This window comes from Dreissena polymorpha, chromosome 4 (genome assembly GCF_020536995.1).
Source record: "Dreissena polymorpha isolate Duluth1 chromosome 4, UMN_Dpol_1.0, whole genome shotgun sequence".
NCBI classification, from domain to species: domain Eukaryota; kingdom Metazoa; phylum Mollusca; class Bivalvia; order Myida; family Dreissenidae; genus Dreissena; species Dreissena polymorpha.
Genome location: NC_068358.1, coordinates 92,581,481 through 92,704,478, shown reverse-complemented (window position 1 = coordinate 92,704,478; position 122,998 = coordinate 92,581,481). Strand labels below are relative to the sequence as shown.

The 122,998-nt window shown below is 36.2% G+C and overlaps 1 protein-coding gene and 4 long non-coding RNA genes across 8 annotated transcripts in view; 4 read left to right on the top strand and 1 right to left on the bottom strand.

Moving 5' to 3' along the window:
- Positions 1-31,875: 31,875 nt before the first annotated feature.
- LOC127880215 (uncharacterized) lies at positions 31,876-32,889 on the top strand. Its single transcript, XR_008049467.1, has 2 exons — positions 31,876-31,958; positions 32,394-32,889. It is a non-coding gene; the product is annotated as an uncharacterized LOC127880215 (long non-coding RNA).
- Positions 32,890-38,508: 5,619 nt separating this feature from the next.
- LOC127880212 (uncharacterized) lies at positions 38,509-70,199 on the top strand. Of its 3 annotated transcripts, none has more exons than XR_008049464.1 (3): positions 38,509-40,693; positions 69,104-69,204; positions 69,645-70,199. It is a non-coding gene; the product is annotated as an uncharacterized LOC127880212 (long non-coding RNA). The 3 variants fall into 3 exon arrangements; XR_008049462.1 differs by having other exon boundaries at positions 38,509-40,741; XR_008049463.1 differs by having other exon boundaries at positions 38,509-40,802.
- Positions 70,200-90,302: 20,103 nt separating this feature from the next.
- LOC127880208 (uncharacterized) lies at positions 90,303-96,318 on the top strand. The gene is made up of 4 exons (XR_008049458.1): positions 90,303-90,695; positions 91,257-91,368; positions 94,036-94,116; positions 95,668-96,318. It is a non-coding gene; the product is annotated as an uncharacterized LOC127880208 (long non-coding RNA).
- A 1,186-nt stretch (positions 96,319-97,504) lies between these two features.
- LOC127880211 (uncharacterized) lies at positions 97,505-100,822 on the bottom strand. The gene is made up of 2 exons (XR_008049461.1): positions 100,252-100,822; positions 97,505-98,533 (listed from the first exon to the last, which is right to left on the bottom strand). It is a non-coding gene; the product is annotated as an uncharacterized LOC127880211 (long non-coding RNA).
- Positions 100,823-110,949: 10,127 nt separating this feature from the next.
- The window catches only part of LOC127880201 (uncharacterized), a 62,899-nt gene continuing 50,850 nt past the window's right edge, over positions 110,950-122,998 (top strand). Inside the window, exons 1-6 of one of the 2 annotated variants that reach the window (XM_052427478.1) lie at positions 110,952-111,556; positions 112,256-112,329; positions 112,623-112,763; positions 113,898-114,012; positions 117,392-117,464; positions 117,914-119,066. In XM_052427478.1, the coding sequence (XP_052283438.1) occupies positions 111,347-111,556; positions 112,256-112,329; positions 112,623-112,763; positions 113,898-114,012; positions 117,392-117,464; positions 117,914-118,029 (729 nt within the window). In that variant the 5' untranslated portion in view covers positions 110,952-111,346 and the 3' untranslated portion in view covers positions 118,030-119,066. Of the gene's footprint in view, positions 111,557-112,255; positions 112,330-112,622; positions 112,764-113,897; positions 114,013-117,391; positions 117,465-117,913; positions 119,067-122,998 lie in introns of those variants that run through there. The other variant, XM_052427479.1, reaches the window with a different exon arrangement.

The window sequence follows — 122,998 nt, the reverse complement described above, 5'->3', positions numbered from 1 at the left end:
TTTTTGAACATAAATTGCGTATGTGTGTAAATATTGTATACATATACTGTAAATTGTTGTTATTGTTGCATTTATTATGTTTTGTTGTCGTTTTTATTGATATTAAACAAAAACTTTTTGTTAAAAAACAAAGGGTTAAACCCCATTTATTTGTATAAACTGTTGTATATATATATGTATGTATATGTGTATATATCGTTGATATTTTGCTCATATTATTTGTTGTAAAAACATGCGTTTTTTTATACATCATATCGATACTAAATAAATATTTGTATCTATTATATGATTTTTGAATGTGAATAAATGTATAAAAATATAATTTTCGTGTTGAGTATTAGTTTCGTAGTTGTTAGTACAAACTAGTTCTATCACCGATATACAGAAAACCGTACTTAAAAAGAGAAGTTGCATTAGTAGAAAAAAAACCCAAACAACTGTACTCAATACAGTTATTTCGAAATGCCGAATATAAGTTAAACCAATCAAAATAAGGCAAATAATTAATTAACCAATCGTAACATAGTCACGTGATTATTATCGTAAATATAATAGTATATACACACGTATATTAATTTATGAAGTAAATATATATACACACACAGATAATATTATCTCTTTAAAATGTCTGACGAAGAAACTAAAAAACGCATTGACAAAGAAACTAAAAAACGCAAAGATAGAGAAAACAAAACTTTACAATTAAAAAGGCTCACAGACGATATTAGCCGAAAAATTCTCAAAAAAAATCTCAAAGTAATAATAGAGAATTTAGATGGAGACGAAGTGTTGAGACGTTTATACATCAAAGGACTCCTTAATAGAATTGGGCAGTCTGGGAGAGTTTAACAAGCTAAGGAGGTTGAATCGTTATACGGTTCCGTTCGCGATAAGGGCCCTTTTGGGGGACATGTACGACGACCGGTATGACGAAACGTCTCCGGATCTTAAGAAGATGCAGGCTCAACTTCTAGAGGGGATCGTCGCTTATAAAATCAACGACGTAAGGAGGTCACTCAAGGAGCACAGGTTCCTAATTTACTGTGCTTTCTTAGCCACTAAGAAAAACATTTTCGACACTTTTTCGGTCCACGAACTGAATCTTATAGTCCAAGATATTGTCAATTTTTTCATGGACCTTAGCAAACTTTGCGCAAATCCCTCCCAGTCTGTAGCAATGTTTACTGATTTCGTGGAAAATGTACCAGAATTTTACACCAAACGACAAAAATGTTACGAGCTTAATAACTTGTTCAGTCAAATGTATAACGAGACGGACAAAGACTACGCTGACCCAAAAAACATGATCATATGTATGGCAATTCGACAGAGTTTCCCAAAACAACACCCACTTTACATATCAAAGAATACATGGGACACTAAGGTCATACATTACCTCGACAAAGTACTGACACCCAAAAAGATAGACGTAGACCCAAAACAATTTAAATCAAAAATTACTGAAGTAGAAAGAGCCTTAAGGAAAAAGTTTCCCGTTGACGCTAAGATCAGCTTCAAAGACTCTATGTTAATGTCAGTCCTTAAGTCGAAAGTAGATAGTAAACTTAAGTTTGTACCAATGTCCCCAACCGCACATCTCGAAAACACCGACCGACACCCTTCTCCCACCCACATAATTCCGGACGAAGAGAACAGACAGAGGTCTCTGTTTCCTCCCGAAGAAGCCAATAATGCGGCTTCTATAATCAGTGAGGAAAATGACCTAGAACCAGAGAATGTGCACGAGATACCGACGACCTCACATCAACATGACGACGAATACATAAGTGAGAACGACGGTGACGACGACGATAGAGATAACGAGAATTCCGACCACGACGACAACAATGAAAGTGGTAGCGAGTATTGTGACGACGAGAACTGTAGCGGCGCTAGCGACGATGAGGACGACATCGGACAAAACGTAAACGCCGATGTTGTCGCCGACACCACCTTTACGGAATTACCAGATTCCGTAAAAATGACTAATAAGGCAATACTCAGTACTTTGACTGACGAGGAAGTTGACGCCTTATCGGACCGAGCACTAAGCGACTCTAGTTCCTATAGTGCTGTACAGCCAGTTATTGACGATGTACAGCCAGTTATTGACGACAATGACGACGATGTTTTTAAAGTCGTCGTAGACGTAAGTAAATTACGTCCTATGGTATTCGACGAAGACGACGACGACAACGTCAAACCTTTCGCTACAAATGCGCCCCCAACTCCGACATATAATGAAAAATTATTCCCCCTGAATGACGAGGCATTAGAATCCGACGACGTTACAGACATGGACATTTATGACACTAATGACCTCGGTTTAACTCATGTCGAACCTCCTCCAACACCTACGCCTCAGGTACATATGTCACCGGTCAAGGTTCTATCGGAGTTAAAGAGAAAAATGCCCAAAATAGCGTACAAAGCCGTTAAGTCGCAAAAAGTTGTTAAAAGACCTTTATCCCCCACATCTTCTCCCGTACAAAATCCGACGGTTTCGAGACAGTATTCTGACGTGTCTATCGTTGAAGACGAACCTCCCATGAAAAAAGCCAAGACGACGACGCCTCTCGACTTTGACATAAAAGAAGTTGTAAATAATGCCATGCAGAAGGTTGCTGGAGCAATCTTCGGACAGATAAGCGACAAGTTAGAGTCGTTAATGACTGCAATCGAAACTATAAAGACGAGCGCAGATCGCGCAGAAAAACTGGCGAACGAGAACAGACAGCTTTTCCAAGAAAATGTTATTAACGAATCGACCAAAACCGACGACATAACAAAAGACGTGGCTGACATAAAACAGACTAACGAGACGGTGAAAAACGACATAATACGTTTCAAAGACGATATTATGAAGTCAATCTCTCGAATCGCGGCCCCCCAAGCTTCTCTCCCCGTTGACCAAAAGTCTATGTTAATGAGTAAAAATTATAATAGATTCGCCTCAAAATGCATGGGACTCGTATTGGCTAAGTTACCTTGTGCCGATAAAGGTGCCGACAAAGACGAGAAACAGACAAAACTAGAGTTACCAAAACCGGTAATTACGGCCGATTCGACTCCCGCAGCATTGTTTTTATCGCTGATCTATGACTTAGACTTGATTGACGCGGAAAACCAGGTTAATAATATCACAACAAAGGACGTAAAAACGTTCCTTCTGTGGTCTCCCCAATTCGCGCCAGGAAGCGACGTAGTCAAAATCGAAAACATGCATGCCCCTAGCACTTCTAAACAGACGACTAAACAGACGAACGACGAAGAATTAAACGACGAAGACATTTCTGCCTTAGGTCATGCCGCTACGCAATACATGCCAGACGCGATTTGTCGCATCTACAATAAAATAGTAAAGGCCGTTATTAAGAAAAAGAAAATCACGATCTTGGAAATGACTATTCTTAGAGCACTAGACCAGACTGCCGCACTTTGTTCAGGGTCCAAGAAAAAAGCGCTCCATATGATGCAGTATAAGGGTAGAAAAAGTGTGGCGGATTTGTACAGGGAAAAATTGGGATTAAACGCTTGTTGCGTTATTTGTAACATCAAAAGAGTTAGTTTTGGGTACTATGACGAAGCCAAAAATGCCGTAATTGCAAAATTCTGCACAGACTGTTGTAAAAACAGAGAGATTAGACTAACCAAGATACCACCTTTGTTACCTAAAGGTTTTGATATAACTAAGGGACTCCTTTGCATTTCCCACCAAGGCGTGACCATGTCTGTGGCTAAGACTACTAGCGTTGTGAATGCCGCTACAAAGGGCATAACGAACATTAGCAACGCTAAAATTACAATAAGGGACTTAAAAACACAAACAATAAACAAGTTAATCGAGACGGCAACTCCAGCAACGCCTATGCATAGGCATTGAGTAGTCGTCTTCTTTTCGTTTGTAAATATTTTTGAACATAAATTGCGTATGTGTGTAAATATTGTATACATATACTGTAAATTGTTGTTATTGTTGCATTTATTATGTTTTGTTGTCGTTTTTATTGATATTAAACAAAAACTTTTTGTTAAAAAACAAAGGGTTAAACCCCATTTATTTGTATAAACTGTTGTATATATATATGTATGTATATGTGTATATATCGTTGATATTTTGCTCATATTATTTGTTGTAAAAACATGCGTTTTTTTATACATCATATCGATACTAAATAAATATTTGTATCTATTATATGATTTTTGAATGTGAATAAATGTATAAAAATATAATTTTCGTGTTGAGTATTAGTTTCGTAGTTGTTAGTACAAACTAGTTCTATCACCGATATACAGAAAACCGTACTTAAAAAGAGAAGTTGCATTAGTAGAAAAAAAACCCAAACAACTGTACTCAATACAGTTATTTCGAAATGCCGAATATAAGTTAAACCAATCAAAATAAGGCAAATAATTAATTAACCAATCGTAACATAGTCACGTGATTATTATCGTAAATATAATAGTATATACACACGTATATTAATTTATGAAGTAAATATATATACACACACAGATAATATTATCTCTTTAAAATGTCTGACGAAGAAACTAAAAAACGCATTGACAAAGAAACTAAAAAACGCAAAGATAGAGAAAACAAAACTTTACAATTAAAAAGGCTCACAGACGATATTAGCCGAAAAATTCTCAAAAAAAATCTCAAAGTAATAATAGAGAATTTAGATGGAGACGAAGTGTTGAGACGTTTATACATCAAAGGACTCCTTAATAGAATTGGGCAGTCTGGGAGAGTTTAACAAGCTAAGGAGGTTGAATCGTTATACGGTTCCGTTCGCGATAAGGGCCCTTTTGGGGGACATGTACGACGACCGGTATGACGAAACGTCTCCGGATCTTAAGAAGATGCAGGCTCAACTTCTAGAGGGGATCGTCGCTTATAAAATCAACGACGTAAGGAGGTCACTCAAGGAGCACAGGTTCCTAATTTACTGTGCTTTCTTAGCCACTAAGAAAAACATTTTCGACACTTTTTCGGTCCACGAACTGAATCTTATAGTCCAAGATATTGTCAATTTTTTCATGGACCTTAGCAAACTTTGCGCAAATCCCTCCCAGTCTGTAGCAATGTTTACTGATTTCGTGGAAAATGTACCAGAATTTTACACCAAACGACAAAAATGTTACGAGCTTAATAACTTGTTCAGTCAAATGTATAACGAGACGGACAAAGACTACGCTGACCCAAAAAACATGATCATATGTATGGCAATTCGACAGAGTTTCCCAAAACAACACCCACTTTACATATCAAAGAATACATGGGACACTAAGGTCATACATTACCTCGACAAAGTACTGACACCCAAAAAGATAGACGTAGACCCAAAACAATTTAAATCAAAAATTACTGAAGTAGAAAGAGCCTTAAGGAAAAAGTTTCCCGTTGACGCTAAGATCAGCTTCAAAGACTCTATGTTAATGTCAGTCCTTAAGTCGAAAGTAGATAGTAAACTTAAGTTTGTACCAATGTCCCCAACCGCACATCTCGAAAACACCGACCGACACCCTTCTCCCACCCACATAATTCCGGACGAAGAGAACAGACAGAGGTCTCTGTTTCCTCCCGAAGAAGCCAATAATGCGGCTTCTATAATCAGTGAGGAAAATGACCTAGAACCAGAGAATGTGCACGAGATACCGACGACCTCACATCAACATGACGACGAATACATAAGTGAGAACGACGGTGACGACGACGATAGAGATAACGAGAATTCCGACCACGACGACAACAATGAAAGTGGTAGCGAGTATTGTGACGACGAGAACTGTAGCGGCGCTAGCGACGATGAGGACGACATCGGACAAAACGTAAACGCCGATGTTGTCGCCGACACCACCTTTACGGAATTACCAGATTCCGTAAAAATGACTAATAAGGCAATACTCAGTACTTTGACTGACGAGGAAGTTGACGCCTTATCGGACCGAGCACTAAGCGACTCTAGTTCCTATAGTGCTGTACAGCCAGTTATTGACGATGTACAGCCAGTTATTGACGACAATGACGACGATGTTTTTAAAGTCGTCGTAGACGTAAGTAAATTACGTCCTATGGTATTCGACGAAGACGACGACGACAACGTCAAACCTTTCGCTACAAATGCGCCCCCAACTCCGACATATAATGAAAAATTATTCCCCCTGAATGACGAGGCATTAGAATCCGACGACGTTACAGACATGGACATTTATGACACTAATGACCTCGGTTTAACTCATGTCGAACCTCCTCCAACACCTACGCCTCAGGTACATATGTCACCGGTCAAGGTTCTATCGGAGTTAAAGAGAAAAATGCCCAAAATAGCGTACAAAGCCGTTAAGTCGCAAAAAGTTGTTAAAAGACCTTTATCCCCCACATCTTCTCCCGTACAAAATCCGACGGTTTCGAGACAGTATTCTGACGTGTCTATCGTTGAAGACGAACCTCCCATGAAAAAAGCCAAGACGACGACGCCTCTCGACTTTGACATAAAAGAAGTTGTAAATAATGCCATGCAGAAGGTTGCTGGAGCAATCTTCGGACAGATAAGCGACAAGTTAGAGTCGTTAATGACTGCAATCGAAACTATAAAGACGAGCGCAGATCGCGCAGAAAAACTGGCGAACGAGAACAGACAGCTTTTCCAAGAAAATGTTATTAACGAATCGACCAAAACCGACGACATAACAAAAGACGTGGCTGACATAAAACAGACTAACGAGACGGTGAAAAACGACATAATACGTTTCAAAGACGATATTATGAAGTCAATCTCTCGAATCGCGGCCCCCCAAGCTTCTCTCCCCGTTGACCAAAAGTCTATGTTAATGAGTAAAAATTATAATAGATTCGCCTCAAAATGCATGGGACTCGTATTGGCTAAGTTACCTTGTGCCGATAAAGGTGCCGACAAAGACGAGAAACAGACAAAACTAGAGTTACCAAAACCGGTAATTACGGCCGATTCGACTCCCGCAGCATTGTTTTTATCGCTGATCTATGACTTAGACTTGATTGACGCGGAAAACCAGGTTAATAATATCACAACAAAGGACGTAAAAACGTTCCTTCTGTGGTCTCCCCAATTCGCGCCAGGAAGCGACGTAGTCAAAATCGAAAACATGCATGCCCCTAGCACTTCTAAACAGACGACTAAACAGACGAACGACGAAGAATTAAACGACGAAGACATTTCTGCCTTAGGTCATGCCGCTACGCAATACATGCCAGACGCGATTTGTCGCATCTACAATAAAATAGTAAAGGCCGTTATTAAGAAAAAGAAAATCACGATCTTGGAAATGACTATTCTTAGAGCACTAGACCAGACTGCCGCACTTTGTTCAGGGTCCAAGAAAAAAGCGCTCCATATGATGCAGTATAAGGGTAGAAAAAGTGTGGCGGATTTGTACAGGGAAAAATTGGGATTAAACGCTTGTTGCGTTATTTGTAACATCAAAAGAGTTAGTTTTGGGTACTATGACGAAGCCAAAAATGCCGTAATTGCAAAATTCTGCACAGACTGTTGTAAAAACAGAGAGATTAGACTAACCAAGATACCACCTTTGTTACCTAAAGGTTTTGATATAACTAAGGGACTCCTTTGCATTTCCCACCAAGGCGTGACCATGTCTGTGGCTAAGACTACTAGCGTTGTGAATGCCGCTACAAAGGGCATAACGAACATTAGCAACGCTAAAATTACAATAAGGGACTTAAAAACACAAACAATAAACAAGTTAATCGAGACGGCAACTCCAGCAACGCCTATGCATAGGCATTGAGTAGTCGTCTTCTTTTCGTTTGTAAATATTTTTGAACATAAATTGCGTATGTGTGTAAATATTGTATACATATACTGTAAATTGTTGTTATTGTTGCATTTATTATGTTTTGTTGTCGTTTTTATTGATATTAAACAAAAACTTTTTGTTAAAAAACAAAGGGTTAAACCCCATTTATTTGTATAAACTGTTGTATATATATATGTATGTATATGTGTATATATCGTTGATATTTTGCTCATATTATTTGTTGTAAAAACATGCGTTTTTTTATACATCATATCGATACTAAATAAATATTTGTATCTATTATATGATTTTTGAATGTGAATAAATGTATAAAAATATAATTTTCGTGTTGAGTATTAGTTTCGTAGTTGTTAGTACAAACTAGTTCTATCACCGATATACAGAAAACCGTACTTAAAAAGAGAAGTTGCATTAGTAGAAAAAAAACCCAAACAACTGTACTCAATACAGTTATTTCGAAATGCCGAATATAAGTTAAACCAATCAAAATAAGGCAAATAATTAATTAACCAATCGTAACATAGTCACGTGATTATTATCGTAAATATAATAGTATATACACACGTATATTAATTTATGAAGTAAATATATATACACACACAGATAATATTATCTCTTTAAAATGTCTGACCAAGAAACTAAAAAACGCATTGACAAAGAAACTAAAAAACGCAAAGATAGAGAAAACAAAACTTTACAATTAAAAAGGCTCACAGACGATATTAGCCGAAAAATTCTCAAAAAAAATCTCAAAGTAATAATAGAGAATTTAGATGGAGACGAAGTGTTGAGACGTTTATACATCAAAGGACTCCTTAATAGAATTGGGCAGTCTGGGAGAGTTTAACAAGCTAAGGAGGTTGAATCGTTATACGGTTCCGTTCGCGATAAGGGCCCTTTTGGGGGACATGTACGACGACCGGTATGACGAAACGTCTCCGGATCTTAAGAAGATGCAGGCTCAACTTCTAGAGGGGATCGTCGCTTATAAAATCAACGACGTAAGGAGGTCACTCAAGGAGCACAGGTTCCTAATTTACTGTGCTTTCTTAGCCACTAAGAAAAACATTTTCGACACTTTTTCGGTCCACGAACTGAATCTTATAGTCCAAGATATTGTCAATTTTTTCATGGACCTTAGCAAACTTTGCGCAAATCCCTCCCAGTCTGTAGCAATGTTTACTGATTTCGTGGAAAATGTACCAGAATTTTACACCAAACGACAAAAATGTTACGAGCTTAATAACTTGTTCAGTCAAATGTATAACGAGACGGACAAAGACTACGCTGACCCAAAAAACATGATCATATGTATGGCAATTCGACAGAGTTTCCCAAAACAACACCCACTTTACATATCAAAGAATACATGGGACACTAAGGTCATACATTACCTCGACAAAGTACTGACACCCAAAAAGATAGACGTAGACCCAAAACAATTTAAATCAAAAATTACTGAAGTAGAAAGAGCCTTAAGGAAAAAGTTTCCCGTTGACGCTAAGATCAGCTTCAAAGACTCTATGTTAATGTCAGTCCTTAAGTCGAAAGTAGATAGTAAACTTAAGTTTGTACCAATGTCCCCAACCGCACATCTCGAAAACACCGACCGACACCCTTCTCCCACCCACATAATTCCGGACGAAGAGAACAGACAGAGGTCTCTGTTTCCTCCCGAAGAAGCCAATAATGCGGCTTCTATAATCAGTGAGGAAAATGACCTAGAACCAGAGAATGTGCACGAGATACCGACGACCTCACATCAACATGACGACGAATACATAAGTGAGAACGACGGTGACGACGACGATAGAGATAACGAGAATTCCGACCACGACGACAACAATGAAAGTGGTAGCGAGTATTGTGACGACGAGAACTGTAGCGGCGCTAGCGACGATGAGGACGACATCGGACAAAACGTAAACGCCGATGTTGTCGCCGACGGAATTACCAGATTCCGTAAAAATGACTAATAAGGCAATACTCAGTACTTTGACTGACGAGGAAGTTGACGCCTTATCGGACCGAGCACTAAGCGACTCTAGTTCCTATAGTGCTGTACAGCCAGTTATTGACGATGTACAGCCAGTTATTGACGACAATGACGACGATGTTTTTAAAGTCGTCGTAGACGTAAGTAAATTACGTCCTATGGTATTCGACGAAGACGACGACGACAACGTCAAACCTTTCGCTACAAATGCGCCCCCAACTCCGACATATAATGAAAAATTATTCCCCCTGAATGACGAGGCATTAGAATCCGACGACGTTACAGACATGGACATTTATGACACTAATGACCTCGGTTTAACTCATGTCGAACCTCCTCCAACACCTACGCCTCAGGTACATATGTCACCGGTCAAGGTTCTATCGGAGTTAAAGAGAAAAATGCCCAAAATAGCGTACAAAGCCGTTAAGTCGCAAAAAGTTGTTAAAAGACCTTTATCCCCCACATCTTCTCCCGTACAAAATCCGACGGTTTCGAGACAGTATTCTGACGTGTCTATCGTTGAAGACGAACCTCCCATGAAAAAAGCCAAGACGACGACGCCTCTCGACTTTGACATAAAAGAAGTTGTAAATAATGCCATGCAGAAGGTTGCTGGAGCAATCTTCGGACAGATAAGCGACAAGTTAGAGTCGTTAATGACTGCAATCGAAACTATAAAGACGAGCGCAGATCGCGCAGAAAAACTGGCGAACGAGAACAGACAGCTTTTCCAAGAAAATGTTATTAACGAATCGACCAAAACCGACGACATAACAAAAGACGTGGCTGACATAAAACAGACTAACGAGACGGTGAAAAACGACATAATACGTTTCAAAGACGATATTATGAAGTCAATCTCTCGAATCGCGGCCCCCCAAGCTTCTCTCCCCGTTGACCAAAAGTCTATGTTAATGAGTAAAAATTATAATAGATTCGCCTCAAAATGCATGGGACTCGTATTGGCTAAGTTACCTTGTGCCGATAAAGGTGCCGACAAAGACGAGAAACAGACAAAACTAGAGTTACCAAAACCGGTAATTACGGCCGATTCGACTCCCGCAGCATTGTTTTTATCGCTGATCTATGACTTAGACTTGATTGACGCGGAAAACCAGGTTAATAATATCACAACAAAGGACGTAAAAACGTTCCTTCTGTGGTCTCCCCAATTCGCGCCAGGAAGCGACGTAGTCAAAATCGAAAACATGCATGCCCCTAGCACTTCTAAACAGACGACTAAACAGACGAACGACGAAGAATTAAACGACGAAGACATTTCTGCCTTAGGTCATGCCGCTACGCAATACATGCCAGACGCGATTTGTCGCATCTACAATAAAATAGTAAAGGCCGTTATTAAGAAAAAGAAAATCACGATCTTGGAAATGACTATTCTTAGAGCACTAGACCAGACTGCCGCACTTTGTTCAGGGTCCAAGAAAAAAGCGCTCCATATGATGCAGTATAAGGGTAGAAAAAGTGTGGCGGATTTGTACAGGGAAAAATTGGGATTAAACGCTTGTTGCGTTATTTGTAACATCAAAAGAGTTAGTTTTGGGTACTATGACGAAGCCAAAAATGCCGTAATTGCAAAATTCTGCACAGACTGTTGTAAAAACAGAGAGATTAGACTAACCAAGATACCACCTTTGTTACCTAAAGGTTTTGATATAACTAAGGGACTCCTTTGCATTTCCCACCAAGGCGTGACCATGTCTGTGGCTAAGACTACTAGCGTTGTGAATGCCGCTACAAAGGGCATAACGAACATTAGCAACGCTAAAATTACAATAAGGGACTTAAAAACACAAACAATAAACAAGTTAATCGAGACGGCAACTCCAGCAACGCCTATGCATAGGCATTGAGTAGTCGTCTTCTTTTCGTTTGTAAATATTTTTGAACATAAATTGCGTATGTGTGTAAATATTGTATACATATACTGTAAATTGTTGTTATTGTTGCATTTATTATGTTTTGTTGTCGTTTTTATTGATATTAAACAAAAACTTTTTGTTAAAAAACAAAGGGTTAAACCCCATTTATTTGTATAAACTGTTGTATATATATATGTATGTATATGTGTATATATCGTTGATATTTTGCTCATATTATTTGTTGTAAAAACATGCGTTTTTTTATACATCATATCGATACTAAATAAATATTTGTATCTATTATATGATTTTTGAATGTGAATAAATGTATAAAAATATAATTTTCGTGTTGAGTATTAGTTTCGTAGTTGTTAGTACAAACTAGTTCTATCACCGATATACAGAAAACCGTACTTAAAAAGAGAAGTTGCATTAGTAGAAAAAAAACCCAAACAACTGTACTCAATACAGTTATTTCGAAATGCCGAATATAAGTTAAACCAATCAAAATAAGGCAAATAATTAATTAACCAATCGTAACATAGTCACGTGATTATTATCGTAAATATAATAGTATATACACACGTATATTAATTTATGAAGTAAATATATATACACACACAGATAATATTATCTCTTTAAAATGTCTGACGAAGAAACTAAAAAACGCATTGACAAAGAAACTAAAAAACGCAAAGATAGAGAAAACAAAACTTTACAATTAAAAAGGCTCACAGACGATATTAGCCGAAAAATTCTCAAAAAAAATCTCAAAGTAATAATAGAGAATTTAGATGGAGACGAAGTGTTGAGACGTTTATACATCAAAGGACTCCTTAATAGAATTGGGCAGTCTGGGAGAGTTTAACAAGCTAAGGAGGTTGAATCGTTATACGGTTCCGTTCGCGATAAGGGCCCTTTTGGGGGACATGTACGACGACCGGTATGACGAAACGTCTCCGGATCTTAAGAAGATGCAGGCTCAACTTCTAGAGGGGATCGTCGCTTATAAAATCAACGACGTAAGGAGGTCACTCAAGGAGCACAGGTTCCTAATTTACTGTGCTTTCTTAGCCACTAAGAAAAACATTTTCGACACTTTTTCGGTCAACGAACTGAATCTTATAGTCCAAGATATTGTCAATTTTTTCATGGACCTTAGCAAACTTTGCGCAAATCCCTCCCAGTCTGTAGCAATGTTTACTGATTTCGTGGAAAATGTACCAGAATTTTACACCAAACGACAAAAATGTTACGAGCTTAATAACTTGTTCAGTCAAATGTATAACGAGACGGACAAAGACTACGCTGACCCAAAAAACATGATCATATGTATGGCAATTCGACAGAGTTTCCCAAAACAACACCCACTTTACATATCAAAGAATACATGGGACACTAAGGTCATACATTACCTCGACAAAGTACTGACACCCAAAAAGATAGACGTAGACCCAAAACAATTTAAATCAAAAATTACTGAAGTAGAAAGAGCCTTAAGGAAAAAGTTTCCCGTTGACGCTAAGATCAGCTTCAAAGACTCTATGTTAATGTCAGTCCTTAAGTCGAAAGTAGATAGTAAACTTAAGTTTGTACCAATGTCCCCAACCGCACATCTCGAAAACACCGACCGACACCCTTCTCCCACCCACATAATTCCGGACGAAGAGAACAGACAGAGGTCTCTGTTTCCTCCCGAAGAAGCCAATAATGCGGCTTCTATAATCAGTGAGGAAAATGACCTAGAACCAGAGAATGTGCACGAGATACCGACGACCACACATCAACATGACGACGAATACATAAGTGAGAACGACGGTGACGACGACGATAGAGATAACGAGAATTCCGACCACGACGACAACAATGAAAGTGGTAGCGAGTATTGTGACGACGAGAACTGTAGCGGCGCTAGCGACGATGAGGACGACATCGGACAAAACGTAAACGCCGATGTTGTCGCCGACACCACCTTTACGGAATTACCAGATTCCGTAAAAATGACTAATAAGGCAATACTCAGTACTTTGACTGACGAGGAAGTTGACGCCTTATCGGACCGAGCACTAAGCGACTCTAGTTCCTATAGTGCTGTACAGCCAGTTATTGACGATGTACAGCCAGTTATTGACGACAATGACGACGATGTTTTTAAAGTCGTCGTAGACGTAAGTAAATTACGTCCTATGGTATTCGACGAAGACGACGACGACAACGTCAAACCTTTCGCTACAAATGCGCCCCCAACTCCGACATATAATGAAAAATTATTCCCCCTGAATGACGAGGCATTAGAATCCGACGACGTTACAGACATGGACATTTATGACACTAATGACCTCGGTTTAACTCATGTCGAACCTCCTCCAACACCTACGCCTCAGGTACATATGTCACCGGTCAAGGTTCTATCGGAGTTAAAGAGAAAAATGCCCAAAATAGCGTACAAAGCCGTTAAGTCGCAAAAAGTTGTTAAAAGACCTTTATCCCCCACATCTTCTCCCGTACAAAATCCGACGGTTTCGAGACAGTATTCTGACGTGTCTATCGTTGAAGACGAACCTCCCATGAAAAAAGCCAAGACGACGACGCCTCTCGACTTTGACATAAAAGAAGTTGTAAATAATGCCATGCAGAAGGTTGCTGGAGCAATCTTCGGACAGATAAGCGACAAGTTAGAGTCGTTAATGACTGCAATCGAAACTATAAAGACGAGCGCAGATCGCGCAGAAAAACTGGCGAACGAGAACAGACAGCTTTTCCAAGAAAATGTTATTAACGAATCGACCAAAACCGACGACATAACAAAAGACGTGGCTGACATAAAACAGACTAACGAGACGGTGAAAAACGACATAATACGTTTCAAAGACGATATTATGAAGTCAATCTCTCGAATCGCGGCCCCCCAAGCTTCTCTCCCCGTTGACCAAAAGTCTATGTTAATGAGTAAAAATTATAATAGATTCGCCTCAAAATGCATGGGACTCGTATTGGCTAAGTTACCTTGTGCCGATAAAGGTGCCGACAAAGACGAGAAACAGACAAAACTAGAGTTACCAAAACCGGTAATTACGGCCGATTCGACTCCCGCAGCATTGTTTTTATCGCTGATCTATGACTTAGACTTGATTGACGCGGAAAACCAGGTTAATAATATCACAACAAAGGACGTAAAAACGTTCCTTCTGTGGTCTCCCCAATTCGCGCCAGGAAGCGACGTAGTCAAAATCGAAAACATGCATGCCCCTAGCACTTCTAAACAGACGACTAAACAGACGAACGACGAAGAATTAAACGACGAAGACATTTCTGCCTTAGGTCATGCCGCTACGCAATACATGCCAGACGCGATTTGTCGCATCTACAATAAAATAGTAAAGGCCGTTATTAAGAAAAAGAAAATCACGATCTTGGAAATGACTATTCTTAGAGCACTAGACCAGACTGCCGCACTTTGTTCAGGGTCCAAGAAAAAAGCGCTCCATATGATGCAGTATAAGGGTAGAAAAAGTGTGGCGGATTTGTACAGGGAAAAATTGGGATTAAACGCTTGTTGCGTTATTTGTAACATCAAAAGAGTTAGTTTTGGGTACTATGACGAAGCCAAAAATGCCGTAATTGCAAAATTCTGCACAGACTGTTGTAAAAACAGAGAGATTAGACTAACCAAGATACCACCTTTGTTACCTAAAGGTTTTGATATAACTAAGGGACTCCTTTGCATTTCCCACCAAGGCGTGACCATGTCTGTGGCTAAGACTACTAGCGTTGTGAATGCCGCTACAAAGGGCATAACGAACATTAGCAACGCTAAAATTACAATAAGGGACTTAAAAACACAAACAATAAACAAGTTAATCGAGACGGCAACTCCAGCAACGCCTATGCATAGGCATTGAGTAGTCGTCTTCTTTTCGTTTGTAAATATTTTTGAACATAAATTGCGTATGTGTGTAAATATTGTATACATATACTGTAAATTGTTGTTATTGTTGCATTTATTATGTTTTGTTGTCGTTTTTATTGATATTAAACAAAAACTTTTTGTTAAAAAACAAAGGGTTAAACCCCATTTATTTGTATAAACTGTTGTATATATATATGTATGTATATGTGTATATATCGTTGATATTTTGCTCATATTATTTGTTGTAAAAACATGCGTTTTTTTATACATCATATCGATACTAAATAAATATTTGTATCTATTATATGATTTTTGAATGTGAATAAATGTATAAAAATATAATTTTCGTGTTGAGTATTAGTTTCGTAGTTGTTAGTACAAACTAGTTCTATCACCGATATACAGAAAACCGTACTTAAAAAGAGAAGTTGCATTAGTAGAAAAAAAACCCAAACAACTGTACTCAATACAGTTATTTCGAAATGCCGAATATAAGTTAAACCAATCAAAATAAGGCAAATAATTAATTAACCAATCGTAACATAGTCACGTGATTATTATCGTAAATATAATAGTATATACACACGTATATTAATTTATGAAGTAAATATATATACACACACAGATAATATTATCTCTTTAAAATGTCTGACGAAGAAACTAAAAAACGCATTGACAAAGAAACTAAAAAACGCAAAGATAGAGAAAACAAAACTTTACAATTAAAAAGGCTCACAGACGATATTAGCCGAAAAATTCTCAAAAAAAATCTCAAAGTAATAATAGAGAATTTAGATGGAGACGAAGTGTTGAGACGTTTATACATCAAAGGATTTTTCGACTTAGAATTCTATAAACAAGTACTCGCAATAAGCAGCGCGACATATAAACATCAATGTATTTTAGGAAAAATAATAAACTCTGGAAAAAAAGCGTATCGAGACTTTAAAGATACTGTAAGTGATATGGGCAATTTAACAGTGTTGAATAAACTCGAAGATACGGAAAATAACTTAATACCACCACCACCACCTCCTACTCGTTATACTACTACTACTACTACCACCACTAAAAAAAACGCTGACAAACAAGACTCGGAATCAACGTGTTTTCTAGGCGCTGAACATACGGGACAAGAATCAGAGCCACCGGGTTATCATCGAGGCGAACACGTAACGGTAGTGCACTATAACATAGTTCACCACCATCATCATTACAACTCCGACAAACCTAGTACTGAAGACCAAATGGACGATTAAACAATTTTGACAAAAAAAACGAATTATTGTATGTTTATGTAAAACTGTATATTGCGTTTTTAACAGTATGTTTGATTGTACGTCTTTTGAAGGGTTTGTTCGTGTTACTTGTATTTAATTTCTATTGATGCGTGTATATATGCTAGTAATAAATAAACTGTTGTATGAATTTAAACCGTTAGTTCTCTTCTATTAAGTGTAAAACTACAAACCCCCCCGTTTTTTTCGAAAAAATTGAAAACTATATAAAATTTCGAATATACAGACCCCCCCGTTTTTTTAAGAAAAGTTTTCATAGAAAATTAAATAAAACTAACTACTAGTAAGGTTAAAAAACGCAGATATTCTATTTTAGTTTTTTGTAAAAGTAATTTATCGCTTTAGTTAGTCGTTAAAATTGCGTACAAAACTCAATAGATAGATTAATTATCATATTTTTCTGAAAAATTATAATCTATAAATATTTACCAATTAAAATGGTTAAATAGCGTATGATGATATGCTATAAATAGCTGACCAATTAAAATAAAGAAATAGGTTAATAGACTAGAATTAACGTATATTATTTGCTATATATACGGCGTACACACTTGTATACGGTACACTTTTTTAATCCAGCAATTATTTGTTGAAAACTGGTTTTTTAACTACCACCGATTAAACGATAAAAAATGGATCTTAAAACCTCCGATGACAACAAAAAGACTCTCTACAAAATAGGAGAGGAACAACAATTTCAAATTACTAAAAGACAAATCGAATTCAACAAAGATCCAGAATGCGATGTCTCGGACATAGAGGCGTTCAGCGACGCTCTGGAAACGTTTCTGGAACGCGCTAAATCTGAAAATCCGGGAACTCTCTGGCACCGATTTGAGTTTTACACCAACCAACGTAAAGACGAACAAACTGACAAAACTGTAATTAATCACTCGACACTTCAGACCGTAACTCTGAAAGGTTATGCCTCCGACACCAACCCAGTATCACAAGTTATAGTTGCGATGAAAGAAAAAGGAATCCAGTTCAGTATACCGGCAGTAGTGAACCTGCTCGGCACAGTTCATGGCAAAGAGCTGCCAGACGCGTGGTTTCACGACACTCGTCTCGAAGACCAGCATTCGGCGTCCGAATAAACCTTAAAACCAGTTAATATCCACGAACGTTTAATTACTTAACAAAACCAGTCCAGACAGTGCGTTATTACGACGAAAGAGAACTGTTGAGTTTATAGTATATCTAAAACTGTTTAGTTTTTTGTTTGATGTATAAAAAACTGTATAGTTTTGTAATATGAAAACTACAACTTCGAATGATATTGTCGTACTTTAACGTTTGCGCGTATGTCGTTTAGTTAACGATGTTGCGCTAATTGTGTATATGTGTATATATACGTGTGCAATGTTTATGTATGTATGTATGAATGAAATGCTATTTACAAAATAAAAAGTGAAAACGTACATTAGATATTGTTGAAAAATACTGATAATATATCTCTTAACGAGATCGAAAAACGTTTTTAAAAAAACGTTCCAGTTTTGACTATAAATGTCAATATTGTACCCCCCCTTGCATTATCTTTTATATCGAAAATAAAAGATGTATCTCACGAGTTGTGAGAAAAACTACTAAGAACGGTTAAAAACTAACGATTCGATTATGTCGAAACATAACTACGACTCTTTATAAAGGTTTTTAAGGAAATTAAAACAGTACTACGACTCCTTATAAAGTTGTTAGCAAAGACTGCTAAACAGTTAAAAACTAACAATTCGATCAAGTCAAGAAAAAATGACGTCATTTCACAGTAAACAGTGACAAATATCGTTTTCACGGTTATTTTTTACTGTTTAAAACAATGAAATACCAGTTTTATTTCACTGATATTTCTCTATAAACCACCGGAGAGCATAAAATAAATACATGTATTTCTTATTAAAAGCTTAAGTAGCCTTCCATTTTAGTACCCCCGCCCCTCCCAAAATAATAAAAATAAAATCCCTACCTACCGACCCTGTTTTTTTCCAAGGAGACCACAAACGGACCAATTTTTTTATTTTGGACTTAGTGTATAATCGTCCCAAGCAGGCCGAAGGCCCCGGTTATAGACGTTTAGCAAAGCGCCGTCATATGTTATTGTCTTATTCGTAATTATCAACTACAAAAACTTAGACAGTTACATATGTCAGAGCTACGCAAGACGTCTTTACTCGACCCACTGCCTTTCGCCCGAGGGCCAGTATGAGGCTCGGTCCGTTCCTATGCATACGCTCTTACGTATGCTTTGATTTACAATACATGTTATTTATTGTGTTGTTCGTTATAACGTATTCTTATTAACCCATTTATGCCTAGCGTCTAGAAAAAGGGCATTGGCAAACAGCGTAGACCCAGATGAGAAGCCGCATGATGCGTTGTCTCACCTGGGTCTGCGCTGTTAGCTTAAAGGAATTTCTGTAAGAAATATTCTAACAAGGGCTGTTTGTAAAACATGCATGCCCCCATATGGACTCTCCGTTGTAGTGACAGCCATTGTGTGACTATGTTTTCTGTCACTGTGACCTTGACCTTTGACCTCAAAATCAATAGGAGTCATCTGCGAGTCATGATCAATGTACCTATGAAGTTTCATGATCCTAGGCATAAGCGTTCTTGAGTTATCATCCGGAAACCATTTTACTATTTCGGGTCACCTTGATCTTTGACCTAGTGACCTGAAAATCAATAGGGGTCATCTGCCAGCAATTATCAATCTACCTACGAAGTTTCATGATCCTAGGCATTAGCGTTCTTGAGTTATCATCCCGAAACCATTTTACTATTTCGGGTGACTGTGACCTTGACCTTTGACCTAGTGACCTGAAAATCAATAGGGGTCATCTGCGAGTCATGATCAATCTGCCTATCAAGTTTCATGATCATAGACCTAAGCGCTCCTGAGTTATCATCCGGAAACCATTTTACTATTTCGGGTCACTAAGACCTTGACCTTTGACCTAGTGACCTGAAAATCAATAGGAGTCATCTGCGAGTCATGATCAATCTACCTATGAAGTTTCATGATCCTAGGCCTAAGCGTTCTTGAGTGTATCTAGAAACCATTTTACTATTTCGGGTCACCGTGACCTTGACCTTGACCTAGTGACCTCAAAATCAATAGGAGTCATCTGCGAGTCATGATCAATGTACCTATGATGTTTCATGATCCTAGGCCCAAGCGTTCTTGAGTTATCATCCGGAAACCACCTGGTGGACGGGCCGACAGACCGACATGTGCAAAGCAATATACCCATTCTTCTTCGAAGGGGGGCATAAATATAGAAATAAATATACTAGACTTCCCTAATTATGGAAATAATTGATCCAGTTTAGAAGGATGGGAGAGTCCACTAGGCATAAATAGGTTAAGTTTTCCGAACATTAATTTTTATTTAACTAATTAGCAATTAATGACGGATCTTGAGTGACTTAATTTTTTTAATGAAGCAAAACCAGTTTTAGCTGGGCACTCTGGATTGTTGGGCTTGTTTTGACAGTAGAATATAAACGAAATAAGCATCGACGAATTACAAATATATTTCTGAATGCGTATAACCACCGGTAGTAGTTCATAATTGTAAACTTCCTTAGGAAAAAGTATCTTTGTCTGACATGTATTCGATTTCGTAAACCTTGTTTTGTCATGATACTGGTTAGAATGCATGCAAGATTATTTCAAATTAAGACGGTTTATTTTAATTTATTGACAGGGGAAAAGATAATGGAAGTGCATATTGTTGTTAGAAGCACTGTTATTCTTTAGCCATGATCTAAGCGTTTCGTTTATTAACATTTTGTTACATGACACTTTTTTTCAAGCTCCGACCAATCTTAAATTAATTTATGTATTTCTAATTTCTTATCTGCAGTTTAAATTTTATTCAGTATTTTCATATGTCAAATTTTGTGAACGTATACTGTCTTTATCGTTATTACTTTTGCGTTGTTCAGTGATATTCTGCTTAGTTTTATATATGACTGTTTTGAAGCTGTTTAGTCCTGTTGACCTCGCGCAATCGGATTCTTTTCAGGGGTCGTATTCCAGAAGCATCTTAAGTTATATTTTATTCTTATCCTTAAATTGGGAAAAACATTTAAGTGTTTCATTTCCTGTTGCAATAACTTTGCATCAAGAATTACATTAAAATAACATCATTATGTCAATGTAATTTGAAGAATACCAAAACACATGCATGTCTTTATTCAGTAAAGAAATACAAAACATCGTAATTTTGAACTTAAGTCAACATATTTAAGAAATGACTTATATTGTAAACTAGACAATAGATAATTAGCTGTACTTACGCTCTGTCGCTGGCTTGGATCACTTGAACTGAGGATCACCCAGGACATCTTGGATTTCCAAGGAGAACGTATTACAACAGAATCGTCTAGGAATAGCAGAACCGGAACTGAAGACTATTTCCCAGAAGTCACCGCATTTTGGGGTCCAGACGGTCGAGTCAAACCGGTCTCCACCACACTCCTCCCCGTTCTAACAAGCCCCCCTCCCTAGCCCAATTTAGCTTTCCAATCCCCGTCTAAGGTTTAACCCTATAATTTTTTTAATACGTAACCAAATCTAAGGCATTTAAGTCATCAGGAGAATATTAAAATTATTTATTGCCACCGACTGAGCTGCCCGTCCCCAGGTTACACCATATATTACACCACACAGCTCATATCCCTTCCCCAACATGACCCACCAGAAATCTGGTCAAAACCACACCAATCCATTCACAACTTTAGTTCCCCCCTTGCCGGTGTACGAGCCCACTGGGTCCGCATGACCGATTACTTAATGTGTGGCTCCAGTGAAAGTGACAACCCAATGCGGACAGGGCCGCATTCCTAGGCCACTCCCACTCTCAGACCACACCATCTTCCCACCACCTCCATATCCCCCTCAAACTGGACCCTCCCAGATTCTGGGACTACGGCCATCTCTCTCACCTCCGACTCATCCACCAACCTGACCCTTCCAGACTCTGGGACTACGGCCATCTCTCTCACCTCCACTTAATCCTCCAACCTGACCCTCCCAGATTCTGGGACTACGGCCATCTATCTCACCTCCACCTCATCCTCAAACGTGACCCTTCCAGACTCTGGGACTACGGCCATCTCTCTCACCTCCACATAATCCTCCAACCTGACCCTCCCAGACTCTGGGACTACGGCCATCTCTCTCACCTTCACCTCATTCTCAAACTGGACCCTCCCAGACTCTGGGACTACAGCCATCTCTCACCTTCACCTCATCCTCCAACCGGAATATCCACCTCCATCTCTGAGAGACTGAGTCTTGTGTCCTCTCCGGTTGGAGCCAACTCCCATGTCACCCTCACCTCCTTGCCATCCACACTGCCCAACATTCAACCGGAGTCCTCAACCTCAGAGGAGAGCAGAACCATCAGCACCGTCCGCCTGACGAGACTCGGGTATTACCTCGACTGGAGCTTCCGCCTCCACCTCTGAACCAGAGATGACGATGGCCTCTCCAGCAAGGTTATGTTCGACCTTGCAATGTACTCCTAACATAACTCACAACCCTTATCCAATCTTATGTTTTCTTTGGGATAGCATCGATAACAAAACAGTCACTAAGATAACCACATTTATACCTATCAAGCATTCGCACACACTTATCAATTTAACATTCGAATCCCGGTTCATATCATTATTTTATCCCATATCAACGTTTAGTGCCGACAATTAGGTCAATCCACATTCCACACATTTACAAACCACAACTTTATACAAATATAGGAGTTAATACTTTTTTAGGTATGGTTCACAGTTGCTCTGAAAGCTAAATGTGTAATCACGCCTTCACCAATTACCACTCAGCAATCATGGTCGACGATTAAGGACATCATAACATTTGACAGTATATCTAAAACCATACTTTGCCTTTCAATTTGTGAGTACCTTACGTCAATAATTTTTAAGGGATGGTTCACAGTTGTTCTGAAAGCTAAATGTGTAATCACGTCTTCACCAATTACCACTCAGCAATCATGGTCGACTATTAAGGACATCATAATAATAGACAGTTTTTCTAAAACCATACTTTGCCTTTTCAACTTCTGAGTACTTTTTGAAAAGGAAAGGTTGCATAGGATACTTACTCTTGTATGTAATATTGTATTATCCGACACGCAATATACTGCAAAGTAACTGAAAGATTATTGTAATTCAAGACAGATTCTTTTGTTTCAAAAAGTTGTTGCCAATCCATCAACATACAATCTCTTCATACTCACTGCAAACTCTCAACAATATAGGAACCATTCAATCGAACATGCAAATAATTCTGCCCTGTCATTCCAATAATTTCTACTACTCCTAGTCCAAATAATTAGACGTAAGCTACCCCGCTTACGTCTAAACGGCTACCGTCGTTTTCCTATAGCAAATTGAGTTCAGCTAAAACTTCAGTTTTTCTCGTTAAATCTTTGCTAATGCATAAAATTATCATTAATTAGACATATATGTGAGCGATTACCTCTTAAATGTGTAAAAATTGTGCTTTTAAACCACTTATGTACATTTTTTTAAATAAACATACACAACACACTTCGTGTGTCTTCGTGTGTTTGTCGTTTATAGAATTACATTGAATTATCTTGAACGAAATTATTTTTTGAATAGGTTACACATAACCAATTGTTGTTGTACAACAAACCACATCACTTTTTAACTTTCTGTACTCTTTAATTAAATGGAACCAATATGTGTGTGTAAAAACTACCAGTTGTATCACGGAGTGTATATTGTTAGGAGATGAATCGAGTATTTGACCCTTACTGTAGTAAACTCAATCTTATGCAAAAACTATTCATCCGATTTTATTGGTTTATACGTTATCTTGTTGCTTATTAATTCCTCTTTCAAAAATATACGTTTTAGTATATTCCCGTTGTTATTAATGGATTTATAGCGAGATAAACACAAGAAATACACATTTTATGTTTTACCACCGCGCGTTTTACCATATTGTGGCTATCGATTTTGTACAATTCGCGTACAGCGAAGCGCCGAGGTTATACATTTTGATGTACCCACTCACGTCTTTTGTTGAATTATTGTTTCATTTCTCGGCAGATTTTGACAAATTATATATCATTAGAAAGCTTACGTTACGTAGTAAACAGATATATAAATATATATTAAGTTTTTCTTCTGATTTCGACAGCCCGGCGAGTTATAACTTTAACTTTTTCAAATATCATACCGTTTTGGAGTTTTAGAATCTAGATTTACGGTTGACATGTTCGTACTTAATACCAATTTGTAGCGTTTATATTTGGAGTTCAGTTTTAACAAGAAATATCTTTAAAAAATATATACGGCGTTGATTTTGGTCGATGTTTATGAACGATCAAAAGTTATCGCAATGAGATAAAAAGTAGCGGATGCCTTTTTTCTGCGCAGTTCTTAGCTACATCACAAGCAAATCAATTACGGGGTGTTGCGCCAGATTTTGTGGCTTATTTTGCTTTATGTGATATTATTACTCTGATATCTATATTTACAGAATAGAAAAACACAAGAAACATGAAAATAAACGAGTGCATATAGGTCAGCCGGCAATACTCAAATCTGATTTAATTGCATAATTATAGTATAGTGAATTATTGTGCTCATGCTTAATAAACTGGTCTTAATGGATAAATATTTCTAATTAATTTTATCAAAATTGGTCCTTATCATGCAAATGTTGAAAACATATTAAAAATCGATGATTGACATACCACAATAATATCGCCGAATATCTTTATTTAGTATCTTTCTGATCAAAACAGACTTCAAGTGCACAAAGTTTACGAGACGGCGTTTATATAAAGATTTCTGCAACTGACCGCAAACTGACCTTGATACCTTGCGGATTGGAATGCAATGCATTAAAGTTAGGTAACAATTCTGCTGCTGAAACGACGGCTTGTTTACGCCAACTGTACACGACCAAGGCAACAGCTGTGCCTAAAATATTTATATATCGACAAAGCGACTAAACGAACTATTTACTCCATCAGACAAAAATAGCATAGATTCCAATTTTTTCCTTCAATGAAAAGATCGCAACCCCTTCTGCGAACTCCGGTGATGAACTGTATATACACTCTGACTTTCACACACTGGCCGCGAATTGACCCTAAAACTCGCGGGTTGAAATGCAATGCAAGTAAGTACTAAATATGAAAATACAGCCTTTAGTATAAACGCTTTTGCGCTGGTAATTCTCTGAAAATAAAAGGTGAACGCACAAACTGTATTTATGTCGAAAATTGATTGTAAAACTGTTCTATCTATTGAGCCTTTTCATTGGAGATAAAATTGTTTCATGCAGTAAAACAGTGTTACAAAGACGCGGATATGTTTCCAATGTTCTGGTGTTATACTCAAATCAGCCAATGGAATAAATGAAGTGTATTCATTCGTACCTAGCCGCGGAAAATTTTATTTGAATATTATTGGACACTTACAAAGGTCAAGTCAGGGTGAAAAGCTGGCTTAATACAGCTTACGCCGAAAAAATACATCTTGCTTAGGAGAATAGAATTCTGTATACGATAGAAAAAAAATTGTTTAAAAACGAAAGTTATTAAGGAATGAAGGCGGAAGAAAGTAGCGCGCGTTCCTAACGCACTGAACTGATGCTACGGTCTTGGCGATTATGCTTTTGTTTAGAAACCGGCCATTGAATTTCCTTTGCCATGATTATTATATTTTTTATGATATATTGTAGTATTTTGTTCACGAAACATATCAATAAAGCTTATTATAAATAAATCTTAATAAATTAACTATTTCAGCTCTTGTTTATAACACAGAAAGGGTGTTAAATTTATGATGAAACAGCGTATATAGCGGACCCTCTCGATTTTATTCGGCTTTGCATGCATACTTGAAATAAAATGGGTGTTAAAAACATTCATCGTTTGCTGTTAATTATCAACGAGGGAATTATGTATAATTATATGAAATGTTATTTACCTTAAATTATCAATTTATTAAAGATTCTTGAAAATCACGGTCGGTGTTACGCGGGTCATTTCGTATTTTGACATTAGGGCATCATGTTCAACTAATCAAAATCAGATTTTTTTTTCACTGGGACGATGACGGCTTAGATTTAGACAGGCAGACAGATAGTTTATTCAGACTTATACAACAGTGCATCGTCTTTAACTCAAATATATAAATTATTTTTAGACGAATTGTTAGGTGATTACACATATAGCAGTGATGATTCTGAGAATGTTGCCATGTTTCTTATCCGTGTAATCTAGAGTCCGTGGTTTGAGCATTTTTATCGCGGTGTTCAATAAAAGATATCTCAATAATCTTGTTTATTGATAGATCTGTGGTTTTATTGCCCCTGTGTTCAGCACAAACCAATTGTCTCGTTATGATCAGATACTGTGCCGACCAATACTAAATAACACTATGGTGCCATACGCCACAGCAGGGACCTATACTTGTGATCATGGAGTCTAAGTGCAAGACTTAAAAAAGTATGTTGTTTCGCTTGCGGTTGTTAAAGCCAAAACGGGGCTCCCAGCTGGCACAGCTGCTGATATTCAGATCTGAATACTTAAACTTATTTAGACCTTATTCTTAACCGTTGCGCGTTTTACGATATCGGATTTTAGGCGGGAATAAAACTCAGTGAAACTATTCAATTTCTTACACAACATTAAGCATATTAACAGTTATTTAAATTAACAATATCAGCGACATCTTTTTAAAGACTAAACACCTTTTCAAGTATCGAATTTAACATGTCAATAAAATATATTAATACCAAAAAAGGTTTCATTTAATATTGTTCACATTAAACCTTTAAATAAAAGTGTCGCTTTAACTATTTTCCGTGTCTTATTAAGCCGCGAATCGTTTGCTAAAAACAGTTAACAAAAAGGGCTACACGTTCTAATTCTTAATGAAATACAAAAATAAGTATAACATAATTAATAACGTCCATAAACACACACAGCAAGATCAAAGTTTTAATGGAAAACTAATATGACATTCCACGTAAATTATTATTTTCGTCTAAATCGAATACTATATAAAGAGAAACAATGTATTTATAACCGACCAATGAGGTAACAATATGCAACTTTCAATTTACACAGTGCTATATGGCAACAATATGGAATTTGAATAGTGGTAGTGTTTTAAGGTCTGGACTATCATTACTTGTAAGTTTGTATAAACATTTTTCTAATGCAATTAGTAAAATAATGTTTATATTTTATGTTTAATAATTTATTGCATGATTATTCTGTGCTGTTATATGAATTTGATGCCGTTAAAGCTTCCGACATGAATTCATGTCGGAACGATGCTATTGCAAAATAACGTTAAACGATATGAGGTCGATGTAAATCGACCTCATATTTATAGGAGTATACTACTCCCAAACCGGAAACTATCTTGCTCCTCTAAGCTTTACTAGGTTAGAGTGAACCATCAAACTGAGCTCTGCCTTCACCTGTTAATCAGATGAAAATGGCATTCTCCACACAATCACCTCCGCCTTGCCATTTCCTTTAGGCAAAGACGAGAACTCCTCCACGCCTGGTTTTCGGAACTTAACCCGATACAGACACTAACACCTTCCCTACGAACAACCAGAATTGGCCCCAAATTGAGACTTCTGATTCTACCTACACAGCCTACCAAATTTACATTACTCGACAAACTCATTGCATCTCACGGCCGAACCACCATTGGGTGTGTTATTCAACCGGTCACTGCAATCGACCGCTCTTCACACCGTCTCGACGAAATCTGAAAGTTTCAAACACACTTAAAAATATAGTAATTAGCCTGAGTTCCGGAAAAAGGCGTAATACTAGTTTAAAATTAGGGTAAATAGGGACTATATGACCTAAAGTTACTTAACAAATGTTTAAAATAACAGACAAACAGGAATGTTGTTAAATAAAATTCAAGATGGCTGACAATTTACTTTGTTAATAATGGCCAATTAGAAATTCAAAATACGTATAGAGTTTTTGCTCGCAGCGCCATTTATTGTAAATTAGACAATAGATAATTAGCTGTACTTACGCTTTGTCGCTGGCTTGAATCACTTGAAGTGAGGATCACCCAGGATATCTTGGATTTCCAAGGAGAACGTAATACAACACAATCGTCTAGGAATAGCAGAACCGGAACTGAAGACCATTTCCCAGAAGTCACCGCATTTGGGGTCCGAACGGCCAAGTCGAACCGGTCTCCACCACACTTAAGATGTTTCTGGAATACGACCCCTGCAGAGCTAGAACACTCGGCCAAATCTATTATATCGGCACAGATCAACGGAGTTTCCCCTGCGAAATGTTGTTCTGCAGTTCACGAATAATTCGTGAACAGAAAATGAGCCACGTCAATGAAATGTTCTTGAAATTTTAGTTCATGAACTGTTCATGAACACTATTGGCATGAAGTGTTCATTAAATATTCTTCAAACCTAATGGCATGAAGTGTTCATGAACTATTCTTGAACCATAATGACATGAAATGTTCATGAACTATTCTTGAACCCTTATGGCATGAAGTGTTCATGAACTATTCATGAACACCAATGGTATGAAGTGTTCTTGAACAGTTCATGAACAACACAGTTCTTGAAAAGTTCTTTAGGGTTTTGCTGTTCATGAACAGTTCATGAACACTTTCCTTCTATTTTTCAATGGCTCATTTTCTGTTCACGAACTGTCAGTGAATAGTTCATGAACTATAATTCTTCACGAGTTCATGAACTGAGGTCTTACAAAGATTATTATAAGTGTAAGCAAACATGAGAGACTACAAACAATGTCATCAGCCACAGACTGCCAGGCTTAGCACAAAGGCTAGTTTTCAAATTGTTTGTCAATGTCTTCAACACACTGCCATTTTCCTGAAGACACACTGCCATTTTCCTTTCTGGCGCATATTTGAGAATATTGAACACCATGCACTGCCTCCGGGTCCTTTGTGGTATGAGGTAAACTGTTCACATGTGCTCTAGGGAATAAAAATCATAAAAAGGTCTATAGTAAAGAGTTATTTACATTCAAACTATTATAAAAGTGAACCTATAATCAATATACATTGGGATCTGACAACAGGAAATGGACTGAAATGTCTGGTTTTGTTAGGCTCCTGCATGGTGATTGGTCTGATATTGTTCTGTAGGACATCTATCTGGGGTAAATTAAACAAGACAAAAGTAATATTTAAAATTCATATGTACATCATAACATATTATATTGGCCCCAAAACTAAGATACTTCCCATAAGTGATTATTTTACATAATAACGAACAAATACTAATTTAACGTACAGTTACTTAGTGCAAGCCCAGTACCTTGAAGACAGAATACACTGCAGTCTGTTTGAAGCTTTTTCCAGCATTTGGTTGTGGATGCCCACTCAAGTTGAATTTTGCCATATGGGGGACATTCCTCACCCTGAAATCGGTCTGTTCATTACAATAAGTTACATAAAAAACTTAATTTATAAGCAACTGCATTGCATATGTTATGATTAACATAGCAGATTAGTATTTATATTTAGTATTTGATTTCTTTCTTTTTTAAAGAAAACTAACCAGATTTGTTCTGGAAGCGAATTATTTCAGTTAAATATCTATTTTATTTGGCATGGCAGTTATTTTATTAGATAATGAAGACTTTGTACCACTTTAAAGCTTGTTTCATTATTGAACATAATGATATATCTTTTGGAGACTGTTGCACTGTGTACCACAAATAAATACATAATTTCCAGTAAACTGTTACATCACAGACTTATGGTACGAAGTCCACAGGGTACGAACTCCGTAAAAATAATTCCATTTTATTTATAGCTAAGTAAATGATATAGACACCTTTTAAATTATTCTAATCACATCAGTTTAAGAATTACTTAACTACCAACTTATCGCGCGGATTGTTTATCTAAATTTAAATTCCAAAGAGCACAAGCAAAACTTCCAAACATAATGATAAATATGTATTACTACGAAAATATATGACTCATCATTGCAATATTTTATTTCAAATCATCAATTTTTATTCATAATATCATGGTATATATCAAGAACAATTGTTAGTTTTGTAAAACATTTAATGAAAGTTTAAATATATTTTAAACAGAAACACAACACAATAACAAATTAATTTATTTTATTTTATTTCAAATCATCAATTTTTACTCATAATATTATGGTATACAGCAAAAACAATTTTAGTTTTGTACAAAAAATAATGAAAATTTGAATGTATTTTTTTGTAATAAATATTAATTAAAATGAATAAAAAAATATTAATGTGTTAAAATGGTTACAATAATATCATTTCAGAAGTTATATCTGTGCCAAGACATTTTTTGTATCAAATAATATTTTTTGTATGAAATAATATTTTAAATGAAGAATATTATTTCGTTATCACCCAACAATGTTACAGATCGATCATGAATGTGATAATTTAATCAAAGTGTGTATTTGATCACTGGACATCAAACATTTCAATCAGTCTCAATGATCATTTCATAAATATTGAAGAATGATTAACAATCAATTTTTATTTGAATAGATTAACTTATAAACTAAAACAGAAACTTGATATAATAATGTCGCTTTATTACTATTTCTTTCATAGCCTTATAGACTTACAACAAAATTTAATTAAAAATAACACTACTCACTGATAACGCAATAACAACACCAACATGTATTGGTATAACTAAATTGCTCCTTCATTAACGGTTCTTCAATCACATACCTCATTTTCTCCTACCTAAATATAGAGATAATTAAAAAAATGTTGGGAGGAGAACAGTCTAGGGTTTGGGAGGAGAAAAGACCAGGGGAGAAACGTCCAGGGGGAGAAAAGACCGGAAACCAAATTTGCGAGTTACAACATGTTTCATCCTATACTTAACATAATATTCTTAAAGTGTTTACCTGTTTGTTTGTCACTTTTTCCCCAGTAGAACAGCGTATAGTAAACTCTGCAGACCACAATATTTGTTGACAAGAACGAATCACTGAACACGTTTAAAATAACGCCGTAACGACACTTCCGGTGAAGACCGGCATTTCCTGTCATCTATTTTCGCGACTTGTCAAAATGTCGATCCGTGAACTACGCGGGCGTTTCCAGTAAGTTAAAGTGGAATAAACAGTAATTTAGACCACGACTACACTTCGTGAGTTTATATAAACGCAGAGAAACAATGTCTAGAGAAGAACGTATCCAGTGATCATAGTTTGAAGGCTAATTCAGTAATTGAACTTTGTTGGAGAAGTTACGGTTTTGAAAGACTGTGTTTAAGAGAAAGATTGATATTATTGTAATTGTTGATCATATTTATGTAACTGGAGGTAATGATAAAAGTCAACTATTGGACGGAAGTGCTGATAATTACAAAGAAAACTATTAGTTAAAATACTGTCGCGGTCGCCGGATTGTCGAATTCGGACGCTGATTGACAAGTCAGATGGAAATGTAGGTTTTTCACCGATTTATGCGATTTTTAATGTATATCCCATTATTCAATTAATAAATTAAATGTAGCATAAATGGTCAGTTTCGTATCCATTAGGAATAATACATGTATTTGGTATTAAATTTGGATGAAGAATGGTGTTTTCCCTTATTTATTAATCCAGTTTGAAAGTGTTCATCATATAAAATACTAGTAATGACATGCATTGTCACGAATGCCTGAATTAATAAAAGCAATGAATGACACTTACACACTATGGATTATATCACACTTACTATTAAACACGTCCGTTGGTACTCTTATACAAGTGCTTGTTTATTTGAACTCGGTTTCGACTACAATTGTTTTGTTAAATATTAAACATGAAGAAGATGTCAATTATAGTAAACTGTAGATGTCATTTCTTTCCAGAAAAAAAGGCAAGGCGAGGAATGAATTATCGGGGGTAGTAACTGTGTAAAACCGTCGTAAAGGCATGTCAGTAGCTCAGGATACTTCATGGCATAAACTGGGTTTCGGCAGTCTAAAATGTAAGTTAATTGTAACAAACACTTCATTTGAAGCAATAGATTGTCACTGAAGCAAAACTTTACATTTAATTTTATTCAAACAATTAAGGAATGTATGTCTGTCTGACCGTCTGTCTGTCAGTTTATTTTTAACTTTTAAACTTGTTAAGATATCAACTCCAAACTTCATGCATAAATAGTGCACACACATTACTACATATATATAATATATATATATAATATAATATATATATATATATATATATATATATATATATATATATATATATATATATATATATATATATATATATATAATAGCTGCATTTTATATGGATTTAATTCCCCTGTTCAGTTGTCCTTGTTTTACTGTCCAAGTTAGTTGTCGGGGGTGATATTTAGTTCTCCTTCAGCAATGGTTCTAGTTTTATTATAAAGTCAAATAATTTATTTCAGCACACACATTCTTGATGTCCAAGCAAAAGTATGGAGGGCAGATAGTGGAGTAGGTCATGTCTCATCGTATCTGTGAAACATATCTGTGAAACGGGCCAGTGGCGGCAAAGAAACCAGACCGGCCAGGTTGCACGTGAACATGAATGTGTCCACAAGTTTACTGGAGTGTCAGTGGTGAGAAGGAACTCAAGGAGCTTATTGAAGAGGGCAAGCCTGTTGAGATTTTAGAGGGTGATGGATATAATAATATAGAAATTCGCGTGAAAAGGAACATAAACCTTACTCTACAGAAACGTTTTGATAAAAATCATGTCAAAAACATTTTGATAATGAAGAACTCAGACTGTCAGCCCAGGCGGAGTTCTGCAAAAATCGACCATGAAAATCATGTTTATATTGTGTATATAATAATAAGTTTAATGTTATTAATCACTATTCATTAATGAAGCTATTTTCCTTATAACTGGTATGATTGAATGATTAAATATGCCATATGTCTTAATTTTGAATTGCTTTATTTCCCCTGTTACATGTTAAAGTCATACTAATTTTTATCAATTTTTGAACATTTGAACTCCTCAATATGCCCACATGTAAAAAGTTGCAAATTTAGTATGGTGTTTCTGGCAAATGTGGGTACCTTCGATTGTGAGGCAGGAACTTTTTATTTTTACTGGTGACCCTTTTTAGTAATTCAGGCTAATGTATAGTTTTAATTATTTTTTCCGAATTTTTCGATAAACCAAGTCAAGAATAGTTCATGAACCCTTTTTGAATTCTTAGGATTCATGAAAAGTTCTTCATTAGTTCTTAAAAAAAGGCAAAACTATTCAAATTAAAGTAATTAAGAACTGATACGTTTTGAATTGTGTTGGTTGATTAACTAAAATAGATAATTTTTAGCAAGATTGATGTCTGGCTGAACTTGTGCAAATATTGTTGGTTGCCTGAAGTAAAAAAAAAGAAGCTTACAATTAGATGAAATTTACATGGTTATCATGTACTAGAGTTGCGACACCTTAAGGGTTTCGCGGGATGGAATGAGTGGGGAGATCAAATCAAATTGAAAGCCGATTATTTCGACAAAAATTTGGGTACGAAAAAATATGTGGGCAGTGGGTACGAAAAAAAAATAATTTTGGTACGAAAACAAATTTGAGTACGAAAAAAAAAGGGTACGAACAAAATAAAGGTACGAAAAACTATTTGGGTACGAATAAAATGGGTACGAATTAAAAATTAGGTACGAACAAATTTGTGTACGAAAAAAATTTGAGTACGACATATGGGTACGAAAAAATTTGGGTACGAACAAATTTGTGTACGAAGAAATAATGGGTACGAACATAATATGGGCAGGAAAAAAAACTAATTTGGTTACGAAAACAAATTAGAGTACAAAAAAATGCATGAAAAACACACAATACTTAAAATCTTAGATTCGTTTTTAAAATAAATTGACACTTCCAGCTTGTCGCCATTAAAATCCAAAGATTCAAATAATTTTCCACGAGGTACGTCAACAATTGCGTAATCAAATGAATGAAAAAAAAAAGTAAAGAAAGCCGGACTTTACATAAATTCCAGGTTGATAAACACAACAAGGTAAAGGTACCTTGTAGTCGGTGAGATATAATAATAATACAGTTAGTAAGGCTCGTACCCTGGGTACGGTAAATATACTAAAACGTACCCGGGAATTTTAACACTAAATCGGTTGTTGTCGGGTATTTTGTAAAAATTAATTATGTTTACATTTATGTCAATTTTCTGTTCAATGGCATTTATATTATCAAAACTCATTGTTAAAATCAATGATGTGATTTAATTTTAAATCTTAAATTGTTTAAAGTCGCGTCATTGTATGACGTCGTCAAGTATAATATTTTCCGCGACATCGCACGCTCACTTTTTACCGTCATAGATTTTTTTTAAAGAAACATTTTTTGGTTTGCAAGGTCCGTTAAATGGGGAACACCATATTCGGTATTTATATTATGTTTTAACAATTAATTCATGCTGTGTAATAAATATTGAATAAGATATTTCGATATTGATTGAAAATGTTTCATATGTTATTTATGAAACCTCTTATTCTAATGAGTGTATGCTATTATATTATTCTTTGAAAAGCATATCTGTTGTACTATAATCTTATTATTCAAATTAAATCGTTAATTTAACAATGCTTGTCGTCAGTGTTAGTCGTAAATGCTTGTGATCATTGTCGTCAATGTTAGTCGTCAATCCTTATCGTCATTATACATGAAGGAAATAAAAGCAGAAACAGAGACGTATTCTTGATTACTTGCTTATTCCTACGGCGTCCTATCAACACTCAAACTAAAAAGCATGTTGATGCAGATTTTTTAAAAGAGAAGGTTGTTTAAGGTTAACAATATTGTTTTACGTTATCGGTAGCATGTTTAACGACATCGGATTTTTGGCGGATATACAACTCGGATACAATCTAATATTTGCGGGCATGTTTAAGTTTATTTACCGTACCCAGGGAACATGTAAGTAAAGTTAAGAGTACCCGGGGTACATGTACCGGTAAGTAGTACCCGAGCCGAGAATGACCAATCGAGCCTTCGTAAGTGATTGATGGTGTATGGGATAACATGCACTGAGGGTGTATATTTTTCATGAACATGTCAATTGAAGGTGTTAGAGATGCATTGATCCATAACATTAAAAAGGGTAATTAACCAAGGGCTTATTAAAATTAAAACGATGATATTACATTGTACCAGCTGTTTATTGTTGAGTACTGTAAGCTTGCAATATTTTAAATAATGTAAACAACTTACCTTGTATTAAGTTGGCACATTGTTGTCAGATGTAGAAACTTTTTATACTTATTTCTGTTAAGTTGCACTGGCTGAACCAAAAGAATTATGTAGTCGTTTCTGAATAATCACGAAACAACCTACTAATGCATATGTGCTTGCCAGTTACTGAGTTTGTGCATTTCCATTCATTATATTATCGGCCTTGGCAAACAGCGTAGACCCAGATGAGACGCCGTGCGATGTCTGCTATTTCGTTACGCTGAAGATTTCCATATCCACGGGTGTTTTTGTGTCAAATGTTATGGTTTTTCAATAGATCGTATACTTATCTACTAAACAGCGAATTAGCGTTCACTTTACATCATCTATGTTATTTTATTAATACTTTCTCGCGTTCTTTTCGAACTTGTATTGACAGCCATTGGTCGACGCCGTCTGCTATTTCCAACGATGAAGATTTCCATATCCACTGGCGTTTTTTTATGTCAAATTTTAGTGTTTTCCAATTGATCGTATACTTATCTACAAAACGGATAAGTAGCGTTCACTTTACATCGTTTGTGATGATGTTATTTTGTAAATACTTTTAAGCGTTCTTTCTGTCGAAGTCGGCCATTTTGACGTGTGTGAAAAAATACCGACATTCCCGCAATTACCAAAATCCCCATGAATCCCCGAGATCCCACGAAATCCCCATTAATATTGATTATTTATCGAAAAACTGCGTATTTTAATATAGATTGTTGCGAAATACACTGAAATAACTAATGAAACATTGTTTTTATCAAAGTTTGATTTCGGAGATTTCGGTAGGGGTATCGGTATATTTACATACCGCATTTTGTAATTCCGGTTATGTAAAACTTGCGAAACTTTTTCGTGATTTAATCAAAAACTAGATTTTTCCCAGGTATAACGCCTACGCCAACAGGTAGATCGCATTCTGGTCCATATACATGTCAAATTTCAGCAAACGTGTTCGGCCAGTTTTCAAGACTCTCAAATCGCAGTGATTTGCTCCAACTTAACGAAACTTAGCCCCCTTTATCATTCGTTCGATTGAACGTCATCAATGATGACGTCCAATACATCACTCATTCCATATAAAGAATGTAAAGATCAAGTATTTTAAGTAAATTAATAATAATCTTAAATTTTACTAACATTAATCAGTATGAAAATAAAGAACTTACAAGATTAGTATGCTAGACATTTCAATATTACTTTCAAAAATATGTATGAAACATCAAGCACAAAGGAATTCATGAATTATTCATGATGGATCCTTAAAGTCTGTCGCAGAAAAGTCATTAGAAATACTTGTGCATGAAATGTTCATCACTAAGTATTTATGGTTAGATGAAGAACTGTTCATGAACTTTGAAATGTTCAACAATAATTCATAAACAGTTCATGAACGTGTCTTAAGAACAGTTCATGTCCAAGAGTTCATGAACCAAGCTCAGGAACTTTTTCAGAACCGTTCATGAACAGTTCTTGATTGGCTTGAAGTGTTCATGAAATCATGAACAACATTTCGCCGGGGTACGACCCGCTCACGTCGTTATTTATAGTAAAAAATATAAGTAAAATTAAAACTGTAAAAGGTTCATTCACGATATTTCCATTTCGGACATTGAATCGTTATAATGACCTCTATTAACATTAAGAATGCTATAAAAAAAACGTGCACACAATGATACATGTACGTACTTGATATTTATGGAGAATATCCATATATGTTAAGTATAAGATATTACATTCCATTCTTATGAATAATATGTAATTAAATACAGTAACATGTTTTAATATTCCGCCTGTCTGTCTGGCCGTTCATTTCCCCCAATCAATTGCAATGTCAATCAATGTACGAAAATATAGAAATATCGTGTAGGCGGAGCTTACACGGCATTGATATAGTTTTATACTTTGATTGACACAATGTTATTGCGGGTCACACACTACAATTATGTTGTTGCTTTTAGGTGAGTGTCACTGTACATGGTATTGTAACCCCGACCAATGCGAAGCAGGAATTACCTATCGTCGTTGTACTTGGGGTGCGGTATATTGCTGTAGTCGTTCGAAATATCCGTGTGGTATACAATATTCTTTGGGGAAATGAATGGCCTTGACAAAGATATGGGTAAGACTTTGTATATACGCTTGTGTTTTGAACTTACGTTGTGACTAACTAATCATCTGTTTTTTCTACTAATTGATATAAATTAAGATTACCCATTTTCGAGCTCCCCTTGTCGTTAACCCATTTATGCCTAGTGGACTCTCCCATCCTTCTAAATTGGATCAATTTATTTCCAAAATTAGGGATGTCTAGTATACTTATTTCTATATATAGAATATTTCTCACAGAAATTCCTTTAAACAAACACCGCAGACCCTAATGAGACGCCGCAATATGCGGCATCTCATCTGGGTCTACGCTGTTTGCCAAGGCCTTTTTTCTAGATGCTAGGCATAAATGGGTTAAAAATATGCGACTCTTTGTACAAACGTATTTTATAAGCCATCTCGTTTCTAATTCTCTTCGGTTAAATTACTCAGTTTGTTATTCAATTAACTTCGAAAATTGAAATCTCTTTTCACTATAACGCTTCTTTGTGTGTATATTCGCAACAATATGAGTCGTGTTCTGAGAAAACTGTGCATAATGCATGTGCGTACAGTGTCATCCCAGATTAGCCTATTCAGTCCGCACAGGCTAATCAGGGTGGAACACATTCCGCCTGAACTTGATTTTCGGTAAGGAGGAACTTCCTTGAAACTAAAAATACCATTAAAGCGGAAAGTGTCGTCTCAGATTCACCTGTGCGGACTGCACAGGCTAATCTGGGACGACACTTTACGCACATGCATTAAGCCCAGTTTTCTCAGAACACGACACATATATTAAACATAATGGGTGATTCATTGTAAGTAAACGAGTATGTTGTTATCACGTTTCTTTATTTTCTGTCAGATAGCCGGGTGGAATACTACTGTTTCAATGTTTGCCAAAGACATATTTGCTGATCTTGCCAATAAATTGAAACTGAAACTATTGTTTTAGTCAAATAAATAGACTTGAAACTTATATGCGTTACTCTCTGTATTATATTTTAGTTGAATAATTGGAATAATTTCAAATACAAAATGACACAAGAGCATATCTGATTCCCAAAACATACTATCCTGTAGATTTGTCATTGAAATTATAGTCCAATCACTATTAAGCCATAAGAAGAGACTTCATTTTAACGAAACATGTCGAAAAAGCGGTAAGTGTCGTCCCTGATTAGCCTGAGCGGACTGCACAGGCTAATCTGGGACGACACTAAACGCACAAGCATTATGCCCCGTATTCTCAGAACGCGTCTCAATTAATGTTCCTTGGATAACGCAGCTGAAAGTATAGTTCGCCTATAGCTTATTAAAAGTTAAAACTTTGAATTTAATTTAAAATTAAGGATATTTATGAGGAAAATGAAGGCATTTGCACGGTGGCATAGAGGTGACATTCGCTTCTCTTTTTTTAAATTGCTCTCCTCTTTTATCTATCTCGTGGCCACGGGTTAGCTATGTCGTGGCCAAGAGATAGAAAAAAGAGGAGTGCAAAACTAAATAAAAGCGGTGTGCAATTAAAAAAGAGCGGTGCAGTAAATAAAGGCAGAGTGCATTAAACAAAAGAGGAGAGAATTTTCGCTATCTCGAGATCCCGAGTTAGTCAGCCAATCAAATTTTGCGAAACATGTGTAAATATTCTGTGCGCATATATATAGCTGGTCAAAGCAGGCAAGGTTCTGATATAACATAACATACTACTATTAGTACAACTAATGGACTCTCCCATCCTTCTAAATTGGATCAATTTATTTCCAAAATTAGGGATGTCTAGTATATTTATTTCTATGTTTAGAATATTTCTTACAGAAGATCCTTTAAGCAAACAGCGCAGACCCTGATGAGACGCCGCATCATGCGGCGTCTCATCTGGGTCTACGCTGTTGACAAGGGCTTTTTTCTATACGCGAAGCATAAGTGGGTAAATCACACTTATTGTATCAAATAGTCCCATCATTCGCATTCGGTTACTTCCAAAATGCTCTTATTTATGGCTTTGTCCCAAGTCCCTCAACTCTGTAATGACAAATCATATGTGACTTCAGGTGACTCTTCTGACTGAACCATTTGTAGCACACCCTGCATTCAAACGGCTGCTCCCCCGTGTGAACCCGGATGTGGGTCTCCAACTTGTAGCGATTCGGGACATCCTTACCGCAAAATGAGCACACTGAAATAAAAAATGTATTATACAATCAATTTATTACATTGGAAAACAGACAGAACCGAATGAAATATATACATTCAATAAGGTTAAATTTAATACAATGGCACACTATGAAATTCTCAGAAAATCCAAGAAATAACAAGAGATTGCCAAGCAATATGGTCCCCTACCGGACACTCCACCATTGTCAGTAAACAATATTATGTTTACATTTGTTGCCATAGCAACCACAATTTTTGACGTAGGAACAAAATGAATTGACGTGCATAATTTCCATATTGCCATCTGTCCATGTTTCAAGTTTTATGAAAAAATATGAAGAACTTTTGAAGTTATCGCAGGATCCGGAAAAGTGTGACAGACGGACTGACACACGTAGCGCAAACCATAAGTCCTCCGGTAGGGGACAATTACACACGCGTCATTTTGACAGACACTTGAAGATGCACCTTTCGTATATATAATTGCCGAAATGGGTCTAATACAACATGTGTCTTGTTGCTAACAAATTATACTTTACTATTTGGTAATAATACACGTGTATAACTGTCAGAATATCCACATTCGTCTGCTACAATTTTGGCATTTGAAGCAGTGAATGAATCAATAAATTAAGATGCGTGCTTTGCGTTACCAACGCGTGTACGCGCCTATATGGGCCTCTGCGTGCATTTTACCCCAGTCAAGAACACATCTGTCTCACAACGTTTTCCTTGCTCTGACGATTTTATGACGATTGTATTGTGTATGTTTTGTGGTTGGCTAATCATTTTTTCGGAAAAAAACTTAATCCAGTCTGAAAACAACAGTATTTTTAACTCACAACATTAAACATAGGCGCCTCGTTCTGGAAAAACTGGGCTTAATGCATGTGCGTAAAGTGTCGTTCCGTATTAGCCTTGCAGTCCGCAAATGCTTATCATGGACAACAGTTTTTGCCTAAACTGGACTTTCGTCAACAGACTTCCTTTACACTTAAAATCCCACACAAGCAGAAAGTGTCTACCATGATTAGTCTGTGCGCACATGCATTAGGCCGTGTTTTCGCAAAACGCGGCTCACATTTGTAGTCACTGTCTTCTGCCACGCATTCACATAAGATTGTCTAGATTAGACGTTATATGGGTGACGCAGTGTCGTTTCAGGTGATCCTTTCTCTGGAAGCTCCTGTTGCACACCTCGCAGACGTACTGACGTTCGTGTGTATGCGTGAGCAGGTGACGCTTAAGTACAGCCTTAGGTCGAACACTCTTGTAGCAGATATGGTACACTGAAACGATGAAAGCGAGGTTAACCCATGTATGCCTAGTGGACTCTCCCATCCTTGTAATTGGATCAATTTATTTCCAAAAATAGGGATGTCTAGTATATGTGTTTCTGTATTTAGAATATTTCTTACCGAAATTCCTTTAAACAAACAGCGCAGAACCTGATGAGACGCCGCATCATGCGGCGTCTTATCTGGGTCTACGCTGTTTGCCAAGGCATTTTTTTCTAGACGCTATGCATAAATGGGTAAAAGGTGAGCCAGTTTGACTATAGTCATCACACATGTGCAAAAATGTTGCGCAATCTGGGATAACACTTTACCTATATGCATTAAGCGTTGTTAAGCATGTGGTCTGTGCCAATCTGGGATTGCACTTTACGTATATGCATTAAGCGTTGTTAAGCATGTGGTCTGCGCCAATCTGGGATTACACTTTACGTATATGCATTAAGCGTTGTTAAGCATGTGGTCTGTGTCAATCTGGGATTACACTTTCCGTATATGCATTAAGCGTTGTTAAGCATGTTGTCTGTGCCAATCTGGGATTACACTTTACCTATATGCATTAAACGTGGTTAAGCATGTGGTCTGTGCCAATCTGGGATTACACTTTACGTATATGCATTAAGCGTTGTTAAGCATGTGGTCTGTGCCAATCTGGATTACACTTTACGTATATGCATTAAGCGTTGTTAAGCATGTGGTCTGTGCCAATCTGGATTACACTTTACGTATATGCATTAAGCGTATTAATGCATATACGTAAAGTGTAATCCCAGATTGGCACAGACAACATGCTTAACAAGCACGACACGCTGTTTTGGGTTTTTTCTTGTAACGGAAGTTTCTTCTAAACAACAATCCAGGTAATGCGGAAAGCATTTTTCTGATTTGCCTGTGTGCACTGCACGGGCTTATCTCGAACGACGTTTTACGCACATGCATCAAGCTCAGTCTTCTCGGAGCAAGGCTGATCAGTGCGGTGTGAATACTTCCAATGATCTTGTTCCTATATATTGTTCCTAGAAAATCCGATTTAAGTTAAGTAGTATGTCCTTTGTATTATGTACTTTGTAAATGTTGGCACACTTTGGACATCAATTTAGGCGGCACCAAATTGTTTTTGAAAAATTGATGAACCATTCAAAATTCTCAAACTACTTTAAATATTTTGCTGAACGATGCAAAAATATTTAAATTAAACGAGAATGTTGAAAGGCATAAGTGTTAGATCACATAAAAATAGCCTTCTTCTTCATCTTCTACAAGTCCCTTATATTGTAAACGATTGGGTATGGAGCACTCATCTATTTATGTGCATCGCTCAAGGCCATTCGAATGGTCGTTACCATCCCGTACAAAGGCCATAGAGAATTGCTAGGATTAACTTCACTTACAGACCGGTTGTAATATAAATGCACGCACCTATTGTATATTTTCATGGTCGAATTTCATATTATTAATACGCATTCAATGATAGTTACATTCAATACGACCTTATATTTACATAACCACACAATCTGCAAGTATCACACCTTGAATTTCCGCCTGCCAAGGGGATACAACTCAAACACAATACCAATGTGTTATCTAGTTACCATTCCTCTATCACCACATACTACTTTCTCCCCCCCCCCCCCCCCCTCCCCCAACGATGATATCCTATCCCTCCCAGGTTGGTCCCTAGTTTCATTTTGTGTAGGGATAAAAATATTGTAAATGTTATTCCCTGTGTGCGTTTGCCATTCCGTAACACAATCTGCAAAAACTAAAAAAGTACTGGCACGTCAGCCAGGATGATAAAACTCGGTATTTGGATCGAGCGCTATGTGTGGAAATTGCTCGTTATTTCATTTGTGTGCGTTCAACAATATATGTAGTTGCTTATTACTACAGAAATAATTAAAAACTAACATCTGGATCCTGCACTACCCCAAAATGATTTAAGGCAAGGTTGATTACACGTGCTGTGTGCGTAAAGGACCAACCGGAATATGCACGTTATGTGAGGGTGCTGTTTTTTCAAGACCAAACGTTTTGTTGGTATTGTTACAGAAATAAAATCAAAACTACGATCTGGATTCTGCCATAACTTTCATTTACTTATGAATTATTAATGAAACTTTGTTAAATCTATTAAAAAATTCTTTTTTTTTCAAAGAGTTATTGCCTATTGTTTACAATAACGTTCATACGTTCTTCTGCTCAACTCATTGATTGGTATATTGTGGTTATCTCCGCCGTCCGTCTGTCTGACTGTCTGTCTGTCTGTCTGTAAGTCTGTCTGTCTGTCTGTATGTCTGTCCGCCCTGGCCACTATCTCCCCCTACACTATTCGCACTACAACCTTGAAACTTACACACATGGTAGCTATGAGCATATGTGCGACCCTGCACTATATGGAATGTTGATCTGACCCCTGGGTCAAATGTTATGGGGGTTGGGGTGGGGCCGGGTCAGAGATTTTCACTTATTTTTTTAGGTTATTTTACATTAACTTCTTCATTTCTACACCTATTCACTTCAAATTGATACTGAACCTCTCTCATGACAATACGGTCAATCTCAACCATGCATGGCCCCATTACCAACACTGGGGCGCCCCGCCTACATGACCACACCCATCCAAAATTGCCTTTTACTATAATTTCTTCATTTCTACACTGATTCACTTCAAATTGATACTGAACTTCTTTTATGACAATACGGCCAATCTCAACTATGCATGGCCCCATTACCAACCCTGGGCTGCCCCACCCACCCAAAATTGCCTTTTACTATTACTTATGCATTTTTACACCAATTCACTTCTAATTGATACTGAAATTCTCTTCTCTTATGACAATACGGTCAATTTCAACTATGCATGGCCCCATTACCAACCCTGGGGCGCCCCTTGATCAAACATGCGGCGTGGGGATACGCGTCGGCCTTTGCTGCGCCATATCTAGTTTTGTATTTGATTTCAATTACACATTTAAACAATAAAAATCACCATGCTCCTTTCATAAGACAAAATGTCAGGGCCTTGAGATTGCAGGTTTCCATCTTTTTTTATAAATTAAAATTTCAAATCGCACTGTACCCTTTTGACAACATTGATTCCGTGACGGGAGATATACCGTCATCAATAAGCATATATGTTTTTATATTATTATTATAGCTTTTTATTTCATGATATTCTGATATTCACTTTCTGTAATTTTTGATTTTATTATTTGATGCTGTTGCTGTTTGTTTGTTTTTTCTCACTTACACTTAAAATTAAACACTTTCTCACTTAAAATTAAACACAGTTTTGCAGCTGGTTGTATAATTTTGTTGACTCTTTATTTAATTTTCCTTCTATAAGGGCACTGTGATATGCATTGATGAGTCACTCGGCAATATGTGCGTTTTGTTATCATAGCATATATGTATGTACCGTGTGTACATTTAAGTTCTTTAATCTACGTGTTTACTTGTTAATTCTAAAAAACATAGTCATGTATGATTTTTTATTATTGCCAGTAGCAAATACAAGTCAAATACAAAGAATCTATGCCTACACATGTGGTATCTGAAAGCTGGTTAAACTAACGTCTTGAATGTAAGTGAAATATGTATTAAATTAATAATTTCAGTTACAATCACATACACTTATTTTTAACGAAATCCTTCAAGAAGTTACAGTCTAACAAAGAGGGATTGTACAAAGAAGGATTGTATAAGCTTTTCGTACTATAATTAGATAATGTTAAAATATAATAATAGAAAAATGCAACTCTTTATTATCTGCGAATACGGGTAGCAGCAAACAGTTCTACCTTTACAATCATTTCCACACTATGCTCATTAAGCTGCGAATTAAATTGCGAAAATCCACCTTGCGATTCAAGAGGACAAAGTGCATTTAATTTTCAACGTAGGTACGTATGACGGGCGGACTACTATAACAATGTAATGTCCAATGGGAACCGAGCAATGCCGAAATATATGATAAGATAACGATCGCACTTGTATTGCAGAATTTTATCATTTTAATTTCTCAGTATTGATACATTTATATTAATACAACTTTTATTATCTTCACTTTGGTGTGTGGATGGGTTAGCCAGTTTATAAACCCATGGAAGGGACCTTTTCACAGATTTTGGCATGTATTGAAGTTTGTCATTAAATGCTTTATATTGATAAATGTTAACATTGGATCTAAAAAGCTCCAGTATAAAACAAGAATAAAATTAACGCAAGAAAAAAGTAACCCTCAAATCGGCTTGAACCACTGACCCCTGGAGTAAAAGTCTAACGCGTAAACCTATTTGCCATCCATGCTCATACAATGAGTGATGTATTTTATACTTTATATAAGCAATCCTCGTATTGCCACAAAAGATAACACACAACGACAGAACTCTCCAAATTATTCAATCGTTTTGCATTGCAACGCTTCATAATTTTCAGGTTTGTAAATCGTCAAAAGATGCCTATAATGGATATTTTAGAGCATGGTAAATGTTTCCTCCCAAATATCATAACTACAACGAGACTTTGCTTATCTGACTTTTTGTTTTAATTTTGTTACTGTACCAGAGCGCGAACACGTCTCTTAAATACAAAAAGGTCAGCAATTTATTTTAAGCTTATTTTGCAAGCTGACTTGTTTGCCATTCATCGATGTCCCTATCAACAGGTGTTATTTTAATTTAGCAATTTACATTTGGGTATTCATTCATATTTACCATGGCTCTTTATATACACGATCACCATGACCTCTATGACCGACGTAGTTTCCTAATCGAAACTTGAAAAATTGACACTTTTCATTTTCCGCCACCGCAATCACCGTTTAAGCACCTTTTTCATGTAAGTAGCATATTAATTGTATCTCTAACTCTTTCCGTGTGAAAACTCTATGCATTTAAAGGCATGCTTTATATCCCCAGCAGGTTTGAAAGTAAGTTTTTCAAGCATTTTTAAATTACAGAAAGTGCTAATATAGCATAGAATCTAGAATAAATTGCAAATACGGTAATTAAATAAAGTTAATCTTGAACAAATTAGAATGTGTGACATAAACATGTAAGAGTCATTTATTTAGTCGGTATTCTTAGGTTTAATTTATGTATAAGATTTGTATTTGATACATTATTTGTAAATGCAAAATGTGTGTTGTATGTTTCTTTAAATTGCAAGATAAATTTGCGATTATATTGACTCATAGGACACAATTGACCAGTCGCCAACTCCGCCCACATTTTGTCGATCAGCCAATCAGATATCGGTTTTTCACACACCCCTCAGCAACGCTTATCTGGCCGCCATTTTGTCCGACAAACAAAGCGTGTTGTACATATGGAATGGACGTAATTTTTAAGAGTTTACACAGATTTTATATCAAATGCATGATCATTACTGTTCGATCATTATTCAAAATTGTAGGTGCTATACATACTTTATAATAGGTTATTATTTTATCTTTATTTCTTGAACATATGAACGAGTAATGAGAAAACAAACACAATAAATAGTTTTACCACACCAGGTGTGTGTTCTATAAAACGTGTTATACCGTTTGATGCACAATATTATTAAGAAGTTTGGGCAACATAATTGTCACACGTGCTTATTAATCTCAGCATAATTGTCGATGATTAATAAATAACAGTATGTTGCGTGGATCTCAGAATGAATGAACATTAAGGCATTGTTAGGTACTGTACACAAGAAAAGAAAACAATTTAATTACTTAAATGATTTCCAATTATATATTTATTTTCTGTGGATCATAAACAAGGGAAATCATTATAAATTGTTAACTTAAATATTGTTTTAACTAAAGTAAAAACAACAAAAAGGTGATTTCAACGCGGCTTAGCCAGCTTAAAGCGACTTCAAGTGTAAAATGTACGGCTTATATTACAACAACAACATTTCTTATACAACATATATTGATACGGGGAGAAATGTGAAAATTGCAATTAACATATAAGGACCATCTTGTTATAAATAAGCAAATGCATAATATGCTAAATGTATTCAATTCGAATGTTCGTGAACAGCACCGTAATACCAACATTTCATTTTTTGATAGTGAAATGTAACAGGTTCGCATTAAACATAAATGTAATTAAATGCATATTAGACTATCTGTTAATGAAACCACGAAATCAGGCATGTATTAAATTATGGTTACAATCAAAATTTAATTTATATCTAAATAAAAAAAATCGGTGTCTTTTTAAAAATAACACAATAAAACAAAGATCTAAACATTTTTAATAAACAAAAAACCCATCATGATATGGATATGTCATTCACCCGATACGACTCGAGTTAGTCTGTTCAACAGGCCTTAGGTTAACGGAGTTAGCCTGTACGGACAGGCAATGGTATTACCATCATACCATTTGGTATGGGGTTAGCCTGTAGATAACCTGGATAAAAGATCTATAAATAAAATGTTTATTTATAGATAACGAAGGAAAAGGTATTAGGTCACGGTATCTCGATCTCTCGATTATTTATTGAAAATAATGAAGAAAAACGCCTTTTAAGGTCTTAAACCAATACAAATGGAGATATTGGTTATAAATTTATATTTTAATCAATGAACTTGGTCTTGAACTTAATAAATATGTGAAATATGGAATGCAAATATTTATTTTATTCAAGGAATTTAGAACATTTTAAGATTAAATATATTGCACACTGACAGTGAATAGATTAATCATTTTGAAAACACTAGGGATTTGTTTATAGTTTAATTATATTTAAGTATGAAATACCAAAAATAATAATCAAATTATTGTAAACAAAACAGGGTTTTATTCAATCAATTATTTATGTATTAATGTATTAATTTATGTATTAATGTATTTTTTTTATGTATTTATTTATTTATTCATTCATGCGTTCATTCATGCGTTTATTCATTCGTTCATGTATTTCTTTCTTTCTTTCTTTATTCATTCATCTATTTATTTATTTATCTATCTATTTATCTATTCATTCCGTTTGTGCGTACGTGGGCTTGTTCATTGGTTTATTGGTTCGTTCGTTCGTTCGTTCGTAATGTCTTTCAGTCAGTCAGTCAGTCAGTCAGTCAGTCAGTCAGTCAGTCAGTCAGTCAGTCAGTCAGTCAGTCAGTCAGTCAGTCAGTCAGTCAGTCAGTCAGTAAGTCAGTCAGTCAGTCAGTCAGTCAGTCAGTTAGTCACTCAGTCAGTCAGTCAGCGAGCGAGCGGGCCGGCCTGTCGGTCGGTCGTTCGTGCGCTCGTTTGTTATTTTGTTCGTTCGTTCATGCGTCCGTCAATTTGTTCGTTTGTGCGTTCGAGCTTTTCTGCGTTCGTCATCATCATCATCTTCATCATCATCATCATCATCAACAACAACACCATCATCATTATCATCATCATCATTATCATCATTTTTTTTTTCATTTCTTTATATATTTTGTATTATTTGTACTGTATTATATTAAATGCATATTATGTTAATGCTGCCACGTTTAAACAAAATGCATGTTGAATGAAGTTACAAAAATCGATTGGTGATATCGTCACATAGCAGGAGGAAGGGTGCCTTGGGTACTTTATGACATCTCATACCGACATGGTAATTGATGTCGGTGTGTCATACTACATTGTCCTGTTTATTGGACCCTTAATGCGATAAATCCGCTTTTAGTAATGGTGATAACTGTAATTTCTATTGCTTAAGAATACGAGACTGCGAAAACAAATGCCACAGGTTATTTATTTGACTCTTTCTTTGTTTCAATTTATATTAAAAGTATATTGATTATCTGAAGTGTGACTGTCTTTAGTTTGAAGATTTAATACGAAATTACATAAAAACTATAGTTGTTAATTTACTAAAGCAATTGACTCTTTAACATGTGTTTTTTTTTTTATGAAACTACGATAATGGTAATAAGAAGTATCCCTTTTTTAAAGATGCTCGGTACATATCCCGATCGTGAAAATTAAGGTTGAAATAAAACGTTATATTTAAATTACTGATTTTTTAAGTTTTAAGTCGCATATCAAACACATCAAATGTTTTATGTAGTGTATTGTATATTTACGTATGACAGTTTGAAGTCTTGCTGATATAATTTATAAATCATTAAAAAGGGCATATCATATTTCCCGTGCACTTTAATACACTTAATTATAGTATCTGCCGGGAAAGAAAACCATATAGGAAGTCTCAAGTAAATGAGTGCAAAAGTGTAATCAAACTAAACACTTGTGTGCGTACATATAACTTGAACTACATTAATCACTGTTATATGCATCCTAATATCAGTCATATGGCATATTATGTATGTAGCATACGTCTGTTCTCAAAAATTGAACTATATGGCATTTAAGTATTTCATTTAGACGCAGTTGTCTTTCCACACATTCTAATCACACATGTATGACTACTTGCGTTTCTTAATTGGACAATCTAACCTGTACTTTACGACAGAAAATTTAAGTCAGTCTAATATATAACGGAGCCGGTCGATGTCTGATCTATATAAATGAACTTGACGCTCAAATGGATAAGATTTAGGGATCACAACCAATTTAAGTCAGACTAATAGCCGGCCGATGTCTTATCTATATCAGATAACTTTACGCTCAAATAGATAAGAAAGGGATCACCACAGCAGGTTGCTAATACACAGTGTAGACTTCCGCTGTTTTATTGTTGAAACATGTTTGTTTAGAAAGCATGGCCAAAATAATATGGAATCCAATTTTGAAATAAAAAATCGTCTGAAAATAGCGCCGTTGACTTGTGACTAGATGACATCAAAGAAGTGATTTTCTAGACACCTGGAGACGACTGAGGACGACACATACAATTAAGTAAATAATAAAACAACTAATAAGCATCCTATGGAGGCAGATGATATCTTACTTAAAAGTCAACAGATAAGTTGAGGCTAAAAATCGTATTTTATAAAGGAATATAATTGCATCTCTGCCCAATTAGATGTCTTGCAAGCGAATGTTTATTTCAAATGTAGTATGTGCTGTGATAGAAACCAACTTTGCGCATAAATTATAAAGTTATTTAATAACGCGCCTTGAACGTTTTCTCGTCTGTGAGAGTTTAAACTTGTATTATACTGTGAAAAGCACCCATGGTACTTCACCGATGTTATTTCTATTTAATTTTAGTAATTTACACTATTTCAATTTAGAACGTTTTTTTTTAATTTTATTTGATTTTGTATGTTTGTCACAACAATATATTTAACAAGAAATTTAATACATTTAATTAACTTAAAAAAGCTAAAAGGTTGAACACAAAATAAGTAAATAAATTATTAAATACATCAAAAATGAATAATGAATAAATGGCTGGCTGGCTGGCTGGCTGGCTGGCTGGCTGGATGGATGGGAGGGAGGGAGGGAGGAAGTAAGGAATGAAGGGAGGGAGGGAGGGTGTGAGTGGGAGGGAGGGACGGAGGGAGGAACGGAGGAAGGGACGGAGGGAGGGAGAGAGAGTGAGGGAGGGAGGGAGGGAGGGAGGGAGGAAGAAAGGAAGGAAGGAAGGGAGGGAAGGAGGGAGGGAAGGAAGGATGGAAGGAAGGAAGGATGGAAGGAAGGAAGGTTGGATCGATGGATGGATGGATGGATGGATGGATGGATGGATGGATGGATGGATGGATGGATGGATGGATGGATGGATGGATGGATGGATGGATGGATGGATGGAAGAACAAACGAACGAACTCATGAACAAACGAACGAACCAATGAACAAACGCACGAACGCACAAAGAAACGGAAAAAAACGGACGGACGAAGGGTTGAAAGATTAAAGCGGGTATATACGATTTTTTATATGTGTTTAATTGTAATATATTGATAAAATATGTTACAATAACACAAAATAGGCCAGAAAAATTATACATTAAAGCCGAATTTCATAAAATGCAGCAAAGACAAATTAGCGCCCCGAGCCGATAGTGACGTACATATTTTCCTACAATAACCGAAGCATTCGTCTTTGTATTAGGATCGGAGATAGTGTTCGTGTGTCGTATGAATAGATATCGTTGAAGAATTTCAAATAAACCGTTAAACTAAGTTTAGATGCACATCGTACATGTATGGTATACATGCTGGCGAATTCGGCTGTACAGCCGTTTTCAATTTCAGAATTAAATATCTGGCTTATTTCGCATTTTTCGACACATGTTCTTCTTAACTTTTATTTTAATTTATATTGAAATATATATATAATAAGTTTTTTACACAGTTTATATAAATTCATAAATATTTGACTAAATCGTATATACCCGCTTTAATGAATGAATGAACGAATAAATAATTAAATAAAAACAAAATACAAAACAAAAATGTTTAAAACACAAATACATAAATGAATGAATAAATGCATGAACGAACGAACGAATGAATGATCGAACGAACGAACGAAGGCACAAACGAAAAAAAGAATTAACCAAAGAACAAACCAAAAAAGAACGAAATAACAAAAGAACAAACAAACGAACAAACAAACGAACGATCGATCCGATGAACGAACCAAAGAACGAACGAACCAACCAACAAACAAACAATGAACAAACGCACGAACGCACAAACGAACAAACAAACGGATGGACGAACTGACGAACGGATGGAAGGATAAATGACTGAATGAATTAATAATTAGATAAATATATGGGTAAATAATTAAAAAAAAAAAAAAAAATAAAATTACGTTCATACTTTTTGTTTGTTATTATTTTTGCTATTGCATACTTAAATATAATTTAACTACATGTATCAACAAATGCATAGTGTTTTTCAATATTATGAATCTATTGTACATTTCACAGGTATTACAAATAAACCACGCGGTAACAAGATAGATTCACTTTAGCATTTATTATATTCAATCTTTAAATGTTCTAAATTCCTTGAATAAAATAAATATTTGCATTCCATATTTCACATATTTATTAAGTTCAAGACCTAAAAAGGCGTTTATCTTCATTATTTTCAATAAATAATCGAGAGATCGAGATACCGTGAACTTATCCCTTTTCCTTCGTTATCTATAAATAAACTATTTATTTATAGATCTTTTATCCAGGTTATCTACAGGCTAACCCTATACCAAATGGTATGATGGTAATACCATTGCCTGTCCGTACAGGCTAACTCCGTTAACCTAAGGCCTGTTGAACAGACTAACTCGAGTCGTATCGGGTGTGTCATTTGAATTTAATAAAAATATTTTCAAAATTATATATGAATAGCCACCGGGTTCACTGTCAGACGGTTGCATACAAGTTCAAAATCAATATGAAATAAATGCTCATTTTTACAACGGATTTTTCATCACCTCCCTATATAATATGTATAAGAAACGTTTCTTGTCGGAGTTTTCTAATCACTAGACCACGTGACTTTGTGGGCGGAGCGATCGATAATTTGGCGACTGGTCAATTATTTAAGGTGAAATTATGAAACAAAAATGTTTCTTCAAATTTCATGTTTTCTGAAACGGCTGTTAAAGGGATTTTTTCACGGTTTGGAAAATTGACAAAATTGAAAAAAGTTGTTTCCGATTCGCAAATTTTCGTTTTAGTTATGATATTTGTGAGGTAACAGTATTACTGAACATTTACCATAGTCCAATATAGCCATTATATGTATCTTTTGACGATTTGAAAACCTAAAAATTATAAAGCGTTGCAACGAGAAACGATTGAACAATTTGGAGAGTTCTGTTGATGTTTAAATTTACGAAACTACGAAGATTGCTTATATAAGGTATAAAATACTAATAATGTGTACACCCGGCGGAATAGCCGAGAGGGCTTATGCGTTTTTACTTCAGACTAACTCCAGGACTCCGGGGATCACTGGTTCGAACCATGGTACCGGCTACTTTTATTTCCTTTTTAAATTTTATTCTTGATTTTTTACTGGAGCTTTTAAGATCCAATGTTTACATTTATCAATATAAAGCATTTAATGACAAACTTCAAAATATGCCAAAATCTGTGAAAAGGCCACTTTAAAGTGTTTTTATTGTCACCGAATATTGCAAACACGAGTGGGTGAGGACGGTGTTTTGATTTTAACAACATCTTATCATGCGAGAAAGCATAACTGATTGATATTATTCCTTTCACTAATAGATTATTTAAGTATTAACATTCCCCAAAATCGTTTTATGTTGTAAACGTACTATGCTTACTACCATGATATACTGTAACAGTTCATTCACTTTTACACTAATTACAGCATACATGGATAGGCGCATTGATAATTGTGTTTTATTTTTGCTTTTCATTAAATAGTTTTATTTATAAAAGTTAAAGACAACTGAAAGCATTTCCAAGCTATGTAGACGGACATTTTAAACCTTGATTTATGGCTGCTTCATAAGATGCATGACGATGATCTTGACTTGTTCGGCGTAGCTGTCTGACCCAAGTTTTAACCTAATTCCATTGCAAATAGAATATTGAATAAATTTACCACCAGTGGAGACTATTGAATTATACTCAACATTTAATTGGCTGATTTGAGATGAATCCCTAAAAAACATCGGGTAAAGCAGCATGTACACTGTTCATAGAAGGGAATTTCTCCCTATTCTGTGCATATATTCATAAGTCTCAGAGACTCAACCTTTAATCAATTTACAAATACGAGTACATTTCTAAATGTGTCGTTATCCACGTTGTGCTTATAATAACAATAACACGTATTTTATATTTCGTTAATGTCTTTGATACCCTACTGTGATAAGCAAAATAAGTTTATTTTCCCGTACTACATGTAAAGATTCAAATATGCACATATGCTATCAAAACAAAGTAAATTGGACTGAAATACTCTGCGAAATGTGCGCATTACCGTTCAACGCAGTACATATCATTTTGCAGCAGTTCAGAGTATGTTCCCGGTCACTCTGTTCATCCTGTAAATAGTCGAAAGGAAGGTAGAATTGGCTATAAATACCTTATTGGCGTCGCTCTGGAGAGTGGCGACTAGTATGTACTGCATTTTTTTTTCGCTTATGGGAGGAGAAGTTATTTTACGGATCAATGTATATATTTTTGTTTTAAGAATATCTTGCATAGTGGTGATTTTTTTATGTAAATTAGTGTAAATAAGTACAGCATTTGTGCCTTTTACATTTATTACAACATTTATTGCCAATAATGCAAAGCTAATTGTTTTAATTAATAACTGATCCACAACTGATCACAGGGGAAAGATCACAGGGACTGGGCAAATACGCGAAACTTTCTGGTTTTGTATAAAACATAATCAAAATATATTTGTTTTGTGGTGTTCCTAATTTGCTTATTTAGTGGAGAATCAATGTAGTACGATATTTGACGACCTATCGCGCAAGCATGTTTATTGGAAGGCGTAGTGGTACGAAAACGTACGATGTATTAGTTTATTAATAGACATATAATAACGATCGCTATAAACAACTTCACCAAATAGCAGTATATAAATGATGTCAGCCGGAATAGCTCAAGTGGGAGAGCGTTAGACTGAAGTTGTTTACGCAAAAATCATCTAAATGCCCCCGGTTCAATCCCGCGTTCCGGCACAAACGGAACAGTTAGGCGGCTGACATTTTTTTTCAGTCAGTTAATAAATATAATAAATCTTTATTTTATGTATACATTTTAAAATCCATTTTACTACAATTGGACATTTTTTATTCAAATTAATGGATGCCGCGTGGTGACAACGTTAATTAAAATTTCCTACATCACTTAAATATCTTATAAAAATACTAGGGTTTTATATTAACAAATAAATGCAAAAAACACATCTATTATCCATGTATTTTTATAGTTGTCTATCATAGGCCCTAAGTATTATCTCTACCACATCGAGGGCTGAACGGAAAACTGCAGTATCTCCTCCTTTATTTAATATGAGTTACAACAGTCTTCCGTTCAGCCCTCGACATATAGAGTGCGAAGCGGGACACGTATTATTGATTGTAACAATGAGTTGTGATAAATAAAGCAGACGCTTATCAAGGAGGAGCTGTTTCCCAGCAACCCGTTTCCCTAGAGTCAAGCACTCCTCGGAGTTTTTTTTAAGAACCACATATAGAGCGCGAAGCGCAACACATATTACAATCCATGTGGTATGAGGCCTTTAACATTATCCAACCTCTACGTCCATAGTTATCTTCCTTAGAATTTGAGAAATTTTGAAATCGTTGTTCGAAGTCCAAAATTTCATCCGATTATTCCCAAACTTGCAAAGGTTTTTTTTATCAATGAGGACCCAACCCAAACTCTATATGAGCAATATCGGACCATAAGTCCAGAATTATCTCTCTTTGAATTTAAAAATAAAGGTGAAAAACTGCTTAGATAGGTGATTATGTCAACATTTTTCATCAGATTCTTTCCAAACTTACAGTGTCTTCATATCAATGAGCATTTTACCTCATTTAAAATGAGAAACATCGGGACAATAAGTCCATAATTTGTTTCTATTAAATTTGACAAAATAAACTATTTCCACTTGTTTAAAAGATTTCACAACTTTCGTCTGAATCCTTCTAAACTTGTTAAGTGTTTTTATATCAGTATTACTGAACCCTATTGAAAATGATGAATATCGGAGCAATAAATCTATTATGATCTTTTACTGAATTTCAAAGTATTGTGAAATGCAGCTTCTTTATGCAATTTACAGTTTTCATTCTTTTCTTTTTTCAAACGTTTACAGTGTTTTCATATCAATGAGTACTCAACCCCTATCGTAAATGAGCAACGTAGGAATAAGTTTTGAATCATCTCCCCTTGAAGTTGAGAAAAATATGAAATTACGCTTACAAGATGAAGCAGATTTTTTAAAACCTTCACAGTTCTGTTCCATTAATGAAAACTGCACACGGATGCCAGTAAAAAAGGGAAACCAATGTAAATAAAATGAACTATGAAATATTTGGGGGTTACATAAAAAATCATAGATAATGGTTATTTGGGGGTTATAACACAACATCATAAATAATGGTTATTTGGGGAGTATAACACAAATTATAGATAATGGTTATACCAGTATCTTTTTCTATTTTGTTAAAAATAATCGGCCAATATATTAATATTTACAGAAGAAAAAAATCGTTCCATGTCCATGTAACTTCATTGAGTGCCTTTTACACTGAAATTCCCGACGCCCTTTGATGCTTTGCATCAATACTTATGTTGCATTTAATTACAACATTATTTACACCTAAAGGGGTTGCACTGTGGGTAAACGCGATTTGCCCACGTGCGCACTTATTGCATCTTCCGATAGTCTGTGGAAGTATGTTGTCTGTGTGCTTTCCCCTGTCTTCGTAGTCGTTGGCTGTTTACAGCTTAAGAGAATGAAAAAGAGGGTCTCGCGGAACCCTGGGTTTTGTTGTATAGATGCGTTATTTGGTTTTAAAAGAAGGATTAGAGCATATCCATAGTGGTCTAAATAGGCCGAGTGACATGTATTAGGGGGAGCGTACCCTTCCGTCGTTGAGATTCTTAATTCTCATTTGAATTTATTTCAGCTAATATGTATATATCTGGTTTCGATTTTGTGAGGGCTATACTGTAGCCTGATGATCACAATGTGATATCGTAATTCTCACAAAAAATCTATTCAAGACATTTGATAGTGGTATTCAGTGAATGAATCATACATTGCTATTTATCATGTTTAATTGTAATTTGAATCTACTCTAGCTTATATGTAGATGTCTGGTTTCGATTATGTGAGGGCTATACTGTAGACTGATGATCACAGTGTGATATCGTAATTCTCACAAAAATCTATTCCAGACATTTGATAGTGTTGTTCTGGGTTATAATTAGACAAGATACAGGTTATATATTTACTATGAGTGTTTGTCCATAATTTCCTACATGTATATTTATCCTGATTACCTATTTACCGGGGTTGTAGTTGGTCGAGATGTGTGTAGATAGTTTGAGTTTTATTTAGTAAGTCATTGGAGAACGAGTGGCACGGGCACGCGGTTTATTATCACGCTTTGCAGGGAGCACGTTTTATGCATATACATATTATTGATATTCCGATAAGCTTAAGGGAGGTAATTTATTCAAGTCAACGCGAGATTTTATGAATGCCTTTTTTATATCGCTTATGTCATTGATTTAATGCGGATATACAGCTAGCTTTAAATTGAATTCCACCAGAAAAAATATGGAGGATATATTGAGATTTTGATCGTTCGTAGGATGCGAGTTTTCTTATATATTTTTTTATTGTAGGGGAGGTAATTATAGAACGTTGAAGGCTTCAAATTAGTCTATGTTTGTATATATAAATGGTGTTTTTTTTTTCAAGATAATGGTGAATTAGTAAATTAATGATTATTAGAATGTAGTCTTAGAGATACTTGTTCGGATATATGAGGGGCCATAAAATACATCAGAAATGTTAAAATATATGGTTCGTATTCGTTGATACTAATCCCCTCTCCGCGGCATCTTCGCATCAATGCGAAGTACTGTAGGATTATTGTTTTATTTAATAAGGCATTCGCTGTGGATTCTCGTTTCCGGAATATTTATGTGTACGATTTAACCGCGATGCGTCTAGTATATTTATATTTTATCAAGGTATCCCGTATCTCTTAGAGATTTTAAAATATGTTGCCTTACAATATAACCGATCCCGCTTGGCGGCATTAACAGTAGGTCGCGATCATTGGCAGTTATATTTTGTGTACGCTGCTATTACCCCTGCACTTAATTCTTGTCGCTGAACGGAATGTTCCGGGTATATAAAGAATAGGTGTTCGAAAGTGTTTGGGACGTTGCACTGGGGACAGAGAACAGTTTTGTTGTAATCGTCGTGCAATCTAGTCACTCGTAGCCGCATGCGAGTATAGGCTCTATCTTCCCGTTTAATTGAACTATATATGTTAATCTTATGGCTAGGGTTGGTTATTAGCGGTAAATTATGATTGCCGCAGTATATTGACCAGTGGTGGTCCTGTTCATTATATTCTTTCTGGTAAATGATTGCAATTAGTTTGCGCGCGCTAGCATTTAAATCGGAGGGTATACCTTCATGAGAACCTATCTTGGCAAGTTGGTCAGCGTGTTCGTTACCCGGAATGCCTACGTTACTCGGTATCCATACAAATTTGAGAGTGATATTGTTGTTTGCTAGTTTTGTGATTCCCTTTAATGTTGCACATATTAGTTCGGGTCGCGTTTTCGATGAGCCTGCATTTAATGCTGGTAATGCGCTGAGAGAATCGGATAATATCGCGTAGTTTGAGCATTCGTGAGTTGCAAGTTCGTTAAGCCACGTTATGGCGCTATTAATAATAGCTAGTTCGCAAGCAAATATAGACAGATCTTTTTTGTATTTAACATTGCATTGGTGTATAATGGCATTTTTGACTACAAAGGCCGCGCCTGCTACTTCAAGTTCTTCATTTTTGCTACCGTCAGTGAAATCTGGGTGTAATAGATTGCGTGCGCGCGCGGTATTTTAGTTGGTTAATTTGCCTATGTTGACCCAGTTCTCGCATTCCACATTCGATGTGTAGTAGCACGGTGCTTGTAGATTTACGAGTACCAGTTCTTATTTTAAGTGCCGTATTTTGGGGAACTTGTTATCTATTTAGTAATGTATCGCTGGCTGAATTGTACGCAATGCCTCCGTAATTTATTTTTGCCCAGATAGTGGCTTTATAGATACGCATAAGGGCTTTTTTATCCGTACCCTAGTTGTTTCCTCGGATGCATTTTAGAAAGTTGAGGTCCTTTTGGCAGCGTACAATTAGTTTAAGAATGTGGTCTTTCCATGTTAAATATTTGTCAAATGTCATACACAAAAAAAGTAATATTGTCAAGGAACGGAAGATGAGTACCACATAGGGTTAGTTGTGGGGGTTCTGTGATTTTCTTAGTTAGAGTTGCTTTACGTTCATCGGCCGCTGCTTTATTTGCTCTGGCAGAGAATAAGATTGCTTGAGTTTTTGTGGGATTTATTTGGAAGCAATTTGATGTGCTCCAGTTTTCTTTGGCAGTTAGGGCTTTTTTGGTTTTTAGTTATTGCCAGATTCGGCGATTTTGATGTTATCCATATTGCACTATCGTCTACAAAAAGTGATAATTTGATTTGATCAGTTTCATTTTGAGCATGGTGTGCATTAATTGTTCTGTCTAAGGTGTTCATAGTCACGGAAAATAATATTGGAGATAAGACACTACCTTGAGGACAGCCGTTTAAAGTCTCGACTGATTCTGATGTCACTTCATGCAGTCTCACTTTTATTTTGCGCGTCGTAAAAAAAGCTGCAAGCCAATTGAGCATTTTACCCTCTATTCCTAACGTATGAAGTGTTTTAATGGCGTTTTCGTTCCATAGTTTATCAAATGCTGCCGTGAGGTCTAAAAATACGGCTGCCACAGTTTGACCGAGATTTTGGGCTCTTTTGATATCAGCTTCAAGGCGTACTAAATAGTCTTCGCACGAGTGATTGGATCTACAGCCCGATCGGACTTCAGAGATTTTGTTATGTTTTTCTAGATATGCGCAGAGTCTCGGTTTATCATTTTCTGCATTAGTTTGGTGAAAGTAAAGGTTTAAGAGATAGGCCGATATGAAGCCGGAGAGTCTTTAGGCTTATTAATTTTAAGGATCGGAATTATTTTGGCCTCGTGCCATTCATCAGGAAGGGTACCTTCAGACCACGATTTATTATATAGGGCAAGTAATTCTTGTTTTGCTGAGAGTGGAAGTTGTTTATGTTTTTTATAATGAATGTTATCGTCGCCCGGCGCGCCATTTTTGCGTGTAAGGAGAGCAGATTCGAGCTCGAACAGGCTAAAAGGAGCATTGTTTTTGCGGTTTTTACCTTCGGTAAGAGATTGTAAAGAGACAGGAAATTCATTTTTTGTTTTTATTTTCCTCTCGATAAACGTTTGAGAGTAGCCGTCGTCACTGCTTACTTTTTGATAAGGTTGTACTAGAGCCGAAGCTTTATCAGCGTTAGATACAAGAACTTCGTTGTTTACCCGGAAGATAGGTGTGATAGTAGGAGGTCTACCTTGCATACGTTTTACTTGATACCATAGTTCTTTGCTAGTTGTTTTATGTGAGAGATTATTACAAAATTCGTTCCAATTATCTTATTTTGCTTTTTTGAGTACTTGTTTAGCTCTTGTGCGGGCTTCTTTAATTTTTTCATACTTAGGACCGGTCTTGATTCGGATACATGTTTCCTACAATTTTCACGATATTTGATGACGTCTGTGCATTCCTGATTCCACTATGGTACAGACCGTTTGATGTTTTTAGGTTTTTTGCATATAGGGATTGAGTTATCAAGTACATTTTTAAGTTTTGATATAGTGAGAGTTGGTGTCAGTATGATCTGAAATAGGAAGGAACTCGTAATCACACTGAGTTTTAAAGTTGTTCCATTTTTCGAGTGAGGCTTTGCGTATTTTCCATTTGTGTTGTCTAGACGAAAGGGTATTTTTTATTTTAGCCTTAATGTTTATTATGATTGAAAGATGGTCACTTTCAAACGAGCCGTCAATGACATTGAAATCTCTTATAGCTTGAAGATGGGCTGAGGTAAGGGCTAGATCGATCGCGCTGTCATGTTGATCTTCGCTATCAGACAGTCTTGTTATTTTACCGTCATTAAGGAAGTTAATGCTGCTGTTATTAAATAATTTCAAGAGATTTTCGGAGTTAGCGTCGCACCGTGGATCGCCCTCGGGGTTCCAGCAGGGATGTTTAAGATTGAAACAATACTATTATTCTTTCTATGGTCACGTAATGTTGTTACTACTGTACTTAATGATGTAACTGCTGCACGTTATGACGAATGTATCGAACGTAAAGACGTTTGCACAGCGCATTATTATAAAACTACTACACATAATGAGTCATGACGAATGTACCGAACGGAAAGAAGTTTGCACAGCACGTAATGTTGTTACTACTGCACATAATGATGTAACTGCTGCACGTAATGACGAATGTACCGAACGTAAAGACGTTCGCACAGCGCATAATGATAAAACTACTACACATAATGTTGAATGTAAAGAACGTCAAGAAGTTTGGACAGAACATAATGTTGTTACTACTTCGCGTAATATTTTAACTACTGCATACAATGACGAATGTACCGAACGTATAGAAAATTGCACAAAGCATAATGTATATTCCACTGAAAATAATGATTAATGTACTGCAAACAACGACAACAGTCATATGGAGTCAGTAATGACGTTCCATAGAAATACGTGTCGCTGTATAATACCAGTCATCTCGGTCCAACCACACAAACGCAGCCCCTTTTCTACTATATTAAACTAAATAACCTTTCAAAACTAGTCTGACCCTTGCAACACCATTAAAACACCTGACAATATCCAATAGCACAACAGAGAGAGCCCGTGTGAATTTACACCAAGACACAGGGCAGTAGAGTAATATCTGTACTAATCTATGTTTATGTACTAACTAGTCCTCCGCGAGGGACGTTAAACGGGGGTGCAGTGTATCGTTGCTGTACACCGGGCACTTAAAAGAACCAGGGGCGCCTCTGGAATCGGGGCGCCCTCTGTATCCCGCTCGAACCCCCACTAACACCTCTTGGGGCGGAGAGCACAAAAACCACACACAAACTATAAGGAATAAACATTAATGCCAATAAGGATAATGCTAATCTAGAGATAATAGGAATACTGCAAAAACCATTTCGATAAAAGGCAAACAACTACATAATCCATTAAAAAAAAGCATCTAGTCACATTAAGGTCTCATTGGCCATCGTGCTCTGATGTATAATATTACCTAATTTTCTCCCCTGAAGGGTCACAGGGGCAGGTCGATACATCTGTAGTCGCGAAGACGCTGAACGACCTGTAAATAAATCTCAAACACACACACGGAGTCAATTGAGAGGTCTTCAGAGCGGAAGTTTGCACGCTTTATTTTAGGGGTTTCAGAGAGTGAGGCGGCATTGTTGGTGAACGACGTTTTCATGCTCGTGAGAGCTTTCTTTATTTTCGCGGGCATAGTAATCATAGTAAGGAACAGGATATGCGGTTTAAGCTGAATAAGTATACTACGTCTACGGTAATCGTTTCTCTTGCATATTATTTTTCTAATAAAAGCTCAATCCTTTTTTTCCTTAAGCTGTTTATGTGGATTGGAATAAACAAGTTGGGTAATTACTTTTTTGTTTGCTATTTGCCCACGCGCGCAGTGTTTTGATTTAAGTTAATTGTAGATATACTTTGTTTCTTACTTGCGATAAATTAATGGCGGTTTAATGGATGATTCCCGAAGAGTCTAATAGCAGAAGGGGTTCCTACTTCTAATTGGTCTTAATTGAGAACTTAATAGGGCCCTTTGGTCGCTTAATTAGTAGTCCGGTATATGGAAGTAGTAAGAGGGTCCCTGTTTCGCGGAGAGTGCAAGTTGCAAGTGCTAATTGCTAGGAGATCTTATTTGGCTTTAGTTGTATACTGTACGGGGTCTTTTATATTACACTTGAAGCACTAAACTGTTATCTTATTATCTTATCAAATAGCAAAAACTGTAATTTCTGATACCGAGAAGTATAACTTATATGCTAGTAACTAAAACTATTCTAATGGTTTAAGGGTTAGCTGAATGGTTCAGGGATGGTAAATATTGTTAGGATGAACACTAAACTAGACTTACTTCTTTCCACGGCCCTTCTTTTTTATCAAAAATCCACCCCACAATAACACACTTTAGAAAGATTATACTAAAAATGCTGTTGATTTGACTAAGGTTACGTTATTTAATTACCTTTCACTAAGCGCTTTAATTACAATTCACCGATTTTCTTATTTCCGTTAATTTCTTATGGACAATGAACACTGTAAAGAGGTATTGAAATTCTATTCGATCTAAATTACTTATTTCCTTTACCTATTCCTTTTAAGCAGTATTGCTGACAGAGCACTTTCCCCGAAGTAGCACTCCAAAGGATAGACCCTGACTTAAGATTGAGTTTGCTTAGAGGCTTAGTCGAATAAAACGGTTGTAAAGATGTAAATTAATTAATTAATTAAAATAATAACTCCTTTAATTTAGTACTCCGATTACGCAAGAAACACGTCACGAGATTAACGTTTGTTAGCGCAACCTCCTTTATGCGATACATTCATAAATGAGCCCATGCTACTTCCGAGTTGGCGCTAAAATAAAGACCGGATGTTATTAAATTTCATGGAGTGAGATGGTGTTATATGTTTTTTTTTTCAACATATATCGCATTATTTTTAAATCGGACAATGTAGTGCGATTCAGCGAAGATTTATTCATCCACACATGTACAGAGACATAAAATAACAACCCCCATTTGAAAACGTGATGACCTTTATAAGTTGTGGCATGTAAAAGATTGTAACATAAAATCGATGTTTTTGTCTGTGTGACGAGCAGATTTCCACCCAATGAAATCGCTTACAACATCAAACCATTGCTTTGAACATGTATACATTGTAACATGCACACAAAACATTGGCTTCTTGTCGATCTAATAGATAATTTGGTGTGTTTTTTTCTTCAAAAGAGATTGAGCCAATGCCAAGAAGGTGGCTATTATGGCAGGAGGTGGCGCCAATCAACATTTTCAACCATTTTAATTTTCGGTGCAGGCCATACACTTAATGTTTCGTTGAGGTTGAGTGTTCGATCTTGATTTGCTTTCAAAAACTCCACGATGTCGTAACTTTTAAAGGTCCTAAAGTTTCCAAATCGATTGTGGTTGTATGTGTATGTACATTAGTCGCTGAATTAATCTTCACTGAATCACACCAAATTGTCCGATTTTTTTTAAATATTGCAAAATGTGTTGGAAAAACATTTAAAATCTACTCAACCTGAAGACTCATCCGTGAAATTTATAAACATCCGGTCCTTAGCGCCACCTCGGAAACAGCATTGGCTAATTTACTAATGCATCGCAAAATAATGTGGAGCCCGCAATCAACGGCCGTGAGGTAGTCATTTGGAATCAGAGTCTACTTATGTTCGATTGGTCATTGTAGGCTCGGGTACTTCTTAGATAATAGTTCTAAGTCAGGCCCCAGAGAGAGAGAGTAGAAACTACTCTCCCACTATCTTGTATCAATTACATGTTAATTTGATGCAGTGGTCAGCTTACCAGCAGGCAGTCAATGAAAGTAATAAATCACATGTTACGGGGTGATTAGCTCAGGTCATATGTTTCCTTGATACCTTGAATGCAGATAAAAAGACACTGTGTTCATTTTATTGTGAATAAAATTGATATTAGTACTATATGATGTTTCAAACGACTGATTAAGATTAAGTTATAATTATGATTCAAAGTTATAAAGTTATTATAAGTGTGGAAGTGTGAACTTTGTTAGATAAACATTGATATTGTCGAGTTTTTATCAACTTCTTTGAAGTTCTATTCAAAGTTGAAAGATACTATGACAAGTGTGAACGTTGTTAGATAAACAGTGATATTGTCGAGTTTTAAGAAACTGCTTTGAAGTTCTATTCAAAGTTGAAAGTTACTATGACAAGTGTGGACTTTGTTAGTTACACAATGATGTTGCTAAGTTTTAAGCAACTGATTTGAAGTTCTATTCAAAGTTTTGAAGTTATTCTAAGTGTGGGCATGGGGCACATTGATAGCGGAGGCTTCCTAAATCCATAAAACCCATTTCCAATTATATTACAGCTTTTCAAGTGGAAAGTATGTGTAATAAGAGACTGAAAGAATAACACTGATTAGCAAAAGTAAATAACACTATTCCAAAACAAATGATATGTGTATACCTTGATTGTTGTTGATTGTTTCATAGAAAATATCTGAGGGGGTAAGCGGTCGCACAGACTTAGCTTACTTAAGTGGGCTCGGTTGTTGGATAAATGCGTGTATAATTTTCAAAATGGCGCAATTCACAGCAGACAAACGGTCGTAAAAAATTAAGAGTGCTTTATTGTTTGATTTTTCGGTGTATATCTTTCAAAATCGGACCAGTTTATAGCAGACAGACAGTTGTACATATGCTAGGTTCACACCAACGGCGCTTTGATGGCGCTTTAAAGCGGCGTGCAAAGCGGCAGCAAAACGTATCAATGCTTGAATAAAGCGTCAGTGTCGTAATAGATCGTGTGATGAAGCGGGACATTCGGCAAGAACGCCAATTTTTTTTTAAACTGTTTAAAAATTGTGGGCGCTCTATCACGAATTGATTAAAGCGCCGAGAGCGTATCAAAGCTTAAAAAACCGTAACAAAACTCAGCAAAGCCTGACTCGAATCGAAGGAAAGCTTAACAGAGCTTGGTTCAAAGCGGGGACCCCAGTCTTCACGGTATGTCACCACTTGACACGCTTCGTTAAGATGGCTCAAGATTTGATACGATCTGGCATGAAGATCTTACACGAGGTCAGACGCTTTCATCAAGATACGACACGCTTTGTTACGTTTTCATGAAGGACTCTCCCTCTTTCCCACGAATTGAGACGCTTTCATCAAGGATTGACACGTTTTGAAAGGCTTTGGTACACTTGGCAAGCTTCCTCACGCTTTCGCACGATCTTTCACGATCTCCTACGATATGACGCTCTTTCTTCATCTCTATGTAGTGGGGTAGGGGTTCAAATAACTAGAAACGTCGCCCAAGGTTCGATATTTATGTGACTGTCCGAATGTATATCGGAATTCTCGTATATATGTATTTATACATATAACAGAACAAAGAAACGAGTAGAGTGAGATGGAGAAGAATGAGAAATGGCAGGGGTACTGATGCTGGTCACTGGGCCTGGAATTACAGCAGTACGAGTGTTAATAATCCTTCTCTGTGGAATCCTATATATTTGTACATTAGAATCAGAACTTGAGCTACTGTCACTATCACTACCAGAATTTTGACTAGGCTTTGAATACGTTCTGACCTTGCGGACAGTTTGTATTTCCTGTTCAGGTTCTGGATTGGAGACAATTTGTAGTAACATGTTCATGTGCAGAGTTCGAATAGGTCCCTTGCGGTTCTCTCTCTGTACTCTGTACACAGGCTGGCCTTCATATGAGAAAAGAGGACGTATCCTGAACCTGAAAAACTACTATTAAAAGCTCTATAAAGGTGAGAAATTCAATTATTATGCATATAATCTGGTCTAATTGTTACGGATTTCAGTAACTCTTGCATAAAAAATGCCCATAACACAGCTAAGGTGCAACGTTGTCAAGAATTATGGAAGATATACCCGCTTTATAATTGAAGTAAATGTTTTCAACTTTGCAACTAACGTGATGTGTAGCCTCAAAGCGGTTACGTATGCTACAAATAGCCGAAATTCAATTTTAATTCTATTTTAAACAACTTTTTACCAGCAGAAAGTAACTTACTATATCACTACAAACGTTTTAGCCATTTAGAAGAGACCTACTTTGTGAGTGATACCAGAAAACGTTGAAAATCAACGATATATTTTTGGTGACCTGAGTCACTTTCACTTTCAATTTACGAGTAAACAGCGATGTAAATAAACTGATTGTTTGTAAACACAATTATCTTGGAGGACACTGCATTTTGAGCTCAAAACAATTTGTATTGCTCATTTTTGTATGCTTATGTCCAATAGCATATACATTGTTTTTTGATAACCTTTATTAATAAAATATGAAAAAAATATTTAAAAATCGGTAAATTATTACGGATCCTCACCTTTATACAGCCTTTAACACAAAGATGGGACCCAAGAGAGGTAGAGGTGCAGCAAAGAAGAGCCGAAAAGAGACAGTCATAGGCCAAGTGGCTGAAATGCCGAGGTCTCCAACACCACCGCCGGCAGAAGATGAAGAAATACTGGTTCCAGAGCCAGAGCAGCCACAGCCTCACCCTGCAGGGGATCATCTCCCAGTCATCACACCTGTTCCAGCAGCAGCCGCCAGCAAAAAGCGTACGTACAAACCATACTACTATGCAACACTAACAGAAGCGCAAAAAGAAGAGGTCATTGGCTAAAAGACACTCATTCCATCAACTCAAAGAGACTGACAGATTATAAAGACCCGCAGAACAAAGAGAAGCTATGGGAGGAAAAAGCTGCTGACATGGGTGTTGCGGTTGCAGCCCTAAAAACCTTTTACAAGTCCAACCGTACCCAGATGAGCCGCCTAAAGTGGACTGTGGGGAAGTCGGGTTAGGGTACTGAGACAGTCGAGGACATGTCTGCCACGGATAAATGGGTCTGGGAGAGGTTCTCCTTCCTCAAAGACCACATCGAAAGCGTGGAACGCAGAAAGGTGGTGAGCATCCGTGGTAGAGGTAGAGAACCAACGGAAGTCATCATTCAGTCAGACTCTGGGTCAGCGTTCCAGCCTACAGAGCCACCCTCTCATAGACTCTCAACAGAGAGTGTTGACTTGAAGAGAAGTCTGATGGAGTTTATGTCTGACAAGAAAGGTGGTCCCTCCAGCTTTGCCAGACATATAGATGAGAGTCTGACCCAGCTTCCTGGGGACATCAAACGAGCCACACAGATCAAGCTTATGGAAGTGCTACACGAAGGACAGAGGCTGAAGAGTGTTATGGGATGTTTCAGCAGATGCCCACCTTCCCACAGCAGCAGCAACAGGTCGCCCCAATCCAGCCAATCCAGCCACAACGTCAGTCGTACCTATCAAGCTCCACCAGTTGGCAATGCCCCTAAAGAATGGTGTCAAAGAGTCACCAGTGGCAGCCTTCATCATCACTGTGGTCGACACAGCATATGCTAGGTCAACAGCACATCAGTGTCTGGGGCTTCCAAGACTATCATTACATGAGCAGCCAGTACCCTGCCCTGTACCCACAACCATCATCACAAACTTCAAATAGCTATACCAACATCCTAGACCTGGACACGGGGGCAACTAGAGCCATGACACCCCTAGCAAGGTCATCACCTTCACTAACAGCTAACCGCTCCCAAGGTAGGTTGGTTTAAAACTTCATCTTTATATGCCTGTACAATTGCCGTGCACACTTCTGGAATCAGCTCTGATATTGTGGAGATACCACATCTGAATTCATATGCCAGTGACCTGTAGTTGCCCCCAGTGGCCAGATGTCTCAAGGTGATTGCCAGCTTGAGGCCAGCTGACAGAGGATGCCTGTAATTAGTCTGCTGCTTCTGGATGACTGGTGCCACTCTTTCCAGGATATCATCAAACACCTCAGGGTTTAATCTTATGAAGTTTCTGAAGACACCAGGGTCTTCTTATATGAGTTTTGTGTCCAAGAGGCTAGCGTAATGACCATATTGCTGTCTTCTTTCTTCAGTTAGCCATGGCCTGGTCCAGCAGCGTCTGATACATGGTTTTCTACCTCTTGCTGGTATATCAACCTCTCCTTGTCTTTGCTGTTCTTCCTCCCTCTCATCTGCCTCAAGGAATAGAATATAGTTATACAACAGAGAGACAAACGTCAGGTCTTGTTCGGATAGATCATGCTCTGATACATCTGGAACCTCTGGATCCTGTTGTTCTGCCATCGTGTTCTGGAGTCAAAGATGCAATGATTTTGTGTATCTGCTGCATCTTTATATAGGCTCTGAATCAAAAGCGAGATAAAAATCGGTAATCTCGACATTTTCCAATACGTAACAGAGCGTAAAAATGCACAACAAAGCTTGATTGTCGTATCAGAGCCTGATTTAAAGCGTCATCATCGCATCAAAGCGAAATGAAGCGTAATAAAGCTTATCAAAGCGTGATTTCAAGCGTAACAAAGCCTGATCAAAGCGGGATCAAAGCGGAATCAAAGCGTGAGGAATCGTAACAAGTCGGGAAATAGTTTGTCCTCAAAGCGTCAACCAATTCGTATGAGAGCGTATCAGAGCTTACCAGAGCGTAATAGATCGAGATATTTTTGAAAAAGTGAACAAAAATGACGGCGCTTTACTCGCCGATTCAAAGCGCGGCATTCGCCGTTGGTGTGAACTAGGCAATACTAAGTGTGATTTATCGTTCGATAATTGAGTGTATAACTTTCAAAGTTGGACCAGTTCTTAGCAGACAGACGATTGTGCATACTTAGCGCGCTTTATTGTTGGATTATCGAGTATTTAATTTTCAAAATCAGACCAGTGCTTAGCAGACAGACGGGCGTACATACTTAACTTGCGCTTTGTAGTTTGATTATTTAGTGTACCATTTTCAAAAGGGGACGAGTGCTGAGCAGACAGGCGGCAGTACAGACTTAGTGTGATTTATTATTAAGATATGTTTTCACTGTTTTTGCATTCAAAGTTATTTAGAATAATGATACTCTGATTTTGAAGTAATACTCGTTTCACATATCATAGTGTCAAGGTCGTTTTAGTGATCCTGAGACCTCCAACCCACGAACCAAAAGTCTCAAACAGCGAGTCAGTGGCAGCAATATTGTCCAATGTTGTCCATGGGTAACAGAAGTTTAAGGAGGTAAGAACATCTTTACTTAACTAAACTTTTTATAAGTATGTAGTGAAATCAACGCAAAATGAAATCGCACGTGAATAATTATTAAAAACAGACAGATAGTGTGTTGAATAAAATATTAGACACTACAGATGATAACATTTAAATACAAAAGCATATTTTAATGCAACTTTATAAACATATACTAGACTTTGAAATAAAACAGTTGTTTGAAAAAATAATCCACCCTTTTGTAGGTTTATTGTGCTCTTTGTGTATTCTTCACATGTGCAGATCAGTGCGTTCAGAAGTCGGTACTGCTCCTTGGGTACTTGACTAGACTGTCAATAATATACGTAATAACAAACGAAAATTGATTTTTTGCTTAAACATCTCTTAGTGTAAAGTCAATGAGATTAAACATTCTAATTTCAGAATAATTTTACATTTTGTTTGTTTTTCAGACTGCGAGTAGGCTTAAGCACAATGAAAGGGGGTAAACACAGAAAATTCTGCTCGCCTGAAGTCTGCTGTCCACAATGCTCTGGTGATGGTCAGCATTGAAGGACCAGACAATGAGGCAGTGGACTTAGTTATTTTATAATATAAAATATGACTTTAGTATAATAAATTGAGGAAAAGTAAATAAACAATAAAATAAATTTTAATGCTTTCATAGCTCTAAATTAGTGTGTATTTTATATAGGAACATGTAGAAAAAAGTGGTTAAATAGCTCCTAAGTATAGTGTTTTGTGATTAAGAAAATGTAGAGAAAAAAAGAAAGCTTAATGGGCAACCTTTTGAATCAACCCCCATTCCGCCATGTCTTGCCGCTGTGCTTGACCAAAATCCTGGGGAAATGCTTGCATACATGACTTCTGTATATACAATTATTTAGAATGATGATATTTCTGACTTTCAAGAAATACTGTATTTCACATATCATCCATGTAGGCCTACATGACTTTTGTATATCAATCTGTATTTATGATTTAAATGAAATTTCATACCTACCATAGTTAATTTTTGTTAATCATTCACATTTGTAAGTGTTGTTTGTAAAAATCTCCTCTACGCTTCTACTCTTTATTTACAGCCAATGCAAAACTGAAATGCATTTTATGTTAAGTATACTCTCAAATACAAGCATTTAAATATCATTAGTATCGCAAAAAAATTGTTTTTAGTACATTTTCCCTATCTCTTTAATTCCTGAACATACATCTGCTATATGTGTACCTGTAGACACGATAGATTTTTGTCCCCTACCGGTTTCACCGGAGGGGACTTATGGTTTTCGCTCTGTGTGTCCGTCTGTCCGTAGGTCCGTCAGTCTGTCACACTTTTCTGGATCCTGCGATAACTTTAAAAGTTCTAAATATTTTTTCATGAAACTTGAAACATGGATAGATGGCAATATGGACATTATGCACGTCATTTCATTTTGTTCGTTTGTAAAAAATTCTGGTTGCTATGGCAACAAAACCAAAAAATAAAAATAAAAACGATTCTGACAATGGTGGAATTTCTGACAATGGTGGAGCCGGTAGGGGACCTAGTCCATATAAACGGACTCTCAGAGCCTTTGATAATTTTTTCTATGGCGGCTATGGCAGTCCATATGTACCCCTTCATAAACATGGGTGCAGTTCAGCGCAGCGAATCCGTGCGCTTCACTAAACAGACGTCGTTCGAGACAAATTGAGGAAAATAATGAATAAACTTCATAAACATGTTAAATTTACCTGAATGGCAACCTACGGATGTTATCCTTTGCATGCACCCTTTAAAAACACGACGATGTTTCAACACACTTTTCTCGCTGACATGTTTATGTTTAAATTTGAAACAGTGTATTCTGTATCGAATACCACATCGTTATCGACTTTATAGGCTGGAGCAGATAACCCGACGTGCAAAATATTGGTGTGCTGCGACCTAACCAAAAGTGGGTCAATTATCCAATATGGCGGATACAGCGTACAAAATAAAACCTAAGTCAATAAAATCAATCATTTCTTGCTTTAATGGTACCATTTAGATAAGTTTGTGGTTTAGATAGGTAAACTTTAATAAGTTCTTGCAGTTTCAGTGTTCCTTAACCCTTGCATTGTTGATAACATTTTGCACCCATGGACAAGAGTGAGCGCATTGCAACTCTCAGCCTAAGCTGATAGTTGAATTATTGCAACTAGTAGGGGACCATATTGCTTGACAATAGTCTTGTTGTCAATAAATTTTCAAGAGTAAAGTTGAAGAATATTTCAATTTATTTTTGATTGATCAATTTAATTGAATTTGACAACAGTTGTTGCCTAAGCTGTAAAGAATATTTTAATATACATATCTTTACTTTTTCTTCTTGATTTTCATAATATACACTGGGACATAGAAATAGTTATAAGTTAAAAATAACCATATTGAGTAAGTTCAATCAGGCATTACTATACTTAAAGCTAAGAAATATTAAATATCACGCCCATTTAATTGATATATATATTGTATAAACCTTTCTTGGAAATATATAAGTACATAATTTTGCTATTTCAAGAGCTTGCTTCAATGTTGTAATATGTTCTTTTTATGCAGTCAGCATGCTGATTTTTAGACGAAAATAAATGCCAGACAGATGAATTTATATGTTTATTTCTATATTGATACCACTGTATAGCAATTGATGTTCCCTGCAAAGGGCTGAAAAAAAAGGGTTTAGGCATCAAGCAACTGTCAGAGATAATCAGGTACCTGCTGTGGCTAATGGTTATTTCATTGGTCTGCGGTCATTAAATTACATGCAACAAAATGTGTGAACAGCGACAAGCACAGGAATTTGGGGCCTTACTCTAAACTGATACACCCGTACCCGGCCAACGAAAGTCTCTATGAAAACACCTGCCTAACCACGCTTTTAGAGTAGGAGTTTCGATAATTAAGATGCCATTTTACTTAATATTGACATAACTATGAAAACAATTATTCTTTTTTAATAAGCCGACAACGACCAATAAAGCATTTCGGTATGCTTAAAAAGTACCCGGGTACTTTAAAGTAGTACCCGAGCCGACAAAAACCAATCGATCGATATTAATTGATCTGGAAAAGTAAAACTACTTTCAGCGATGACCTCTCCTTTAACAGTTAATAGCGCATTACGCGTTGCATCAGCCAACTATCTGTACCAGGGTGCACAATCAACGGAGTTCTCAGGGGTTAACACACTGGCTGGACAGATTGAAAACAAAAGTAAAGACCTTTATTTTTGCATATCTCAAGTTATCGAAATATATTTGCAAGAATCTTTAGTGTATTACCGACAGTTTTTTCTTGCAGTTTATGTCGATATTTTAAGATTTAAGAATACATTATTGAATACGTCTGAAATCGGTGCCAATTTTTCAACATCTATACGTTTCATATAGTGCATTCAGAAGCATTGTACCTCTGACATATAAGAGGGAGAGGCTGATATCAGGTACAGTTGGATGTCGAGAGTTCAATGCTCAATCGTCTGTCTGTTCCAGACCTCGTTGATAGTTCTTAACTGATGGTAAGTACATCGGGTATAAAATCGGATAGGTCTTGAAAAGATTTTTGACTCTCAACAGATAGCGGCGATTTCTCCTGCAGTGTCATCCGCCAGGTCATTGTATTATGTAAGAGTTATCGTAGTGTATGTTGTTGCCTTTCGCTTCATAGTTATGAAGACATAGTCGTGATACGCTGTATCTGACAATACAGTGTTAATTGGTACACTTGCCATCACATCAATTTTCGAGATCATCCAGACGCTTATTAAGTGTAAATGACAGACGCTTAATGTTAGTGTTTTAATGAATTTCTCTTTTGTGACTGTAGCGCCGTTAAATGTCGCATCGACGTTATATGTCGCAGGCTACGAGATTTGTCGCAACGTTGACGATAAATGTCGCAAGGAACGATAAATGTCGCAAATCCTACTGACGATATATGTCGCAACTTTAACGATAAATGTTGCAAAAATTTCAACTGCCGATATATGTCGCAACATTAACGATAAATGTCGCACACCTTTGTAAGTCATGTTAAAAACGAAAACTTGAAGTAAAATGACTAACACTTTAAGGTAAGATTTAGATTACCCGACGGGGTTCTATGAGCCGACTTCCACTAGGATGGTCAGTTTTTAGTAAGTATTGTCCGAAATGGTCAATTGTGGTCAGTATTTTCCATAATTGTCAGTTGCGGTCAGTATTGTCCGAAATGGTCAGTTGTGGTCAATATTGACCCAATCAATTCTTATAATTCTTGGCTCGAGTAGCCAGTTGTTGATTTCCCTGTGCTTAATGGACTGCTGTTATCAAGATTGGCCAAATGTTGTAAGATATAATAAAACTGTAACATTATTACAGCAACACAAATTACGATAAAATTGTATTGAATATTGTATGTCATCACCGCCAGCGCTCAGGTTATCACCGCCAGCGTTAAGGTCATCACCGCCAGCGCTCAGGTCATCACCGCCAGCGCTCAGATCATCACCGCCATCGCTCAGGTCATCACCGCTGACGTTCAGGTCATCATCGCTCGTAGGTGGATCAGTTTCCCACGTTACTTGTGCTGATGTGTCTACAATTCTTTCTATTACATGTCTATTATAACCAAGGGCAACGTTATGCTCACCGGCGCCCTCTGGGTAATGTCCAAGTATTATTAGAGGGTAACGGCTTGACAGACATGAACTCCCATCCGGACTTATCAATATAGTGGCACTATTCCTGGTCGACACTATTAAAATCTGCATATTATACAGCTGCGACATCGCTTGCAATGTTATTTGGTCACCGTATTCATATTCTGTAGACATCCGCGACAAATAATTTCATGGTTGCTCAAGTATTGAGTTCCACCAGTTTGCTCCACAAATCCTATTACCAAGTACCAAGTTGCCTCAAACAAGTTTCTTCGTCGTGTCTAAGCGTTTCTTCCGACCTATGTATTCCGTACTGGCGTAGGTGATATGAAACAGCTCCAAACTGACAGTTTCCGTTCCCAATAGGATCCATTACAACGGGCAATCTGAATTCCGATCTCAAGTTTTCAAGCAGAGACGATTTTGTTGTAGATATGCAATACTGTTTTCGATGTAACCGTTTCTTGTTGGATGCACCAGTTGATGTACACGTATATTGTGCGAGGTTGCTTACGTGGTACCATTTTTCTTCCGAACGGGTAGATTGTCCTGCTCGAGCAGATTCGGGGACACGATATTTAATTTTGTGCATGTTTGTTTTCATAGATCGCTTCTGTATCACCCCATCTACTGCCCATATTCTCCTATTTAATAAACCTTTTTTCTTATAGCGTAACAGCACTGAGTCTCCAATATTATAAATCGGGTGTTTTGTTTGCCTTCTCTTGAGCTCTGTCGTTTCGCCTATTACACTGTAGTGTTGCGACTTTTGCGCCATCTCTTAGTTTGTTTATTAGCAGTTTGCGATATAGCTTTGAATTGTCATTATAAGGATCCCTTCCATTGTAAACTTCATGCGGTGACTTCCATGCTAGACATTCTTTTGGGTCATTGTTAAGTATACGTTGATACTCTGGTAGCTGTTTTGCCCAGTTTATACCAAAGCTATTCGCATGCGTCAAATCGTATGCAATCTTTTGCTTCAATGTTTTTATGCATCCTTTCAACTTTACCCTGACTTTGAGAGTGATAAGGGCGACTTTTGATATTCTTTATATTGAGAACTTTCAACAACCGTTTTACTTCCCCATCGAATTCACGTCCTCTATCATGCTGAATTATTTTTGGTTTACCAAATTCTGCAAATATGCGACTCAAATGTTTAGTGATTACATCGGCTGATTTGCTAGGTATAGCTCGTAACCGCACAAACCGACTAAATATATCCATTACGCTTAGAATGAATTTACACTTTTCTTTATTGTATATAATTGCATGTCTCTGCATATCGACGAGATCGATTTGAAGTATATCGTGCACAGAACTGCTGCACACATGCTTTAGAGAGGCAATGTTCGAAAACTTTGCATTTCCCTTCTGATAATCCGGCAGTTAAGAAATAACTTGCTTTATCTTTGCCTCTGAAACTCCAGTATATCTTCGTTATAACAGATGATATAACCTTCTCACACCAATGCCTTTACTTTTATGTTAATTATGAGTTATAACTTTGCTGCATTTTGATTCACACAAAAGTTCTTTTCCCTTATAGTACAGTCGATTATTTTCAATCGAATAAAACTCTTTGTTTCTGTGAAATCTTCGTAGTGTAGATCGTTCTAAGGGTGTCCTTTCTGCAACCGGTACATGATAGGTCCCTTCCGATACCGCTTCGAACATGATCCTATACTCTGTATCGGACATTAACCCGCACGTTCTCCAGCCCTTTGCTAGCGCCATCATAATCTGCAACAGCAAACATATCAACCTGAAATAAAGCATTAATATTATGTTAGTTAACAGCAATAAACTAAAACTCTGTTAACGGTTCTATTATCTTATTGCTTTAACTAATAATTATGTTTTATCAACGTTAAACTGTTGTAATATTTTTAGAATACTTTTTTTTCGAAAAATCGCACAATACGGGAATTTGAATCTTTATTATAAGACCTTGATCAACAAGCAATAGAGCTCACTGTTTACCAAGCTTGACATAAAGTACACTGCTGACATTATTCCAATTAAAACGTTATGGTTACGACGTCATTTCCCCTGACCTGCACCGGCCGATTATATGAGACCTCAATTGTGCGTTCCCTGATTCCATAGCAAGGGAAACGTATTTTCCCCATGCGATCGCACATGTAATAAGCATTTGGGTAATACGATGGATGGACAAAGTGTCAAGTAAATTCGTCAAGTACTTTGATAATTATTGAAACACTCTAGATGCTTTGGGGCTAAACCTCGTACCCCCTTATCTCAACATTTTACAGTATTGTTTAAATTAATGTATCGCGAGACAAGCGCACTGAGTTAAAGGGCGAATACTCTTATGATTTTGTCGGAGCAGAAGTCAAAATCTGCCTCCGGGGTGAATACTATTGATTGTTTCCATTGGCTTATTTAATACGGAGCGCGTGATAACGAATTGCGACGGCACGAGGGCCAATCTCCAGGCAGAGTTGTCGTTCCTTGCTCTCACATACAACTCTGCGAAAGGCTCAGTCCTCCATTTTGTCTATAAAATAGATAAAACCGAACAAATGCATCCAACGTATATTTGATTGAATATTTAAGATCGCGTGCATTAAATTAAGAATTATGACTTTAATGTACGATAAATCGTGCAAAACTTGCGAGTTTTAATGCAACTCTTTGGAACTAATTTATTGCCCATTTACGCAGATGGAATCATTCCACGCACTTCACAAATGTAAACAATTGAACATATTTTTTTTTTGAGTGACGTTAGGAATTGCTTCGACGTGTGTATGTATGTTGGTTTCTTAACATAAAAAATAAAAGATATCATGGTATGAGACGGTTTTCTTTAATGCAGTGAATGCAATGTAACCGTCGTGCAAGAGATTGTTTAGTATTCTGTAACCTCAATGATGAACGCATGTAATGATCATGACATAAATGAGACGCTTTTATAACAATAGTCCGTTCTGAGCCCAACACAGAGGTGAATGTAATGTAACCGTCGTGCAAGAGATTGCACGTGGGCTTCATTAAATTAGCCAATGAAAAAACTCGAAGTATTCAGTCCGGTGGCAGCATTATACTTCTGCTCCGACAAATTCATTTAGAGTAGTCGCCCTTTAACGCTCGCGATACGTTAATTGGCGACGTCGACGGCTTTTGATTTGACGTCATAGATTTTGCAAAATTTCCGCTAGAAAATTGAATAATTACAATATATGCATTCATTTATTAAAATATATTTCGCCATAGAAAAGTTATATTTCACCGTGGAGAAGGGAGGCGATGCAAAGACGTTCCTTTTCTGAATTTAAGATTTCTAATTTTCGCATATAAATTTTATTAAAGTATGTTGAATCCAAATAGGAAATAGATAATAAAATCGGTCCTGGTCTCGATGCTTTAAGGAAAATACTAGTTGCGACAATAATACGTTTTTCTTATACATATACTTTTCATGTTAAATTTTATAATAATAGTTAAACCATTTAGTAAATAAACAGTATTTATGTACCAATTTGAATATTTCGTTAAAAGACTATTGGCAAAGTCTTTATGATACAAGAAAATGAACAACCAATAATATTGCACCCGTGTTCTACGTTTTGAAGGAATTTAATGTTCGCCTCCGACAACAACAAGTAATTGTAAGCGTCATGTTTTTTCATAATCGCCATTCAAAATTAAAATATCTTTTTTAACATTAAAAAAAGTCAAAATGCACCAACAAATTTCATGCAAATCACATTTACTTTATGTATATGACTTTGCAAAGCTTTTTATGAAATCAAGGTATATAAAGGTATGTTATAGTTACCATGGTTTAATCACACGAGCAATCGTGGTATATTCATGCCCACCTAAAATCAAACATAAACAATAATTACCTAAAAATCAGCATCGCTGTCTTCATGGTTCTTTCTCTAGTAAGCGTGCCAAAATGAAATCCCAGATAATTCAACTGTTGGATAAGAATACTTCATCCAATTAAATTTTATAATCGCGAATCGTGTTTGCATCTTGTAGAAACATGTCTAAACTAAATGTCAACCAGATGGACGATCTCATTTTGCTGCCATTTATTTAAGTTAATTGATTTGTCTGTTAAAATGATTGTTAGCAATAAGACTTTCGTACTGTGGCTGTCATCTGAACAACTGTAAATTTGTGATATCATTTTTGTGACATCAAAGCAGGTGCGGATCCAGGGTTTTCGAATACGGGGAGGGGCGTAGGTCAAGTTTTACATAGGGCGGGTACTTAAACGAAAAATTGTTAACCCTAAAACGTTTGATAGTAGTTTGTGCTATCTAATTCCATCGCCGAAGGCATTTTTTTTTTTGGTTAAGCAACCTTTGGCATTCGATTTTAAGGCCCAAATAGGCACATTTTGATTTAAAAAAATCTTGGCTGATTTAAGGGGGGGGGGGCGCACGCCGCTTCCGCCCTTCTTGAACCGCCCTTGCAAAGATCCGAAAACGTTCAGCGGAGCACAAAAACGAAATATTTGTTTGACAACTATGAAGATTTGAATATAATCTGATGAAATTAACATATTCAATAAATGCCATAAATATATTCCGATTTCTATGAAGAATTGTCGTTTGTATCTTATTTTTGTCAATGACAACAGTAATGTATGTGTCGTTAAAGAGACTTTTGTCAGCTACTGAACTTATCTTATCGCCGTACAAAAATATTGAATTGACACAGACCTTAGTGCAAGCCTTTCTTCATATTTAGGTTGGAAAATCGTACAGCTTGTTCAGTTTACTGGTAATTACGACCGACACGGAGTCCTTGTCATTTGAGACTGATTACTGACGTTGTGTGTAAAGCCGTTCACACAGTAAAGTTAGCTGTAATCGGCGATGATTTGATTATGGGTTTAGTATCTAATGCATTACGCAGTTGCACCCGCACGACCAACCGTTTCAGAAGAGAACCGCTATTTCCTGACAGTTTTCATAGAAAGGCATTGTCCTTTGCCGGCCCCACAATGAGCCAAAGAGCTGAGCAGGTACCGGTGCGATTGACGATTCTACCCAAGAATATTCGTCTTTTATCGCTTATTCAAAGATGGCAAAGTTGTCAGTCTCCAGCAGATAAACCGAGGGATTCACATTTTGTTTTACCCAGACGGTTCCTGTAAGACTGACCTTATATAACCAAACTTGTCGAAACGGCCTCAAACCCAAAGAAAACTTACGGGTACCTCGTTTTTCCGATTTCCGATAAATTCAAAACAAGGATTTTTTTTTCATTTTGAATAAAACTTAACGTTTTTGGTCGAAAATGAATAAATATGACCGCTTCGGTCGATCTTCACCGCAGCTGACATTTATGGACAATACTGACCACAACTGACCATTTCGGACAATACTTACTAAAAACTGAGCATTCTGGTGGAAATCGACTTAAAGAACCCCGTCGGGTAATCTAGATCTAACCTTTAAGTTTTAGTCATTTTTACTTCACCATTTCATTTTTAACATGACTTACAAAGGTGTGCGACATTTGTCGTTAATGTTGCGACATATATCGGCAGTTGAAATTTTTGCGACATTTATCGTTAAAGTTGCGATATATATCGTCAGTAGGATTTGCGACATATATCGGTCCTTGCGACATTTATCGTCAACGTTGCGACAAATCTCGTAGCCTGCGACATATAACGGCGATGCGACATTTAACGGCGCTACAGTGACTCATCCAAGAATTATATATTCATTTCTTCCACACTAGTTCACCAAAGGTTTTGATTAAATCATGTTTATTTAGGGTTAACAAGAATATTATAATATTTATATTATTTTATTTTATTTTATTTAGGGTTGTATTTGTACTCTTACATGCCGATTTTCTGTTTTGTATTTTTTCTTTTCATAGATCACTGCAACACACTTCATCTTCACATTCGCTGAAACCGAATATCTCTACACAAACAACTAAATATCAAACGAACATAAGTGTTCTATACCGATGTTTGGGTCAGAGTCGTGTTGACACCATGTAAGTTCTAAGGTAACAGGTAACACATTAGTACCAAAGCGCGGGTCAACAGCGCAGTTTTTATGAAAACCTAATCCGTGAGTAAAAAGTCTTGGTCGTGTAATGATTTTTAAAACCTTTTCATCAATTATCTTATTGTGTATTTTATAATGTGTATGTGGTATTAATAAACACATCTGTTGTTAAGGGAAATGAAATTCCATTTGCAGTGTAATAGGTATTCGCTATCCGATAAAATTTTCATTAAATGATTCTATTTTATATTAACTAGTTTGCATAATACACTGTCATCATTCGCTATACTTTTTCTGAAAGTGTAAAAAGGGGGCCTGATGTAATTTTGTCTCAGTTGTCTCTATAACCCCCATAAGATGCTAAACAATGCACACACATCTCGACTTTCACGTTGAGACATATTTTCATAAATTCTCAACATTCGCTTGTCCGTTTGTTTCGACGTGTCAAAACGTGTAAATATTATTTGTTTATTAAGTTATTGCCACTTGTCAGTTGTTGTTTTTTTGTCACATCTTACTGTTTCAGTGTAATTTGCATTTCATTTATGATGCAACTTACAAGTTGATCTGTAGACGTTTTATGTTGAACAACTATCATTGATGTCTTGTTTTTTACGGGTTTCTTTATAACATCTTGAACAGATTTGAAACTTGTATTCATTTGATGACATAGAAGAAACATATGCTGGTCTTTGCCGTGCTCTTTCATCTTTCTCATGTTGTCGTGATATGTTTTTATTTGGCTTTTAATAAATCTTACTGTACCTTGCTTTTCCTGACTTATTCAGTCCTACCAAGTTACTCCCAGAAAGGCTAGATTTCAGCAGAACTAGTCAGTGTTATAAAGCATACTCCCCTGTCAGGCTGACCACAGCCTGCTTGGCGAAAATAAATAAACCCTGGTGTTATCTGTGGCCAAATCTAAATCTGCTGGACATGTTTCAGAGGGTTATCAGACCAGTGTAATTAGCAGTTATGCCAAATATTAATTGCAAAAAAATATATAAATAAATAAATAAATGGATATGTATTAAACGGGTAAGCTTGAAATTTGTTAGTAAAATAATTTATTTTATGTTCACCTTTGTTAGATTTTAAATTTGACATGTAACAAGCACCGAACATGTATTATGAAATGATTGAAATTAAAACTAATAGAACTTATATGATTTTAAAAGATAGTTTTTTTTACTCTTTCGAATCTTTTTTTGCTGAGAAGGGACCTCCTTTGAACGGAACATACTATAGCAGCGGAAAGTGTCGTCCCTGATTAGCCTATGCGGAGTGCAAGGCTAATCTGGGACGACACTTTAACCAAATGCATTAAACCCCGTTTCCCAGAGCGCGGCTCAGATGAAATTAAAGAGCGTTTTGATATTTAACCACATTCTCTTGGATCGAGGATAGGAATACACTGAAGCATTTGAAATCAACTTAATATTAAATAGAAATGGCGCGGCAGATGCCGACGCGTATCCCCACACCGACCGCGTTAAAAAAAGAGATGTTCAGTATAAAAGTGACGTCACGCCAATTGGTGAATAAATGAAGAAGTTATGTTAAAACAAAATTTGGGCCCCACCCCAACCCCGATGCTCCTCCATCTCCTCCTACACTATTTGCTCTAGAACCTTGACACTCACACACATGGTAGCTATGAGCATATTTGCGACGGTGCACTATTTGGAATTTTGATCTGACCCCTGGGTCAAAAGTTGTTATCATGTGCGTCGCATGTTGTAAGTAAACCGAGTTTTTTACCCATTTTACCCATTTATTTACCCATAACTTTTGACCCAGGGGTCAGATCAAAATTTCGTCACCGTCACCGTCGCACATATTCTCATAATTACCAAGTTTCAAGGTTCTAGTGCTAATAGTGTAGGAGAAAATATGGTCCGATCAAAAATAAAGCGGCGATCAATACAATATCTCCACGAGTTTAAAAACGTGGGGATTATTAAACATTCATAAATTACTTGTTAATATTTCATTAAAAAAACTAATTACTTGTTCATATTTCATTTAAAAAACTTTATGCATGGCTTAAACTCCGAATTAATAAAAATCCGAGATAAAAAGCAAATTCACGCGGAGCTTTAGGGTAGAAAAAAACGAGTTGAAATGAAATGAATAAACCGAAAAAGAGAATGTGGATTGATCTATGGCAATCAGAACTGATGTTCAGGTCCCGCTGCGAATTTAATAAACCTTAAGTGTTTAAAATATTAATAAATTCATCTTCGCGTTTTGATTACCAAAGATTGACGAAGCAAGACGTATACATTCAGACAAGGACGTGTGTTTTCCGTCCGAAGGAGTGTTTACTTATCTTGCAGTTTGGAATTTGCATAAGTAACATAAACGTTGTTCGAGTTTGTCGATATTTAGCTTTTACATCATGGTCCGTTGAAGATGAAACCAGTTGGAAACTCTGGGGGTGCGCATTTTCTTCCATTTATCCCTTCGTCCATCCCATTTCTTAATCACTGTGAAAAAAATTAAATTCAGATTTTGTAAATTACTTAGCGGCATTATTCAGCATCATAAGCGGATGTGTCATTTACACTCTAAGGCCAAGGTCACACTTAGAGAGAAAAGATCGAATTTGTAATCTCTTGCTTATGATTGCTCAATGGCCGTGTCATTAGAGTCGCGTTCTGAGAAAACTGGGCATAATGCTTGTGCGTAAATTTTCATTCCAGATTAGCCTGTGCAGTCCGCACAGTCTAATCAGGGACGACAATTTCCGCTTTTATGGAATTTTTCGTTTAAATGGTGTCTCTTCTTGCCGAAAATCCAGTTTAGGCGGAAAGTGTCGTCCCAGATTAGCCTGTGCGGATATCATAGGCTTATCTGGGATGACACTTTTTTACGCACATGCATTATGACCAGATTTCTCAGAACGGAACTCATTATAGGAAAAGGTTCGAGTTTAATTTGAAGAAAGGAATATTCATAATTATGAGACAATGCAACGCGCGAAGTCCGTACTTCCTATGTCATATTCCTGTACATAGGTATATTGTCCTGTCATTTCAAAAGATTGAAGGGATGAAATGACTTGGCGGAAATTTAAAAGACATGAAGATATCTGTAAATATCACTTGAAACTGGTCTGCTGATTGAAATGCTCCATTGACTGTCTATTAAAGCATGATAATGAAAAGTAAATTTATTGAACACCTATCCAAAAAGGACATACGATATACTTAAACATGCATGCACACACTTTCACCGAGGCATTTTCGAAAACTAGGCAACATGTCGAGCCCATTGTCAATACTACCTCTAATAATTTGAGTCGCGTTCTGAGAAAACTGGACAAATGCTTGTGCGTAAAGTGTCGTCCCAGATTAACCTGTGCAGTCCGCACATGCTAATCATGGACGACACTTTCCGCCTCAATTGGATCTTTGCTAAGAAGAGACTTCATTTATACGAAAAATGTCATAAAAGCGGAAAGTGTCGTCCCTGATTAGCCCGTGCGGACTTCAAATTGAAAAATTGAAAAATGTATAGCACACCATCTCCACATGGTTAATTCTGCTGGGAAATGATTTTAAAATTGCATTTTCTTACAAATTAACCTGCTATTTTATATACGGACACATTTAAAACACTTATAAGTTGTATGGACGTTTAGACACGTATTCAACAAAGGTGTTATCTTTTTTTTTCAAATATCGATCCCACTGGGGGCTGACGAGGTCAAAGCGTAGTCCGTTTCGCTACGACGTCGGGTATATGTTTTACTACGAAAACATGGTGTAAATACACTACTTAATCAGGCGAGTTTCATATTTTCTGGTGTTTATGGATTAGAGAACGGAACATCCAGTAATGGTAGGTACTTACTTTCAATAACAAACTAATAACAAATGCGCGTAGTTGCAACCTTTAAGTTTATTTTGAGCTAAAATCGAAATATTTTGATTTGAAGCAATGCATAAGGTGGTTATTCTGTTAAAATAGCCAATTACGGTAACTTAAATTAAATATAACTACATTTTACTTCGATTCAGTGTTCATTACACATTTTAAAGTACAAAACAGGTTACGAACATATATTTTAATTATGCAAATTCTTTGTTTCGAAGGAAATTACAAGTCGTTTTATGTAAAGGTTTCGCACAGAGTATGTATTGGTTGCGCAACGAAGTACAAATATAATGTATAGGTTGCTCACGAAGTTTCTGTATCCATTTCTGGACATATCACATGCAGTTTTCAGTTACTGCAGACTGCCATTTCCCAGTGCAAAAGATGCCGTGCTTCACTGTGCGCATGAACATCCAAACGAAAAGGTTGAACGCGGTGAAAGCCTGCAGAGTCCCGGCAGAGCCCCGGTATACCGTCACTACGCCGGCACTCACCGGGGTTATACCGGCATCAGACCCCGGCAGAGCTGCGGCAACGCCCCGGTTTAACCGGGGACAACCGGGGCTCCACCGGGAAAGTATTCAAATGTTTAATACCTCCGGGATGAACCAGGAGTTACCGGTAAGGACCGGCAATAACCTGCTTGGCACTGGAAACAACCGGGACTGCATCGGGAACAACCGGGACGGTACCGTCAGAGCACCGGTTTACTTATGTAACGTAGCTATAAAGGGACTCTGCCGGCATTCACCGGGGCGTTGCCGTAGCTCTGCCGGGATGGTTTTGGGCCCCGGTGGAGCTAAGGTGCCGTCCCGGTTGTTCCCGGTACAGTCCCGGTTGTTCCAGGTGCCACGCAGGTCGTTGCCGGTCCTACCCGGTGACTCCCGGTTCATCCCGGAGGTATTAAACATTTTAATACTTTCCCGTAGGAGCACCGGTTGTCCCCGGTCGTCCACGGTTTATCCCGGTGGAGCACCGGTTCATCCCGGTAGGGCCCCGGTTCATCCCGGTAGATGCCTGATCACGCACTGGGGCTCCGCCGGCATCATAGTGAGACTGGGCCTTAACCGCATTGTAACACGAAGTAAATTTACCGGCCGTCATGTACGCAGTTAACAATAACCTGTGACAGAAACCCACTGCCACAACTTTACAACACTATATTGATTATGCAATTGCGGTTTTGTGCCATTGGGGTCCTACTTTCCACACCTTACGGCTGTTACAGGTGTGGATTTTACAGGTACAATCATGTATACGAACATGAAATTCACCTCAAAATTAGTTGACGATAACCGATTTTCAAGAAAATCGCTTTGATATATACAATGTAAAAATCAAAATCCGTATGATATAAATAATGATCGAAGTTGGAACATGGGATTTACTTTGACATAAGCAGAGTTTCGAGATAAGCGAGTTGGGAATAACGAGAATCGAATGTCATTTGATTAAGAGTACCGTATGCTGAAAACCTATCGTCGGTCTCTATCAAAATGAACGTATAAGGGATTGTCAAAAGGTGAAGATGCGTCATTTTTATTGAGACCGACGACATAAGGTTCTCGACTCTCAACTGTCATCTTATATATGGATTTTCGATTTTAATCGTTTCCTTTGGCCTATTCGTGAATGTAATTATATCATAATAATGTGCATTACCATGTCGACTGTGCGCTTCGGATCATGTTGTGCCGTTGTTACTACCTCTGTCTCAAAGGAAACATCCAGCCACTCCATGACTCTGTATTTTTTTTTCTTCTTTATTTTGCCTTTGAGAGATAACCAATACGTCTTCTGTGAGAAACGCATGCACGCTAAAGCGTTGTCGTAGCGAGACATATACGTATGCTGTCAGAGACATGATCATGCCTTATAATAATATGTAGCCTTTATTTCTGATAACTGGGTCACCCTACACATTTCTAAACACACCAGTGGCTTAACAATACATAGATCAATTTGGAAATTGTAAAATTGTGTCAATTAAACACAGTTGTAAACCTTAATTGCATTTTTTAAGTGAAACTTGACTTCGGTTTGATAAATCAGCGGTCTATTTCATGTTTAACCGCATAAACCAGACACATCTTGGATTATAATTTGATGTAACAGACCTATGAAATGACATTGTGCTTAAATTCAGAGTTTTGTTATTACAAAATCATAATCTTACATGTTTTAAACACAATTTTCGACTTATCCGTTCTTGATGTCATGTGTATTTAAACAATGTTTTCGTAGTAAAACATATACTCGACGTCGTAGCGAAACGGACTGCGCTTTGACCTCGTCAGCCCCCAGTGGATCCGAATGTCGAAATTGCGAATCGTGAATCTCTCTGAGTGATGCAGTTTTTTAAATACACTCCAATATGTGACTGGCTGACACCTGATGATTGACCGAGTGCCTGGTTGTAGACCAATTATATATACTGCACCTGGTCATATGATACAGCGACGATCTCGCGGTTATACATTAAGTTTGATGTATCGTATCCAGAATTATTCATTTAAATCATTGCGACCATATGGCCGTTCGCCGTCTTACACCAACCCGTGCAAAGCTACGATAACAATCTAATAACAAGTGAAAGTACCGGTACAACTCCCCAACCTTCCCCTTTAAAACTTCGCATTTACAGTGTTTTTCGCAAAACATGATCCAAAGACTAAAAAAATGCCTCCAAAAGAAGAAACAAAATAATATAATTTGCAACAGATACAAAAGCAACGCGACTCAAACAGCCAAAAGCCCGTCATAAAGCTATAGTATCATTGTCAAAATTAAAAATAACGGACACGATCCGTATTTGAGCCACTCTCTGTGAAAACGGGTATTCATGCATGTGCGTAAAGTGTCGTCCAAGATTAGACTGTGCAGTCCGCACAGGCTTATCAGGAACAATACTTTCCGCATAAACTTGTTTTTCGCTACGTAAAGACTTCATTAAAACGAAAAATACAATAAAAGCGAAAAGTGTCGTCCCTGATTAGACTGTGCGCACTGCACAGGCTAATTTGGGACGACACTTTACGCACAGGCGTTAAGCCCCGTTTCACAGAGCGCGGCTCATTTATTGAACGTCTCTGAAACCGGTATTTCCTCCAAATATAGCACATTTTCCTAATCCACGATGTTCTTAAAAAAGTCTTAACTTGAGTAGCGAACACCGTCGCTTATGTCCCAATCCACAGGTGCAGACGGCGCTATTTGGTGTAAACATTAATATTCTTTCTATGAAATTTCCTTGCTAGAAAAGTTTGGGTTACAATCATGACAGTACTAAATATACATGTATATAGAAGCTTATCATTCTATTATTATAAATTGACAAGAATTCTATAAAGTTTATGTGGCATACTATTTATGCTATCTCAACTTGTTTATATGGAGATTAATAGATGTACATTGAAAAAGTAAGGACTATTCAATTGTTTACTTCTGAATAATGTGATATGTGTAATGGAAAATATCTTCATTATAATTTTATATAACATAATTAATATGTTGTTCAATTCAATAATAAACTATGTACATGTTCTGTTCTGTTCATTTTACTTTAATCCATCATTCAAATACAAGCACGATGCTCTTTATTAAAATGTGCTTTAGTTAATTAATATTATCTCGTTGATACCTTTTAAAATGCATTCCCCTGTATTTTTCTACAATCAAATTATTCATTTAGTGTGTGAGCGATGTTTAACCCTCTTAATGATCAGCATTCTACAGCAATATCTTGGAATTAGATATGGCCAATAAATACCCTAATGTTATGACTTCCAACAGTGACCAGCGTTTCACACCACCTTGATAATGACCCCTGAACAGTTAAATAGATAAGACCTGATCTTGTGGAATCTATGGAGAAAGGAGTAACCGAGTAGGACAGTATTGTCAAGAGTTCCGTTTCTTTTTCTTGACATTAGTCCATTAATTGTTTCTCAAGAGTGATGAATGCAGATTCAAGCGTGGCATGCACATCCTGCAAGTATGCTTTGACCTGGTCAGCACTTCTGGTCAAGTCAGCCTGTAGGCTGGCCTCACGCGTGATTATGTGCTCAATTTCATTCTCCAATGCAATTAATCCATCAGAAATACGCTTGCAACAGTCGTTTAATTCTCCCATCTTTACTTGAGACGTCATTTCTATATAAACGGGTTGATTGAACAAATCATATTTAGAGAACTTTCTAGAAGGTGGTGTAACCTTTTCTGGTGCGTAATTCTGTTGCACACATTGTTCAATTGTGTACAAGTGATTACACTTCCTGTGATATTGGATGACACATTGGTTACAACACAGATTATCTTCTTCAAGACAAATACATACCACTTTTTCGGATGGATGATTCGGACAGATGGTGAGTTTCTGTATCAGTTGAGCCACATCTGACGGTGGCGCTTCTTCAACTTTCCATAATCTATGATCCTTGCTTGCCTTTGATGTCCTGTGCCAGTTTCCACAGCCTTCATAAAACTTATCTTCACAGTCAAAACAATAGAACACTGCAAGTGTCTCCTTACTGTTACACATGCATTGTGCACATAAATCCGTCTTTGATTCCTGATTCGATCTGACTTCATCACTGCTTTTAGAAGCCATTTTAGTTAAGCAGTGAGTTATATATTAAATTGTTTGCAAACCATATTATTGAACGCACACTCAGGTTCTAAATAATAATGTTTATCTATGATTAGTGTATTTTGCAATCTTAAAACATTGAATTTCAATTGAACAAATAAAATGTAAAGAGACCTTTACATGACATTGTAAATGGGAACAATTTTGTACATGTCAGCCTACCGGATAGAATACACTAAATCCGACAACAAAAGAGTACCAGTTCAACATTGACGCAGAGATTTGACTAGCTCCCAAAGGCCCAAAACAAATATATATTCAAACATATATCTGGATTTACCTCTGTGGGTGGGTACACTGCACTTGGAGTTTGCCCCCCCCCCCCTCCCCTCCGTAAACAACTGTCTTAAGGGTTTTCTAAATGGTACTCTATCCCTTATTTACATCAGGTACATCAGGCACCATTCACCATGGAAACTTACAATAAAACCCTTTTTAAAGAAAAGCGACTGCGATTATGTTAAAGAAAACAAGAAGAAGTGTATGTAATAAAATGATAGAGGATAATGGGTGATTTACTGATTATTACATGTAGTTTTGTTCATGTATCTCATGGCAAAAACGATCATAAAAACCCTTACATTCTTTTTTGTTTATGTTACTAAACAACATGGATACAATTAGTTGTATTTTCAATTTATTTCATTTAAAAGCATGGTTTAAAAGTGTATTCAAACCGTTTCAAATTAGTACCCTTAAATTTCTATCAGCATGGTTTTAATTGCATAAACAGATCAGTTGTGTGTGCGTGGTTCGTCTGACAAGGCCTGCCTAAACAGAGCAATCTACATTTCACGTAATGTGTCGTGACGGTTCAATTTTATCTGACGAAAACATATATGAACACACATAAATATCATCTTAAACATTTTTTATAAATAAGGCGCAGAAAAAAAACCGAACACTGCTATTTAATACTTTGAAATCAGCCTAAGGTATATAATAAATTAAAAACCTGTTTTATGGGGATCCGCTTCGGTTATTTGAGGTCAATACGAACATTTTATTAAAATTAATTATCTACCTTGAATCAATCACGTGCTTAAAAAGAGACCACGGTCACCGTTCATGTTTAAAAAGATAAAATATACATCTAACCCGGAAGTAATGCTGTTAGCAACGGCCGCGCAGCAGGCGTGACAAACGGAGGTCAAGTTTCAAATTCGTGAGGAGTTCTAACCTCAATAACTCTGCATTTCAATCACAAAAATAGGTTTACGAAAGCAATTATATCTTGTGTATAAACCAGTCAAACTCTATCAGTAATTGTTTTCTTAACAATATTAATGACAAGTTTTGATATGTTCATTTCCTTTTGAAGAAAGTGGGTTTTGCAATATATTTAAAAATACTTGAGCATTCCATAAATAGATGTTGAAGTAATTGCGTTATGAATCACAGATTAACAGTTGTGCAATAGTGTATTCTGTAAGAAAGCGCGGCGGTTAACCAGCACGAATAATTAGATAGATTTGATACAACCGTATGTTCTACGAGCGTTGATCTATTGCCAAGGGTTCTGTCGTTGTAAGTGCGTTTCGGCGACCAATTATCCTTAAGATTAACATTTTAAAGCCGCCCGAGTTGATATTTCTCACAACAATTCGGTTATCTCAACTGACTAGAATTGATCAGTATTCGTCAGTATGGAAAGCCAAAGGGGACCCCCGCTAAAAAACATATACTTATATAGCAAATATCGGGATTGTCATTTTTCGCGGAACTTTCACTTTCCGCGAAAAACCAATGCCAGCATGGCCATAAAACACTACATACAAATCGAAATCTAAAAAGCGCGGAACTTTCATATATTTTCCGTCGGAGCAATTATGTTTCAACCCTGTAGAAAAAGCGGGCTCAATTAATCGCGCGGAACGTTATTTATCTACTCTGTACAAATAGTAGTGTTTAAAATCGCGCGGAGATTGTAGAATGCTATTTTAAGAAGTCTATTAAAGAGAGAAAATCCAGTAAATACCAGATCCAAAAAGCGCGGAACACAAATATCGTCCGCGAAAATTAAGCATTGAATTACTGTACAAATCTCGGGTTGTTAGGTGTTAGAATCCCTAGTTACCCGAAAAATTTGATTGGATCCGATACTTAGAAATAACCAATCAGATACTTTGTAACAAATGCAACACAATCAGTGCGTTTAGTAAGTATAACGTTTCAAGATGGCGGAGCGAATTGCATGGTTATTGTTTCTACTCGATGGATTCGCAGATAATTCGGAAATAGATCAGATTGGGATCAATAACTGTATTGCATACGATCATTTACATGTATTACCAGGTTTGTATTTGTACTTTTTTAATATTGTGTAAAACTATCCGATAATATGCATAATGTTGACAATTGTTAATTAAATGAGCCGCGTTCTGATAAAACTGGGCTTAATGCATGTGCGTAAAGTGTCATCGCAGATTAGCCTGTGCAGTCCGCACATGCTAATCAGGGATAACACTTTCCGCTTTTATGGTATTTTTAATTTCAAGGAAGTCCCTCCTTACCGAAAATGAAGTTTATGCGGAAAGTGTCGTCCCTGATTAGCCTGTGCGGACTGCACAGGCTTACGCTAATCTGGGATGACACTTTACGCACATGCACTAAGCCCAGTTTTCTCCGAATGCGACTGAAATAATAACTTATTGTAATGTAATGTACTTGTGTCTTGTATTCGTTCAGTTGAACGTCAATATATTAATACATTTATTTTTGTTTTCAACCTATTAATTAAAATAAGGTATTGTTTTTAATCCGTTTTTAGTTTCGTTATAGCTGACCTAGATTTAAACATTTCGTAATTAATTAATAAATTTATGTTTTTATATAATTTATATATAAATTTTGTAGGTGTGTGTTGCCAGTAATGGTTGAAGATATGCCAAACAAATTGTGCCTCTCTATACAGACAGATTTCAGGTCTCAATTTCGACTTCAAAGGTCAACATATCACTGATATCAGGTTTGTCAGCTATTGGTTTGTATTATTCTTATCCACATTGCAGCAAGAATAACTGGATAACTTAACTTTTCAATAGCTATTACATGTAGATCTAATTTAAATTAATCATGTTTCTAAATCATCCACTAAATGCGGCTAATTCTCCACTTGTTGGAAGTTTTTTGTGATAAAAACTTGGAGTAGATTTATTTTACTCCCAAACTTCCTTTAAGAAAGCCCAACAGCTGTAGAGTGATGGAAAATCTACTTCTTTAAAGTATTTATAAGTGAATAGACCCTTTTCACAATAAGCCAATATAGCAGGTAGTCAAATGATTGCAGAATTCCAGAATGAGGCTGAACGTGTAGAGATTTCTAATAGTGCATCGCAATATCGCTCTGCTTTTGATCATTCAGCTAGATCTACTTAATGATATTGCCAACAAAAGTTGACTTCGTCAGATATAGCCATTAATTACTTAATATATACTTTCCATTTTAAGTGCCAATATATGAAATGCATTTTCTTGATTAAAGTACTTGTTTGTATTCTTGTTTGTATTCTTTTTTTTTGCACTAACTCTGACACTCCAAGTATGGCTTTCAATTCTTAGTGTGTGTAAATTGACATTCTTAAACTTATTGGATTATCTGACACTCTTTGTTTTCGCATTATTTGGGCGATTAATCAATTATTTTATTTATTGATAGATCTTGCGTTTAAATTCCCCTGTATACAGCACAAACCCATAACCTCTTTATGATCAGATACTGTGCAGACAAATACTAAATAACAACGTGATGTCATAAACCACATTTTGTAGATATCTGGTCATCTGGTCATTTAACACAATTAATGACACCTCCATGTGACCATGGCGTCTCATGGTTGTAGCATTGCGTAGCCGTTTCTTGGAATAATTTAACGCCAAATACTCAATTGTTGCTTTTACTGAACATAAAAGATATTGTCAACATTGAAAGTCATCTCTCCAAAAAGATTGTCAGAAACTAAATACTGTATACATATTAGCCAGTTTTATCATAATTATAAAGTGCTTTATACCTATATATTTTTAATATTTCAAAAATTTAATACTAAACATTTGTGTCATTTTCTTCTATTTGATAGGACTTTGTCTGATGCTTGATTCAACTCTTACACGTTCTATAATTCATGAAATTGTACACATCCTACCTTTGAAAATTGTAGTCTTACAATACTTAGTATTGTATACTGCTAATTTATGACTTCGATTTGTGCAATAATCGATGTTTAGTCTTCAGACCACATTTACTCTGATGCTTATGGGTAACTGGAAATTGTATGCCCCTGGAAGGGTGGCATATAGCAGTTGAACTGTCCGTCAGTCAGTCAGGATGTCAGTCTGTCCGTCTGTCCGAAAAAAAATTAACGTTGGCCATTACTTTTGCAACATTGAAGATAGCAACTTGTTATTTGGCATGCATGTGTATCTCATGAAGCTGCACATTTTGAGTGGTGGAAGTTCAAGGTCAAGGTCGTCCTTCAAGGTCAAAGGTTAAAAAAATATATCTATAATTAAAAGCGGCGCAGTAGTGGGCATTGTGTTTCTGATGAACACATCTATTGTTATATATAAAGATTAAATATAATTCATTAATATACACTAATAGTACATAACTTATGTCCTTGAATCATTATTTAGGTGTTATAATTTTTATATTTGAATTACTTATCAATTTTTTTACTTAACACAGCATGACATGTGATGGTTGTCTGTATTCATATGTTTGACTTAATTGTAACCAGTGTCAAGTGCGCATTATAATCTTGATATTCAACGCAATTTGCATAGCAAAAGAAAATGCAGTTCCACGTTCAGCCTTGTTCTGCAATTTAAGGCGTCAGGTGATATGATTGATATCTAAAAATAGTATCGGTGTTCATATTGTGAAACTGGTCTATTATTCGATACTGATTAATTTGATGAATCAAGTTAATTTTTGTTAAATACATCTGTTAAATATTTATGCCCCCCTCCGAAGAAGAGCAGGTTTATTGTTTTGCACATGTCGGTCCGAATGTCCATATGTCTGTCCACCAGATGGTTTCCGGATGATAACCCAAGAACGATTTTGCCTAGGATCATGAAACTTCATAGGTACATTGATCATGACTCGAAGATGACCCCTATTGATTTTCAGGTCACTAGGTCAAGGTCACAGTGACCCTAAATAGTAAAATGGTTTCCCGATGATAACTCAAGAACGCTTATGCCTAGGATCATGAAACTTCATAGGTACATTGATCATGACTCGCAGATGACCCCTATTGATTTTGAGGTCACTAAGTCGAAGGTCAAGGTCACGGTGACCCAAAATAGTAAAATGGTTTCCGGATGATAACTCAAGAACTTATGCCTAGGATCATGAAACTTCATAGGTACATAGATAATGACTCGCAGATGACCCCTATTGACTTTCAGGTTACAAGGTCAAAGGTCAAGGTCACAGTGCCAAAAAACGTATTCACACAATGGCTGCCACAGCAATTGACAATCCATATGGGGGGCATGCATGTTTTACAAACAGCCCTTGTTTGAAATTTATTTTATGACATTAAAGTAATGTATAGGGAATTTAGTTACCTACACATTCTTTGAAAAGAAATTTGAATTGTAAATGTATACTTCATTTATTTTGTAGGAATTCTGTACAACTGTGGAACCATGTATGGTACGTGACCGCACAATGTTGGTTGGCAAAAGGATATTGGAATAAGCAAAGGTAAATTGTATGTGAAGGAGTCTTGACAATTGCAAATATAGTTAGTTTTTTTGTAAGGCTCGCAGAAAGTGACCCTAGCCTTCATATATAAATAAAAAGCTGAAAGAGTATTTATGAAAAATCGTGTAATCAAGTTTGCAATATGTTACATTTTATTTATAAGCTCATCTTTTTTTTTTGAAAAAAAAAGAGATATTGTCATCATCTTGGCGTCGGCGTCTGCGTCGGCGTCCGGTTAAGTTTTGTGTTTAGGTCCACTTTTCTCATAAAGTATCAAGTATAAAACTTATTTACTTACTACCATGAGGGGACTGGGCAGGCAAAGTTAGATAACTCTGGCGTGCATTTTGACAGAATTATGTGCCCTTCTTATACTTAGAAAATTGAAAATTTGGTTAAGTTTTGTGTTTAGGTCCACTTTATTCCTACAGTATCAAAGCTATTGCTTTCATACTTGCAACACTTACTATCATAAAGGGACTGTGCAGACAAAGTTATGTAACTCTGACTGGCATTTTGAAAGTATTATGTGCCCTTTTTATTCTTAGAAAATTGAAAATTTTGTTAAGTTTTGTGTTTTGGTCCACTTTACTCCTAAAGTATCATAGATATTGCTTTCATACTGGGAACACTCGCATATTATCATAAGGGGACAGTACAGGACAAGTTGAATAACTCTGGTTGTCATTTTGACAGAATTATGGTCCTTTTCTTACTTAGTAGCTTTGAATATATGGTTAAATTTTGTGTTTTGATCTACTTTACTTCTCAAGTATCAAGTCTATTGCTTTCAAACTTCAAATACTGTCATGCTATCATAAGTTACTGTAGCTGGCAAGTTGAATTTTACCTTGACCTTTGAATGACCATGACTCTCAAGGTGAAATTATTAAATTTTGCTAAAATTTCCATAACTTCTTTACAAGCGTTACAAAGCAACTCTTATCTGACATACCACAATAGACTCCACCCAAACCATCCCCCACGCCCCCCCCCAAAAAAAGAAAAAAGTACTTTTTTTTCATTTTGAAAGATCATCTAATAAATGACCACACCCTCACACTATACCCCCTGCCCATTTTTTTAAACATGGCTAAAAAACACAAATATTTATTTTTATCATTTTTTCATTTTTGGAAGATAGTGTAATAAATGACCACACCACCACACTATACACCCTTCTCCACCCCACCTCTCCCTCCTTTGTGATTGAAGTATTGAGATAGGTCCTTTCAACTTTAAAAAAAATAGATGAGAGGTCTGAACCTGCAGGGCGTGATCTTGTTAACAATCAAATGAGACATAACTTAGAAGCTTCACTTCATTTACTTTGTCAGGCTGGCGTAGTGGATATGGTGTTCACCTAGTGAAGGGAACATTTTGGGTTCAACCCTGTTTATTAGCGGTCTCTTTATCTTCATATATACAAAGTACTGATTACTCCCAGAAAACGGACTCTAGAATGTCTTAATATAAGCATAAAGCTTTCAATGCAATCAAGCATAATTAATATGGCTAAACTCTAGCATGAATTTTACTTTTGTATTTCAGGGACTCAACATTACACAGTCATTTCAACATGTAGAGTCTTGTCAGCAATGATGGAGCAGTACTTCAGATTTCCAGAATCTCGTCATGAGCTGAAGATCATTGCCTATGAATTTCATGAATGATGTAGAATGATTGGACTGTTGATGGAACCCACAGTGCATGTCCTGCTTCAACATCTGAGCATAGGTCCTTGTTTATCAGCAGTTTAGTTCTTCAAGCAGTCTGTGACAGTTACTTGAAATGTTTGGACATATGACCTGGATGGCCAAGTTCTGTGCATGATGCCCATTTAAATAGGAACGGCCCAGTGGCGCATTAAATGGACATTTTTCGAATGTTCTCGAGGATTCAGCTTAGCGCCTGACAAGAAATCTTGCTTTTTGTTCAGTATCGAGGCCATGGACATTTGTATCATTTGCAAAAGATACTGCGATATTTGTGCCTTTGTTCATGCTTTATAGTTGATTAACAATTGGAAGCCATAACCTGTTTTTAAGATGGTGTTAGTGGGACAATGAATTTTGTAAAGATTTAAAGACTGGAAAAGATAATTAAAAGTCAAAAGAGTTCTGCTATTGTTAAGCATGCTTTATTGATTTGTAATGTTAGAAAGATGGCATTATTAACAGAATAAAATGTCCATAATTTGAATATTCTACTGTTTTCAGCAACATTTAATTTGATATAGTACAAAATGCTGCATCATGTTATATCATGATCTGTTTTGTGAACAATGCCCTTTCAATGTATATTTAATAATTTGTCAATGGGTGTTACACGCATAAGCCCTACCATTAGCCCAAAAAGGAATTGCTTAGGAGTTTTGCCACCTTCTAGAGAAAAATACTTCTCAGAAACAATTGCATTTTGGAAAGTCTATGGCTAGTAAAATTTGGATTCCTTTTGGATACCCAAGGTTACCAATTTATGTTTAATAAATTTTCAATAAAAAGCTTTGACAGAACATAATGTCACAGAGTCGAACACGTGTATGGAATAAAGTGGAAGTTGATTAAATGAGTAATACACATTATATGCTTCTTTGATTAAAAGTTTGTGTTTTCACTAAAACTGCAAACATAGTAAGCTTTAAAGTATTGCAAAGACCTATCAATATTGATAGGTCTTTGAGTATTGCAACTAAATAAAATATTCAGATTTAAATTGTATTATTTGAATGCACTGTCTAATACATATGAGCCTCGCTCTGTGAAAAAGGGGTTTAATGCATGTGCACTCCAGATTAGCCTGGGCAGACCGCACAGGCTAATCAGGGAGGATACTAAACGCACATGCATTAAACCCCTATTTCACAGAGCAAGGCTCATATATGTTCAATAAACCAAAGATAATCAAAAACAAAATGAGACATTTAACCCTGTACCACTCAAAAACGCACTAAGACACATTCGAGAATAAATTTAATTTAAGACCTTTCTTACTATATTAAAGTTTTAAAGGCTTTGTTTCCAACCCATGGATACTGATGAGCAGCAAACAGCATAAAACCTGAACAGATTGTGAGTTACTTGCAGGCTGTTCTGGTTTTATGATGTTTGCATGTAGAAAATTTAAAATTTCCTCAGAGCAGGAAAAGGTTAATAATAACACAACAGCAATTATACTTAAGTTATTTTAAGACTTCATACTAATGCAAGCAACTTGCAACTGTCTAACCAAAATCGGAGATGGTGGAGGGCAAAATTAATGGCTGTGCACCTTGAATTATCTATTCATACTCAAACAATATAATGTTGATCTACAGTATCTTGTACAGCATGCATCTAATACTACAGCCAAATTTGCTTACAAATAATATTACAAGAAACACAAGTCATTAAAGACTTAACTTTATTGCATCAACCATTTAGCAGGAATAAAATATAAAGAGAAAAATTATGGCAATTTTTTCATCTGAACATGCAAGTCTTCATATACAATCCCATTGCATATAAAAACGACAGTTTACTATTTTTCCGTTCTATATGTCAGCATAAAGACAAGATGGTATTCACTGTGCAATAAAACACAAGCAATCATATTAAAATTGCTTTTAATTATATGAACTGTACCTTCACTAACATTCAAGAATTTTAATATAAATACATGATGAAAGATGAGCTTTTTCTTGTCTTAAAATAACTTGATACTTTGCAATGACCAAACAATACAACTCAACATACAAATTATCCAACAAAATATATTTTAATGACACAATATTTTTATTCAACAATAGGAATAGCTTAAGGTTGTAACATATTAGACTAAAGTCACAGTGTCAATCTAAGCAAAGAGTAGAATCATAAAGAGATGTCCACAACGGATGATGTGCAAGCTGGCTCTGACTCAGATTTCCACATCAGTTGATGTGCAAGCTGGTTATTACAAGGATGTGAACAACCGATGACGTGCAAGCTCTAAGACAGATATCCACAACAGAGATTGTCCTTGCTGGCTCCTACTAATGTCCACAAGTATATAACATGCAAGCTATCTCTGACTGATGTCCTAAACATATGACGTGCAAGCTGGCTCTAACACAGATGTCCACAACAGATTACGTGCAAGCTAGCACTTACACGGATGTCCACAACAGAGGATGTGTAAGCTGACACTGATGTCCAAAAGAGATGACGTGCAAGCTGGCTCTTACACGGATGTTCACAACAGATGACATGCAAGCTAACACTAACACTGATGTCCACAATAGAGGACGTGCAAGCTGGCTCTAACACGGATGTCCACAACAGATGACATGCAAGCTGGCTCTTACTCGGTTGTCCACAACAGAGGTCAGATGGGCAAGCTGGCTCTGCCTCAGATATGTACAGAGAAGATGATGTTCAAGTTGGGAACACTGCTACAGCTATAAAATACAAAAACCATGTTTCATACTATCATATTATTTTACTACATGTATTTCTTCCAAAATACAGAACATTATACTCATTATTAGCATTCTGCTATTGCTATCTGAAGGTTTACCAGATGCTATGTGTGAAGATAGTTCATACCAGAAATTAGCCGAAAAACACTTTTTAGACATAATGTGCATTCTGCTTTAAGATATATAGCTCATAATTCACTGGTTAAATCAAACTTTTTGGACTAAATTGGCGTGGCATGCATACAAAATGTCGAGTTTTGAAACTGTGTCGTATCTGGTGTGAATCTTGAGTTATTTAATTTGGTCAGTATATCAGATGTGTACACCTGTTATATGTTAACTGTAAGAGTTTAGAATGTCTTGACAGTCATTGTGTTTGTAATACATTGTGTTATCTTTCAGATTTGTGTTACAGTTAAATATAATAATCAATAATCTTGTTCTACATGCCGGTCAAATTGTTCCGTGGTAAACACCTACCCATTGTGGTCAACTCGTACCTGTTTTTTAGTCAACTTGTACCTACCCAAACTAAACCCGTACCCGATATACAGAAATAGGTGTAGGATGGTTAGCTTATAAGTCAAACTCATAGAGACAATTTTTATTTTCCTCTTGATGTTTCCACTTAAATTATCTAAGCATTGCTCACGCAAGTTGTCTGTTGCAGATATGTATAAGCAGCGAACGTGTTGATGAAAATTGACACTTGTGGTTGATGTCTTTCAAGAATTTTACAATTGTGACAAAATAAGACAAATGAAACAAGTTGAATAGTTTGAATGAGGTACGAGTTGACAACAAGAGCACCGCATAACGGGTGCCACGCTCTGCTACAGGTGCTTGTCAGATTATTTTTTTTAGAGGTCACAATGACCTTGACCTAGTGACCCCAAAATGGGTGTGGCGTGTAGAACAAATCAACATGCATCTACATATGAAGTTTCAAAGTTGTAGGTGGAAGCACTTTATTTTAGAGCCAATGTTAAAGTTTTATAGTAGAGGTCACGGTGACCTTGGCCTTTGACCTAATGACCCAAAAATGGGTGTGGCGTGTAGAACTCATCAAGGTGCATCTACATATGAAGTTTCAAAGTTGTAGGTGGAAGCACTTTGATTTGAGAGTCTATGTTAAAGTTTTATATTAGAGGTCACAGTGACTTTGACCTAGTGACCCAAAAATGGGTGTGGCGTGTAGAACTCATCAAGGTGCATCTACATATGAAATTTCAAAGTTGTAGGTGGAGCACTTTGATTTTAGAGCCAATGCTAAGGTTTTAGCACGACGCCTTCGGCGGACGACGAGCTGGCTATGACAATACCTCGGGTTTTCTCCGAAAACGCCGAGCTAAAAATGGGTACGAGTTGACCAAGGTACGAGTTGCCTTTGGGATGAATTGCCTGTAAAGCCTTGTTCTTGTTCTTTTTAATTGAAGATGTATACGGTGCTGGACTAGAGCATACGACTGCCATAACAATAACTTGGCTCTCTACTAACTGAGCTTAAGGGAAGATGTTTCTTACACACAAACACTATATTTCATTATTTGACGACATATGATTATGACGTGTTTTTGCGGGTGTTTAAGTTTTAACAGAGACGTTTGCATATAGACAAACCGTGAAAACAACACTCGATACTCTTGAGCTGTTTTAATTGCATTAAAATTCATAATTCATGTATTTTAAATACTAACCTCATCGCTAATGTCATCAAAATTGATCACTCTTTCGCCCTTAAAAGGTTTTGTGTTAATGTGAAACAACCGTCATCATGATGACTGCATGAATGCTGGATAAGACGCGAGTTTTGATTGGTTCTTTCTAGGTGTCGGAACCAATCAAATTTTATCGCGTAACCACATAGCAACCCGAATTTCGTGCAGTAATTCAATGCTATTGAAAATCGCGCGGAGTAATGAATCTTCCGCGCGATTTTACATTAGCAACCCGCAATTTACATAGCAACCCGAGATTTGTACAGTAATTCAATGCTTAATTTTCGCGGAAGATATTTGTGTTCCGCGCTTTGTGGATTAGGTGCGCGCGATTTTATACACTATTATTTGAGCCCGCATTCTCAACAGGGTTGAAAGATAATTGTTCCGACGGAAAATATATGAAAGTTCCGCGCTTTTTAGATTTCGATTTGTATGCAGTATTTTATGGCTATGCTGGCCTTGGTTTTTCGCGGAAAGTGAAAGTTCCGCGGAAAATGAAAATCCCGATATTTACTATATAAGTATATGTATTTTAGCGGGGGTCCCCTTTGGCTTTCCATACGTCAGATACATTTTAAAGCTTAACTTTTCATACCGATTTTCGCAAATATTGAGCCAAAATGCCAAAAGCATCAAAAATACGAAACCTAAGCATGTATATAACGGATTCCTCAAGAGTATTATTAACCTGTGACGTATGCACGCTTTGGGTCGCGTGATTTCCACTTCCGCGCATTTCAAAACAAAGAATTAAGAACTACGTACTATATAACACAAGCAATTTACAAACAAATTATGTCTACGGATAGCCCTAGCAAAGTGATTATAAAACATGTTTTGTCTTAATGGATAAACGAGGAGCATTGTGTATTGAATATCATGTTCGTAAAAAGTCAGAATGCAAGCTGATTGCATAAAAAACGATTTCTCAGATCAGAGCGAATTCAATAAGGCCGATTTGTGGGCTGAAAACAAAAGATAATTTTTCTCAAGCTTGATGAAAGTATATTGAAATTTGTCAAATAATATGCATAGATATTGACAAAACATCACGCTGCAAAAAAACACTACGCTGATATGTCCTGTCGGTCTGCTTGTCCGATTGTAAACGGATAATGACATGAATATTCGTCATTCATGCAAATGGCGTTGTAAACAATGATGCAATGGTCACGTGGTTTTATCCGCGCGTGTTAAATTTTGATTATTTTTGTGCATGCACAGAAATTGAGAAGCCCTATTTTTATACTGAATTTGGGCATTCCTTGACCGATTTTGACCAAATTTTTTGCACATCTAGGCCACTCAAAATTGATCTGTAGGTCTACGAATTTTTTTGAAAAAAAGTTGAAGAGGCGAGCGAAAAAAAATACTTTTTTTTTGAAAACAGGAAAATTTTCGAGCGAGGGAAGAGCGAAGAATAAAAAAAATCGCATTTCGATGGAAAAAAATTGCATTATCAAGAGATACAGGTTTAAACAGCTATATTTTACACTCAATAAAATCTTATATAAAGAATATATATCGACCTCATATTTATAGGAGTAAGTTGCATATGACCTTTGACCACGACATATACGTGTTACCATATCATTGAAGTGAGGGACACATGTCTACCTACTGCTGCTTATATTTGTTTTAAGTCTTAAACAGTGAAAGCTATGAAAAGGTATACCATGTTGCAAGCTTTGATAAGATATACCATGTTGCAATAGCACTTGAAGAGGGACAATCATCAAAATGATAATGACAGAAAGTCGGACAAAGGCCATGCATATAATCCATTGTCGATACCTTATTTTAAAAGGGCATATCGATGGCTAGTACGGTATTGTATTTTTTCTGAAATAAATTTATACATTACAAGGAACTTATTTGATTTTTCTGAAATACACGGACCTAGCTGTTAAACATGTTCCGTCAACCATTTATTAAAAAAAAATAAAACATTGTCCCTGTGAAACTTTTAGAACCAGCATTTAATGATTTTATGTTTATTTTTCGTTCACTTAAATACCGTCCATATGAACATTTAATGAAGAAAAAGTATTAAAAAAAATATTGTTTCCCGATGTTGTTTGAAATTGAAAATGCTTCAACGGTATCTGCTGATAGTTGCATGTTCGAACGTAAACAAACACATTCAAATAAGTCACAGAACGTAGAAGATGTGTTTATATTTTTAAGGGTTGGCTGCAGCAACTTTTCACCGCAATTTGTTAACACGGTCACGACATCGAAACATGTACTGGTCGTCTCGTTCTAATTTTTAGCGTCTGCAGTTATCGATTAAAAGGGTTACAAAACACTAGCATTCGTATTCAGCGTCAAAATCGTTTCTGCTAGATCGCGCTTTTTTCACAAATCAAAAAATTAAAAACAACATGCGCTATGGTTACAGAAGGACACAAAAATGAGTGCGAGCGGTAAAAAAAATAATTATTGTTTTCCATTTTGAAAAAATAGGTGCGGCAAATCCGACGACCAACATATCAATTTGGAGTGGCCCTAACGTAAATAAAAACACATTTTGACTCATAATCACTTTTTTTGCGTCAAATAACAAAAAATGGGAAAATATACCCAACATCAACTCTGGCGGCTTTAAACACTATTTCAAGACAATGTAATCCACGTTTGAAAATAAATGTACGTTGTTAACAATTAGTTCAAACCGAATTTAAAACTGTATTCGATACATATTGCCGATTTAAGTACTGGCTAAAAATACCTAAGATGTTAATTTAATGACTGAATTGATATTTATAATATTAATCGTTTTATTAAATTCGGGATATTTATTTGTGTGTGTGTGTATTTTGAAGTATATGATATCAATCATTGCCAGAAGCTGCGTGTTGTGAGGATCCGGAGTATGCCCCACCACTCCTGCCTAATTTGACTCACACATTTTGAATTATATGTAACAAAGTAAATTTATGAAAAGCATGATTCCATATACTATGTGTATTTTAACAGATCCATGTAATATTTATAAATTGTTATTTTACTTATTCACATTAATGATGGTTAACAATGTTCTTGATTGTAATTTAAATGTGTAACAGGTTTTTAATATAGTTTTACTTTCACTTTTGTGTTCTATCTTTCGGGTATATATATAACCTCCGATTTTGGATGGTATTACGCTACAAGTGTTAACAACCTGCGCATTTTAATTTATTTCACTAAAACAAAAATACAAACGGGAACAAAACTGGAAGTGTAGATGCAGGCATTAACGCTATATTTTCACTTAAATATAGTGTGTTATCCTATTTCAGATAGTGCCTTTTCGAAAATTAAAGCCGGTATGTATTGTAGCACATTCTTCGCTGAAATAATAATGGAAGAATGAATCATAATTTACGGTGCATTTTCATTATTCAAATGCATTTAAATGTATTAATATAATAATAATAATAATAATACATATACTGTTCTTTCAAATGTCAAATCATTATACTCGAACGTGGTTTGTTTGTGATGTGTATGTCTGTATGGACTATTTTTGAATTTTATCAATACTATTTTCATAATCGTGCATTAAAAATTGGTTATTGTGTCGTGTTGTTTTTAAATAATAATCCCACAGCTTTTTGATACCTTTGTTAAGTAATATTTAGAAATGTTCAGTACTAAATGCTCAGCCTTTAAAAAATGTTAGTTGCCGGTAGAATTACGTGCATCTATTTTTAATAATTGGTGTACATTGAAAATTGATTCCGTTCGATTTAAGTGCATCTCTATCTTTAAAAAAATCGAGAGTCAGTTCTGACACAGAAAAACAGATGTGAACATCCTTTACGGCAGAAACTGTCTAACATATGTTTATTATTAAACTGTCATAAAACATAATGTAATATCGAAAGTAGGGCAACTATGCGACCGTAAATACAAAGACTGAAACAGCACGAGGCTGATACAAGGCATCACAGGAAAAAACGGTTGCGGACCATTTTAACTCCCTTTGGCATGAGATAGAAGATATGGGTGTGATTGTTATCCGAGATGTTTCTGGATAGTACCTAAAGCTCAAGGAGTTGACTTGGATCAATACACTCACGACAGAAGTTCCCAAGAGACAGAACACAAAATCGACATCGGATATTCAATGGCAGGAGAATAGTCAATATATTATACTGGAAGAGATCCACGCATCTATACTTCACAATATCAATAATTGTTTACTCAAGAAATCAACATACATGATAATAATATGGCATTTTAAATTGTTAATAATACTATGCTGATGTAAATACATGTATGCATGTTTCGGAATAATAAGGATGATAATGAAGATAATTGTAAGAATAATGATGATGATTAGTGATTATAATGATGATGATGATGAAAATGATAAGATTAATAATTTGTTTAAACGTATTTTATTTACCTCTATTGCATTGAAAGTACTCACTACTTATTTGAAACGTTCTAGAGTCCGTTTCCTGTAAAACCTGCACTTGGTATCTTAGGGAGAGATCAAAAGAACGCTCCCACAGTGGGGATCGAACCCATGACCTCCCGGTCGCTAGGCGAACACTGTCCATTAAACCACGGCGACCTAAATAATGATGAAGATTGATAATGATTCATAATTGTAAATATATAATATGATTATAGGTGCTACCTAATTTACGGGCAAAAGCTTTTTAAGTTTTTTTTGATAACCATGTATTTTTAATAAATATATGGATATATGATTGTGTTCAAAATATGATAATTGTTGCAATAATTAAGTAATGCATCCAAAAAAATCAATCTTAAAACGAGTTACATGTTCCAAGCTTAAAGATCTAGCATCTTTTTTTTTCTAGCCACAGGAATTTATAGCTGGTTCGGTGTCTGTGGTATAGTGGATGGGGTGTCTGCTAACTGGCTTAGTCACTGGGAGGTCTCTGTATTGATCCTTAAAGTGGAAGCATTCTTTAGATAACCCTAAAGACATACTATGGCGTACCATTTGGGTTGAAAGTCAAGAAGACCTACACGTTAAAAAGAGAAATGTACGTCGAAGTACAATAATTGTACGTCGACATGAATATAAAATACACTTCGAAGAATATATTTGTACGTCAAAGTACAATTTGTACTTTGACATACATGTTTGTACTTCTACGTACACATTTTTTGAACAGCCAATCAAAACACTAGTCTCTTGAGCCGCTTTTCCTTCAGATTTATTCATAATAAATGTTTAAAATCTCTTTTTTAGTTGAGGACAAAATGAATAAAAATATAAGAATGGCAAAGAAACAACACATAGAAGTTTCAAGTATTTAATGCATTGAAATAGATTATATACATATTTGAAGAAGATTCATTTGTTACCTTTTTAAAATTAAAATTATTCAGCATATTGTGTGTATGAAATGATCATGCGGGGCGGAGTATCACGACCGTCCAGCGCATTACTGTGTAGGAAATTCCCAACGGTAACCAGTTACCAAGCATTAATGGGATAAATAATGTATTATAAACTCCCCGTTGGTCGTATTTTGTGATAACCATAACTTGCATAAGTCAGAGGTTAATTCCGCCACGCCAGGTCAATAAATACGCACAATATCTATGAGTTAGCGGTCGATAGTCGCATAATTTGGTATAAATTATAATAATAATAATGTTTAATAAATACGCACAGTATCTATGAGAAAGCGGTCGATAGTCGCATAATTCAGTATAAATAATAATAATAATAATGTTCAATATCAAAAATCTCTAAAAGCAACAGACGTAAGGTGTCCTCTGATTGGCTAACACTCAAGGGCCGGTGAAAATTGTACGTCGAAGTACATTTCTCGTTCTACTTAGTAGGTCTTGTAGACTTTCGACGTCATGGTACGTCATATAGACACTAAATACTGGTCCTACCCAGGAAACAGTTTGCTTAATCAAATGTCTCAATTCAACTTGACAGCTTGCTAAAGCAGTTGCATTTAGCATACAGTACACTGATTTAACATAATCAAAATCATGTGATGTGTCAAATCAATTTTGATTGACAAATTTGACAGGATTTTTTTTTAATCCAATAAGTTTTAGACCGTCAAATAACACACACTACGTATTGAAAGCCATACCTGGAGCTTTCGTCTGTATGTCACTGACTTCATCAGAAGAATGATTTCTACTGTTGGGAAACGTTAACACCACTAATTGTCTTCTTATTTATTATCAATGTATAATTATGTGTAACAGCATAACGACATACTTGATTCGCAATTAAAATATTTAATAAATACAGGTATCTTGCAGGTTTCTAATTTTCTTTCGCAAACTATTGTTGAATAGTTTAAATTTTGTCGCCACTAAAAAACTAGCCATTTTGTAGCAATTCTAAAATCACAGTCTAAACTGCATACACTTAACTCTATAGTTACAATTTGAATGCAAATATTAGAATGCATCATGTTATATCATCCATATTTTTTTATTTAAACATTCGAATAACACATAACACAGAACATATATAAAAAGGTATGTGGTATTGTGTGGAGATACAAAACACTTCACATCATTTATTTGCACATAAAATAATAGTTACAAAATAAGTAAAACTAAAACATTGTCATCAACCTATATTTCAAGAATATTTACGTATATGAAATGACAAAGTGGTGTTATTGTATTACCTTTTATAAAATTAACATTGCTGGTTTTGTACTAGCCATTAAACATTTATCATGGATTAACAAGTAACAACCAATTTATTAATTACACAATAGAACGGAAATCATATTAATTGCATTATGCATTTACTAAACAAGCTATTTGCTACTGTTTAGAATTACACTATCTTACTAAAAATGATCAAAGGTACTTAGTGCTTTTACATACTTGTGGTAAGTTTTGTATTACTAGTTTGACAATTATCGGCAGACACTTGTCGATATACAGACAAAATTTGCATGGGGACTTTCATATTTGTTCAGCATAATTGCCTTCAAATTGTTAATTAAACAACCCTTTGACATTGTTTGCACATCTGATCTTATTATACAATAGCTGATTTTTGTTTATAGATAGACATATATAGACTTTTCAAAGTTCTATAAAAGTTCACACATGTTCCATCCAAGTAAACAAACAAAACCAATAAAGATCACCACAGATAATAACTGTGTGTATAGCTTGAAAATTTGATAGTTCATGAATCCCTCCTTTGTTGATTTCTGTAAACCAAAACTGTCAGTTTTGCTGGATAGAATGGCTTGTATGATGCCCAGCTCTTGCCTTCGCAGAACAGCTTCTAAAAACGGAAAACCAACAAATATCTTAAAATTTGGTCAATAATGGCATTAATGCAGACAATTTATAAATGTCTTGTTTTTTGTTGACTTCGAATCTGGAAGATTTTTTACGTAAGATTGTGGTACGAAAATCCAACGGTATCGGATTTTGTGGTTTTATGCCTAAACTAATTATAGTGATATGTAACCTTTCGGGATATCGGTAAAGTGCGAGCAGACGAGGTGTAAATACGTTAAAAGTAAAAGCTAAAAGACTAAAAAGTGAGATCGGAATATCTTTAAATTTTGTGAATAAATGTGTTCCTGGTGGATAACAACGACAACTTACCAGAATATTGCTCATGATCACACGTAAAACTTCTTTCTGAGACATTGTGTACTCATAGGTCTTACTGACAATAACGAAGTGACGTCACCATCTATGTATAGAATGCTTTCTGAGAGCGAATGGAAAATTCGTCACATATTCTGACAAATAAACAGTAGGGTGTCGTTATTGAAATACCGCGAGAATACTGTAAGAATAGAGATGCCAACTATAATGTTTAAAACAAATAATTTTTTAACAAGCGTTTGTGATTTGTCAGGATAATAATAACAATAAGATATCGAAAAGATCAAAGCAAATAAATTCGACAGAAATCTGAGCTTCGGCAATATATTAAAGACGGGTTATGTTCACCTAAATTGTGTTTGGTAAAGACTGTCACTATATGTAGTGAACCAGTCTTCGGCTTATACCCACTGAAGAAGAGCATTGATAATTGAGTAATGACTTAAGGTAGTGCACCTCTAATGATTTCCCGCGATTTCTTCGAAGGTTGAAGAGCCTACTATTAGGTGCCGTAGCATAGTGGTTAAGGCGATAGACTAGAAATCTTTTGGGATATTCCCGCACAGGTTCGAATCCTGCCGACGACGTATACTTTTTTGCGACGCGTTTTATTTATTTTCTTACGTAATTTGATTTAATATGGCATATAAGCTATATTTATTGTTAAATATGTTGCAATTTTTATGCACATTTTTCAATTATTAAAATTAAAACAACGTTATGGCGAAATTGGGTGATTTACTGTTGAAAATACGAACCATGCATGTTGCATTTTTATTTTTATTTCAAAAAGTAAACGGTAAATCTGTCTAGTTCTTGGTATTTTTGCTGTATATAGTGTTTCTATAAAAACTAAGTTTAAAATATGACTTAAATGATACTATTTTGAATTTTATGACACTTTGTTTTTAACCGACCCAATTTTTACTTGGCTGAAATCACTTACATTTCATGGTGCTCTTCCATAGATAAAAATTTGTAAAAAATAAATGTCTGTAAAAGAATACTTATTTCATCTTGTTTAAACTTTAAACACCTTTACAGCATCTGTACACACCAACTGCATGCTCATATTTGGAAATTTGAATGAATTATGGAACTTTTATATTCCCCAGGGGTGAAAATAAACTGGACAAAAGCCGAGCGTGGGGGTGGTTTTGAAAAAATCGGTATATTTTTTTTAAAAGCATGGAAAGCCTACCTACAAATTTGCATGAAGTTCAGTGAAATGATGCTGATTAAGAAAATAATTAATTAGATTATATTTGGATATGTGCCCATTAGAGGTGCACTACCTTAATTCTGGAACGGTTGCGAAGAAAAACAAATAATGCGAGAATATTTAGTGCGATTCGCTACACAATTATGATGTCATTGATATAACTTTTCCTGAGGTATGTATTTACATGTGATTTAGCATATGTCAAAGTGTTTTTGATTTGTTCAAGGTCATAAATAGCATCGCGAAAATATATGTCGCGTGGCAAATTTTTTTGAGACGTATCCATATGTGGTATTCTTATGTAATTTTATGTTTAAATTCCCATATGTTTGAAAGGTCAACGCCCGCTTCGCGGGCTTTTGCCCGTATAATAAATTTAATGACAAGTGTTTGACTTCTGCTCTTTTATTATAGTTGTTATACTAAAAATCTACTTACTATTTATGTGTTATTGAACTAAACTTTTTTATTATCATTAATGTACTAAATTGTGGGGTTTTGAGCCTCAACATAGACGGCTTAGAACCGGTTTTTAAACTCAAACTGCACAGCCTGCAAGGATGAGTTGTGAGTACTGCACAGCCTGCAGGGATGAGTTGTGAGTACTGCACAGCCTGCAAGGATGAGTTGTGAGTACTGCACAGCCTGCAAGGATGAGTTGTGAGTACTGCACAGCCTGCAAGGATGAGTTTTGAGTACTGCACAGCCTGCAAGGATGAGTTGTGAGTACGATAGTACACAGCCTGCAAGGATGAGTTGTGAGTACTGCACAGCCTGCAAGGATGAGTTGTGAGTACTGCACAGCCTGCAAGGATGAGTTGTGAGTACGATAGTTAATGTAATTACAATCATACAATATTTGTAAATCGCTTTAAAACAATTAAGCTTTTGTCCGTACATTAGGTAGAACCTATTATAATAATATTATATTATGATATAATTGGTTTGTAAAAGAATGGGATTGTTTTTGTCGATAATTTGAGTCACTTTTGACGCCGTGGCGTCATTTCCTGTGTATTTGCTTTTTGACGTCAATATACTTTGTTGAAAAACGTAAAGAGAAAATGTAGTCCATTTATTTAAAGGGACCTTTTCACAGATTTTGGCATATTTTGAAGTTTGTCATTAAATGCTTTATATTGATAAATGTAAACATTGGATCTTAAAAGCTCCAGTAAAAAATCTAGAATAAAATTTAAAAAAAAAGGAAAAAAAGTAGCCGGTACCAGGGCTCGAACCAGTGACCCCCGGAGTCCTGAAATTAGTCTGAGGTATAAACGCATAAGCCCTCTCCGCTATTCCGCCGGGTAGGTAAAATAACAATACACAAACCAAGTATTTTATACTTTATATAAGCAATCTTCGTAGTTTCGTAAATTTAAACGACAACAACAGAACTCTCAAAATTATTAAATCGTTTCGTGTTGCAACGCTTTATAATTTTTAGGTTTTCAAATCGTCAAAAGATACATATAATGGCTATATTGGACTATGGTAAATGTTCAGTAATAGTGTTTCCTCACAAATATCATAACTAAAACGAAAATTTGCGAATCTAAAACAATTTTTTTCAATTTTGTCAATTAACCAAACCGTGAAAAGATCCCTTTAAAAAAAGCCTATTGAGATAATATATATTAAAACTGTCTCTGCTGGAGATGAAACTAAGAATACATATTGTCGAACAGCAGTTAATGTTTATTTCATCCATATTAAAAACATTATACATAAATGTAGACTATAATTAATTATTTTTTAACTAGAATAAATAATCAAACAGTATTTATTGTGTTGATATAACATTACGAGATGATAATGGTTTAACGAATGGTATTTTCTTCCGTAGTTTGACGAATGTGCTAAAAATAGTTCGATGTTTTCGTTCTTTTTATAGCCGTGAGTTATAAAGCGAATCAAAGATAGCAATTACTCGTTTAAAATGGACTATAGAAGTGTTAAGAAACCGGATTTTGTAACTAAATATAGCTTTCTTCGTGGATATAATACGTTGAAGACGAACGACTGAAGCTAACACGTTTCGATTGAATTGTATGTGCCAGATTTCATTTTTTACGCTAGAGTAAGGCTAGACCTACTTTCGGTTTGGAAACTTCAATCTACAAAACTTAGGCGTACGTTTAATGCTTTTCTTTATTAATTTCAAACACATCTGAACAGGATTATACCACGAAAGTGTAACAGTGTGACCGAAAACAATTGGCGATGAAGTAAACTGTCAAAATTATTACAGTTCGAAAAATGTCAACACTCGTGGAAGACCTCCAAAGGGAGGGAACTACTACTCTGATGGAAAATGTTCAAGGGAGACAAATCGAAGAACAGACTGCGGATCTCACGATAAACGGTACCGACAGTTTTGATGGCAAAATTACACGCGAGGACATCGAACTTCCGCAAGATTTTAAAGGAAAGCTGGCGTTTGTGCTCTATAATGTCTTCACAACAAATGTAAGAATGTATATAGTGGAGTTAGTCGGTTTATCTTTTTTTTCTGTGAATGACCACAAGCTTGATTTTCACCATTTTGCTTTGTAAATTCAAGGGTTTAGATTATTGGTGTACATTTGTGACTGCCCAAGATAATATTTCTCATGTGGTTTTTGCTTTGTGTCGAGAATGACGGCACGTATTTACTATTTTTCAATTGTTGGCATGTTTCCGATAAACAAAACCCCGATATAGACTTACTTTGAAGACGTAAGGTTTTTATATCGGTTTGCTACATAATGATTAATATTGCGTTAAACAAATGAAATGTTTACTTTTGATTTCCTTGTGTTCCTCTTGTTTAAGCAATAATTTTTTATCATAATTATTCACCAGTATGCAATATACATACACTTGACTGAGTTTGCTTGAACTAACATGATTCGATTATTGAAAACAATCATTTCTGCGAATATATAACATATTAATTGGCCCACCACAAATCACTTTGACGCATTAACAGTACATAACAAAAACCGAACAATCCATCCATCGCTTATCTCGCATTGGTTGGTTGGGCAATCGCCTTTAGTAAAAGGGGACCAGGGTGAAAAATGCATTGATATTAAACAAAAAGAAAAAGTCCTTTTTTATTTGGTCTGTCTCTTTCTGTTATGGACGATGTACATGTACATGTACCGGTATGTTGGTTTTCCACAGGAATGCGAGGAGTACATAGCCCAGACGGAAGTGATGGGGTATGAAGAGGCCCTAGTCAACGTAGGGGGTGGAAGGTAACGTGTATAATTGTTTGTTACCACTTACCCTATCCTACACGATTAGTATTCCAGGTTGTGTTTACGATCATATTGGCTTGACCTTTTATAATTATATATGTGTTGATTGATCTGATAATTCACAAATACCCTCCTAGCATTTCCAGCATCGGATGGTTTCATGCCCCTTTAATGGACATGTATCGATTATCATAATAAAGAAACCGCGACATGGAATACTGAGGTAACGGTAGTTGTTTTTAGCACGCCTCGATTTCCGCCCATGATTTAATTAACTCGTGTTTTATTAGGCAGGTAAAGATGACGGATGTGCGTAAAAGCTCACGATGTATATGGGACACAGTGGAAGAGGCGGACCGGATATGGGAGCGTATCAAGAGTCACGTGCCAGAAATGTGGCGCGACAGAAAAGTGTTGGGGTTGAATGAAAGGTATTGTGCGCATATTTAATAATCTCGATAAAGCTTCTTCTTTACCGCAGGGTACGATTCTGTAAATCGTTTCCTGTTGACAATTCTTCTTTCTATAAATATTTGACAAATAAAGTTCCGACTAGAAGCTCAATTTACGACGACGGCCATCTAACTTATTGTTTTTAAATCTACCTCGTAATGTTATGTGACACATATCTGCAGACGCTATATATAAACGCAAACCTAGTATTCTCGCGGGTCGGCTTTTTTCGCGGTATTGTGTTCATGCCCTCTGGCTTTTGTTTACAACCAAACATTTGGAAAGTAAATAAGATAGTCGCTTATTTAATCTGCAAGAAAACATCTCTCGCTGCCAATATCAATCGATCCTTATTTTTTGAATGTCCAAAAATGATGGAAAACATTATTTGAAGCCGATATATGCTTAAATCCATCTTGAAATTAAATTTACCATTTAACTTTTTCACGTTTTTCGATTTTTAATACGTACGTCTGGTTGCAGGTTCTTGGGTAAGCTATTATTATTGTTACATTTCTTTGGTTTCACACTACTTTTTTTAATGACTGTTCTGGTCAAACTTTAATAATATTCGAATGTGTCGAGTTTCAATAGTTTTTTTAGGAACAAATTGGAAATTCCTGAGCTCGTTTAATAAAATATGTTATTATATGACAACTCGTGCCAGATCCTATTTGTATCTACAATGCACTTGTGATTATACAATTTTTAAAAATAAACTGAAAAAGCCAACAATTTTTCTAAGCTGTCAGCGTTTTGAAATCTTGATACACATATGAACAACAAGGAATCCCCAAATATTGCAACCTTAGTCACGAGAACATGCACATATCATCAAATATATGAGTCGACTTCTGAGAAAACAGTTCATGTGCGTAAAGTTTTTTCCCAGATAAGCCTATGCATTGATGATTCCGCACAGGCGATTCAAGGAAATACTTTCCGCCTGGATTGAATGTTCGTTAAGAAACTCCCTTTAATCGAAAAATTCATTAAGAGCGGAAAATGTCTCTCCTGATTAGCATGTGCGGGCTGCACATGCTAATCTGGGACGACATTTTACGCCCCGTTTTACCAGAAGGAACCCATGTAGTAATATGTTGCCGTGTCAGACTGCGGTTCCTGCGGTACGACCCGGGCGACTACTTCCAACCACACCTGGACGGCGCGTACGTGCGAGACAACGGGGAGCGGAGCTACATCACCGTCCAAGTCTACCTCAACCAGGTCAGCATATGAGCCTCGTTCTGGGAAAACTTGGCGTAGCGCTGATGCGTTAAGTGTCGTCCAATATCAGCCTGTGAAGTAATGTTTTAGCTCGGCTGTTTTTGGAGAAAACCCGAGGTATTTTCATAGCCAGCTCGTCGTTCGCCGTCCGCCGTAGGCGTCGTGCTAAAACCTGAACATAGGCTCTAAAATCAAAGTGCTTCCACCTACAACTTTGAAACTTCATATGTAGCTGCACCTAGATGAGTTCTACACGCCACACCCATTTTTGGGTCACTATTTCAAAAGCCAAAGTCACTGTGACCTTTTAAAAAAAAATCTTCTGACAAGCTTTCATTTATTAAAACTGCACCCGCAGCTGAGCATTAACAACCGCTATGCGGTGCTCTTGTTTAAAGGAAGTCTTTTCTTAGCTTTACGCACATGCATTGAGCCTTATTTACCAAGTATCTTTGTTTGCCCCCATATCGAATGATCAGGGGGTATATTAATTTTGGCCTGTCTGTCTGTCATTGTATGCGTTTGTCTGTCCCAGAACTTTAACCTTGCTCATAACATCAAAACTCTTGCGTCTATGTTCTTAAAACTTCACATGTGCATGCATCTTATTGAGATCTACAATCAAACATGGTTTGAGGTCACTAGGTCAAAGGCCAAGGTCACTGTGACCTTTACATTCAAAATATAACTTTGTTTCTATAATAGCTGCCGTGCGGCTTCAAAGCACAGTATAGGTCTTTGCGTTTCACTAACACAGATCTTGTTTTTTTCATAAATTAAATGTTCACCTTCTTGCTAAAAACAAGACTGGTCAGCTCAGTCATCGAGCGCTAGACTACTAACGCGAGGATCGTGGCTAGATCCTCGGGTCGGCCGCATATCATGTGTTGGGATAAGTCCTGAAATCTTCTATACGGCCATTCTCCCCTACCTCAGATTCAAGTGGGGCAGTTTTCAGTTCAATACCTATGTGAAATTAGTACTAGTAAACCAGCTCTGTTCTTGGTTTTAGTAAACCAGTTAGCCCACAAAAAAGAAAGTTGTTTAAGCTCAAAATCGTTTGTGACGATAAAGTAAATGTGTTGACCTTTTCTGTACGTCGCTTATATGCCAGTCAGATCAAGGTTAATTGCTATGTTACTAAAAATAGAAAACCCTTTTGTATGTTCTGCAAATTATTTCTATGAAATGTTGAGTGTTGGTAGCTGACATGCAGGCCTAGCTTAGAACAAAGTAAAATGAAAATGTTATTCTGTGTAACATTGTATTTCTTGTTAACTACATAACATAACTGCAATAATACAAACATACGTTGACATGCGTTGAGAACATTTACATAAAATAATTAGTATAAATGGGGTATTTCATTGCAGTTATAGTACACTAATATTCATGTAACGTAACGCTTAGTACTATATAATAACGAAATTGTTGTTTGTAAAATATCTTTGATTGACAATTGTTAGTGGCAAACGTGTGTGCGCTCTCGTGGTGATCAAGCCTTTGCTTTATGGTAAACGAAAATAAACAAGAGGGCAATGATGGCCCTGAATCGCTCACCTGACTAACCAAATACAATCCCAATCCAGATTTCATCAAGATAAATATTCTGACCAAATTTCATAAAGATTAGATGAAAACTGTGACCTCTATTGTCTACACAAGGTTTTTCTATTATTTGACCTAGTGACCTAGTTTTTGACCCCAGGTGACCCAAATACAATCCCAACCCAGATTTCATCAAGATAAACATTCTGATCAAATTTTATAAAGATTGGATGAAAACTGTATCCTCTATTTTTACACAAGGTTTTTCTATTATTTGACCTAGTGACCTAGTTTTTGACCCGAGATGACCCAAATACAATCCCAACCCAGATTATATCAAGATAAACATTCTGACCAAATTTCATAAAGATTGGATGAAAACTGTGACCTTTTGTCTAACTAACTAATGGGATTGTTTACCCTCGGAACTTCGGTTAAAAACCATTGCCCGAGCACACTGCTTAACATAAAACTCTGCATAAAAACGTCGAAAACGGCCATAAAGTGGACAGCCCGATTTTACTGGGCTGTACCATTTTTATAAATAGAAAACTTTGCAGTGTTGGTGCGGTGCCTTAATAAAAATCTATTGGTTTAAAAATATCTATACTTATTTAAGAAGCGTTATAAGAAAAACGCAGTTCTTTACACTGGCTGTGCCTAACGCTGTTAAAAAGCGGCGTTTTTATTGGATGATACACTTTTAAAACGATGGCGCTGATTGGCCTCTATCGTCTATACAAGGTTTTTCTATTATTTTACCTAGTGACCTAGTGTTTGACCTAGTGACCTAGTTTTTGACCCCATATGACCCAAATACAATCCCAACCCAGATGTCATCAAGATAAACATTCTGACCAAATTTCATAAAGATTGGATGAAAACTGCGAACTCTACTGTCTACACAAACAAATTGTTGACGGTTTTTCTATTATTTGACCTAGTGACTTAGTTTTTTACCTCAGATGACCCAAATACAATCCCAACCCAGATTTCATTAAGATAAACATTCTGACCAAATTTCATAAAGATTTGATGAAAACTGCGACCTCTATTGTCTACACAAGGTTTTTCTATTATTTGACCTAGTTTTTGACCTAGTGACCTAGTTTTTGACCCCAGATGACCCAATTACAATCCCAATCCAGATTCTATCAAGATAAACATTCTGATCAAATTTCATAAAGATTGGATGAAAACTGTGACCTCTACTGTCTACACAAGGTTTTTCTACCATTTGACCTAGTGACCTAGTTTTTGACCCCAGGTGACCCAAATACAATTCCAACCCAGATTTCATCAAGATAAACATCCTGACCAAATTTCATCAAGATAGATTGGATGAAAACTGTGACTTCTACTGTCTAAACAAGGTTTTTTTATTATTTGACCTAGTTTTTGACCTAGTGACCTAATTTTTGACCCCAGATGACCCAAATACAATCCCAACCCAGATTTCATCAAGATAAACATTCTGACCAAATTTCATAAAGATTGGATGAAAACTGCGACCTCTATTGTCTACACAAGGTTTTTCTATTATTTGACCTAGTTTTTGACCTAGTGACCTAGTTTTTGACCCCAGATGATCCAAATACAATCCCAACCCAGATTTCACCAAGATAAACATTCTGACCAAATTTCATAAAGATGAAAACTGTGACGTCTACTGTTTACACAAGCAAATTGTTGACGGACGGACGCACGCACATACGAATGCCGGACATCACACGGTCACATAAGCTCACCATGTCACTTCGTGACAGGTGAGCTAAAAACAACGGTCTTCATAAGTTACACAATCATTTATTTCTGCATTTCCTTTTTTCAGGGTTTTAAAGGTGGGAGTACAACATTTATGAGTTATTCGTGCGAGAATAAGGTGGAATTGGTGCCCAAAACAGGTACAATAAAAAAAAATGAAATTCAAGCCCCTTGTGTACACGTTCATCAATTTATTACAAGCAATAATACACACAACATATTTTCTTATTGTTTGCTACTTAGCATGATTCTTATTTGCACAAGTTATGTTTTAAGTTGATATCCAAATTGTGGCTTTATTTTGAACATGATCTCGTCATAGAGTTGTCTCCCTTGTTTCATTGGCTTCAGATTTGAAGGCATTATCATAGGCATTTAAATCGTTCAATGTATAAATAACTAAAATATGTTTTTTACGATATAATGTTGATGTGTTATATTATTAAAATAAGAAAAGATAACAAAAGACAAAATATGGACATCTACAAAAAAGGATAAAGAAATAAAGTAAGTTAGTAAAAAGGTTGATCCACACTTTGGCAAAACTTCAGGTTTACCTATTTAACATTCTCGTGGTCGATGATTGCAGGCAGCGTCCTAGTGTTCCAACACGACATCATGCACGAGGGCTCTAGACTGGAGGAGGGCCGGAAGTACACTATCAGAACAGACGTCATGTATTCCGCTAAACAGACGGAAACGTAATGACGTCCGCCTTCGTCGCCGGTGAAAGTATTGCGTTCACTGTGGTCGTTATGAGTGCTAAAGGAACTTTCATCATTATTGAATCTGTTGTTGTTGCTTAACGCACTTTGACGTCATTATTGCCATCGCTTCAGTGCATACGAAGAGAATTACTTTGCTTTCTATCGTTTGTTTATTAATTTTATAAGGTACATTTCAACGCAGTTTTCGTTGATGTCCGTTTACGTTTTTTTGATGTTTTGTTTTTAAGTAACTCTGCCGTGAAAAAGTTTAAGCAACATCTTTTTTTAAGTACAAATGGGCCGTGCTCTATGAAAAGGGGGTTTAATGCATGTGTGTAGTGTCGTCCCAGATTAGCCTGTGCAGTCCGCACAGGCTAATCAGAGACGACAATTTCCGCTTTTAAAAACTAGATTTTTGCTTAGAAGAGACTATCTTTAAACGAAAAATATCATAAAAGCCCTTAGTATCGTCCGATACGGATTCAGGACAACACTTTAAAGGACGCACTCATCACTGTCAGTTGTACGTTTCATGAATTTTATTCGATGTAGTTATTTGTCGTTTGAAGTCATACCGTTGCATGTTGCATTATTTTCAAAGTGGAAAGTAACGTTTAGTATCGATATTTCAGATATTGCCCAGAGAGTTGCGTCGGGAACATGTATATGGGCCGTGCTCTGTGAAAAAGGGGTTTCATTGATGTGCGTAAAGTACCGTCCCAGATTAGCCTGTACAGTCTGCACAGGCTAATCGGCTAAGGACGACACTTACCGCTGTTACGATATTTTTCGTTGCAAGAAAGTCTCTTCTTAGCAAAAATCAAGTTAAGGCGACAAGTGTCGTCCCTGATTAGCCTGTGCGACCTGCACATGCTAATCTGTGACGACACTTTACGCATATGCATTAAACCCCTTTTTCACAGAGCACGACTCAAATCGAAACGTATATATAAACTTGCGCACACATCTTTCAGTTTTACCGTTTGTAAAATTGGCATTTACAGTTGTTTTATGACAATAAAGTATTATAATTTAGATGTGACTTCTCCGGCTTTTAAAGATTTTTGTCCGACGGTAGATTTTATGTTGTTTTTTTTACCAGACAGAGGAGCGTAGAATCATCACGAGTTCAATTTTAATAAGTTTCTTATATATACTTATTAGTACCGGGTTGTTCAATATAACATATTAAGTTCTTTATATACTTTCATTACCAGTTCAATACAACATTTTGTATTTACATGAGTTCATAGTATGGATGAACGTTTAATTGTGATGTGTTGGCCATGTGTTCGCACGACTGGAGTGATACAGTGACCCTAATGGAATAATTTCTTTAAAACTTCTTTGTGAGTATTTTTCAACGCAGATTCAGATAACTGATAGAAGTAGATATGTCATTTTTTGTCATTATTTGCTCCGTAAATGAACATTTAATGTGTAAACTAATTTAGTTCGTTGCATGGAGTTATTAAGTGTGCCACAATGTGTCACAAGGACACTGTGTAAAACCAAACTGATAATAATTCGCGTTTCAATGTTTTAATGGCGCGTTTCAACGTTTGTTGACGTTTGTATTTGATACGCGTGTATTCAAGAATTGAAAATATATGTGTAACACGTAATTGTCTTAAATAGGCGAAATCTGTAGTGACATCAATAGTCGAGTGGTAGTGCTTTAGACACTGCTTCAAAAGGTCGAAGAATCAAAAAGAAGGGAATAATTTTATAACTGTTTGTATTGCTATTATATTTTTCTAAAGTGTAATACTATTAACAGTGTGATAAAGAATACATTTTAATGCCATTTAAACAAAAGAATTAGCGAACAATTCAACCATAGACGTATTTGTTAATTAGGTCTCGTATTTATTAACTAAATTATATTTTCTTCTTGTATAAACCGTTGATCCGAGAACACTTACATCAATCGATAAATAAGCATATGAAATCGACACATGTACAGAACAAAATGTAGTTTCTACATGATGATGTTAACATACCATATACCAACTTAACACATCAACAAAACATAAAGACAAATGGTCCGAACAAAACATAAAGACAAATGGTCCGAACAAAACTATGTTTCCACATGACAATATAAAGTAAGTTAAAATACACAACCACTGAAAAAATGCGCATACATGCATCAAATGTTCATAACAATCCCAATAGAAAAAAATAAAGATATTAAGCGGAAATTTGTTTTGTTTTTCTACTTTTTATAAAAAGTGACCATCCTCTATACCCAAATGGTCCCAGATGGATAAACACACTTGGTATACATGTAAGTTACTTAACCAAACAGTTCAGATACAAATACTCCTATCATATTCAAGTTATTATTCATAAACAGTTTGTTTTCAATTCTTAGTACTTTTACCCTAACCCGCCAAGCCCACAAAGCACGTCCATGCAAGGTTTTCATATGAGCAACATACATACAAAATGTCAATGAGTTTGATGAAACTGCGCATCTCACAGTCTGGTCAGGAGATAAATTATGAGACCACGAAACCTTGCGTGATTTTATAGCGGTCAGCGCTGCTCCTGACAAGCTCCAGACGGGGCTTGAGCGACGCTGCCGAAACGCCGTAAGACCCATGATCGCATGACGCGGCTCTGAAAGTGCGATTTTAATGTGTAAAAAGATAACTGTGGGTAAATTCTACATATTTCGATGTTGAAGAAATACACTGATAATAAGCCATGTTAGGAAACAGGATGTAATATCCCGTAGTATAATTTGTATTTATGAAAACAATTGTGTGGTTTAAGTATATGCGCACTTAATAACTCACGTTTCATGAGGTGGACATACAAAGAACAAATGAAAAACAACTTTTGTTTTCAATTTCATTATTTTAAAAAGTTTTTTTTCTAACTGTATTTCAAAGTCGAGATATACGCCGAGTATCTTTTTGAAATATATTTCTTGCTGGTGTATTGGCAGGATAAAATTTGGAACAAACGGCATAGAAACGAACCAAGGCTAAACCTATTGTCCTTTCCGGTTACACATGTAAGGTATATATAAAAGCAAAACAATATAGATTTATAACTTCTTTTTTACACCCCTTTATGGTTATAAAATCAGGGCAAATATACCGAGATCAAACGGAATGTGTGGCAAACGGACCCACAGACTGTCAGACAGACGGACAGACAAATTATACAAGTACATGTTTAAATCATACAATGGCAGCAAATAGAAAATAAACATAATACAATCAAGAAAATGTACAAGTGAAAATCACACTTCGGAAAGGTAACTGTGATAGTAAATCATTAGGGTTAGCATCTTATGGAAAACAAACAGTAATGATACATCAGAAAAGACCGGATTGTTGAATCACTACATTACTAAGTGCTCCTTCTTCTTCCTTCACGGAGTACAGAAAGCAGGGCGAACAGACCAGGATTCATCAGAACTTTTCAAATGCATAACGATCAGTAAATTAAATAATTAAACAGTTGAACACCAACAAAACACTTGTGGCATAAGGGAAAAAACTAATGTAAACTATAAACAATATAATTGAAGAGTACCAACACTTGAACATTATTTTTTAAATCTCTGACAATGTCATTGTGATGTTCACGACTTAAAAAAAATCAAATGCACTTTCAATAATTACTTTTTTTTAAATTACTTAATTAAAAAACTTAAAGTGTGTCGATTAGGACTTGATACATTTTTGTTATCATGAAAAATGGCAGTATCATGATACAGTTTGAGTGTACAAATGAGGTGAGTATGTTATATGTTTGATTTTTATATATACATTTATATATAATTCAGATGGTATTAAATACATACAAGTGTTTGATGAATTTCTTCTTAAAGGCAATGATAATGTATGGCATTGCATTATGTTTATCTTAACCTATGTGCAACAACAGTTTACTATTTGGGAATATATTACAATTTACATTACAAAAAGTTAAGCATTTTGTACTTAGTATGATAGGTAAATGAGGATACTAGTTCACAATTGCATAAAATTACCAGTACCGTAACTCAATTTCTCAACTGTCACTCGGCAGTTTCTTTTGAGATGTAACAGCATGTCAATGAAATGTGTTTATACAGTTAATTTTATTTCTCGACCGTCACTTGTCAGTTTGTTTTGTCATATCAAAACTTTTCAGTGTAATTTGCATCGCATTTAGAATGCTATTGAAAATTTGATCTGTAGAAGTTTTTTGTTCAATGCCTATCACTGACATCGACTTGTTTTTCACAAGCTTGCAATACCTTGACCAGATGTCAACAGTGTATTCATATCGTGACAAAGAATGAATATATGCTGATCATGACCATGCTCTTTACTCTTTCTAAACTTTTCTTGATATACAACATGTATTTTGATTTTGCTTTCAAAAGATCTGACTGTAGCTTGCTTTTCCTGACTTCTTAACACTAGTTCTGCTACTCTTGCTTGACATTGGTCCATCACTTGTTTCTCAGAGTGCTGAATGCAGATTTAAGTTTAGTATGCATTTCCTGCAATAATTCTTTGACCGGGTCAGAACTTCTGGTCACTTCTGCCTGTAGGCTGGACTCATGCTTGATCATGGTCTCCATTTTATTCTCAAAAGCAATAAATCCATCTGAAATACGCTTGCAACAATCATTTATTTCTTCCATCTTTATTTGAGAACATTTTTATACATGGGTCTTTTATGTTCCCAATGGGAAAACTGAATGGAAGGTGGTAATAACTTTTCTGGTGCATACTGCTTTTGCACACATTCTTCTATTGTATACAAGTGCTTACACTGTCTGTGGCTGGTGATGGCACAGTGATGACAACACAGTTTGTCCTCTTCAATACAAAAGTAGCTTACTTTTTCGGATGGATGATTCGGACAGATGGTCGGTTTCTGTATCATTTGAGCCACACCTGACGGTGGCGCTTCTTCAACTGTCGATATCTATGATCATTGCTTGCCTTTGATGT